This window comes from Anopheles stephensi, chromosome 3 (genome assembly GCF_013141755.1).
Source record: "Anopheles stephensi strain Indian chromosome 3, UCI_ANSTEP_V1.0, whole genome shotgun sequence".
Taxonomy (NCBI): Eukaryota; Metazoa; Arthropoda; class Insecta; order Diptera; family Culicidae; genus Anopheles; species Anopheles stephensi.
In genome coordinates, this window is record NC_050203.1 from 14,946,481 (window position 1) to 15,089,762 (window position 143,282).

The window sequence follows — 143,282 nt, forward strand, 5'->3', positions numbered from 1 at the left end:
TGTACGGTGAGCACAGGAAACAGAAACGTGATTGAAATGGTTAATTGGAGATGTTTTATTTAGCAAATGGATTAGAAGAATTAAAATTTTATCAATTCGTACAAACTATACACAAGAGATTGGTCAATTCATTAGTAATTGTAGTCAAGCCTACAACATGCCGGTGGATTGCATACTTTGAGGCGTATCAGTTTCACGCAGGTGTCTAGTAGTTTAAAAAAAAATAGATATAAATTATGAAACTACATTTTTTTCTGAAAGTTTAAAAAGCTTTTTGAAATGCGTTTAATAATTATATGTTTCTGAGAAAAAGTTTACTAAATAAATTCATGTATGTCACGCAGCTCAAAATAGTTTTGCTTGCTTTAATCTATCACAGCGCCTGCAAAGTATGCAATGCGTCAGTTTTTCTTCTTAAATTCAACTAGAAGATGCGGCTCAACCAATATAAAATCGAATTCAAGTGGTTGCAAAAGCATCTCACCTGTGGTTCTTCCTTTTAACTGAGCCCAGTTAACACAAAAGCTAACTTCCAGACCCGGGTTTGGCCTACCATTTATCGGGCTAATGATTTCAAGCGTATCGCTTCCCTACAGTCCCTAAAAAGGACCCCTTATTTGACTCATTAAAGTATACACTTCCCGTTGAAACCCCCATTCCCATTACAGCTTTAAAGTAAAATTAAATATTAATCCCAAAAGTATACCGTACACATTAATGCGGAAAGGCATAATAATGCAGGGCACGGTGATGTGTCCCCAAAATATATCCCTCAAAAAATTCCTTCGACCTCCATTAGGTTATCCGCAGCAAAAATAAAGAAAAACACGGGACGGTAATGCCAACACGCTCCGTCAGAGTGTCATCACAATTTTCCAACCATTTCCAACGGTGAGAGAGAGCGATGGAAAAGCCCAACATGGCTACCATCCAAAGCGGTGTAGCGTCCCGGTGTCTGATCCGAGGCCGGGCCGAGATTTATACAGCGACCGGTAGGGGACCGAAATAGCCAACACACGGTCACGAGAGAAATGACTCCGTACGCGCAGCAACGAACCGTCGACCATAACCTATCCCGCAACGATAAACGACATCCTGACCGACCTCGGCCGGGCAACAATACCTGGCAGAGGCTCGGAACCGGCTTGGCCGCAGGATGCCCGGAAAGTAGGCCGCAATGGTGAAGCGATTTTGTTTTTTTTCCCCTTTCTGGCATCCTTCCTGTGCTTCTGCTCTTGGATACACGGTCAAATGTAGCGGAAAGCTGTTTGCATTCGATTCAAAGTTTGGTCCTGTTCGGGGGGGTGGATTTATCTTTGTGTTTGTTCTTTCTTTTTCTCTCCCCAAACTGACCCGAGAAGAAAACCCCCCATACATTGGCATCGATTTGAATGATTCTCGGAGTTTTCATTTTGCGGAAGGTTTTTGGGGATTTTCTTTTCCCGGCTTTCGTCCAGAGATGCCTCAGTGTGGTCGAGAGATGTTGGTCAACCCAGCAGCGAACCGATAAGATCAGTGGCAATCAGATTTAATGAATTTTTTGGCCATTTTCCCGGCTTACTATCACACTATCATTCGGCCAGCGAGCGAAAGCCTCGCTACAGACTCCGACCTGTTTGCATTTGGGGCGATGGAAGAAAGGGTCGGGAAGGACGGATGGTCTAAGGAGAGGGCATCAGGATTTGCATAAAGCGAAACCCTCGAAGCTCGTAATCGACCGATCGTGGCGTTTGTTTGCGTCAGCAGAGCAGAGAGAGAGAGAGAGCGCCAGAGAGCAGGAAAAAGGACAATCGAATACTGAACGAGGACGCTTTCCACCTGGTGTTTTGGAAAATTGGATGAACTGTAAATTGACCAATCTATGGCTGAAGGTAGATCGTCGTCTTTTCAACGAAAGCTGACTAAATGTGAATTAGCTTTTTCAGGCGGGGGCAATAATGACTTTCCGGGGAAAGGCGAAAATGGCAAACGCTGTACGAAGCCATATGGTAAATGGTGGCGATTTGATAATGAAACGCATTACATCATCATCAGCATTTTTTCACTATTTTTGGGTTTAGGATAAAGCTTTAGAGACCTTGATTTCATATTGATGATGCAAAAAGCAACATAAAAGCTGTTAAAAATATCCTCCCGATTAATGACTTCTTCAATTGTCGTTAAGCATAACAATAAGCCCTTACAATTACACCGATTCTCTCTCTCTCTCTCTCTCTCTCTCTCTCTCTCAGCTCCAAACGATCGGTTAATTGGACATGAATAATTCCCTACCTGAAGTAGTGCTTTTTTATCGCCCGGCCGTGAAAACCCTTCCCAAAAGGTGCCCTTCGTGGAGCGCCACTGGCTTAGATTGAATTCTGATTGAGCCGCTCTAGCGGAATCGGATTCCGATTGCCAAATGGAGTCTGTCCAATGTAATAAAACTATGGTGAAACACAGCCCAAAACTCGGTGCCCTTTAAGGGGTGTTCGAGTAGACATAGTGGCCAAGACGCTGTGGAGGTGATTTGCATTGGCGCCTTTTGGTTGTTTTGATGGGTCGTAAAAAATTACGGGAATTTTATTGGCAAAACTTTAAATCGCCTTGCGTGATGATGTACGGTGAATTCGTAAGTACAGTGAAGTGATCGATTGGGTGCGTGTGATCGATCGTGTGGGATAGATTATTAAAAATTGGGGAATTTTAGAGTGGACATACATGCACGTGAGTTTATTACTCAATGGAAGTCCAAGGGGGATGTGTTTGAAGTACGTAGCGCCTAAATGTTTGCAATCATTAGTTGTGAAGTTTCTCTGGACAATTTACATGCAGCCTAACTCAGGAGGACATGAACAACACCAACATTTACACAGCACGCGTACATTACCAGCGTTAACCTGTAATTTGGCATCCTGCATCTCAAAATGGCATAACACGAAGATTGAATCGGTCAAGCGGAATGCTTCGCTTGCATGAGGAGAAATAAGAGATAATAGAAAGAAAAATTAAACGGAAAATGAGAGAGAACCGCAAGAGAAATGAGAGAAAAATGAGAGAGAAATGGGAGACAAACAAAAGAATCGAGAGATACATGATAGAGAATTGAGAGAAAATCGAGAGAGAATTAAGAGAGAATCGATAGAAATGACAGAAAACCGAGCGCGAATCGAGAAAGAAATGAGAGAGATTAGAGATTCTCTTTCACTCTTCTCTCGATTCTCCGTCATTTTTCTCTCGATTCCCTCTCAATTTTCCCTCGATTTTCTCTCATTTCTCTCTCAATTCTAGCTCATTTCTCTTGCATTTCTTTATTGATTCTCTCACATTTAACTCTCATTTCTCCCTCGACACTCTGGCATTTCTCTCTCATTTCTCCAGCGATTCTCTTACGGTTCTCTGCCATTTTTCTCTTGATTCTTTATCGATTCTCTTTCAATTCTCTATCATTTTTCTCTTATTTCTCTGTCATATTTCTCTTTGCTCATTTTTCATTTTCTCTCATCTCTTGTATCTCTCCAATTTCTCTCCTGATTTTCTTTCCATTCTGTCATTTTTCTCTTGATTCTCTCTCATTTCTTTCTCGAGTCTCTCACATTTCCATCTGTCTCATTTTATCAGTCCCAAAGCCTCTTACAATATATACAAACAATATACATACAGTAGTTTCTAGGACAACAGAAACGATCTTGCTTAATTCAATCTGTTATTCAAAATGACAGAATCAATCGTTCCATTTTCAAATTTATTTAATCATCAAAATGTCGTAGGTGCACTTCTTCCCCTTGCAATGTTTGTGGCAGTTCTAAATAAAGAAAAAAATGTATAAAAGTAAACTCACACAACCACTACGCACTACACTCTACCACACTTTCGATTATGATGACTTCTAAAGGTACACAAAACTTCCTTATCAACAGTACAGTGAGATGTCTTAAGAGCTAGCAGAAAAAATGGAGTAAATAATGTGAGTAGTAGAAGATGTAAAACGCTACAAAACAAATGCGTACAACATGCACGTAAACAGAAAGAGAGGAAACACAAAAATTGCAGTGGCAGCAGCTTTAGAGGAAGGTGATCTTCGTTCGCGTCTGGTTGACCTGCCACACGTTCAGCTCCTCGTACGTTTCAATGCACTCGTCGACCTCGTCCGGTTTGTAGCCCTTGGTCGTGCAGCGCTCCATAATGTCGGCTACCTTCACGGTCTTACTCTCACCAGCCAGTTCACGCACGAGGGCGAAGATCTTGTCCGAGGTGTTTTGTACGCTAGAAAAATAGGGAAAACGTGTTAGTATGAGCAAGGTACGGAATAGTTTGCCATGTTTCCCATGAAACTTACTGTGTGTCGCGATGCTCCGTTTGGTTCAGTGAATCCTTTGACATGGCAAGTAGTCGCAGCGCTTCCTTCACGTCATCCTTCTCGACGGTATCAGCCAACCGGAGCCGAGCCAGTGCGGTTGACAGACGCAAAATGCCCAACAGATTACGGGCGGACGTGAACGTCATGTCACGGCTGTTGCGTGCCTCACGGCGCAACTCAACGTACGCATTCACGATGTAGTCCGTCAGTTCCGGTGTGATTACGGGAACCTTGCGTTTGCACAGTGCAATGTACCGCCGGATCAGAGCCATATCGAGCGTCTTGATGCGGGACGGTGGCTGCTTACCGTGACTGTGCACGTACGTGATGTGTTTCGCCAGTCGCAGATCGTTGTCCCGATCGGCCTTATCCTGGATGAGCCAAAGCAGATCGAAGCGGGAAAGTAGCGCAGCCGGGAGCTGAATGTTCTGCTCGATCGTACGGCGTGGATTGTACCGACCGTACGCGGGATTCGCTGCGGCCAGGATGGAAACGCGCGCATTCAAGCACGTCATAATACCGGCCTTCGCGATCGAGATCGTTTGCTGTTCCATTACCTCGTGTATCGATACACGATCCTCGTCGGCCATCTTATCGAACTCGTCGATACAGCACACTCCCTGGTCGGCCAGCACAAGTGCGCCACCCTCCAGAACCATCTCGCCGGTCAGTGGATCCTTCATGACGGCTGCCGTCAAACCGACGCCTGACGAACCGCGTCCCGTCGTGTACTGGCTGCGCACCGCCAACCGATCGATGTACCCGAGCAGCTGCGACTTTGCCACGCCAGGATCGCCCATCAAACAGATGTTAATGTTGCCGCGGATCTTCATACCATCCGGACTACGGTCGACACCTCCGACCAACAGCAACAGCAGCGCCTTCTTCACATCCAAATGGCCGTAAATCTCCGGCGCAAGACTGCTGGCGATGCGTGTGTAGAAATCATCCTTCGCCAACTCGTCCAGCTCCTCCTGCGTCAGCTCGTTGTTCAGCTCTCCTTCGTCCGACTTGTTCAAACAAACAATCCGATGTGCATCGAGGAACGTTTCGCTCAACAATCCGGACACAATCGCCCGGAAGCCCGTCTTCTGGATCGGTAGGAAAATGCCCGTAATGACCACATGATCACCCGGCTGGGCACAGCGCGTCGTTTCACCCCGGCACATCACCGTAAGCGATCGGGGGATGTGACCCACCGGTACCTGATCGCTGTGCTCCTGGATCTTAATCTCCTGGAACTTTACAAACTTCGAGCCACGAGTTTGCAGATACAGCCGACCACCCGCCTTGTTCACGCGGCAATCTTCCGACGGACAATCGATCGCCGGCTTGAAGCTCATCGACGTTACCGGCTGGTACGTTTCCGCACCGCACCGATCGCACGTATACGTGGCAACCGTCATCATCGGCTTCACCTCTGTGCAGCGCGTCACTATACCACGCACCGTCACCAGCTTGCCGATCTGGTCCGCCTTCACGTCACGGATCGATGCCGCCTTGGCGGTGCTCGGCGCCTTAAAGTACACATCGTACCGCTTGATCAGCTCCATCGGAATGTTGTTGCGAGCGTCCCGAGCATCGTTCGGGTTGTGCAGCCGGCCCTGCATCATCAGCCGATGCTCGATGAAGATGTCCAGCGTGTCCTTGTTCATCACCTCACGCTCCTTGTACGAGGGAAGCAGCTCAAATACGGCATCGGAGAACAGCTTCACATACCGGCGGGCGTTCATCTGCATGGCTTCGGCCACCTCATCCCGGTAGCTGACCAGATCGTCCATATCGATGATTAGCTGTATCTGCTCCCGGTGCGCAATCTTTGTCAGCTGGCGTGCGTAAACGAAGTTCTTCTTCCCATCGTCCTCCTCGCGGTAAAATTCCGCCAGAAAGGATTTGATTGTTTCTGGGCGTAAACAAATGAAAACAAGAGTCAACTTTAAACACCACACAACAAACTAATCCATTCGTGTACCGTACCTTTATCTTTGGCGTAATCGCGCTGCATTTTCTTCACTTTATTGGCAAATAACGCTATAAACTAGAGGACACAACAGAGAAATAATGTTTGCAGTATGCAAAGCGCGCCAAAACTGATGAAGCTTGCTTGGAACGTTCCGTTCCGTGGAGCTGTAGTACCTGAAATGCCCATCACCGGCGAGATTCGAGCATCAACTGCTCGAAACAAACTACTCGCATCTCGTTCGGGGGAATAATGTTGGACCATATCGGAAAATATCATTTCAAAATGTTCTTTTAAATAAAAAAAAATTTCTGTATTTAAAATAATACCGCATTTATTAAAAGTATCTTTAAATAAGAAAACAGCCCATTCGCCCGTCGCCCAGCCAAGCCGAAGGTTGATTGACAGCAGCCCAGTGAAAATAATACTTCCACCTGACAGCATCGTATGAAAACGGCCCTGCGAGTGTGTGTGTGTGTGTGTCGATGTTTGGATTTTTCTTTGAAAAACGACACAAGCAAAAAGGAAAAAAGATAAAATTTTATTCGTCTGCCCTGCTACTGTACCAACTCTTTGCCGTGTAGACAAAGTGGTATCACTAGGTAAATAAACCGCGTAATCGCATGTGCTACTACACTTAAAACGCTAAAAGATTACGGGTTTGGAATCTGGCCGTGTAACTTCCGACGTAGCGGGAGAGGCGAATTATTTAACACAACATCCGCCAACTGGGGGTGGTTTGTGATTTGCATCATCATACGCAGGAAAGGTCGTCGTTGTCGACGTCTCCGCGAAGTGACGAAACTATTCAGGCGCTGCGCGTATTGCTACTACGGAGCGGTGCAGTGAAGCGTAACAACAAGGAGAAAGGACTAGATAAATACACGGAAGCGAAGGATACAGCAAAACTGACGGGAGAACGGATAGTTTGAGCTGCTGTACACGGTAAGGAAACAGGCACAAACTACTTCGCCATCGGAGATAAACATCTAGTTGGCGTGTTGGAAATAGGGAAAAATCGATATCGCTCTATCGTAGCAAGCGGGTAGTCGTTGTGTTGTGACTCATCACAACAACAAACGCGCTGCGAGGTTGTGTTGTGTTCTCTGTGAGCCAGGCTCAAATTTAATGCCCAACAGTTTTCGGCAGTGTCAAAAACAAAGACCTTCCCCATCACATGACGCAGTACCGCAGCAGCAGCTCTAATCTTTCCAATTTATCTTCCCTCAACTCATTGCACTTCCAATCTGCTTCTTCTTCCAGCAATCCACACCTCATAAAATGCCACCGACAAACAATCGGCCGGATGAACTGCCGCCACCGAAGGCAGACTTCAGTGCACCGCCACCGTACGAAGCAAACGATCCGCAGCAGCACCAGCTGAACGAGTATGGATCGCAGCAGTCCGTACCGGTGCCGGAGCTCACCACCAAGCTGCCCACCTACGAGGAGGTGCAGATGGAAAAGATGATCAATCACGAGCTGCCAATGCCACCGATGGGCCCGCAGATGCCACCACCGCCCCCGAGCATCACTTCGATGGGTGGCCGTGGAGTGGCGGGCGTACCCGGCGGGCCACAGGTGACGTTCATAGCGATCGATGCCGACGGGGAAAACATTACCGCGGACAATGGGCTGCTCGGTACGGACATAATGTTTGTGACCGCGTTTTTGATTGCGTTCCTGTTTAACTGGATCGGATTTTTGGTGCTGACGTGCTTCTGTCACACAATCGCTGCCCGGTACGGTGCCCTGTCCGGGTTCGGGCTGTCGCTTGCCAAGTGGACCGTCATCATGAAGCACACGACCGACTTTGCGTCGCACGAAAACTCGTGGCTGTGGTGGTTGATCATGGCGTTCGGCTTTCTGATCTGCGTGCGAGCCCTGGTGCAGTACATTAGCATCAAGCGAACCTGGCGCCTGCTGTCCACGTCCGCCCAGGAACGGCTACTGTTCTTCTACTAATGCCCTCTGGTTTTCCGATTGTGGTTGCTGTGTTTTGTATTTGTTTTCAGTCGCTCCCCGTGGATGGGTGTATGGGGAGCGATGCTTTTCCATAAGTGTAGGTTTAAGAGTCTTTTTTTTTGTCGAGTGTTTTATTCCTCCCCTTTCTGTAGTAGCGCGTCAGCAAACTTCTTATTGATGGGAAGTGATTTTAAACCGTTTCCTAGCGAAACGCGCAACATATTTACACACATAGTGAAACAGTATGGTCCAAGTGATCATAGATCGTTCGAGGGTATAACGATGGTAACCAACCAACCGATGGAGCTATCTCTACGCATAACACAACACTTCAGGGAATGAAACCATGATCAAAAAACACACGGTGAAAGTAGGCTTTGGAATTGCAGCAGGCTCTGGCCGTGGTCGTGAAAGGGAATCATTAACAGTAGTAGTAATTTTGTGATAGCAATCAGCGGAAAAAGGACCTCTAAATGCTTGTTTGTTTCTAGTGGGGTGTCTCGATATGGGTAGTTTGCGTATGTTTTGTGCTATTTCATTTCCTTCTCATTGTTCCAACTTTGTCCTGCCATTACTACCGGAATGTAGTTGTATTTTTTACTAGCTTTGTCATATGCAGATGGCATCACACCACCGTGTTTTAGTGTAGTGTTGGCAAACATTTCACAAAATAGTTTATTTTATTTGGCTTAATATTGTGTTTATCCTTTTTGTTTCTTACAAACTGATTGTAGAGAGGGATAGGAATTTAATTTTATACCTTTTTGTTTTTCTTTTGCAAAGTAAAAGTTACACAGCTGCGTGAGTGTAAGCAGTACGGTGCGCTATTTTCTGAGTAAAAAACGAAGAAGAAAAAACACAAATTCACGAAAAATATTAATGTTTTTGATCACCGCCGGTCTTGGCAAACAACCACACAATAACCAGATAAGAAAACCAAACCAAGTTGAGTTTTTGATGTACAAATCGCACACACACACACAAAAAAACTAAATCAAACGCTTTGATGATGGTGTTTGTAACAAGAAGGACAAAACATAGAACAAAATCATATTTTTGTACACTGTAAATAGGTTTGTGGATTGGTGTTGTGATTGTAATAGCCAGCAAGAGATATGAATCAAAACAGACAAACTGAAGGGAGGGTAGGGTACAAGGAAACACAGTAAAAATACAATAAACATTTACTATTGCAACTAAACTTCTCTCATTACCACCAACTACTACTCTTCTACAACTATTTGAACTGTCTGCTGCAAGCTAAGCTGCGCGCTATAGCTCTGGTGGAAATTGGGAATGAGAAGGAAATGGAAAATTGGAACTATGTGGAACCAAGCAGGATGTGCTTTACTGCATTAAAGGAAAGGGGAAGGAAAGGCAAAAGTGTTAGAGCAGAAGTAGCAAAAGAGAAAGGGAAATACGTCTATTGTACTGTATAAAACACATGCTAAAAAAAAGGAGAATCGAAACAAAAGCTATGTCTCAAATATTGTAAAAGTAAACAACAAAAAAACAACAAAAGTGAATAAACACATATTGTAACTTAATGTAGTATTATGAGTTTATGTTTAAAAAAGGCAAATTCGATCCTAAAAAATATTGAGAAAAATTGTTTTAAATTTAACCTTTACTTTAACTCCGTTTTTTGAGAATTTTTACCGGATTTTCTTCTTTAACAGAGTTTATTCAAAATCCACTTCAAATTTGTACTCGTTATGAATCGAAGTAGGCGAGAAGGGGAACAACATGATACAAGGGCTTGGTTGTCTGGTGCCACTCTCATGACGTTGTCAATCAATATACTGTTGATGAGCCGCACGCACAGCTGATTGAGGAGCGCACACGTAAAAACCGTATTACCTATTCTTTCAGTTACTTTTCCCGATGAAAATTAAAAGTTCCGATAAATTGTTGTTGGAAGCTGATATTTATTTAGTTATCAACCTCCAGTTTCGCTTTCCTCTCTTTTTTCTCTCTCTTCCACCATCATTTGTTTATCAATACACGCAAGGATATCGATAGGACCACCTCAGGCTCGCAAACACCCCAAAACGCGCAGTGCCCAGAACAGGGACCAGAACATAAACAGAGCACTCACTACTCCGCTTACTTCTTCTCCTTCTCCTTGAACTTCTCGTCGCCCTTGCCACCACGGATACGACCGGTACGACGGGCAGCGATGAGACCGACCTTGCGACCCGGTGGCGTTCCACGCTTGACCGTCGACGCCTTACCGATGTGCTGATGGTTACCACCACCGTGCGGATGCTCGACGGGGTTCATCGCCACACCACGCACCTTCGGCCAGCAGTTACGCTTCACCTTGTACTTGTGGTACGCACGACCGGCCTTCAGGATGGGCTTGTCGATACGACCGCCACCGGCCACGATACCGACCATCGCACGGTTAGCCGACGGCAGCACCTTCTTCGCACCGGACGGCAGCTTCACGCGGGTGCGCTTCGTGTCCGGGTTGTGCGCAATGACCGAGGCGTAGTTGCCGGACGTACGCGCCAGCTTGCCACGGTCACCGGTCTTCTCCTCCAGGTTGCACACAATCGTACCTTCCGGCATCAGACCGATCGGGATCACGTTACCGATCTGCAGCTGGGCCCGACGACCGCAGTACACGAACTGGCCGGTGTACATACCTTCGGCGGCAATGAACAGCTGCTTGCTCAGGCGGAAGCGGTAGGGGTCGCGGAAGTTTACGACCGCCAGCGGGGCACCACGGCCTGGGTCGTGGATGATTTGCTGCAAATTGTAAACAACGGTTAGAGCGTTAGTCTGGGCGACGTTCCGGCGACAACCGGGATGCAACCATACCTTGACGACACCCTTCAGGTAACCGTGACGTTCGGCATAGTCGAGATGGCGCAGCTTGGGCTGTCCCTTTCGCTTCTTGGTGTGTGCCCGGAACACTGATCCGGCACCTTTACGCTGCGCGCGAATAACGCGTCCCATTATACTGTGCAAACAAGGATACGAGCAAACAAACCATTAATAATCAGAAGAAGGATCAGAGGATCACTTTTGGGAAATAGCTGTAGAATCCAGCAGAACGGCCGAACACGCAACATCCATCACACACCACCAACGGAGGCGTAACGTCAACCACCACACCAAACACATCACACCGGTGACGGAGGAAAAACATTGGCCACGATACGCTTTTCCCGTGCATTAGCGGTCCAAAGTTCCGTTTTCCACATGTTTCTCGCGTGCTAGCGATGGGATGCTACGTGTTTATAAATGCCACTTTATACAGCAAAACACTTACAGGGCTTAAAAGTTAATTTTTATGATACACAAAATGTGTGTTCACTGGACTCTGCGACGAGCCGGAAAGAAAGAGAGAACGAGCGAACTGTCTAATGCAGGAAATGGTGGAACGCAGGTACGTTGACAGCTGTCAAACATGCTCGCCCGGAGCTGTCAAAGTGTGCGTTTTCGCAGTTGGCGTTTTAGAGACCGGGAACGCAGCGTTTGAATTGGTTCGAAAAAGTCGTTGAAACGTAATTTTGTACGAAAGAAATGGAATTGGAGTGGAAACACGGTGTTAAACCGTCATTATCATTAATAAAAAGCGAATTTCATGTGATAGAATTAAATTTTAAAATCTAGTATATTATTTCTCAAAAATAAGTAGCGTTGTCAATCGCCATCACTTTTTTATTCCTTTACAGTTTAATAATTTATTATCGAAATACTTTTGTCTTTGCATTTTTTTTTGTATGTATGCTGCGCTGTTTTTTTTTCTTCTATTTGTGTGTTGCTTTACATTGTCCTTTATTCGTACCGAATATCGGATTGCGTTTTGCGTTTGCCAGTTTTTCCTTTTGCGGGTATGTATCCCGGGGGGGTTCAGCGTATAATATTTGCGTATCAATTTGCCTGTTTATAGTTAAGTTAAATGGGAGGGCCGGTTTTCCGTTTCTCAAATACGAATTCTCTGCTTACAATTACAAACTGGCGAGCAGAATGGATCTAGGCTTCAGCAGCGAGCGTGGGGGGGCGGTATGGTTTTTTTGCCTTTCCTTCATCAAAACCGAATCAGCAGCAATTAATAAAATACTATTGAATAATCTAACACGCACCCCTTACGGTTGAGAGCGTACGGTTGTTCAACGTATCGGGTAAAGTTCTACTTAATCAACACTACGACGACGCGTGGCCACCGGGCTAGCACCCTTGATTCGAACAAAACGTTCCCTCTCCCACTCTACCAACTAGTATCTAGCGTCTTGGCCGTTACAATTTCGAAAAAGGTTCGCATTTGCTAAACTAAATTGACGGTAAAGAAAACAGGAAGAGAAAAAAAGGTAACGCACCCCGGAAGCGATCGAATTTTGAGGATCAGAACGGTTAAATGAGTTTGCACTGTAATACTACACTAGTTTCCCTGTTTCAATTTCTCTTTTAATGCTTTTGCTATGCTCCATCCGTTTCCCGGGGGAGCGGTTTAAAATGGATAAAAATGGGCATGCATTTTGAGGCGGTTTCTGGCGGCTGTTTTCTTCATTTAAGCTGGCGACTGCGTACAGGAGCAATAAGAAGAAGGGGTTGATTTTAAGGTTTACCGTACAAACAAAACTAGCCTTTACAGTTTTTTCCTTCTTCTGTTGTATCTTGCCTGTTTTTGTGCAAATTGTATTCCATTTCCCATTCACTACTGTCCCACGTGTCTCTGGGCTTGGTTAGGCTGTATAAAGCATCCAAATAAATACAATGCTTGTGTGTGTGGGTGTGTGCTATTTGCTCCATTAGATTTGCATTGTTCTGTTTTAAGTCCCAGCTTAACGTTGTACAAATACATTTGAATATTACATTACACGAATCTCGATCACATTTGTTCATACTATAATTATTTGCTATAATATTTTGCATTCATTCATATCGCGCCCGCTGATTTTGCTTGCTTTTTGTGAGTTTATTTGCGTGTGTGTGTTGTTTAAATCCTTTTTCCTTTTATTAAATTTATATTCATATCAACAGTTGTTGTTTTTTTTTGCGAGGGAAAAGGATTGATCAATAAAGAAGGAAGAGACAGAAGGAATTTTGAAAATTAGTACTAAAAGGCGCATTTTCGTGCGCACTATGGGAAAAGCTTTTCAGGTTTTGGCAAAATGGGACAATATATTCACCCGTTTTTTTTCTTATCTTTAACCGAAACGTAATGACCAAGGAAGGCTTACCGGAAGAAAGAAAAAAAAAATCAAAAAAAATCCCCTCAACTAGAAAAGGATGGATGATGAGCCTCTGGGTTAAAACCTCTTTACCATTCATTGCACGCTTAATCAAAATCGGACCAGGAAAATAGCTAGATAATAAAATATTACTTCACTTTAGCAGCAAAGGTGGTTACCTTTCAACTTTTTCTAATACCTCTCTCCGTACGGAATCGCTTCGTTCGCTCCTTACTCCCCCATTTTTATCACACATCCGGTTGATAGTCTTCCGGCTCCTCAATGTCCTACGATACCATTGACCGTGCTGTTGGTAGCACTGCCCAAATTGCTTCCATCGTTACATCCACCCGAAGAGCCGGCCATCAGCTTTAAACCGCTCACCAACGCTCCATTCACGACCGTATCCTTGTCCGATTCGGATTCGGATTCGGTGTCCGTCGACAGCCGATGCCCATTCGTTGGTTCATCCGAAGCACCGGTAGCGGCCGGTGTTAGTAGCTTCCCGCTCATTGCGACCAACGGTGTAACTGGGGCCGACTTGCTCTTGAGCTGTTGCTGATCCACCGGCACCAGGCTGTTACTACTGCCAAACGATGACGGTGGCCTAATGATGCCTGTCGTAGTCCGTTTAGTCGTCCCATTCAGCCCGTTTAGCTTCGAAATTGGGTGACTACCGGTCCCGTTGACCGCGGACGTTGCTGTTCGATGCGGGATGGTTTTCGTTTGCTTCGGTGCCGATATACGTTCACCGTTCGCTAGCTGCTGACGGGCTGTTGGTGAGGTGGTCAGCGTACCGATGTGTGTCGTCCGGACGGGTTTGTTGCTGCCCGCACCATTACTACTAGGAGATCGATCGCTGTTGGTGTGCAATCCGAACGAGCTTAGGTTGTGGCTGGAACCGAGCGATGTACGCCTCAGTGCGACCGGAACCGCTCCATTGTGGGAAGCTGTGGTCGGTGTTGTTGGGGCGCTGGTGCCGGCAATGCTGTGCCTTACCGAGGACAGCTGTGTGTAGACGGAGGAGATTTGGGTTTTACTTTTCGGGGTGGTTGGCCCATTGCTGGTATTATGGTGTGGTGATGGGGTTGTACTGCTGCTGCTGCTGTTGATCGGAAGCCCAACTGCCGTTGGTGTCCGAAGACCATTTTTAGGCTTCTCACTGCGACTGCAAGGAAGTTGGCGAGAGAGAAAAAAATAAGATAATTAGTACATTGAAAACGACGCCCGAAAAGCGAAGAGATAATGAAGATTTCTAAGTAAATGACGCAGAGCACAATATTTTTTTAGTACAAATCGCCTACTATTAGTACAACAGAATGCCTTAGTATACTAGCGTTCTTCAGAAGGATGAGAAACGGATGAAACGGGTGTGAGCTGTTCGGTTTTCTACCGATGTCTTTATCCTTTACCTTATTTAACTGCACGGGGTAAGGCATGAAAATATAGGTAATATAAATATGTTTGCTCTTTTAGGGAATATTATTAAACGATGCTCTTTGCTCTGTTTTCTACATCAAACACAACCACCGAAATGGACACTACCGAAGAGGGGAATGGATTGCCTTGGGGTCGCAAAAGAGGATGTGCAAAGAGCAGTGGACACTTGTGCCTAAGGTGCGTACGGTAGCCTCGGTACCATCAGCCGGTCCGGTAAGGACGGTACGATGGCCGCGGGACAAGTGTCCAGCCGACTGTGCACGAGGTGTAGGATGCAGATGAGATTGATCGCACACAGCATGCCTATTGCTAGAACTATATCACAAAGCAGTACCTGTCCCAGTTGCAGCCTATCGGAGGTGACCGGTATCGGTCCGGTTGAGAAGCCGAGGTTGGGGAGCCAAGCAGGGAAAGGATTCCACAGCGGGGACGGTAGGGAGCGGGGTTAAGGCGAGGTAGGAGTAGTTTTGGCGGAGATTGTACACACAATGAAGATGATGAGTTTTACAGATGAGATGGACGTGTAGGTTAGTAGTAGGTGTTGATCGTGGTGTTAGTACAACGCGTGTTATATGAGTTATACGGTCGAGTCGATCCGGTGAAGATGTTTCCCGAATTTAGTTGATCAGGTGGTGGTTTTGTTTCGGTTTTTTTTTTCAAATCAACAACATTGTGTATTCGAGAGAGCGCATGTATTAGAAAGAAAGAACAGACAGAAGAGAATTTCTTGTGAGCGTTCTGTGATATCGGGAGGTTAAGTAAACGAAGATCGAAATAAACAATTTTAGAACAAAATGAAGGATGGCCACTAAGAACTCTCGCGTCTGGAGGTGGAAAACAGTGCGAAAAAGCAGTGAAGAAGCGAGCAAAGTTTTCGTATCAAATTGCGCACAAAAACAAATGGATAACTGCATCGCCACAAGGACAGTAGAAGCGCATCACCTGCCCGAGAGACGGCAGGGCTTAAACGGTTCAGCAAGCGGTTAGCCAAATCACGGATAATGGACAGTAAACGGATGGCAAGCAATGAGACACTAGAAACACCAGCCCAACAGTAACGAGAGCACCGTGAAGCGAGTGCCACCTCGAATCCGATCGAACTATGGCACAGTGGAAAATAGTCCGCCACGTACAGTGGCCTTGTGGGCAGGTGTCGCAAGCAAACCCTGGCGCATTATGTATACATTTTTTAGCATTTTTGTTTTAGTTCCATTCGCATATCGTATTTCCACCTCCGGATACGCCCACGGAGAGACCCAGATAATGCCACGAGAATCGGAAAAGAAAGGGGAAAAAAACAAACGAAACACACAAAAGAAGAAGAAACAGTTTAAAAGAAACCACCAAACATACTAGAAACTACTGCTTTTGACAAATAAAACCGAGCGACTAGGTAAAACTAAATGGTTTCGGCTAATGTGGGGTAAGAAGGTAAAATCAATATACTGTTGGGAGCGAGAGGCTTCCAGACGGAGCAGCTTTCGCACACAAAATGCGGTAATTACCTGCCTAATCCTTCCTGTCCACCGAACGAAACGGGCCTCAACTGTTGTTTGGGAGAAGGGAGAAGCAATAAGAAGAGGAGAAGTCGTAAATTAGATTTGTTGAAGAACTGGAACACACCGGGACAGCGTCCTTTGCGTAGGGAAAAGCGGGCGAGAGCTTACACGTTCGGTCTGTGTTGCGGTGCTGATGGTGTCCGCCGACGGATGGTTACTGGCGGAAGTGTCACCTGCGGCTGTGTCTCCATTACTGTCCAACGATGAGCTACCGTTCGAGAGGCTGTGCTGTTGCTTCTCTCGCTCCGCTTCATACTTTTCGATCAGATTCTGCTGCTGCCGAATCGTGCGATCTTTGGCCGTTAGTTCACCCTGATGAGCGATAGGATTTTTGGTAAACCATAAGAAAGGTAGCAAATAAATGAAAATGATTAGAAAATCAGATCGATATTAAAGGAAGGATTGGTAAACGGAAAATATAAGTAACTTCTACCTATATAAAAACAACGAACGTTCAGTCGGGAGAAAGCTTTATACAAAATCTATGTGTCTACTTTTATGTTCTAGAAGTATCTGAGTTGATTATAGGCTGGATAAATCAAAAGCAATATCTGTACAAGCGGTTGAGGTATTGAAAAGAATTCCTGCAGTAGCATATGCAGTGCCTGATACAACGAACAGCTTCACAACAACGAAAGCCAATTGAGTGGAACAAGTGTGATGAATTTGAGATAGTTTCGGAAAGGAGGTTCACATGGCAAGATAGATAGGCAGCGATAGAGAGCTTAAAGGGATAGTCAAATTAATGGCTGACAAGTCTGATCAGATTAAGCCGAGTCGAGTTCTCCCGATACCTTCACGTTCCTTTCCAGACTTCCCGGTGGGGCATGCCTCTTAATTTGGAGAACTAAAAGGAAGACTGCAGCTAAACATTTAGTACACCGCTGCGAACCCCCCCATCGGAATGAGCCGTTGCTGCACTGATATGCACTGATTATTGCGCAGACAACAACAGCACCGGAAGCCCCTTGTAAGAGAGCGGGGGCACGAGCGCATTTTACACTACTATAAAGCGGAAGGAATATGGCCGTTGGAGAAAGAAAGATAGAGAGAGAGAAATAAAAGGGAAATGAACGTGCAAATACCTGAAGGTAAACCACCTGTCTTCTGAGATCCGCCAGCTCCTGCCGCTGGTCCTCGAGTAGGGCAAGGGCCGCCACGCTGGACTCACGGATGAGTACGTTTTCCTGTAGCTGCTGCTGTTCCTGCTGGCCTGCCGTTGCCGTCGTCGTCGTGGTGGTTGTCGCCCCGGACCCGATGCTACCGTTGGCGGTTGCGATTGCGGCTGCCGTCGTGAAGAATTGCCCATTGTTATTTTCAAATGGGTTGAGAGTGTCGGTCTAGAATTGAGGCGGAAGCGAAGGTAAACAATATGCAAAATTGTTACACAAGCAAGTACTGTTGTAATGGGGTTGGTTAGGAGGAAAGATTAGTTACATTAGGGGCGGTACGTGTACACAGTTGACACATGCACGGATGGGCCTACAACACTTTCTTCCTACGACACTAGCTAGCTACGACCGCGGTTCCGCCGACCAAAATTAGAAACGTGTTACTTAACTTAAGGATTAAAATTATAATACTAAAAATAACATACCATCATCAAATTTTCTTCATCCTGCCGGTGGAAGGGTTGGAGCACGGGTGCAGGTGAAGGGACAAACGGCCGGGGGTTGTCGAAATATGGAAGGGGGGTGGTGGTAGTAGAAGCAACCCCGCACAACACAACAGTACACAACATCGAACGATGTTTGGATGAAGAAAATATGGCACAGGATACATCAACCACACCAACAACAACGACAACAGGTAGTGGGTAGTGACAACAGAAACGCGTATGAAAAAGAAGAAGAGAAAAATAAACAAAGAAAAAAAGGAAAAATATAGAAAGAAAACAAAAGAAAGCAAATAAGTAAAACAAAGAGAAAGAAAAACACTCACACATAAGATAACGAAAGAAAAGTGAATCGCGCGAAAATCGAATGCAAAAAGCACAGCCACTAATGAACACGATGAGAGAGGTTATGGGTTGCGAAAGAAACAGGTTGGAAAAAAGGATGCAAAAAATTGGAATTGGTAATAGCAATAGTTTCGGCATGATGCAACCACGAAAGGTGACGAAACGAATGGCGAGGATGGTTATGATGAGCACGATCGTTCATGATTGCAGCCAGATGATCGAGAATAATTTTTCCGAGTTACGACTCACGATGCTACGTGAGGGTGGGGCGTGAGATTTATCTGTGCAAGAGCGATCATGCTGGTTGTGATATGGCAGAGCAGAGCCTAGGCAGCACAGGGGCGAGCTGAACCGAATCCGCTTACCTCTTGCAGTATCCGACGAAGTCGTACCAGCTGCTTCTTGAAGTGCACCACGTCCTGTAGCATGGAGTTGCGCAGCGACTTGTCGAGCAGGGTGAGATCTTCCGCGGAGTTGGTAGCCGTCGAGGCCGAATCCGTAAAGTTGTTGTTGTTGGCGAGATTGTGGAACTGGCTAAGGGTGGCCGTTTTGTACGAGCCGGAAAACGTTCGCCGGGGTAGACTGTCGATCGAGCGGGGACTTTCCGACCCATTCGTAGGTGTTGCATTGTTCTGGAGCCTTCGGGTGAGTAGGCGTGCCCTTGCTGGTAGCTGGGATCTGCAGGGTACAGGAGAGCACAGGGAAAGAGACGTGGCTTAGTGTACGAGTGACTTACAACCATTTCGTTCTTGAGGTAGATCTAGGCGATTCTAGACCGTGGCTCCATTGCGGATACCATAAATATAGATCCCCCTTTTATGGAAGTCAAAAAAGGAATAGGACAACAGACAAGTGGCTGCAGTAAAACCGCCACCATTTACTTCCCAAACTCTCATAAACACCAAACAAGCACTTGTTTTTCCCACCGACCGAGACACGACGCTATATGTATTTGCTGGCAGAAAATCGATAGTAACCTATTTGCAATTCCCGCCCCATTCGAATCGCCTGCTCCGTACCGTACGCTGGCACTCCGCTCGATGGTGGCCGACGGTGGTGGTAGAAGCCGTTGATGTGGGCCAGCTCTGGTGGACGGTGTTCCGGTACTGCTGCTCCGTTGCCGATTTGGGCTGTGCAGCACCGACGTTGCGACCGTATGCGGCACGCTAAGGTACGACGATGTAGTGTTGGCGGTGGTTATGGTTGCTCCGTGGGACGGATGTGACACTAGACCCTTCGGTTCACTGGCAGCTTTCCGGTGGGCTGCGGCCGTCGCCGCGATATGTCTCCCCACCAGACCGGCATGCATCGGTGAGTTCGATCGTGACCGACCGACGGAATGGATGTACAGCTTTTCCGACGTGTGCAGATCGGTCTTGACACGTCGGGCACCGATCGGTGGTGGAGAACCGGACGCGTTCGATTGCATTTTTCGCTAGCACCTACTTATCAGCAAACACCAAGGCACGAATAATCGAATTATGAGCCGGCTTCCACTTCACTATAAGCGAAGTCCCATACGCTAGCAATGGAGCGCAACAGATATTGCGGCTAGCGGTTGGCAGTTTCTTGTACAACCCGCCTTATCATACTAATCCTATGCTGAACGATAACAAATAAATGGAGTTCGAAGATTACATGGTCTCGTCAGACATGGTTACTCTTCGCGTTAAAGAGCAACCACACGCTCCGTGGCGCATATCGATTTTCGGTTTCGGTATATTGTTTGCCCTTTTTCAGATGATAAGACGTGCGGCAAAGACCAAGGGCTAAGATGTTGTTTGGTGTCGTGGATGCACGGAATCGATTTTCTACACGAACGTGAACTAAACACTACTATAATATCACAATTATCACAGACAAGAACACCGACGTTGCTTTGTGGGACACTGCTGGTAGGGACTTCTTAAACTCCGACTCCGCCACTTCATCTCCAAAAACTCCGTTTGAATGACGCCGAAGTCACAATGTGTTTGCTGGGTCGATATCAACAGGACGTGTCAGGACACACTGGTCTGCTCACCGAACTGCCACCGCGTTCACTTCACGGGCGGGGAGGAGAAGAATCGCGGTTTTTCACTACACCCAATATCGCACGGATTTGGCACCTCATATTGTGGTTTCCGTTCCGTAGTCTACTACGATTTGCTCTGCTCCGTGGTATAGCCCACTCTCAAACATTACTATTCACTCAGGGGAAAATTCACTCTCCTTCTCACACACCATTTCTCCGCTAATAAAACTTCACTCTCTCGCTCTCTCAAGGATATAACTATCCCGTGTTTTTCCCCAGAGTCCTTTTTCGCACCCTTTTCTCTCAATGCAGCTCTCAACGCACACAAGCACGAAGCAACAGGGTAGTGGAAAACTAATGCTCACGATTCGGAGTATCTGGAAGACTGTGGAGAGAAGTTCCTGCTCTCAACTGGATAGTGTCACCGTGAAGTAAAAACGTAAACAAACGGAACGCGCCGCGAATAAAAAAAAAAACACCCACAGCGATCTCAGCACACAGTCCAAAACACACGCGCGTAGTCGGTGCGCGTCTTCGTCTAGTGTCGGCTGCTGATTGCGTACTGAAGAGGCAGCACAGCACGCGCAAATGTTGCGCCACCCAAAACCCAGCAACGGGTGGTGGTGAGTTTTTCTTTTGCTTTCCGTCTACACGGCCGTAGTGTCCGTGTTGGTTTTCGTTTTCCCTTTTCGTTTCCACCAAATATCTATCACACCGCGCTACCGCGTTGGGGCGCGATTCGTATACGCATACGTGGAGCGAGGTAGAGACACCTGTACAATGCGGACCCCATCGGGCGGCGTTGAAGAGGGTTTTCCGCGTGCAATTTTTTTTTAAAGTCCGTATGCGTGTGTGAGTGAGTGGCACGGCTCGCTGGCAATGGTGTGCCGGAGCGAGAGAGAGAAAGAGAGCGATGAATAGGACGCATATACGCGCGATCACCACCCCAACGAATCGGTGTCGTTTGATAAGACTCGCGTCGCCTCACCACCCATCCCGTCACTTCCAACCTGTCCCCTCTTTTCTAGTCGGGGGTTCGTTTTTAATCCTTCCGCATGTGGTTGGTCGTGGTGCGATGCTTTTTCGTACTCGCCGCTACTGCTAGTGCCACAGGTGAGTAATGATGGTGATGGTCAGACCGAGATGACATTCACCATCAGGCTGGTTGACCACACAGATGACAGATTTTCTCTCACTTGGAGGGTTGATGTTGTGACTGGCCTTTCCTTTCCTTTCGTTCCATTTATCCATTAGACATTTTCTCGATCTTCTCGGCAACATTCGGCGGGGCGTGAAAATTTGCTCGAGAAGGAGAAAACCCGCCGAATCGATTCGAAAAGGATGATGTCATCAACGTTGATGATACTACACCGACGCGGTCTGTTTTGAGGTACATTTCCAATTTAGTATCTTCCGTACTTCTGATTCACGAGTGCAAAACGGTGTGACAGGAATGTGAAAAACTCTTATTAAAATATTTGCAGACATTCTTAAGAGAAACATTTAAGCTCGGAAGATCGTCTACCGGCGAATGCCATTTGTACCGGATGTAGGATCTCGTTAAATGGTCACAAAACTAAAACATGCAATAAACTACAACACGGTGACGAGTTTTCTTCGCGAATAGAAAGAAAAAAACATATCTAATTCTTCTGTTGTCAGTAATTACGATTTTTTTAAACAACCCTTTTCATTAAAAAAAAAAACAAGAAAATCGCTACCCGCGATTGTTGCTGTTGTCCACTGTGATAGGAAATCTTCCCTGGTTTTTTATTTGTTTGATTTGCCCAGTTATTTATAAAAATACACCACGCGGTCGATTGACCGACCGGCGCGAAAAAGGTGGGTGGGAGCGAAAACACATCGCGGACCGCAGTGAAATCTGTGAAATTCGCGAGGAAAGTGAAGCTACAACTAACACACCAACAACGCTCCCGATGTTTTGACCGGCAACATAAATCACGAGCATCAGCCGAAGCAGCCGCTCCAATTACGGTGCATTCGAGCGTGTGCCGTGTCTGTTTGTGTGATGATTATTGGCGATATTGGTATCAGATCCACCTGGAGGAGCTTTCGCGTCTTTTAGGCGCCTAAAGGTTTCAAATCGTTCGCAAGCACGATCGCGTGATCACGTGGCGGGATCACGTGCTGATAAAAGGCGACGAAGGAGGCGTTTCCATTCCACGGCAGGTGTGTTGTGTTTCGTTTCGTGCCATTCTCTCTAGGGCCGCACGGAATTGGGTCAAGAAATAATGCACCGTAGGTGTGAAGTGAAGCGTTTCGGCATGTGTGTGCTGAAAAGTGATATTTTCTTCCATCTGCATACAAGCTGGAGAGATATCGGTGATGCACATTGTAAGCGATTGATTGGAGGGCATTTAAATGGTGGAACGTTGGGAAAGCTCCGGTCGGAAGCTAGAGTTGCCGATGGCTCTCAGGAGCATGGAGAAGATCTACGAGGTTCCTTCCTCCCTCCAAGATCCTTCGAGAACGAAGCCAACGAGACCAGGATCAGGATCGGGATTAAAAGTTTGGTGTAAGTGCAGAGGCACAATGTTATGAGTCATCCTCAAATTTTAGTATCGGACAGAGAATCGCAATGAAGATCAAGAGAGCTAGTAATCCACTGCGCGTTGTTCCAATTCCTAAACAAACCAATGTTGACAAAATGTGCCAAAAATATCCTCAAACAGAACAGCATCCCAGGAACAGTGTAAGGCGGCACACCGAACCGTTCAAAGAGTGATGATTTCATGTTCTCAACCGCCTGAACGGAAGGTGAGTTTTGTCACATTCGATAGCACTCGGACGTACCGCTCGGTAGTACAAAAGCAATAAAGCAGCATCATGGTTTATGTTTATTCTTTTAGCACGCGTCTATCGCACGGTACAAAGGCTGCATAAATATTGAACCTGGCGGGACCCTGCCTGAAACATTGACATTTTAAATTGTTTAAATATTTAAACCTTGCGTAGTGTTAAAAGAAAAAAATTCTATTTGAAACCATGGTGGCACATTATACGGAACTGTGTATAATATGCTTGACGGTCGTTTCCAACTCATTGATCCATAAGCAAACGCCGGGCGCGTGTGAGGTAATCATATTGAAGCTTAATTAAATAGATGACACACCTGCATGAGCTCCCGCAGTCAGCGTGAGCCCATTTTGTAAGAGGTGAAAGGAAGTTGGCCCAGCTTCGTATCATAATCGGCAAGATGAGCCGTCAGTAGGGGAGTCGTTTTATTGATACAGGTTTAATAACTGTTTGCAGGTAGCATAAGGCGTTGAGACTGGCCAGAATGAACGCCCTATGATTGTTTATACTGGGGTTTTATGATGCAGACGTGTGATGGATCTCGACCACCCGAGCAACCTATAAACTAACAATCCGTATCGAAAGCCTTCTTTCAACCTTCGGCAAGACGTCGTAGTCAACCAGGCGTCACCAATAAATTCTACACCTCTGGGTGAACGGAAAACGGCTTCCCCGCCAGACCATGCTCAACAAGCGACGATCACCAAACATGATCGTGACTCATCGACTACATCGTAACGGGTAATGGAGGGAGCTTTTAGTCACAATCGTAACACAGCGATTAACCAATTTTCCACCAAAACCGTTTCTTAATGGGTTCGTGAAATCGTGAAATTATATCACGCACGGCGCATCATTTTGTTGTGGTGGGGAGAACATGATCCCTCTCGATCGGGGTGTGTTAAACGAGCTGCAACCGATCCACATTACAATACTGGGCAACCGTCCACCAAACTCAGCGGAAGGAAGCTGAGCACAACCCCCCTTTTGAGCGGCAACAAGTCTTGTAATAAATCCGGATGCGTTTAATCAATAATCATTATCGGTGCCTGCTGTTATCGCATCGTGTGTTGCGTTGGGGAGAAGGTGTGCGGATGTGTGAACACCTTCTTATCAACTACAACACACCAACGAAGCATGATTTTCGGCTGCAATCAATTTTACTTTCTATATCAGTGCACCACCGGCGGCGGCGTACACGGAACCTTGGTTGGCGCAGGTCAGTATTGATAGGCAATGGAATTTTCCTCCGATCCGGCGGGAGGAATTGGATGCAACAAAATGGTGCGAAAGCATTTTCAATTTCAATTTTTCTTTCGCGGGGAAACATGCATGCGCCGGATTTTTGAGGTACCGGAAGTTGGTGTTTTTTTTTGGGGAGGTTGTTATTGTGCCATGGCTTATGCGCGCTGCTAGAGGATCAACACGTGAGGAACACACACACACGGACAATTAATTGATTAAGCTTCGATAACTGCCTCCGGCGGGGAACGAGTGTGGGGTGAAGAGAGCAGCGGTAGCAATTTTCGGTTTTATCCGGAAGCTTTTCTGATTACCAAACTGGCGTCCACCGTCAAGTGTTTTGTGTGGGTTGGGGCTTTTTTGGTAAGTAGATAGGGGAGACATTACTGTTGTTAAGTACTTGATAATGGTAATTATTATTTTTGCGTTAAAAGATAACAATTTGTCTGTGAAGTTCGGGGGCGAAGAAAAAACAAAGCCTAAATGTATGCAATCCGCCTGACAGATCTCCGCATCGTGGCGTTGCTTTGAATTAAAAAAAAATCACCTATTTTTAATTTATATTTTTGCCGACTGATATTCAAAAAACTACCAACCGCTAAATAAATGGCAGTAAGGTAGGCAGTATAGTTTATTTTAGTAGAATAAAATCACAAACTCTGTATAACTTCCGTTTAGATGTATCACGCACCCATCACACCGACTGTGGCTTGTGGTAGAAAATGCTTTAATGCTACTGCATGGCTGCAAATCGAAATCACATAGCACCAGGCAACAACACCACCACCACCGTATCGCAGGTCAAGAGCATTTAAGTTTCACGGCCTTCGCAAAATGGCACCCGGTTGACGTCGGCGGGGGCTAGTGGTGGAAAACCCGCCATAATTACTGCCTAACAGTTTTGACCCAAGCGATGGCGCGCTGTTGTTAAGCGGTTGTACATTAAAAGTGAACTGTTTTTTGCATAGCGCAATTAGTCTTGAGCAAGAGATTAAAAAATATTTTAAATTAGCTTAAGCTGAGGAAAAAAATAAGTCTAAGAAGTGTTTCCACACAATAGTCACTCATCGGAATCGATTCGATTCGCTGTAAAGCACTATTTTAAGACGTTTGCCAATTTGCTACTTAAAATAGCTACAATAGCTCAAAAGTAAGCCACCTTCCTAGCCGCGCTCTCATGTGACGCTCACTCGCGCAGGTGCTGCATGCCGCGGTTTTGCAATACGCCAAGACACGCGAAAAACACGCGAGACAGTCGACGACGCCACAACAAACCATTCTATCGCGCTGTGTTTACTCACAATGTACGAGGTCACACACACACACACACTCGCAGCTCGGAATTCCAAACACATTAGACGTAAGTCAGTCGCTGCATCACAATCATCGTGCTGTGCATTGATAAGGCACCGAGGGTCCTAATGCTTAATATGAGTTGCGCGCCTATGTTTAGACCCCATTCTATGGTAATTAGTGCCGCAGGTTTTGCTTTTAATTAGCGAAAAACGAGTTTATTCACCCCAGCAAGAGGCTTAAACTTATTGGTGAATTATTTTATTTGCGTTGCGAGATTTCACCGGCCATTAATCGGTTGGAGAGAAATTGCGCATCGTTGCAAAAATGCATAATTGATTGAACGTGGTTCAAGTGGAAAATGTGGCCGGGGTTAAGCGTGCTTAAGGTTGGTACACATTTCGTTTTAGCTAATCGTATTTTGGGGAAATTATTTACATAAAACTAGCGCTAAGTGATAAATTTGCATCCCAATAAGCATTCCGTTTGGGCCCTCACCATTACCTGAATGGGAGCCTTCATACGCAAATCTTCCACCGGGAGGCTTCCGACTGTCTATCAACTTATATTTATGGCTTCTTCACTTCATCAGCCGACTGCGAAATTGTTTCACATGTCGCTCTTGAAATGGAAATTAGAACCGGTGCAAATTTCCACGCTGCAACTTCCACACCGTGTGGGGTGTGTGTGGAAATTTGAATAGAATAGCATAATCAACACGAAACGATGGTCTAGTTTCTTCGCTCGGGTAAGAAAATCACAAGCCCTCCTACCCTTTGGGCCTCCCTTTGGGACCTCTCGCCCCCCCAAAGAGCCACCACAGTAATGCTACATGATGGAAAACGATCATTTACCCATTGTTGGCGGGCGGTTTCTCTGCCAGAACGGTGCCCGACGTTGGGCTGGATGCCGGCGCTGGTATCTCAACCGATGTTTCACAATCCTTCATCGTGCTCTCCGGTGCTGGTTTCGGTTGAACTGGATGTTGAGGATGATCTCGGGCTTTCGTAAGATCGAACACTTCACTGCACTTCACTCTCCGCGCTAAGATTTGCTTGACTGGCAAGCTACTACATTCACAAAACGCCGACACAAACACCGAAAGCTTCTGGAGTTAAATTTTCACTTCTCATGCACGAACAACCGCCAACCGGTGGTGAGTGGGTTGCTGCTGGAACACATCAACACCGAAGACAAACGTCAGGCCCACCGGGATGTGGAAAAAGAACCTAAGCAAGAGCAAACATTCTTAATGGCTAGGCGGAGGTCTTTTTTCCCTCTGTGTGTCTTTCCCTACTACCGGGTTATTTACTTCGAGGTTGATGAACGTGCACGGCTTCAACGCTGTAAATTGTTTTGCTTTTTTTTGGGGGCAAGAATTGTGGTTGATTGTTTCAACTATTTCTTTTGGGCTAGGCAATACTTTGGAGAGTTGAAGTCAATCATGGATGGAATCTTTCACAGCTTCAAAGGGTACACGGGTTTGGAGGTTTCAAAAAGAACTGAACCGACTAGAGTACTGCAGTAATGACCAAATAATAACAGACCGCGCGAACTACCGAACCGAACTGTTTGCTTCTTCATCACCTGACTGCTCTGTTTTGGGAAGTGCATCAACACATCAAACACCGAGGCAGAGAGAGAAAGAGCCGTAGAAAAACCGACGGATGCCAATAAAAATATCTTTTTCGACCTTACTAATCAACACGGCTGTAGTAGTGATGGGTTTAGCCACCCATCACCGTCGTGATCACACTGGCCACAACAACCACAAGAAACTAATCTTCCACCTATACGGGTGACCCTGAAAAAACACCACAGCACAGAAGCAGGTTTCGTCCGCAGGAAATGCACCATAAACACAAGCACGCAATCATCAATCACCGTACACGAAAGCTCATCCTTATCCCTTCTAATTGTTCGTACCACCACACAGTAAGATGTCAGAATTAGAAGCCCCACCACAATCAAACCAACGTCACTGCCACATGCATTTGTTCGGAATGCATCTTGCAATCGAAGCGAAACAGGTGAGAGTCAACCGTACATAAGACGTCCGAGTAGCGTCTAAGAAAGAGAGAGCGAGTTTCTTTGTCTCCTCACCAAACCACACACGCGGCGTTCACTAATCAAAACCGTGAAAATGCTCCAAATAGTTCGAACGCGAGATCGAACACACAGCTGACCATGAGGTCGATCTTTGCCCTCTATCAAATCGTTCCACCACCACCTTGGACGCTTGATTGCTCGAACCAGATAACCTTGTCGCACCGGTTATGTTGCTGTCGCTGGTGATGATCGTGGCAGCATCGATCACGAAAGAGGACAGACACGTTAAGGACCACAACTGCCACAACCGGACGATGTGTGCTGTGTGCCCGTAATACGTCAGACTAGACCAAGAACTGACTGCTGCCGACGAAGCCCAAATAGCTGTGGGCTATGAGGATGAATGCGCGAGAAGTACACAACAGTGCGGTGCGTGTGACTCACCCCCAGCCGACGGATAGGGGAGAGCGAGGGCTTGCGTTGGAAAAAGCGTTGTTACGTTGGTGGTGTTGGTACAGCCAATGCCTACCGGTGTGAGTGTGCTGCACAGCAACATAACCGTGGCGTGTGGCTCACAACTTAGGGGGAGGTGGGTTAGCTTAGCGAAGGAAAGCCCTCTAACAATTTACTGAGCTAAGCTAGAACTTGCCAGCTTTTGGAGGATTATACGAAGAGTTTGATAAATGTTTTGTTAAATGTGAAACATATATTTTTGTGGACACGGTTTCAAACGTCCCAGCATCAGGAAGATCAGCTACCTTGATCAGGGTAGGATCAGGTGAGAGCGAGAGACTGAGAGCGTGCGATCCGCCCTGTCTCTTGGTATTCGAAAAAACCGGCTTTCCCATCACCACTACCAGTGTGTGTTGGAAGCCGCGGTTGGCGGTTCTCATCAGCTGGCAAGTTGAAACAATATACAGCAGGGGCAGCAATGTTGTTGTGGTCGGCGCTGAAGGTAGCGAGCCTCGAACACACACCTCCCGAAGTTCACGCGAGAAAGGGCAGTCATGCGAGATGAATTGCGGTTACACTGCATTTCGTAACGGTGCTGGAATTTTGTGTTCCAGAGCAAGTTCGTCGAGGAAGGTTCTTAGTGCCAGTATTCCGCGCTTTAAGGCCACAAAACGAGGAGATCTAAAATAGAGCTATCTGAGTCCTGAGTTAAGCAGTGTATCTGTAATGCAGTTTACAAAGTTTTTTTTTCCCCAAAGACCCTTGATGCATTCCGGGAAACAGTCGCGTGTTGTTCGTTACAAAGGTGATTTGCATATTGCATTTTTAAATTATTTTGTTCCACGTGAAGGTTAAAAGCAGCTCGCTTTTTTGCCAATCATTTTAAACGCAAAACTGTTCAACCACACTGTCACTAACGAGCCCATCGCTCTATATAACAGTAAACAGATTAACCGTACAGTATGCTCTTTACGAACCATTCGACTAGAAGTAAAACGGCGCAATGTTGCAACATCATGCTTCTTTCTCCCTTGCCAAACGTCAGCCCACAGTACGCTACCCATTTTTCCATCCATCCAGTGTGGCAATGGGAGCAGTAGTAACATGATCGCGATAATCTGCACCTGTGTATCATAATCGCCATTAGTTACGCTTTGAAGGATGGAAAGGAATGAACCGATTTTCGTGTAAAAAGGAAACCGAAGCACAACCCATTTTGCGTATGTGAGTTCCACTCCCTGACAAAGCATGAATGAGCTCCGCTAGACAGAACGATTCATATTAAAGCACCGAATTTTGAGCCCCGCTCCAATTACCAGTACTTCACCATTTCTTCCAGTAAGCGCACCGGTTAGTGCAATTTGCTTACCTTCCTAATGTTTCAAATTCCACCTCACCGAATCACATAGACAAATAGCCAGAGAAGGGTAAAGCTTAGCTGAGCATGTTTTGTTTCTTCCCCTTTATGCTCTTTCCGTTTCGATCCGTCGTCAACCGTCAGATGGATAATGAATGGGGCCAAGTTCGGGACCGGGAGGCCGGAAATGGCAAACGATAGTACTCTGATCGTCGAAAACGAATCCGCTATTTGCGTAAATGCCTCTGTCTCTGGCGGCACCTTGAGGCCACGAGGAAAGACAATCGTGGACTATATACACACACACGTACTCATTAGATCCCCCGTAGGGGGATCACGACCTTAATGAGGGTGACGGTAATCCGTTCTCATTAGGGTCGAGTGAGCTGAGGGTTAGCATCTACGTGTCGGACACGCCGGGAATTAGTGCAGCCATGCGAAAGGGTAAGCCAATTTGGATGGATTACTGCTTAGACATTTGCTTGTCAAAATCGAGCTAACATCAGCAGATATCGAAAGGCACATAACACAGCTATAGCTTGTGATTGCACGTGGGCTGTGTGTGTTTTTAGTTTTGTAAAAGTTAAATAATGTATTTTATAGCACAAAGATGGTATAATTAATGTTCAACAAAAGCTTCGAAGGCATCTTCTTTCTGTGTTTTTTTACTGATAAATTGGGTTTTCCCAAATTAAAAAATGCTTTTTAAGGGCACATATCGTTTACAAAAGTCTGTGAAACTAAAACCGATAATAAAATTATAGCATTTTCAAACCGCGAAGTGCTGCCGCATCAGCTAGCAGCATGCTATAAACGAGCCATAACGTATGCGTACGATTGCATACTTTTAGGGGCGAATAGGAATTGTGACAGCGGTACTTTCTTGCAGTTCATTTGAAATGCAATTTTTACATATGTTTTTAAACGGATAGTGAGCAACTTATGACTCTTATCCGTTTTTTGGTAGCTCAATTAAACAGTTAAAAAGTATAATTAAACCCACTTACCGGTTAGCACTGTTGCTGATGTTCTGTGGGCTGCTGCGCAGCAGTGTGCTCCACTCGCGTATGATGTGGCCTCCTTTGTTCTCCAGCTCGGACCACAGCTGTAGTTCATCCATCGAGTTCAGCCCCGTAGCACTACCACCCATACTGGAACGAGCAACCCTAAGGCAGGCAACAGAAACATTGTAGGTAAAAAAACTCAATCGCTCATCCAGCCGTCCTTACCGATCGATCGAATCCATGCTACTGTTGCAGTCAAAGTCCAGCATAAAATCATCCGATGCGATCGAATCGCACGGCGATAGTGTATCCAGCGATTCAGCTCTTGCCATGCGATTACCACTCCGAGTAGACTTTCGCGATAGGGCTGGTGATTCGTACGTATCTGCCATAACTTTGCGTGGTTTAACGACAGATGGTGGAGTCGCTTTGATTGCTGTCGGTTGAGCAGCTCCAGGTGCAGTAGTAACCCCAACGGCACCAGCTCGACTTTGGTTGTCCTTCAGCGTGGTCGTGTTCTCCGTCTTTTGCGATGTCAGATTAAGGTTGAGCGAACCGAGATCGAGTGTACTGCCTTCATCGAACACCAGTCCCGGCTGATCGGCAATTTCATCGTCAATAAGAAAATCCCTACCACCGTCCGACAGCGACAGGGAGTTGGAAGCATGCGTCGGGGTGCCGGGCGATACGGGACTGGTAAGTTCGTCCAGCTCGGGCGAAATTTCATCAATGTCCTTTTCCTTGTCCTTGCTATTTTCAACCGCTTTCTTTGCACCGTGCCGTGGTTTCTTCGCATCATCCGAATTTTCCGTACAGCTGCTGACGAGACTATCGGTCGGAGATGTTTCGTCGTCCAGCAGCAGCACATCGCTAATGGCAGCGGCCATTTCGGCAAACTTAGTCTGCTCGTTGCGGTACATCCGGTTCGGTACGTCGGTTTCGCTGCTAGCGAGCGGATCGGTTCCTGGATCGGTGAAGCTGATCTGTACCTCCGAGACGCTATCGAGATTGGTCGAAACGTCCATCGGAACTGGTGCCGATATGGAAGCTAAAATAAACCCAGAAAAAACAGTATTATAAAGGAGTGTAGAAGCGTTAAGGTACATGAAACATACAGAACGCAGAAGGATTGCCCGCGGTAATAGTAACGGAGCTAATGTCTTCTTCGTCAGGTTCCTCCTGTGCCGCCGCTTGCTTCGGAATCGAATCCGCCTGCTTCGATGTGCTGCTGCTCTCCACGCTCGTACTCAAGCTGCGAATACCAAAGTCTTTGGCCGCAAGTGCCTCGCCAGCCGTGAACCAAGACGCCCGCGAACAGCTGGGCGTCGAGCTCTTGCTTTCCTCGTAGCTCTCGACCAGGTCCTTCATCAGCGCACCCTTCAGACTCTTTTCCGACGAATTGTTATCGCGCAACAGTTTTTCCTCCTCCAAACTTTCCTTCTGGCCTTCGCCGCCATCGTGGCTGGTGGGCGTCGTTTCGGCCTCATCCTCCTCTGCACCCGGTTCCGCAATCTCGTACCGATTGTCATTGATGTCGATATCGTCGTGCAGCGAGGATGCGTTAGCGCTCGCATTCAGCTCCGTCGATCGAATCAGTCCACTTAGCGGTGCCGTTCGCTGGTTGGTTGTGCTGCAGAATGCGCTCGGCAGTTCGGGCAGTGGAAGCGGTACGATCGGTTCCGTCGTGAGCGCTTCCAGATCGCGCACTTCGAACTTGTGCCGGCCGCTCATTACCATCTCCAAGTTGCGATAGCGTTGCCGCGGCATACGGATGCTGCTGGTGGTGGTTGTGGTCGTGTCTTCGAGGGCCGGTGCTCCGGTCACGTTCGTGTTGGCGAACTCTTTGCGACTGACGTTGACCGCGTGCTTGGCACCCTTCGTGTCCATCGTGTAGCGTGAGCTGGCCGCCGACGGTCCGGAGGTTGTGCCGGACGTTAGCGAGATCGACACCGGATACTGGGGTTTCGGGAGGCTGGATGAATGGAGCGTAAACTTGTTGGCCGTAGTTGCCGCCTCCTGACCTAGTTTGGTCGTCGTAGTAGTCGTCGTCGTAGCGGCAGCGCTGCCATTGCCGGCCAGTGGTGGTTTTGCACTGCAAAGGAAAACAGCAGCCAAATACGAGCTATTAATAAATGCGTCTCGCTAGAGGAAACATTCCGACGTAAGCAGCAAGGCAGATGAACCACATACGCTTGAAGCAGATGACAAACTGTTTACTGCACGCAACATTCGCAATTACTAGAAGCAGAATTACTTACCATAGTCCACCACCAACGGACGACGCGCCGTTCTGTCCGGCTTCGCTGCCGTGCGTATACTGATGCTGCTGCTGGGCCGATTGCCGCTGCTGGGCCGTACCGGAATGCTGAGTATTTTTATGCTCCCCCAGGTTGCATTTCGTCATCTGCTGTTGATAAGTCCCGAAACCACCACCGTTGTCCGGCGGTGCGTTGTTGTGGGTTATTTTTGTATTCGACGCCGCCTGGTATTTCGGCATAGGGCGATGCAGCGCACCTGCGCCACCACCACCGTACGCGTGCTGATGCAGCGCCATCGCTGCATTCCCACCAGCAGTTCCGGTTGCAGCCGTCGTCGCCGCAGTGCCGGATAGTGGCGTAAAGGTTGTGCGTGCGGATGCCGCCGATGAAGCACTCTTCGAGCGGCGTTTGTCGCTAACGACGTACACGTTGTTATTGTTGTTGTTACTGGTGTGGATATTGTTGTTGTTGGTGTTGGAGGAATGTTTGTCCAAGTCGTTGGCCACCCGGGGCTGCAGACCGACCGATGCCGGCCGGACGATGTTGTTAGTGCGGAAACCGAATCGATTGCTACGGTACGGCGCTCCATGGCTGTCTTTCTTGGCGGGCTGCAGTCGGGGTGTGGTACGGCCAGTGGATGTGTTACGGCCGCCGCCACCGCCATCGTCTACTGATTCGATTGACCCTAAAAAAAAACAACGATGCCAAACGAGAGAGAATTAAGTCATCCGTTCCGAGAGAAGCGTGCGATGTGCTGCCGTGTAGACACGTGTTTATGCCACCGATATTTACTTAATGTAGCAAGTTGCACTACACTGCCACTACCGAAAGCAATACTTTGGCTGAACGAGCATCCGAATAACGCGATGAGATAAGCGTTGGACATTCGGAATAGGTACTTTAGCTACGGAACAGGGCGTAGAAAACGAGCGCGCGATCGAACAGCTATCGCAGGACTGCCGATCAACTCATCAGCCTGTCACACGGTGTCATTGACCCCGATCAGCTGAGCAAATGACAGCTGATGCGTTCAACCAACACATGTTGATGTTATTGATTGGATCTTCGATGCAGGACAAGTTGATTAGTTTGCTAACTAAATAGTTTAGCACAGTACCAAGCGCATCATTAAAACTCCACTTACCGGTATTTCCGTTCTTGTCGCTAAATCCCGCATCGACGCCCGGGTTCGTGATGACGGTCGCGTGCACCAGCTCCCTTTCCGCTTTCTCCCTTTCCAATGTCGCATTGCCGCTGCTGTTGTGGTTGTTGTTGTTGTTGTTGTTAAGGTTGTTATTGTTGAACTTCTTGATCTGATTAGCGACCGCTCCCGGGACCGGTTCCGTACCGCCACCATCCGTACCGGTGGTATGTGGTGCCACACCCGTGAGCAATTTGTTGGCTGTTCCGTTGGCCGCGCCGAGCGTACCGTGGTTGCTGCTGGTCTGCTGCTGGTGCACCTTGTGCTTCTTGAAGCCAAATGACATGGCCGTACCCTTGGTGTGCAGACCGGTGTCGGTGGCGGCCGCTTTCTTCGACGCTTTCTTGCTCTCCGATTGGCCCTGCGGAAGAATGATTTATGTTGTTTATTTGTCGGTGGTTTAGCTGATTAAAATTGGAGTCCGCCAGTATGTGCACCCGGGCCGTGAGCTGTCAAGTGATGGCTGTTGATCTGTTTACTAACATGATGGCAGAATGGAGCAAGTAATTGATCGACTACTTCGGTTTACACCACAAGCTAAGGGAATCGATTTCAATGTATCCTTTATGTCATTTGTTTCAAACGAGAAAACTTTATACATTGACTCAATTGGAATCTAAAAAAAGCCCCCTACAGCCCCTAAAGAAACAGGAAGAGGTTTTAAAATGATGTTTGATTTTTTTTAGTAATTCAATTATAATGAATTTTCCATAAATGTGTCAATATAAAAATTGGTCGATCGCAAGGTTTCCGGATTTCCATTCGAGACTCTGCAATGTAAAACAGGTGCTAGCTTAATGTGGGATCAAAACTGCACGTGAAACTTCCTTAAAAATTCCACCAGAAAAAAAAAAACTTTTCCTTACAAGCAGCACGTGGTGTAGGTAAAGGTGGTAACAGTTCGGGAGAAAAAATTGAGCCGTTGTTTGCATGTTGACTCAAAGCTCACTGCCAAGGCCACCAAGCCACAGCTCCCAATGTAAACATTTGCGTACGGCTACGGATCGTGTTGCTTCCATGCTTCCATGCAGAAGAGCTTTGTGTGTTTTCCATTAAAGGTAGACAAACATGAAAACGGCCTTCAACTTTGAAAATTTTTCCATTCGCCCCATCCACCGGGCAAGTGCAATCAAGGGTGGATTTACTGCGAGGAACACATGCAACTGCACCATTTAACCTTTTCGAACAACGGTGCTTTAGCTTTGCTTTTATTTGAGTTATGCTGAATGGAAGAAAAACTATAGCGGTTTAAAAACATCAAGCGAAATGAATCATTTGAAAAGCAATCAATAGAAAGACGTTTCGACGTGGTATTGTGTGGTATGCTTAACTCGCTTAACTAACAAGCTAAAACCCAAACCGGACACACTAAATGGTTTGAACGTTTGAACTCTCTGCCTAATGGGCATGTTTTCGGCTCTAACATGTGGCCATCCCCTTTCGCGGGGAGCCATTCAACCAGCATGTTGCCCAGCTAACCACACGAAAGCCCCATGACCTCGGTCGGTCGATCCGATTTACTTCAAGCAGTTCGTTTTTCTGCTGCCATTTGCAGGTGGAATTTTACGTGCCTTCGGAGGCGTTTTTTTCTGTTTTGAGAGCCTTCCACATGTGCGCCGCCGACCTGAGGGTGCTGTCTTCCCAGGGCGTCGTTTTTTTTTTGTTGCTGATAATCTCTCCCCCATGCTCGCAACATTATCGGAAAGAAAGTAGCTGCAGGGGTTGGGGAGTTACTAATAGTGCCGGAAAGGGTGTTTAACTATATTAAGTATGGTTTTTTCTTTTACTGCAGCGGGTAAATTGTCTATAAGGTGAAAGGAGTGGCATGTATTTTTGCAAATGTGGGACAAACAGATCAGATCCCACGTGTTGGGTTTTGGGCCGGGGTGAGAAAGAAGGGTCGACAAGAGCAAAAACAAGTGAAGCAAAAAAAAAGGAATCTGAAAAAGCGAGCCCAGGCACGCATTATGCGTTGTTTGGTGTTTTGTTTAACTTTTCTTTATTTTTTCGCCGCGAAACCGAAGAAAGATTTTTGGCACAGTTTTCTTTACTAAACACGTGTCGAGCGGAAGCTTCATTTCGGGGGCAGCAAAAGGTCCAGCGCTCGAGTCTTGTTATTGGAACAAGCATTATTAAGCGTAACATGACAGGAAATGGTTCTTTAGTATAAATGATCGCTAAGTTGCGCTTGTTAGGTACTGAAAGAAGATTACGGTTTGATGATGGCTAATGGTTGGCTGTTCGGTGACTTCAATTAAATCCCACAGCTGAGCAGTCTCCATCGTGAGGTTTTGGTGGTTTCCGAGTGAGTCTCCACTATAGCTGTTTATACCACCAACTTCAAGAGGCTGTTATTATACATTTTATGACCTCTTTGACCGAATGCTGCGCACCAATTGGATTAGGTTATGGATCTGACTGCAGCAAATAAAAACAACATGCTTGGGATCCATTTCTCCGCTTTGACTTTCAAGAATCGATTGCTGCTTCTGTTGGCACTGGACCAACTCAATTGAACACACTGCACCCGGACGATATTGCCAAAATATGTCACATGGCGCATTAAACTAAGCTTCGCCCATTAAACCGTAATGTACTGAGGCGTGCAATTCTACGTGAAGCGAATTTTAAGACCCTTCATGGTGATGTATCATAACAGTTCCCATTACACAACCTTCCATAGCATCACAACGTTCGAAGCTCAACATCCACCCAAAGGCAGAGGACGAGGGCCTCTTAAATATGCTTACATAATTTTCCACTACAAAAGCTCGGTTTTTATCGCACTTTTATCAGAGCTTTTGTTCGGTGCAGTTTATGGTTGTAGTTGAGAGTAAAGTGTATCCGTTTATCTTCATTACGGGTTTATCCAATTATGTGCCAACCGGTGCAATAATGCACGCGGAGCCTATGTTTTCCCGGCGTGTTTGTGTGCACCGTCAATGCAATACCCTACGAGCGGCTTTGGTTGGAAAATTGAATGGAATGGATGAAATTAACCTGTTATTAACCTTTCATTGCTCTTGGGGCCACTCCGGTCGGTTGGTTTGGTGGTGGAAATATGGTGGAAATACAGTGAGAAAATAAGGGCCTCCATGTCTTGGGCTCACCCGTCTAGTCCCCTATTTGGTTCGCGATCTGTATCGTTTAGCGTTTGCGGGTAAACTGTGTGCCATTTCTGCTCTGCTGCAGTGCTTTTGCGCATCTCTAATCGCTTGTCTGGTTTTAGTGGTGTGTGTCGTGCCTTCAATTATCCGAACGCTCCAACCTCATCGTTCATGGCAGTCCCGGAGGGGTCTGAGGACTGATCTGTAGACTGCCTTTCCCGGGGCCATCGGGCCATCATCATCTGGGGTGTTGATGGTGTGGTGTGATGGTAAATCGATTGTTGTTTATGTACGAAACATCCCCATCGGCAAACAAGCGTCAACGCCACTTTTCCGCCCGACATCGGCTGTTGCCATTTTATATTTATTTATCTTTGGCCCGCAATCTCACGAACCAGGCCGTTCGGCGGGAATGACGAAGCAACACGCGACTCGCGCTCTTGTGCCGTTCCTTCCGAACCGATGAGCTTTCCGGAGTTGAAGTCATTACAAAGTACAAAAAAGAAGAGAAGATCTGCACCCCAATCGTAATGGAGCAGTGGGATACGGTGCTAGCACGAACAGGAAAAGAAGACAGCAAAACCACCCTTAACTCCACTATCGGAGGAAAAATGGAAAGGAATCACCATCCATTGCATGTGGCATTATACGGGGCCGTTGCTCAAGACTCGGCCAGTGGATTGCATGTGGATTTTTATATGCTTTCGGAAATTTGAAAGTATTCGTTTTTTTTTCGTTTGTTGCCCTCAACTCGTTGCATCAATCGAACTAATATTTCATTTAATTTTTTTTGCCATTCACAATCGAACGAAAATTAAAAGCATTGTAACCGAATGGAGACCGCTCCGTCGGCTTCGTGTCTCGCCGATCACGTCCACCGTGCGTGGCGTGGAGAGATCGCTGGAATTATCGGTTAAATTATATGCTCTGCAGTGGATTTTTAGCAATTTTGAACCAATTTTCGATGGCCCTACATACACACACACACACAAACACACACCGGCCAGCTGGCAGGCCCTCCGAGTCGGACCGGTGTAGTATGTTTATGCTGCTAAATCGTGACTTTCACCGTCCCGGTTCCAGATTTTGGGCGATTTCGTTCGTTCGTTCGTTCCCATTCGTTTGCAAGCGAAAGAACGTGTCCGAAAATGGAGAAGCGTTTGTGCGGAAATTGAAAGTGGACCCGACCGTGCAGGGTGCAATTGAGAGACAAAACCGCGAGACAAACAACGCCACAATCAAATCGGCAAATGAAAATAAATTGCTGGCCCCTCAGGGGCCCCCCGGGAAAGCGCAACGAACCGTGGAAAGTGCACGAGCCGTTGAGAGGAAAATTTGTCAAATCCCGTAACGCATTTTGGTGAAATGCGCCGAATGTCACTGCGCTTCGGGCTTAACGATATCGGGCGGGATTAGTTATGGGCAGGCGAGCGTTATTTTGTGACCGTAATCTGTGTCGGTGAAAATGTCCGGAACGGCACGACACGACACGGTGAAATGGGAGACACAGAAGGTTATGTTTCGGTGGTGCCGTCTTATTCCGGAGAAATCCAATTATTATGTAATGTTTGTGCCACATTTGGCACGGTTAACATCGGGCGGCCGGCAGGTTTTACGCGTTTAGGTGGTTTAATTTGCCGCCCGCAGACAGTGGGCTCGACGGGCTCGACGGTGTAGGTTTCAGCTTGACCCGAGTGGATTGGAATAATTCTTGCTGATTTTAAGTCGGTGTTTGCTGTTGCGTGGAAAATAAACAACCAAGTATCTTGCAACATGCAAATCGACTGCAGAAATGTCAAAGCTTAGTGTTAGTAACCGAAACGTCAACAGTTAGTACACTGACAGTGGTTTGTCTATGTTTTGCGTACGTAAATCCAATAAATCAATCTGCATGGCATACATTTTCTAATGTTAATATTTTGTGGTAGAGACAAAGAAGGGGTTCGCCTCAGACCCATAATTAATGGAGCAGCGACGACATAAGGTGCACTGGCGTCTGTCTGGCGCACTGCACAAGAACATGCGACCCGCCACCAGACGTAGACGACCACGCGTATCGCTTTGCGGGGCTTTTCACGCCAATTTTCCCAATACCTCGCCGATGCCAACAACCAGGTGTAGTAGTGTGGCGGTGCAGAGCAGGTTTAACGATGGCATGAAGTTCATGAACTTCAACTGCACTACTGCTAGACGAGTGATGGTGGTGCATGGAGCAGAAGAAAAAAAAACCCCTCGTGAAAGGTGATGTTGGTCGCACGACCTAATGGCAGGGTAACATTCAGCGTGGAATGCATTCGAAAGGAGTGTATTAATTCATCTTATGTTTTATTATGAAATGTCAGTTATTTAGCTTTAATTATCATGTTTGATGTCACTTGCTCCTGCTCAACAGAGCGCGATTAGATAAAAGTGAAAGTAGCTACCACATTTTTCCTGCTCCTCAGAAGAAAGATGTCTTCCGCTGTTGTAGAGATCCAACCGAGGCTTATGTTGGCCACACTAACCTTCATATTAACATCTCATTATGAGTATTACCTGAAGCAATTACTCTTAACGTTTATCGTCCATCGTTCATAACTGATTCATGGAGCTAAAGATGCCTGACTTTTAACCAGCCGAAAGGTGGTACACATACTACATCCACACAACTGCAGACGTAAACAAACGGTGACGCATGCGTACCAGAAGCCGCACAGCTATTGCTCTCCTGCCTGGGTTTTTGGTCATGTAGAGGGCCTTCGGTGCACCAACGGCCATGGGCATAAGAAGGTCTTTGGAATAATTACCAGTTAATCAAGGTTTTGCCGTATAATGATGTCCTTTGGGGGATTCTGAAGTAGTTGATTTGGTTTTCAAGAGTAAGAATCACAGGACGAGTTGCTGGGAATTCCATAAGCTCTCCTGATGCTGTACAACGACGGCTGCTTTAGGAAAGACTCTCAGGAGAAAATGATAAGTAGGCGACAGTGGCGTATTTTTTTTTCTCGCTCCCCAAAGCATAAGAGTACATAAATGACGTGTCTGCTTTCCGAATCGATTTCCTGCCCGAGATAGGATAGGATGCCATTCTCACTATCTAGCCTCACATCTGAGCTCTTTCGTGGAGATATTCTTCGCCCCAAGTGCAAGTGGTGCAAGGAACGATGGCTCCGAAAAGGGATATAAAATCGATTCCCCCGACTTACCATATCTCTAAACCTTCCTGCTCCACCGCCCTCTTCACCACCCGTTGCCTGCACTGTTCCTGGGTCCTCTTCCGCTTCCGACAGTTCGTCCTCCGGTGTGTTTCTGCACAATTTTTCTAGCTCTTCAAAGTCGAGCTCATGCTGGCATTCATCCATAGCTGAACAGCGAATGCACTAGGGCCGCCCGGAGTTTGCAGCTACCGGCTGGCTCGGTCTACTCATATATTGCACCACCGGGACAATGGTGTCCCCCCGGGGTTGGTAAAGCAAGTGGTGGAGCGCAAAGATGTTCCGGCAGTTTGGCGCAGCGCGTCGTTCGCTTAAGCGTTGCACAAATTCAATCTACTTTCACCGGGCACACACAGTCACACCAACGGATTATTTGGATGAATTGAATAACTGTTTCAAAGGGCCGGTTTTAATACACTGAAGAATACATTTCCAAGCTTTGCAATTTATTTTCCTCCTCCAAGCGACACACAGTTTCCACTGGAATCACGTGAATATTTATCGATTGCAGGCTGCTCACACTAGGCATCTCCATTCACTGCTTCAAAAATGGTGCTGGCTGCTGGCAAAACACTTTTCCCTATGCTGTTCCTCACCATACACCAGTGAAAACATGCACTATTCTTCCTGCACGCTTCTAACCACCAAACGAGGATAAGTGTTAGGTTAGTAGTGAAAACTGTCTGTGCGAGTTTCACACCAAACTTGTTCAAACGCACACCCGTCGAGAACGAAGCCACTGCAGAACTATGAAATTTTCCTCCAATTTTCCCACTGGAAGTATGTGCGCCGCTGTGTGCCCGCTGCTCGCTGGAAGGAAGAAAAGCGATCCGCGTGTACGCGAGTGTGAGCGTAAGCGCGAGCACCTTCAGGCGTGGAAAATGTTCTGGAAAAATGGAGCCTGCGTGTGGCTGTGGATGTATGCGTGTGTATAAATATGGAGAGGAAATTTCACCGAATGTTTGCCCCCCCTTACCACATATTGGAAAATGTTGTTGTTTAGCCGACGGAAGTAGAAAGTTTTGCGTCGCTGTTTCGTGTCCTGTACGGGGTGCGCATGCGTTGGAAGCAGTACAGGAAAAGTCCGCTGGAAAGCAGGGAAAACAGGCAGGAATTGTACGTCCTTTCGCACTGCCATCTAGTTGTGGATAGTGTAACCAAAGGAAAAACTTCAAGCTTTATATTTATTGAATTTTCAACGAAGGAAAAATGGTTGGTTAGAACAGGGATGTGCGAAGAATCATAATGGCTGACCGAAAAAAGCTTGCCACGTGTACTATTATATCAAGCTAAAGACTTGTAGACGTCGGGTGTAATGGGTTGTTTGCAAGCTTTGTTTGTGAAATATTTTTCAAGACAACATGATAAATAAATTGTATACTAAGAATTTAACGAAATAGTTCATTAATACTGAAATAAATCTGAAATATTGCACAATTTGAATAGTCTTTTTCAAACATTATCAATTTAACTCCAATTAACAATAAAATGATTTTAAAGTTCGTTTTCCCGTTTTAGTAGCATCTGAATTTACTTTTTATCAAACGCACATGTTAACCGACGTTTGAAATGCGATGACACCACTACACACAAAGCAGCTCAATGTAGTCAACGGTTTAACCATGAACTGTCAAAACACGTGCCTGCGTCGTAAACAGCAACAGCAGCAGCGCAACATCTTCTCTGTGGGGAAATAACTCTTCTTGAGGTTGAATATTGTGGTTGGAGGTGAAATACAGCTGATCAAGGTATGTGCCCATGAAATGGACTCCTGCTTTTATGATTCCATCCTAATGTAGTGTAGATTGTTGTAGCTTATGTACACCCGTTTTGTAGCCATTGTTGACAGATCTCTTCAAAGCTCTCGACGCACACCGAAGAAGTATTCTACGCAAACTACGCAGCTCGCTGATCCTGTTTCCCCTCCAAAATGGCTTCCTCTTCCGCTGAACCCAAACTATACAACTTCATCGCGCGTTTGATCAGCGAAACAAACCTGTTGCTGATCTCCGAGCACAAAGTGATCGTTGGCAGTGCAGCACGTCAAGCGGGTGTAGACTTTCAGGTGCCCGCCAACGAACAGATTGCCCCCAAACACTTTATCATCCATTACTGGAATAACGAGTTTTGGTTAGTTTGTCTGAGCAGAAATAGTTTGTACATGGATGGAAGGCTACTGGCGAAAAATGTCCTTCAACACAAGCTACCAAAGTCTTGCTTTTTTCGATTTCCAGGCACCGATGTTAAGCTGCGCTTTGAAAATCTCATTGGTAAAGTTCCAAACATTGGTTTGCAGACGGCACGCCATCGGCTGCCCTCTTTCGTGTCGGAGATGCTGTTGGGACGCGGCGAGACGCGAAGCTCTAATTTGTACTAATTTGTAGTGGCGAGACAGGCGCATGGCTGGATCGAATCATCACCACCAATATTGTCCGATCTCGTGCATAAGGAGGACGATCAGCATTCTAACTTGCAAAATCTTGTTGGACAAGGAACGTATTTCAACACGAAGCTACCCACAACAAGTTTGGAAATGCTCTTGAAGGAGTCTTATCCATAATTATGAACAAGTTCCTGTAGGACAGGATGCGGTATAGCACAGCTAAAACTATTCGCTATAAGTTCACGGTTAATATATCCATCGACATCAGTTCCTGTAGTTATTAAGCTTTGGTTTCGGGTTTAGTGTGTATTCTTTCCAGTTGAAATAGATAAAAGTAATTCAATAAAACATTTGCTACGGATGATATTTCTTATGAGTTTGAGTGATTACCTAGAACTTGGTTGGATTCCCATTAGTATTTTAAACCACAACATTACTATTCCAGCGTTAAAGAAAAAAAAAACATTGAAATCCAATCCAACATCCAATTGAAATCAATCGCATACCGAACTGGGCGCGAAGCAACCTCAAATCTGCTAGTTAATCTGCTGCCATACCACCCTGAAGGATTAACCCGCTCAGAAGCTGCTTACCAGCAATTTAAAAGTACCGGCACACTTAGACACCTTCCACCCCAGAAGCGCATAGCTGCCACGGCTTATCAGCCGGACCATCGATTGTATAATACCTTTTCATGTTGCATCATTGTGTGTACCAAGAAAACTGATTGAAAGATGAAAGCAAATTAAATTAATCATCACGAACAACGAGACCTGCACTCGGCAGCGAGTCGAGCCAATGGCAGCCACCACCGATTGACCGTAAAATGGGGTGCGGGAAACGGTCACGGAGCTTTTGCGCACACCACCAGCTACTTCCACCCTCGCTTCCGTCGCGCGGGTGGTTAATCCGTTAACAGCGTATAATTTTCAATTACGTGCAATCGAAACCGCCAATTTTCAATGAATTTTAATTCTGTGTCTTTCTGTGTGGCGTTGCTGGCCCAGACAAAGCTACGGATGACGCGATCGACCGCCGTGGGCGTGAAAAAAAAAAAGAAATGTAGGCGTCTGGGGAAAATGTCGCGGGTGGAAAACCACAACTAATGCCACATCGTCCACCAACACGACCACCACAATCACGCCGATTCGAAACGGTGAGAAAACTTCACATCCTGCGGTAGGTGTGAGAAAACCTGCACTTCACAAGGCTTCAAATTAAGACTTCACACAGTACACGCGGGGTGGTGGTTTGAAATGAAGCCATCAAGGTCATCTCGGAATGGGTTTTGTGGTCGATGTACGCGCTCGCGGTACTCGGGCTACCGCAATGAGTTTTATGCAACGACTTCTTACCATGTCCGACCCGTCCGGAGAAATTAAAGATGAGAACGAAAGTGACCAACAACCGTGCGGCGTGTTGAAAGCATTTCTTCGTCTTTGTTGTTGATTTTGCCAGTTGTACGGTTGAAGGCTACCCCCGGACGGTTGTGGTTTTGAATTATGCATCTCAATTGCTCTTTTCTTCGATGAGTCGACACACGGGTACGGAGCTCATTTGCGTTTGCCTTTTGGGTGGCCTTTTGATTAATTACAATTCGGCATGCTTGTGTAGATGGATGGATGCTTTACTTGGAGCGAGAATAAGGAAACACTAATTCAAAATCTGACCCGCCCGTATCAAGAATCAAGAGAACGATTGCAAACGGTTTCCGGACTGCGATGTCGATGCTAGCAAGCTCCAGGGATCATTATATCACATGAATAAGTGATGAGAGCTCCCCGTCGATCGATCGGATGAATGTCGGAGAAAATAGTCCCTCAGGATATGGAAGCGTTTAATTTTTTTTTTTGGTGTGCAAGCGATCTTGTAAACGCACCACCCAGGGGCAGCATGACATTGTTACAAATTGTAACGCCATAATGCGTTGCGAAGTGCGTTGTGGATGATGATGCTAATGAGCGTCCGTCGTGTGCACCAGTGCTCAGCAAAAGCAATTACCAAAGCGAGTTGGATTGCGCTTGTAAGTGGGGGGCGTCTAATCCTGTACAGGGGGGGTTTTCGTAAAGCGGATCGCCGGGCACAACTTACCACATTGATGTAGAGGATGTCATCTTCGCTGCAGATGGCAAGGTACGGCGAGCTTCCAAATTCGTTCAGTCCGGGAGCTGGCTGCTTCGAGGCACACTTGCCCATAGGAGGAGGGATGGTCCCGGCCGGGCCCGCTGCTGACGGTGACGGTGGGGGGGCGGTCGGTGAAACATCCGGCTACGTCCGGACTTCCTGCGGAGCGAAGGGAACAGATAATTAAAAGTGGATCCGTTGGCAGTAAGAGTTGGGGTTATTGTTTAGTGGAGCTTTTCATTTAATTAACTGTTGTAAGTAAAAAGAACAGAACAAATGGGGAACTTTGTAGGGAAAGGCGTATGAGCGATGAAGATTGACGTTCGGTGTAAGCGATGGGGATGTGGTACCGGATGTTAAATGTGCAGGAATCACATGTGACTTTTACAAGGAGCGAATAGGGTCAAGATTTTTTAAGTTTAAGTTAGGAGAAGAATTGCTAGTTTCATAAGTTTTTATTAGCTAATTCACTGGAGGGATGTTTTTTGTAATGAATTAAACGGTCTTCTGATTATCCCTTAAACATAGAAAACAGATGCATCGGACATTTCTTCCCTTCCGTTCGAAGGATTCCAAGTCAACTGGATTGATGAGGTGATCTACATGAACAACTTCACCATTATACAAGCATATTTTTTATTCAAAAGACTTTTTATTGAGCATCTTTGGAATCGCGAACGTTTTTCAGAGTCTGCTAGGCGTATTAGAAGCTTGGTTAGATGGCTAATGTCATGTATCAGGTGAAGATGGATGAGTGATTGGAAAATGCCGAGGACAAGGAAGACTCGATACTAATATCTAGGAGAGTATTTGATATGGAGGATCGAGCCTAAGGAATAATTTTACTAGAATACTAAGAAATTGGAAGCCATAGGAGGCCTCATACGCCATAGTGCGTAGTCTTAATTCAGGACAGTCAATCTCCCATGTTGATCAAAGAAGTCGGTCCAAACTTCGAGACTTGCTTTAATTCTTAATTTGAAGAGCATTACACTCGCTAGATTGTCGAAATAAAATGTTTCAGATAGCAATTTTGATGATTCTGAAATGAATTTGAATATACTGAAATGGCTTAAAAGCTAGAATGCATCCACCTCAGACGGATGAGATAAATTACAGGAGACGTTCAACTTAAAGTCATTGTAGACCTTAAAAAGTCTCAAAGTAGTCCATCTAAGTTAGTAAGTAATTATTTTCCATTATAACTAAGCATTACAGTACTCATTTGCTTTATCCCCCATCAATGCAACCCGTTTATCAAGCGTGTTCCAACAGCATTATAACCTTTGTGACTAACCATTCAAACAATTAAGCTTTTTTTAAAGACATTCTTCAAAAAAAAAATATCAAACACAATCAAACCGACAACAATGAAGCGTGTCCGGCTGAAAAAATACGAATGATTTAATTCTAAAACCAAGCACTGCCCCATACTTGGGAAAGGTGTCGACAATAGGAAAGGGAAAGAGAGTTAAGGTGCCCAGTTACGGGTAGCGAGGTAAAGCAAGCAATCGTAAAACAGTTCGTGACGAGCATAAGATAGAGATGGATCGTGTCAGCAAGGCATAACCCTTGCATAAATCCTACAGAACGACCGGCCGGCCGGCCAGCCAGGGTAAATCAATGCAAAAAAATGCATCCACCGTGTGGTTAACGAGCCGGCTGGCGTGACTTGAAGGGTTCGCCGGGAAGATGTCGGTGGTTGAGAGTGTGTATTATTAATGTTTTTCCTTTCGGTTTCGTTCTTTTGCGCCTGGCACTTTTCACCGTGCCTGGAGACGTCCTGGCGGTCCGGGAGGAGAGAGCGTGTCGTAACTCTTACTCGGGTTTATTAGCGGTCGGACAAGCAGTGGCGCTGCAGCAGCGACGGGGCTGCCCGTAGGCCGGGAAAAACGGGGAACCACACGGCAAAGCGGAAACAATAACACTTTGGTAGCAATAAAAATATTATGAATGGATGAAATGCTAAAAATGAGTGTGCATTTGTTTGCTTAGCGTTTGTTCTTTGCCGTGTCGAGTTTTCGTATTTTATTTCCACCCCAAGTACGACGCGACTCTGCCGCCAGCCTGAGGTTGGTTCTGGTTGCTGTTGTCGCAAACCGGGTGAAGAAGTCCCTGTGTTCACCGTGATTGGCTTTCTGTCGTCGGTTCGCGTTCGTATCGTTCGGTAAGCTTGCCCGAATGCCCCCCAGACAGACTCATGACGGACGTCATGATGGTCTGGGATTGCCAGCAAATCGACGCTGTAATATTTTGCAGCAGAGAGAACGATCCGGTCCGGCAAAACCGCCACACTTTCAGGCAGCGGCAATGATATTGCAGCATAAAGGAAAGCAATCTTGAAGCAATTGCTCGTCGAGAAAGAATAAAACAAAAAGCAAAGCAAGGTAGCCCCCAGTTCGATCACAATAAAATGCACAATCATAAACCGGTGGCCGCAAACAACAGCCAAACCATTCGAACCTGCAATAATGAAGGTGAAAAACAAAAAACAAAAAACAGTACTAAACCCAAATCACAAAATAACACCTCTTAATAATGCGATATTATGCATTTCGATTTTGTTCCCCCCCTACAGCCTCCCAGCTCCCCAACTCCATTTTCCTTCCCGGGTGCATACACACGAGCAACTGTTGGGGTGAGTTTTGTTTTTCTGCAACCCTATGCAAAACAGCAGCCGTACCGTACAAGCACGTGCACGCCAAAAGCAGCCACCACACACAATGCAATGCGCCAGTGGGGTTTTAGCTTTCGGTTCGGATCGGAAGCACGAATGGCACGGGTGGCAATGATGCATAAATAATGCTGCTCCCGAAACCGACGGGGTGGCAAGCCAACCGAAATTTACATACCGGCGACCAAAGCCCGGGGGTCCCCAAGTCAACGGTGGGATGGAGGTTAGAAAGGCTACAAGTGAGAGCGAGAGAGCGGAAAGTCCTCGTGGGAAACCTCTAGGAAAATTCCCCCATCACCGTATTCTTGACCTCTTCCCGCCTCCATCTTTCAAACGTGTCACAATATGAACGAGAAACTGTATTGCACCAACAGCTGTTTGTTGTTGTTTTCTTTACCAACTATTCCCAGGTTCTCGGTGGTGGTTTGCTCGTGGTGCATGCCATTAGGAACGTGTCGCACGATTTATAAGTACGGGCGAAATATTAATAACGATAATAACGGAATTATTCAAATGTTTTTATTGTGCCTCGGATTTCGCACCATTTTCCAGCTTTGGCTTCGGTTGGCTTGGTGTTCCACGCTGGAGCCGAAGGATTGAAGTCCTTCACCGTACGATTTGAAGCACGTGCTCGGAAAGCCTCGGCGAACTGGCGAACTGTTCATTGGTGTAATGTGACATTTTTTTTTCGTTTTTGCCTTCAGATTGCGCCAATGTAAAAATTTCTTCCTTTGGGGAGAGTGTTTTTGGGGCTCAGGCATTACATTGCAAATTAATTTCGGAACAATCGAACACAGACGTGATTTTGTGTGGTCTGGGGGGCAAGTTCTGATCTCGTCCTCGTTCCAGGTGCATCGCATGGCGACTGATAAAACCACGCGTCCGACCAACGCGTCCATAAGCTCCACTATTTAACATGATGACTCTCCTCTGCCATGCCATGGAGACTCCTCGTGGACAGTCTCCAATTTCTTCGTCGCACGGTTGTTTTATTTCTGTACACCGTTCTGTACGCCACTCATGTTCATGTACTCTTTATGGTACCCTCTTAGGACCCATTTGTATCCCAGACAACGGACCGGCCCCCGATCTTATTTACACCCGCAAGTAACCGAACACTGACCGCTGCCACCGCCACCGGCTCGGTGCTTGTATCGTTTTTATGATAATTTTACAGCTGTTTTCCGTTCGCTCATATTTTGCTAACAGCCCTAGTCGAGTTTTCAGTGCCGTAGCTGAATAGTGCGTCTTTTTTCGTGCAGTGGAACACGACAGGACGGTGACGACGCCGGCACTGCCCATCCTAGAGAATGTCCAGTGTTTTGTTTAGGATGCAACAAAATCGAGTGGAGGTGAGGTGGACGGTCCGTGGCAAGGCGAGGATACCTAAACAAGCCCCTGGGAACCATGCCAAACGTTTGTCGATGAACGAAACGAGTGCTTTGGGTGGTGTTTGGTCGTGCATGAGAGCATACTTTTTCGCCCGATGTAGCCGACCCCAACTGATGATCTGGTCTGGTGGGAAAATTTACACCAACGCGGTGTGAAGGTGTATGCTGGCAGTAGCAGCAGCATGCCAATATGAGTGTGGCTGGTGGCATATTGCCGTGAGCTGCACAATCAACGGGTAAGTATAATTTAGTGGTGCACAGTTTTGGTGGTTTGCTTGTAACAGTGAGAATGCGTTCTTATGAGGTGTCCTACCAAAGTGGTCCGTTGTTGGGTATGCTTATTAGGGCACTTTCTTTTTTTCCGTTCTAGTTTCGTGTTTTATTTGGGTGACATGGTAAATTTAAGTGGCATTTGTTTATTGTTGATTTTTTGCTATTTTTGGAAAGCAATAATCATGTGATATTTATTTTACTGTAACAATCTGCCTTCTTTGGAATCTATAAAATATTTACAAAGAATTGGTGTTTGCTTTGCCTTTTGTTGGCAAAGGCATCCCTACAACCTGGGATTTGAATGGCCATCGAATGGCATAGTGCTCCAAAGTGCAGTCTCTCACACCTGAGTATCGTGGATCGAATTTCAACTCTGGCGGACATGTTGAGTCCATAGAATTCCTGGTCCATAGAATGATTTTTCGAATCTTACACCAAATTTAGGTGTTTATGTAAGTAATTCTCCAAAAAACAATTTTAGAGGTTTTTTAAGACCTTCAGAAATATTTTAAAAATATTATCCCTATCTTGTGTATTATAAGCACGAATTTCTAGAATTTAAATTAAAAAATAAATACTAAGAAGAATTAATCCTTGTCTTCTTCCTGCTAAAAGCCTACAACACATGCAAACCATTAATTAAAAGGACGGTTCTTTTGACGGCGGATTCATATTTCCCCGTAAGGCACTAAATAGATTTCCGAGCAAACGATTCCATTGATTCAATACAGCATCCATAGCTGTAGTTATTCATTTGTTTCCGAAATCGGTGTCGGTCGTTCGGGGGCCGTAATACCTCTTTAGCAATGATTGGCTTAGATGTAAGCTGTATGCAATCCTCGATTTGTGAATCCTTGCGCCGGCGGTTGCTTATGGATGTGGCTTTACCAGCCAGCTCTTTACCTTGCTATGCCTTTTCCGAATGCACACAGAACCTGGCAGAGGAACGGATCATACCGATATCTACGATTTAGGAGTGGAGAGATGCTTGTTTTTTACCCGATTAATCCAACCTTTCTGGCAAGCTTGTCGAACAGCAATGCTCCCGTTCCAGTGCCAGCAAAGCAGGGAATTACAATGAGCGAACAACAACCATTTGCCTCTAGAAAGGCCATGAAAGCCATCTGCCTTACGGTACCGAAGTGCAGCAAAATCGGCCAGAAGGTTTTTGTAAACGAAGGTTGTGTGTGTGTGTGTCTGTTTTTCCCCTTCTTCCAACCGATTATCGACCTGATTCCGTAGGCTGTTGTCCGATGTATGTCGGTGTTTACACCGGCGTTGGTTAATGAAGGGCCGAGGGCTTTCGGTTTTTCTTCCCAGATGGAAGGCGCCTATTCAATTCAGCTTCGGATCGATGGTGGTTTGGGCGTATCGGGCTAGGTTCACATCCGTCGATCGGTAGTGAGGCTGCGATATGATGTTGATATTTTTGAGCTCCGTCCACACTGGGCTGGACGTAATAAGAGTTAATTTCCTCCGTCACGGTCTGACACTTTGTATGGGCCCGGTAGCACAGGCGTAGTGGTGCCTGGAAGAGTGTGTGTGTGTGCCTGAACGGTTTTCTCGTTAGTCATAGCGTGATGCTGCCTTGGCCAGTGGATCGTGAGACGGAAGTCAGCTTCCTTATCAAGTTTTGTGGCTTTGCCGTTGTGGTTGTGGATCGGATAACCGTACTGGACAGATTGGTGTTTGGGTGCGGGACGGTACGCAATTTTCTTGACGCTTTTGCGAGATGAATGCGAGTAGAGCTAAATTCTTGCATTACAGGTAAAAGTTTGATAATGAAGAAGATACTTTGACACTGGCCAGCGGTATCGCATATCTTGTTTAATAGAGCGTTTGAGGTAGATAAGTTACAGGTTTTCTTCCTTTTTATGGGCACAACTAGCGTAAAGTATCTTTAATACCTATTCTCCACAAGGCAAACCCAGCCAGCCCTGGCTAGATTTAGTTACTATTTTCTACACTCACCGGAACACCACGAAACGTGCAATCAATGTCCACGAATTAGAGCACCGGCCTGTGGTTGTGAAAAGCCTGTTTTCTACGCTTGCAGCATCGGAAAACGTTCAATGCGTGCAAAGATGGCGTTCCCTTGCCCGTTCCCTCCACGAGAAACGTCAATCAAAAGCGCTGGGAGTGAAAGAGTTTCGATCCCAGAAGCGTGATAGTAGGAAGCAAAGTAAAGGACCGGGGCCAAAGGGGCGCACCGTGCACAATGCGTGTTCCGTGTCGAGTTTTCCCGCGTCGTTCAGGCAAAAGGGCTGAATCCGGTTCTGTCTGTCCACCCGCTAGGAGGGCCGCGGAAGGAAAGGCACCTGTAGGCCGCCGTACAATGCTGTCTATCATACGATCTGATTACGAGTGTAGGGCTGGGGCCGGAAGGTAAACCCATTCCTTCCTAGAGCCGCTGGAAGGTATCTACGTGAAAGAACGAGCTCTCAAGATGATGATGATGATGATGGCGGTGGAAGCTTCAGCCGTATTCACCATTCCAATTCCGTATTCCATCCGCCTTCGTCCAGCGTAAAGGGCAACGCAGCAGAAGCAGACAGAGAATGCGTCCGACTGTACACGGAAGAAACGCACGCTCGTAAAAGCTGGATGGAAATTCATAAAGCGAACTTGACAATCATTCTTCATGTCGATCAAGATGAATTCAATTATTTTTTCGTGCCCACCTTTCCTTTATCCTTTCGACGGCGGTGGGGGCCGTTGCAGGTGGTGTGCGGTCACCGGGATAGGATTTTCTGGGCTGGTGGTGGTTTCCCACCGTGCGGTATCTATATTGATTTGCGCGCTGGAATGCATTCGGTTTACGCTCGGCGCTGAACTGTAATGATGGGGTGTAATGATGGGGTGTTGCATTTTACTGGATTTGTTTAACGCATGCAGAAGCGATGCGAATGCTTGTGCAAGTGGAAGTGCAGAACTTTTTCATTAGAATTGCAACCGATGGGATTGCAGAAATGACTTTTCCACTCTGTGCAAGCAATACTCCTTCGAGATGGGGAAATTCATCTTTCATCTTTCTTACAATCTCATAACATCTATCCCTCAAGCGAGATAGATGCTCTGTGAATCGTCTCTTTACGCTAGATGCTTTAATAACATGAAAGGTTATCAAGTCGAACTAATTCATTTGTTACCTCCTCGATGAAGTGTCTTTGAAAAAAGCTTCAAGATGATATAGGAACGATGATGGAAGCATCAAATAAATCCTATCCTATTATCCTATAAATCAAATAGCCGGTGCCGGTCTTCACACGGCAGGACCGGGTATCGAATCTCGTCCAGAACAACTCGCAGGACTGACTAATCCAGCTAAAGGCTATAATCAAGTCTAGGAAGTCAGTAATGGAAGGCCAAGACGTCCAAAGTTTGTAGGACCAAGCAGGCAGGACCAAGGATCAAATCTCAACCAGATAGATCGCCTTCGCATACGCTGGACTGTCTATTTAGCTATGAGTAAATTCAAGTCACAGAAAGCCAGAAATGGCAGGCTCAGACCTTTCTTGTAGCTTGTAGTGCCAAAGGAGAAGAAGAATGCAACATGCATTAGCGTTCATAGTGAGGGGGAGTATATGCTTTCTAGACAAGATGTAACTTATCCTAGTAAGAGACTTAATGAGAGAGAACTAAGGTCCATGCTTAGTTTTTTGATTATAAACGATAGCGCATCGAGCTCCGGCTCTAGCAGAGACGCTAAGGAGCTGCCAACTACAAGCCCGGAATGGAATCAAATCTCATCAGAAGGGCTCATGTGCATAAGGAGGTCAACCCGGTTAAAAGCAGATTGATGTCTCAACTAAGCGATTTTAGAAGAATTAATTAAAACCGCCATAAAACTCACTCCCGGTATCGGTATTGCGTGGAACTTGTATCGCCTTTTGTCCTACTTCCAAGAACACCGCCAGAGTTCCACAAACTGTCCACTAAGTCCACCGTGGTCCGCATAGTTATTAAAAAGGAAAGAACTTAAGTAGCATTTTTCTAGCGCTACTACTGGTAGTAGCGCAGTAACCTGTTTCAAACCCCTATTCCCTATTCGCGCCCGGTGCTGCTACAAGTTATCAAGAGTGGTGCATCTTGGAAGCAATTTGCATTGGGCAAGAGAAGTAAAAACTGTTGCTTCTCGTGCTGCTGTAATACTTCCTTCTAGGAACAGCACCCAGCCGCTACCGAGTTGTCCTTTCGGTTAGTTTTTTTTTCTTGCGCACGAGGACATGATCGTTGGGCGGTTCCTTTTCTGCGTCCTCTGTTCACACTCGGTTCAACTCAATTTTGGGATCATTTCCTTATTTACATTTTATTACAAGAAGAGTTCGCTCGGTTCAATTTTGTTTGGGGTGTATGTGTGTGTTTTTTCTCCTTTGGTATTCTTTTGTTGTTTTTCCATTTCCTTTTGTTTTTGCACACTTTTACTTTGGCGTTACTTCAAACTTAATTCTGCTGTGGGTGGGTTGTTTTGTTTCCTTGGCTCTTAGCTTGCTGCTCCTTCCCGCGCTGTATTTATTTTCACGCTCGCGTCCCACTGTTGATAGCGCAAGCTTGTGCAAATTACGTTGTTCGTAGCGTTGCGTTGCACGAGCGCTGGCGAAGCTTGTTGTATCAAAATGGTTCCATCAGTTTCCTTTCCCAAGGTTGATTGTTATTACACATTGTAGCGATTTTGTTTTGTTTGTTTCGCCATTGGTTGGAAAGTTTTTTCGTTTTCCCTGTTTCAACCGAATCGCAAGGATATATAAGGACACCCAGTATTGGTCGGCGTGTATTGGAGAAAAGTGGGGGAAAAGATTTTAAAATTATGTCCCCGCTTTGCTGTGGAGCAGCTTATCGTGCTGCTTATTTGATCTCGATTCCATCCCAGTTTACGCCTCTGCTTTGCAGAAAGCATGCAAGAAAGAAGCTTTCCCCACCAGCAAGTGGATGCATGGGAAGTGCTATGGAAGGTGATATCCAAGGTCCATTTGCTTGTCCGGGAACCGCCAAGGAAGCACAGCAGTAAGTTTGCTCAAACTATCCATAAAGATCGCCAGTAGCAGATATCGGCAGATAGCAACTGGAAGGTGCGGTACGGTGGGTGAAAATAAAATGTTGTCCTAGCGTCCCACCATGCGTGGCCCAACAACCAAGCGACACACGCTCCGTCATCGGGTGTGTACTATCGGAGAGGGATCTTTACCGGAGCCGGCAAAGCAATAAGCGGGATGGACCAGAATGGTGGCCGGTAATCCACTGCCCGAGCAATGTGTGCAATTTCGCCATTTTCGTTCAGCTTGATGCCATCTGATAGAGATGGTGGCGAGTGTTACTTACTGCTAGTGTCTGGTAAGCGGTGTCTGGTAGCACCATTTCGCTGCTTTTCCGATTGGATTTACAAGACAAAAAGAAATCGGGCCACCAAACAAACGCGTTGGACTTGTTTTCTTCTGGCGATAGCACTAGCGGCGGTATCCGTGGTGGTCGTTGTCCTTACGGAAGGCCCATTTACAAGCAGCAGCAGAAGATTAATAAACGACACAAGATGGCAATTTTCCAGAGTTACTGTTTGATTAAGATAGGGGAGAGCGAACGGGGGGGGAAAAGCAATTCGAGCTGCTGTTTAAATTGAACGCTCGCAACAACCTTTTCGTGCAGCTTTGCGTAAGCCTTTTTATGTCCCTGCGCCGGTTCCAGCTCGGTAACATCAATCGTGCACTGCAGCCATATTCCAATGTTACTCTGCCTCTGCTCTTTGTGTTAATGACTTTAATCGCTATTGAGTAAATGGTTCGAAGATGTATTACTCCTGTGTCCATCCGACATCCGGACCAGCACAACACAGTGTTCCATTTTTCCGTAGCAACTTTGCATCTGCGCATCGCATAACCGTATCAAGTTTCCTATGAGAGGATATATGTTCGTTGCCAGGTAGGCTTTCAGGAAGTGGAGACAGTGTCCACCCATCCACCTCCCGCTCTGTTGATGCTTTTATCTGCTTCGATTTGTAGTTCTTTTTTGCCGTTTTCGAAAGTCTTTTAAATCCATCTCTTATCTGCTGGAAAGTTTCGTTTCCCCGCCAGGCGACAGTTCCCCGTTTTCCCGGCGCGCTGTAGGGGGTTTATGTACCCCATACAGATAAAACCAATAAAAGGAAGATCTAATCATAGGCGGGCGAATAAATAGATGTCAACAAACGAGCTAACCGGTGGACCAGCACCATCATTGTCCACGGCCCAACCGAACGCAGCAGGGAGTGACGGGGAAAATGGAGAACATTTTCAATCAAGATCCGATCCGATTCTTCGCATTTTGCTATTGGAAGGCTTTGGTCATTTCAAGGTTTTTCAGTAAATCCGACATCCTGGGACACGGAGAGCAGAGACGCGTATCGTTCAGAGAAGGAACCGTACCCGTACATCTTCGAGAATGGCGAGAAAATTGGTATTGCTTCGTTGCCCCGGCCCGGTCCATTTTCACTTCAATTCTTGGGATGTATTTTCCCGCAGCATAACAATTGGTGTGTGTGTTGACAAGAGTTGTTGCGCCTTTCCGGGAAGGTGTTTGGTATCCTGGTGCACTCCCGGCCATAACACACACAGACACACACTACGCAAACACCGAACGCGCGCTGCGTCTAAGAATCCTCCGGTTCCTTGAAACACATATCGACCACTTGATCGGGAAACCCCAGCGCCCAGAACGTCGGCTGATGGTGGGAAGCTCACGCAATGAAAAGTAAATAAATAATCTGTTTCTGAGCTATGGCGCGCCGGTTGAAAGTGCTTCGGCAATAGAGATATCTAAACAGGGCACAAGTAAGAGCACAACGGTTCGCACCGTCGCCCCTCGCCAAGAACGGATCGGTTATGGATAGCCAAACACTTCCTTGCGCTACTGGGCTGGACTGGGGAGTAACTTTGTTGTGTTATCAAATGTACAAGATGCAAAGAAGAGCCAGCGAAAGGGAAGAAGCAAAACACCAGCTTACAAAGTCCTTCCGGTCGATGCACGGCGGAAATGATTGTGGTGGAAACCTTTCAAACTTGAACATCCTTTCTCGCCTTGCTCTCGAAGAATTGGAAGCTGATGGTGGTGGTGGTGTGTGTGTTCGGCTCATTGATTGGCACTCTGGTTGGATGGGCCAGGGCCCGTTGTTATTGTTGTCCATTGTATGTTGTTAGCATTGGCAAATGTGTCTTGTGAGAGTGCTGGCTCCTCCTGGCAACGCCGAGGATTTGACTCAAGAACAAAACTTGCGTAAACAAACTTTGCCCTTGCCGGGGCGTATCGCAGCCTCCGACGAGGATCGTCAAAGATCTTCCTCGTCCTACGGGGCGCTACGTTCGCTAAATTATGCTGATCTTGTGTAAGCTCTTTTCCGGTGCGTTTCACTGGGGGAGGATTTATGGTGAAAATTGAATGCTAGCAGCAACACCAGGCTGCATCGTCCTTCCGCTCACAGGGTGTTCCCTCGCAAACGATTCTCACGCAGCAGCACTCGTTGGTTGGGCTATACCATCCAATCGGATCCGTAGTGTAATTGGAATCGAATTCGCACTCCAGTGTAAGGCATGGGAGGGAAAATTGTTTGCGTTTGAATTTGTTTTGCTTAACGATCGGGTAGAATATATCGGGACGGTGGGTCGCGTTTTACGCTTGGTTCGCTTACGTGGATGGCATGACGGGTGAACGAAAGTGAACCCCGGGTTTTAATCTGTTAAGTAGCAGCGCTTTCCCCATCGCCGTTCGGTGGAATTCAATTAAATTGAATGGAAAAATATTTTTCGCAAGTAATTCATTACAAATATATGGCTTTTTCATGAAAATGGGGGAAGCGAAGCGAAAGCAGTGATTGTATGTTACAGGAAATATTTTGCGCCTGTTTTTGGAGCTAAGGATACATTTTTATTTGAAGAAAAATAAAAAAAATGAATCTTATACTAAAGCAAACAACATTCAGTGTTAGAGATCTCCATCTAGCATATGTTCCGGTGAACCTGGAACCGACATAGACCCCTGCATGTTCATCGGCGAATCTGGGCGCGAATGATAATCATAGTTCGGCGAGACCGGTGCCGACCTGTACGTTCCACCGCTAGCTCCCGCATAAGCCATTGTCGCGGACCGTCTTTTCGGTTTCTGGTATCGGTTCGCCATTACTTTGCTGTAAATCTTGTGATCAATGCGCCAGTAATTGCCTTTGCCTGCTGCGTGCGTCGTACGTGGGATCTTGATGAAAAATCGGTTCAAGCTCAGATTGTGACGGATTGAGTTTTGCCAACCCCCGCCCGAACGGGCCCGAAAGTAAGGGTAAGTTTCCATAAGGTAGCTGTAAATTTCGGACAGTGTTAACTGCTGGGCGGGTGATGCACGAATGGCTTGAATGATAAGCTGAGAGTAGCTGAACGATGGTTTGGCACGGAAACGCGACGGTGGGGTGCCAGTTAGTTGCTGACCGTTGTTGACGGGCAGTGTGCTTGTGGTGTTTTCTTGCGATGCACTTGCCGCTTCAAAGCTGACGCCAATTTGTTCCGCGGAAGGGATACTAGCCGGTGCAGGTCCCAGTAGCTTGTTGAACGTTTCCTGTAGCTGCGAACTGATTGCATGGATTGAATGCGCACTTTCGGTGTATTCGTAGTTATTACCTGCAGTCGCATCACTCTGTGACCCTTCAGGCGCACGATACAACAATGTCGTTACGGAGGACGGTATCGTGTCCCGATTCACTACCAAACCCACGTTCGCCGTCGATCCAATAAGATTGTCGAAAAATACCGTAATATTGGTGGACGGGAACCGAAAGTAGCACGACGCTTCCAGCTTGTACGCAGTGTTACTCTTCCGCAGAAATCGTTCACCCATGTAGACGCCATTCTTGCTGAGACACACCACCGAAAACTCGTCGTTGCAGTACTGGATGAGGAAATGTTGGCGAGAAATCAACTTGCTTTCGGAAACCGGGAAGTCTACGCTGTTTCCCGGCACCGCCCGTCCGACGACTGCTTTTGGCTCGGAAATTAGCAACAGGTGGTCTTTGCCGACCAGGCGTCCGATAAAGTTTAAAGCGCTGGGAAGAATCACAAGATCGTTCCCATCTGCGTTGCCGATGGTCGTGCACTGGATGATGTCGGGAGAGTATTGCTGAATAGCGCGGCTAGCCGTTTCTTGCATTGAAACATCCGGATCCGGAGCGGACTCCGTTGTTTGCGTCGTTTGGGGCATTCGCTCCATTAGGATTCCTTTTCGGCCGGAAAAGGTTCAGCAGCAAAACAGGATGAAGAATTCTGTTCGAACGTGTCGGTGTTGACGCACACGCGAAATCTACAACGAATACACACACAGGGAAAACTTTAAACTCGCGCAAGAATTATGCTACAAACTTGTCACAAACAAGAGCACTAACCTTTATTGGACAGGATTTCACTTCAATCAACAATAATTTCCACGAAAAACGTAAATTTCAGCGCGAAACGCCACAGGAAAATCGTTTTGCATGCACAACCTCGGCTTTCGCTTTCAACGTGTGCAATCACTTCAAGTGACAGTTCGCGGTAAAACTGTTGTCAGCGCTGAAACTGTTGTGCGAGACTGTGTGTGTGTGTAGTGGTGTTATTGTATCTTAAAATCTAGTTGGAATATTCTTACAAGAATCAGTACGTGTGACTGTCAGCAACTGCCGAATCCAATTTAAATTTAATGCTTTTAAAGGGCCAAAAGCTCCTTCCAATGGTACGTATTTTGCAATCGATACAAACACGCTGTCCAATACCGAGCATCATGTAAATAAAACCTTTATTATGCAGGCCAAATGTTAATTGAAACATTCGCTACCCTTGTTCAAATCGTTTCAAACGAAACCCTCCATCATGGAAAGCATCATGAAACTATTTTCCCAACATTTATGACTACGCGGCCCCCACGGTTCCGAGATTCGTCAGAGATAGTGTCAATCGAGGGAGGGGAAAAGTCGTCAGAATATTGCGACCACCTCGGGTCGGAAACTATTTCCGCATCGACTTTATCGACCGGATATACTACTCGATGGCTCAGTGCATGCGTTCTTCCGTTTCATGACAGTTCGAGAGATAATGCGAAGAACCCATTTGCTGGGCGCATTAGCGTCCACCGGGCTCTCGCTTGGCACGCTTATCAAGATATGGCCACCGTGCCCGTCCGGCGTAAGTGTCAGACTTTAGTCTTTCGAAATGGGCTTTTTATTGTCACATAAAATCAGTGTCCAGATCGTGCTGTGGGAAGTGAATGATGACGACTGTGGGGTGGGACAAATTTATGCTGAACCAAAGTTATCCACCCGCTAGTTCTGGGAGTCATTTTTATCAATGTATCTGCCAATTCCGATTGGTGATAGGACGCGTTAGGTACGTCACTATCGGGAAAAACCAAAAAGAGCTTTCAGCTCTACTGGCGCAGGAAGTGATGGTCACCAGAGTCTACCGGCTCGTTTTTTTTGTTGTACCGGGACGGCTGAAATTGTTCACGTACAACTGTCGATAGCGTACGCGTCCTGGTGCTGCGTTCTTCCAGATAATGAAGGCTTCCCACCTTTTGCTTCGTTAGTTCGATAAAAAAATCATTCCGGGAATAGAATACCAGGCTCCATGCATCAATTGAATCCCCGTAAACATATTTCCCAGCCCAGAGTTGTCCTTTTTTCTATATGTGCGAAGCAATTTATTGAATATATTCAATCATAAAATGATAAATAGGCAAACGGAACAGTGGAATAGGGAAAACGTTGGCGAATAGGATTTTCGTTCCAGTTAGGTTTGCCGCGCAGTAGGCGTTGATAGCGTATGCAAAGGACGCAACAACAAAAAACACGAGAAGTATCGTCAAGGCTTGCTAAGGACGCATCAATCGTCAACCTGCGTGTTTTTTTTGCCGACGGTTTGTTTGACTGTCGACTTCGGTGGTGTGTTTTTGTCGTGGCACACTATTGCTCCTGTCACCACCACTGGAAAAGCTCAGCGTGAAGTACACGCTAGGACCCCTTTGACGTACATCAACACGCAATCTTGATGGTGGCCAAGGGTGGTGACGCGACGCGTAGCTCGTACGGAAGGTAAATCGGTTCTGGTTCCGCCTTTGAAAGGTTTATGTTGATTCTCGGCGGCGAAGGTCTTGCCCCAGTTCCCGGACCGCCTGTACTTATTTCCGGCATGAACCGCAGGAAGCTCGTTGCAGGAAGCCGTTTGACGTGTCGCGCCAGCGGAAAAAACGGAAACGAAGTCAATACTTTTTGCCCCGCACACTACTACTATTACCCGGTGGCAAGGCACAGTAATGAAACTGATAAATCCGCCTCGTTGCTTCGCCGCTGGATGACAAGTGATGTGAGATCGTAAAGTTTTGCGCCATATTTTTGCGATTGTGAGTAAGTTTTTTTTTTTCTTTGGTTCGTTTCAGTTGCGCTGCCGACTATATGCGCACGGTTCCATAACATTCCCAGGAAATCGATCTGCAATGATATTATCTTTTAACATAACGGAATGGAAACGATTTTAAAGTGTATTAACGAGCAGATACGGTGGATGAAATCTTCCGACGAAGAAGCGTCGCAGATCCCGTCCCGGAAAGAGGCACACCAACAACAGCAAAAAGTGGGTAATAAGATCCAAGAAACTCGCATCCTTTGCGAATTCGAATGGCATTTATCAGTTTATTAGCAAAAGGCAAGATGTCCTCGTCGTTATGACGTTCGTGGCAATATCGCAGGCCATTGGTATCCTAGTTCTGCCATAATAAACCCTTAACAGATCCTTAGCCTTTCACGCTTCACCAGACAGCAGAAGCTGGTGATCACTGGCCAAGCTGAGGGAGAAAAAAAGGAACCAACCTACTACAACACAACGCGATACAACACGGGACACTGGTACGCCGGAGAAGGTAGGAAGGTCTCCACGAAGGCGTCCCGTATGTTGGAAGCCGGGAAAGTCAACCAACGCAACGGTCCGGGTCCTACGGCTACGGATTCGTTTTTGCAAACGGTGTGCCGTCGAATTGGAGAAATTGGTTCGAGAGAATTAGAAAAGTTTTACCATTTTGAAAAGGGTACCAATTTGGTGCGCTTGATTTGGTTTTTCATCCCGTGCCTGTGGATGGTCTGGTATTGGTATTTTTGGCTGCACGTGGCGCAAGAGGAAAGGCGAAAAGGATGTGTTTATGAGCGTTTCGGAAGGCTCCGATGGTGTTGTTGTTGTTGAAGTTGCGTAGGGACGGTGTGTTGGAGGGCGTTGGGACGGAAGGGGACGCACACGGACACGGTGGGAAATATGTTTGCATTTGCCTTCACAACCAAGTCTGGGGCGGTGACATTCGGCCTCAACGGATCGGCCCTTGAGCTGGCTGTACAATTCCCCGTACAGTCATCCCGGTGATAGAGCAGCTTCTATTATTCCCAATGGACCGATCACGGGATGGATGAGAGGAGTCGGAGACGGTGGGAGTAAATCGGGAACTTTTTCACGGACGCTTTTGCAACGGAGGTTTTTTTTTTCTCCCGGGATGGTAAGGGGTGTGCGTTGGAATAAGTTTTGTTCCGTTGGCCAAGCTGCCGTTTTGCTGTTATTGTTGTTTGAGAGTGAAATTAGTGAACTGTGTGAAAATTTGCTGATAAATGTCATCAACAGGCTGATAAAACTCCAATTTGGTTCAACCGTTAGGGCGACGGGTAGAGGGAAACCGAAGGAAAGGGATGGGAGAGCATTATCAGGGACGTTTGCCTTTGGCACGTGTTGGAGTGGATTGTTAAAATTGAAAAATAAGGCAAACGGTTTCGTGGTTTATTTCTTCATTCGCTTTCGATACACTGAAGGCTTTAATATTTACTCGAATATTTAAGAATTTATTGGTATTTGTGGAGAATAGTCATAAGGAATATTTGTTTTAGAAAGAAAACATTTTAAAAACTAATCTTGCTTGACTCCACGCTTCAATTAAAACGTTCTCGAATAGAACGCCTAAATGTATGCAATTTACGCAATAGAAGGTGCTTCAGGATACAAATGTGTGTAAACACTGCTTAATAAGCGGTTACTTACAGGAAACCTTAATAACCACTAGACTGTAATGAATAAAAGTAAGTTATGTGTAACTAGTTACACTTAAAGCCGCTCACAGGAAAGTAATGATGCCTTCATCAGTCTATTTAGCAATTTTCCCATCAACGATTAGGCCCGTTCGCTCTAACTTCTAAACCATCACCATCGCCATTGTCCCTTTGGAATGAATAGAAAAAAAAACATGAAACATAAATCTCCCAACTATTTTGCGGGATAAAAAAGCAAAACAAACCATTGCGTTCCATTCCAATATCGATAAAAGCTTCGCCAGTGGAACCGATTGGGGAGAGATGTACCGGTTGATTAAAGTGTATACTACACATTGTCGACCGGATCGGCATCCGATCCGGGTTTTCCATTATGAGTTTCTTTTTCTCACCCCCCCCCCCCCCCCGCTGTAAACCCCATCCACTACACTGTGAGTGAGCTTAGGCCAGCAATTGATTAACATTCCATTACGCAATGTTGTCCTTCCGCTCGGTTGCACACCGTTGCAATTGAGATGCAAAAAAGTTGCAGCATCAGGCAGTTATACTTACTACTACCGTGGTACGGCAAAACGTCCCGGGAGGCGTACAAGAAAACATAAATGGAATGACTTTTTAAATGCGTCTTCCCCTTGTTGTACCTGAGGTGGTTCTCTGTGCTCCTTGTGTACAGCATATGTTGTGGGAAAGTGAGACACGTTGAAACAACACATACACACACACACACACCCACAAATGGGAACCAAAACAAATGAAAGTGGAAGACCCGATCAGTATGTAAATGGTGCACAAACATTCCCTGGTCCCATCTATCGGAGTCTGGAGAGCCGGCGTCCGGAAGTTCTATGTAACTCCCGGCGGTGTAAAGATGATGTAAAGTCGAACGAACCATCCATTGATAACCACCGCATTGGCAATTGGCATAAATTCATTATCACATGTTTTGATACAATGAAATGGGTATTGTAACACAGGTAAGGTGTGAGGGAAGGTGTGTGAGGGCTTTGATACATTGAAGCAGTCACTTTTCACGTGCTCTCAACGTGCTTCCCGTTCGAACGACATTTGGGTACAAGCAGTTGAAGCCATGCATACATCTTCCATTACTGTGCCTGTTTCGATACCTTCAGCTGTCAGCTAGCACAGCACAATTAAATGTGAATGTGGTTCTTGTTCTGCCCCGGTGAGCTCACCCGAAGCCTCGGACACAGGCATCATGCACGCTCCTATCATAGCGCCTGCTAATTATGCGTTTGTATTGATTTGTAAATAAAAGCTTATTAATTTGTGACTCGGAATTGCATTGCCCGCCCGTCTGACGTACCGAGGTACAGCATGGTAGCATCGTCTGCATCCTTTCTACAACGGTAGAGAACGTACGCAGGCTGCTCACGTCGCCCAGGGCAGTAAATGGTAGGCGAGGCATCAATGCAAAAACAACGACGAATCTACTCTGCACATGCCTGCCTGCCTCCGGGTCCAATCCTGCCGGGAGACGATGGTACGGCATCGAAGCAATTTCATCGGCAGGCATCCCAACCCAACAAGCTGTGCGCTCTCTAATCAACCGACATTTCTTCATGTTAGTTTTAATCAATTCACAGTGTGATAATTACTCTGATTGTTTTGCATTCGCTGTGCAGCTCTCGGACAGCTTTTGCTAGAGTGCAGTGCCACGGGATGCGTTCTGTGTTGGTGAGCGTTTACGGGAGGAGCTGCCGCCACCGTTCATTAGATAGTGGGAACCATCGCCACGTTCCGATAATATCGTTACAGTGCCCGACTTATTACGGTGCGATCGGTTGGTTCGGAAAATACTCACACAGACGCGCCGTTACAGAAGCGGGAACATAAGCGATGAATTAGTGCTACCACTCTTTTTATGGACGCCAGCGAACGTACCGTGGAAGCACACCACCGAAGCTTATGGTTGGGACGAGACGAAAATTTTAGCACCCGACTGGTATGTCCGGTAGGTTAAAAAGTTACTACACAGCTTCACTTCTTGCAGCGCTCTCTCTGTCTTTCATGCCCGCTCTTCCACAGCTTGAACTGACCCTGCTGGGTTTGGGTGGATTGTTCCCTCACGTACGGTGCCGTACATCGATCGCTAAAGTGAAGTGGCACTGTGACTGCTTCTGCCATCTAATGTTACTGCTGTGCAATTCCCGTGGATATGGTAGGTGGTGATGGTGGCCACCCAGCAGCATGCTTTTGCAATCTAAAATGAAAGACACTGTGGATTCCACCAGAGAGCGTGTGTGTGTGTGCTTCCCCGCTGGACACTGCAGTTATTGCATTTTCTATTGCGACTATTGATTTTCATGTGCGGCTATGTTTGGAAGTCCCTGAAGCTGATTGCGGGGTCTCCACATGCCCGCGTTTCCGACGATACATTTCCCTACAGGCTCGCGTGACCTTTGCCGGTCGAGCGGGTTTGTTGGTAGCTTTCGTGGTGGGGAGAGGAGGGGCATTAACGCATCCTGTGTGCCGGTGAGGTTAGGTGCTGTGTGGAATTCTGATTGCAACTGGGACCCGACCACCGGGACGTGTGCTGCGTTGGGAATGAAAAATCAAATCATAGAACAAATAAACGAATCGCTGTATTTCTTACCCCACAGTGGAGGGAACCCCTGGACCCAACGGTGATAATGTGTGAGTGAGCGAGAAAGGCGTGAATGATAATGAAGATAATCAGTGCTGTATTCTTTACTGCGAAAAGGCACCACACTTCGAATGGAGTGGGTGCCCGGAATATCCGTCATCCATGTGACCACATGTGTTTGATAACAACAGCAGCAGACGAACGCGTGCGAGCTGTCAATCGTGTGCCCCCCCACTCCCACTTCCCTACAGCTGACAGCTGACAGCTGACACATAGTGCACGAGACTACTAGATCGAACAGTCACGCCGCCCGCTGAATTCGTTTCAATTAAGCTGAATAAAGTTTTGATTCGGGCAAACGATACCATCGGGCGTTTAATTGTCAAGAGCATTATTCCCGCGTCAGATGGACCGGCATTTCATCAGCACGGCGAGGGTTGGTGTGACAGAACGGGATACTAATGCACCTGCCCGCCCCAAGGGTTCATTAATTGAGGCTGATGCATTTTGAATACGGTTCATCGGAACATTCAATTGTACAACTCGCCTCGCCCTGCGTTCGTTCGGCGCCACCGCTACTCCTTTTGTAACGAGAACCGTGGGCCACAATCCTAAACTCTCTCTAGCACTCTAGAGGTGGATGGATGAGAATGTCCACTGCACCTAGGCTGAGCGTAAGTAGTAAACGAGTGGGCGGTGCACAGTTGCAGCCAATTAGAAGATATTTTGCATAACAATTGAATCGGTAATGAATATTAGCTTGCGGGTTTAAGTAGCACTCGTCCGGTGACGAGCTTCACCGGGGGCCCCCGGAGGCCCCGAATAGATGGCGGCTTAGTCGTGGATTCGTGTTGGCCAGTAGTTTTGTCCACTTTTAATCAGCTAGTAGGGTGGCGACCACATTAATCGCCTTTCCCTAATAGGCAATGCATTAATGCTGTTGTCGAGGGTTGGGAAGCTAATCGGCAGTGGTATGGTGTGGCATTCGAGAGGATTCTTGTTACGCTTCAAATTGGAATGCACAGGCACACGGACATGAAGCTTCACTGCAAATAAATCGTCACCCACAGCTCACTTTCAATGATCGACAAATAATCGACGATTCGTGGTGTGTTCCGGCAGCTCCTAATTTGCCATCGAATGATTGTTTTGAATTTGGAAGACATACGTAGACCGTAGGTGTCAAGTGGCGTTTAGCGAAAGTGTGAGCTTAATACCATTTTGATCTATTAGTATCGTATTACCTGTAAGTGCTGGGCTATTGTTGTGGTGGTGTCATTTCATACATAATGTGCGTTCGGAGTTGTTAAATTCGCCAAACAATTTGGAAGTCGGCCCAACGAGTCAATATCGCATGCTGGTGGTTGATGTACATACCAGGAACTGAACACAATACGGAAGGGTTTGGAATGCTCTTAGTACATCAGCAATTCCACTTATTCAAATCGTTGGAAAACCACTTGCGAACGGATCGTGCTTCCGTCTGATGTCAGGATTGACAGGATTGCACTTGGGAATGTGCAGTAAGCACAATCTGAGAATGTGGATGTGGTAGCCATTTTAATTGTGTATCCCCCAAACCATGCACCCACAATATCTCTCTCTCTCGCTTCTTATTCTTGCTGCCCCGGTTCTACTTTATTGTGAGAGATTCCTCGAAAGCTCTTGTGTCATTCCCGCAACGTAGCAGAATCCTTGGATGGTAAGGAATACACAAAAAGGGGGGCCCGGTACACACTGGTACACAAAATTAAATCAAAGGACGTCATGGTGAGATATTTGTTTACACAATATTGCCCTCTCGGGTGCCACTTTAAGGTTACGCACATCCGCCTTACGAGCAGGAAGACACCACCGTTCTGGTGCTGGAACTCAATTACTTTCAAAATTTGACGACGACGACCGGGGATCGTCGTCGTCGGCATCATCACTCATCGATCAAATTACGCGTCCGCTTGTATGCGTCATTTCCGCGTCCTTGGAGCGTTCGCCATCCGGGGGTGGGTTTCCTATTACGGGCGGTGAGGTTTCGTCCTGCAGTGTGCAGACAGAACCATGACAGCGCGCAATATGTTTATTTAGCACGGTTTGTTTCTTAGGGCGCTTGCTTGCGTTGGCAGGCGACAAGGAACTGCGCCCGAAGTATGCTACTACATGCTACTAGCACTGGGAAGAAGCATCATCGCAGCCGCTTCAGACGAGCCGGAGCTACACTCGTTTACGTTACCCGAAAAAAGGGGCAACGATCAACTGTCAGGGTGCCGTGTTGAAAAGGGCGTCAAAAGTGCGGCTGATGTTGATGGCATTAACACGAGAGAGTTGCGTAGGGGAGCAGCGCCCTGAGATGTACTACGCTCCGAAGGTCGGGTTTAAGTCGTACCGGGAAGATGGAGCTCCAGGGAATGAAATGAAAGATTTTCCGCCTTTTTTTTTCTTGCCACAAAACGGGTCTCCCGGACCCGGTTCCGGTGGTTTTGTGTATCGCGAAGCATCGCGCTCTTTGAATGCGCGAATTCTTCCTCGGGATGATAAATATACTGGCCATGATTAGCTCGTTCTAGTTTTTCCTTTCCCAATCGAGCTAGAGTTCGCTTGCCGGGTGTGTGCGCTTGTGTGTTTCTTTTAACCATTTACTCCTTCCCTGGAAGGGAATTTCGCTTCCTTTTTATACCGGGATCTAAAGGGCAGCTCAAGGTACACCTTCAACCTTCCGCCCAACCAGACTCGGCGGGATTGGGGACTTCGCTTCAGTGCACGCGGATGATGGATGAGTGGCCGGTATTCAATTCCGGTACCTTGGACTGGTGTCAGTGTGGAAAATGGAGCATGCTCTAAATAGGGCACAAACAGGATAACACCCGCCAGCTCATAAAGGCCGGCGATAATGTTCACGAAAGGGGGGATAACCGAGGTGGACGATTTACTCGCTCGTTTGGTACTCCTTTCGCAATCTCGTCCACACGACGGGATCAACGACGCGTCTTGATTTGCGTTTGAAGAGGACACCGGTCCTTCACCGGTGCAACAAACCATTTTTCTTCCTTACTCTAGCTACCGGAGTGCTCTGGAGGTTCTGATTTTTTACCCCGGTTACATATGAAGATTACCGGACGGAATGACACTTCCGTGTCTTGTGGACGATGTTAAGTGCGCGTCTACTTAAAACCAGCTTCCGTTTTCGTCCAAGCACTAAGTTTCATCTGCTGCTGGAGTAGTGATAAATGTTGTGTCCTGACGTGATCGTTGAGGACATCTTGGGTGTGTGGAAATTTAATTCTCACTTGAACGATGTGTTTGTGTACCGCGAAAAGCAAAACTGACACCCCGGAACACCGGGATCGTACAATTGGGTCGTACAAAGCTGGCGGTCCACGGGTGCTTAACGATGGGGTCCCCTTTTGTGCCTGAGGGACGGCACCGTAATAGAGCTTTATAATGATGACAGATTCTGTAACTCATTCAATTAAGACACCCACCACACCAACTGGTGCGAAACGAAGCTGATGCATTTTGCTTTCGGCGGACAGACAGAGAACGAAATGCCCACTGCTGGCAACACCGATTTGAATGGACCGTACGTAATTGATGATGACGGTCCGTTTGGCAGAGTGGTTGGTGAGTGTTTTCGTCGTCTGGTCAGGCGACGGGTTTGTTATTCCTGCTTCCTGTCTTTCGCCCTTTTTGTTTAATTTTTCCACCCGACATGACACGCGACCTAAACTTCCTGATTTTGCGCCACCAAAACCAAGTGAAAATGAAGATTTATATGATTCTTCGAAACAGCCAAACGGACCGGGGCCGATGATGCTCGGGCAGTTGTCCGGGTTACCGGTTTCGATTGAAGCGCCCTCCCCACCGTAGGCCCCCTCAAACCCCGTGCTGTGCCGGCTGAAGAAGGCAAAGATGGATGGGCGAGCGGCTGTTGTTGTTTACCCTCGTGGCAGATTATTTCCTTTGGACGAGGGCACGTGCGAGCCCGTGAAAAGTAATATAAAGCTGGTTATTTTCGGTCGTTGTTTTTGGTTTGCACTTCACAACCTGGCACCAACCTGGGAGCCTTTTTTTCGGGAAAAATGATTTATCGTTCCTGTTTTCAGATGAAAAACTATTTAAGTAATAGCTTTGTACCTGATTGCACAAAAGTGAGGACATATTTCCGCTATTCGAGGGAAGTTGTTAGTACGTCAGTTGCGAGCTGCATGATAAGATAGGAATTGTCCACAATGCTTTCAGGCAGCGACGCCCATCAGTCTGACCTGTCGATTTCAATGTTCTCATTACCGACCGACCGTTCGCGCCTACCGACCGGCTGCTGCTGATGAAGCAGATACGGCAGGTGGATGACGCCTCGTGGGATGACGCCAGTATTATCTTACCGATAGGTGCGTAGTGACTTGCCATCTGCTGCTCAGCTTCTCAGCTTTCCCAGCCAACCGGGAGTCATGTAAATCTCCCCGCTGGATCCGATTTAATCGAAAGGTGTTTCAATCAAGAAAAGCCTTCCGAGAACAGATAAAAAAGAATGTTTTCCATCGCCGTCCACTCAATGCAAACTAAAAAAAACGGGAAGAACTCCATTCGGTATGATTTGAGACGTTGCCTTTTCTCATTTCATTCTCTGTCAACATTCAGTATTGTACATTCCAGCAATTCTTTTGGGGACAATCGATAGGATAACAAAAAATATCCATCGACAAGACGGAATAGATTAGGAAACCTTACTCCTAGGGTCTGAGGAAAGTTGAAATCCGGCCAACGCGTTACCGCTACCGGACCGGGTAATGGAGTGTCCTTGCCCTTAAGGCTCCCCGGCAGAAGGCCAGAAGAAAAAATGGCAAGAAGTGTCATTTGAGTAGAGTTCTTTGTGTCGGTGGGTTTGGGTACTCGTTTTTCGTTTTTTTTTATTGGGTAGAATCGCTAGAACAATCCTTTTTGTGGTTCAAACAAACCGCTCGGCGCCTGTTGTAAGTCGAGACAAAAATTGTGCAATATCAACAGAGAAAAGGCAAAACAAAACGGAACTATACAAGAGAAAAAGGTAAAGTGTGACAGGGAGAGGGACCTAATGAAAGCCAAAAAAGAAAGAAAGAACGACAAGAAAATAAAGGTCTCGCCAAGAAAGTGAAAGACACAAGGGGGAGCAAAAAAAAAAAACAACAAAGCCCCGATGTAAACAAAAGAGCCAAAAATGGAAAGGATAAAATATGGACGTAAAGGAATCCCAATCTCTGAACGGTGTTTCTGGTGGTGGAAAATTCATTTCCTCGGTAACGGTTGAGGTTATAAATGAATATCCTCTTCGCTTGGCTTTTCTTCAATTCGGGGTGCTTCATTGCTGGCAATCAAAGTTGGATGGGCCAAGAGTGCGAAGAACCGGCGGTGGTTCTAGAACGGAAGGGTCAAACCATTCGTTCTATCGGTCCCGATTGGTGTAGCCGTGCTTGACGAAATTATGATCAGAAGGTTCAGATTTCGGTGTTATGGGCGAAGGTGCTAGCGACTGACCGTTTCTCCAAAGGGGGATCCGAGACAAATCGGCTTTCCGCTCGTCCCATACCCTCAGATATCTAAAACAACGCCAAGGTATATATGCATACGAGTGACGACACCAAAAGGGACTCCCGGCTTAAGGTGTGCTCCGAACGAATGTGGGTCGCTTTCCGTTTTCTCGGTCCTTCACCACTTGATTAGCAGCAGACGGTTTTCATTTTGCGTTGGGGGTTTTTTCTTTGGTGCAGAGAAACCGAATTGCGAAAGAATTGTGATACGTTACGTCTGTAGACGTCCTCCACTCCGGTGTCTTCCCAGTTCCCACTTCAGTTACAAAGATATTCAATGGTTGAATGTTTAACATGCAATAAATATGTGAAACATCTGTCCCCGAGCTTGTACATCAGCATGAAGATGATGCGGTTTTTGGGTGTTTGGGGGCTTTCTCTGCTTCGTTTTTTTTGTTATGTGGAGAAAAATAGCTTTTATTGTATTGACGATGACATGTGGTCTAGTGTAAAGCGTTTGATTAAAGAATTGGGAGCAGAGTTATGGGGTTTCTTGATGGGGATAGGGAAGATATTTAAAAAAAATGTTGGAATAAATTTAGCTTCTTGGAGGACATCCCGTTTTGTATAGGGATATCATGGAGCAGTAGCACTAGTAGTGCAAACACACTCTTCAAAGCGATCAACCAATAACAGTTCGGTGCAATATCTAACCAGCGTAAGGGAGCGCAAACCTTCGTCAATATCCTTTATCCATATCCAGCGCACAAATGTCCTGTCAAAAAGTTCCGAAAGCGTCCAAGTCAGCCGTAAAGTGCGGGTTAATTTTCCACCGAAAAGTTTACCCCCTTCAGATACGGGTTTTTGACAACGGTTATCGATGGTGCAAAAGTTTTCGATTGGCGGGGTGCGCTAGCGCAACTCTGGCTAACAACTACTGCTAGCCAACTTGTGGTGAATGGTGGGTACCACCGTAAGTCAGTTTCTGTGCGCCCGTATTTGTACGAATATTAAGTGAGGTTTTTGAATTTACTTGTCAAATAAGGTAAGAATGGGGAGATATATTTGCCATGAAGATTGACTGACAGTGTGACATATTTGACAGTTCACTAGCCAGCAACGCCCTCTCGCGGCTAAAATCGAAACAAGTGGACACAGTTTCGAACAAACAAAAAATCGGGTTCTGTTTCGTCAGCAATTGAAATATCTCGCTTGTTAATCTTGTGCTATCTCTGCCATTTGCCGCTGAATTGTCCCAAAGCTCCAACCCTGGTCGCAGGTTCTTGGAGCACAGGCAGCAAAAGCAAAAATCAACATTGCGCCGTGCGCTTCTTGCGTTTTCTCTCCCCCGGACAGGATGAGAAACGAAGATGATCGTTACCATATTCTTTTGTTCAGCACCAAACTGACAAACTGTGGCACTGTGAATCTGGCAAGCATCAAGCATTCTCGGACCGTTGACTTGAAGCGTGCTCAATCCCGTAGCTGTCTCGGCTCGGCACTCGGCTGGACGCCGGGGCAAGCAGGGCAAGCCACCCCGCCGTGAGCACTGGGGAAATCAGTTTTCCGGTCTTATTACACTTTTAATGAAAGTCAGGATGAAAGAAATGAAATACCAACTGGTTCCGAGTGGTGCTGCGCAGATTGCTGGCTGGCGCTCTCGGTGTGTGTGTGCGTCACATCGTTATGGCACCGAACGCCAGAGGTTAGGCGGCCAGCGTATTTTGCTGGGGACGCTGCCGACAGGACAGTAAATCAGGTGTGGATGGTGTTGGTATATTAGAGCGACGAAATGAAACCAACCTAGAGGATGGTCCAAGGGAGATGCTTTTTTTATCGCAAAAGTCCCATTTGTCCTCCTGGTCTGCCGTCGAATGGTTAACGTAGTTGGGGGGACAAATGATTAAAGATATGTGAAGAAACGTGGGACTGGTTAGAATGCGTGGCGTGCGCTCACTTCTAAGGCGAGGATTGTTGGACGGAGAATGACAGAAACGGCACTGCAATAAGAACATTTCCGTTACAATAAAGCAAGATATCAGATCATTACGATCCGGACGTCGATAAAGGATGCGTGAAGCAGCTCGGTGAGGGGCTGCAGATTTTTGTGGGACTACAGCGGGAATGCTGTCTCGGAAGTCTTTCCAAAGGTTTGAAGGATGTTATTTTCTACGTCACTTTTAATCACCGACCAAGAGGTACCAAGCGGGATCATGTGTGCGCCAGCAATCCCTCGTGACGTTCTTTATAGGAAGAGATAAATTGTTGATGTACCTTCACCCACCAGTTAGGGGATCTCTAGACGAGTGATTTGAGGTGTGCTTTTTGCTCTTTACAAATTCACGATGTATCAATGATGGGGAAGCTTCGAAGCTCTTAATTACTTGTACGGTCGCTGTTGTTGTCTGAAAGAAACAAAGAACAAGAGAGAAGGAAGGTGTCAGTGGAGGGTCTTCAATACATTTCTAAAATTAGAATATAATGCTTCATAATGTTAAGTGTGCGAAAAAGAAGGGGTTGTGTATTTGTCAAAATTACATTAAAGAGGGATAAGAGAGGACAACAAATGGTGAAATTGTTAATAGAAAGGGCGAAGAAAGGCTTCACTAAACAAAATACTAGTCTTAAACAAAACAGCTAGAGTCTTAAAGCTTTTTATTGCACATTAAGCTTTTAATTGAACTTCAATGCTTGTTAGTAAGTTGTGCAGGACCATTATGGAACTTTGAAGCTCTTTAAAAGGGTATAATTCAAGCAATAAGGCCAGTCCGTTCCTTATGAATAAAAAAAGGGTGAAATTCGGGTCAAATTTTTAAGTTTGAGTAAATAATTGTATAAAATGATTCACAGCAATAATATACATCTAAAGTATTTATTGTGCTGTGAATTTTCACACTGAAGCTGTTTAAAAGCTGTTTAAAAGTAAAAGGGCTTTATATGCTGTTTATGAACAGTATTGGGCTATGCTAAAACGAAGCTCTCTGGCGAACTCCTCTATTTTAACGATTTTTTAAAATCATAACATAAATAATATTATTTCTTGAGGTTTACCGATACACAAGGCCACACTTGTTAACTTGTTTGCTCACTCAGATGAGCTCGGAAGCAACACGTATGCTAATCTTTTGACAGAAGCAAGAAAAAAGAACCTCTCCTTTATTTAATAAGATCGCTTACACGTTTCACTTTCTACCGGCTGGAATGTTGTTTTTCTCCCAAAACCTTCTTACCCAAACAATCACCACCGGTATGAGCCATCTTGCCTCTTTTTTTTTTGTCTGTACGTAATCCTTTGTAACTTTCACTGATTTTTCTTTCCAACCGACGAAAACAAAAAATGCGGAAAGGACAGAAAACACCACAGCATCAACAAACGCACACCGCATGATGTAAGCTTCTTACATTGCTGGGAATAAGTTTTATCTTACCGCTTACCGGCTCACCCTATTTAAGCACGTGATAAGCAAAAACCCCCGGATACGGAAAGAAATAAAGATAATATTGTATCCGAAGCGCGGGAAAAGGTGCTTGCGAACCGGGTGCAAGCCCCCCGGAAACCAAACACTGCCTGGTACGATAAAGATTTTAGCAGCAATTTTCTTTCGTTAACACATAATCGGAAACAAGCAGATTTGCGACCAGCAGCGGGATTTCTGCAGCTTTCTGCGAGCTCCAGCTAGCGGCCACAAGTGGAAGGGGGCACGTGCAGAAAAAACCACGCCAGCATACGAGAGTGTGAACAAAAAACCACACCTCTTTGGCGAACGAGGGTTTGCAACATTGGAGCCACATTGCATATAGGAGCTGAGAAGCTGCCACGCTTAACGATCCTTTTGGCGGATGCAAACGTGGATGCATAGGGCCGCCAAACAATAACAGCATAACAATGTGTTGGATTAGTGTTTTCTCGAATCGAAGAAGCATCGGCGGTCTGATGTTGCGGGTGTATCGCGCACATGGGAAGAGACGAACTGAAACCATTATGTACTTTATGCACACGACACGAGGGTGCAGTGCAATGCATTCATACAACACTTCACATCACTTAAAGCGACTGCGTTGCCGGGAAGCATTCTTCCAGTTTTCTGTAGCTGTTGAAGCATTTTATTGGCGAAAGGGAAACACTTACACGCGAGAGACGGTGCGTACCTATTATTTGCGAGTGCGTTTTACTTGTGTGTTTTTGTTCGCTTTTTACAACCCTTTTTTTTCACCTTGCACTGAGCACGTTGGTTCGCTTCCTTCCGCGTTACTTTCGGTGCTTCATCTGCGCGCGAAAAAATCATTCATGAATGAAAATGAACCACAGCTAATAATAGTCATCGCCAAGTGTTAACAAGAAGTAGCTGTGCGGGTTGGGTTCCTCTCGAGCAATGAAAACAATACGGAGCGGAGAAAAAAAATCCCCCAAACGCATGATGAACGCCACAGCAACAGCAACAACAACGGGCATCGTAAACTCATTCAAACCGTTAGGTCCAGTTTCAGTTAATGGATTACACTGAAGCACCCGATTTCGGGCAGGCTACACATTCGTGTGTGTGCAGGTGTATGAAGCTGGTGATGATCATCGTGTCGATTGGTGAAGGTGTAACATTACAGCACAACCACTTGTCTGGAAAGAGGGTGTGTTTTTTTGTTTGTTTGTTTGGTGTATTCCACTTCATATGCGGAGTGATGAAAGAGCGTAATAAACAGAGAGGCATTGTTATGCAGATCAGAGTGAGGTGGTATTTAAGCGTGAAGGAATGGAAAAATAACGCAAGGATTATATTGAATTTTGTACTACTGAGGGAACTAAAAGAGGATGATTTGAAAATTTTGCAACAGATGGCGCTGATTAAAAAGTCGAAACAAAGTGACAGGTTCAACCGAATTTTTGAATGTTGCCGGCCAATATTTAGTAGCTGTGAATGCTAAATTGGTCCACCAGGGACTTGCCTGTTTTATCTTTAATTAAACAATAGAGTGGGACATTAAGTTCTCGGTGGTGGAAATTTTGGGGCTCATCTTCTATAAGTCCATCTAAATCTTGGTAATCTGTGACGTAGCAGAGGCATAGTAGGCCTAGGCAGAGATGGAAAGACTGAGACGTATAGCGCCTAATAAGTAATGAAGTTGCTCAGAAACTTGGTTGTTTTGCAACTTTTACTATTTTTGGTCTACAATCACCTAGATGTATAAGCGCTGAAAAAATAAAAAAAATAAAACAAAATTGAAAAAAGTTGCTGTTCGGAATGTCAAAATCCATACAAAATCCATAGCAATAAAAATATGTAGCTCAAAATATTTCCTAAAGATGGCGCTGATAGCAGTAAGTAGTAATCCAAATATAATAACTGACAGGAACCGCCATTCAAACAGTAGCCCGTATTTAGACGTTCAGCATAGCGCAAACCAGCTTATAGTAGTGTTTAAAATTAATTTTACAATTTTTAAAAAATAATTTTCTGTTAATTCCCTTGAAGCATATGACAGTCAGTAAAACAACGTTCTGTAAAAAAGTGAGTAATAACATCGCATTTTCTTTTACTTTCTTTCTTAAATCTTTTAAATAAACCCGCGAATTCAAAATAAAAACAAATACGCGAATGGTCTTAGCAAACTAAATTGAGATCCAGTGGATTTATATTCCATTCAGCACATTTCCCTAGCAATCAAAAGCATACCAGCAAATAAATGCTATAAATGCTTGGCACTTTTCCAATAATGTTTACGATTTTTCCCCAAAAAGAAGAACAAAGCAATGATCATCGTTTCAAGAAACTGGTATTGTGCTGGAACGATGCCCACAACACTTTGTGCTTCTATAATTACGCAGCATTTGATTAGGGCAGCAAATTTTAGAAAACATTGCTCCTATGATTTGCAGGGAACTGTTGCCAAACCGTTGCATCGAGGGGAAACCGGGGAATGGGGGAAAGATGAAAGATGAGTACGTATGAGATGGAAGCTGGAAATGGAAATTCTGGGGACGAAAAATGGTTTGTCCCCGAGTGTTTTGCTCGGGATATAAATCAAGAAGTTGGCTTGCCGTGGACACTTCGCTAGGCTTGCCCGGTGACAAATTAGTGTTTGGGGCCGCGTTCGCGCAAACGGAAGCGCGCTGCAGAACGCTTCCGTGGGTATGTCAAAAAGAAGTGTGGTGCACGAAAATAAAAATAAAAAGTGCGGAAAGAATTTTATATCTTCCGAGCGTCACAAAAAAAGAAGATGAAAAGAGAAAAGGATTAGCGAGGGATTAAAATTAAAAAATTTTAGCGCAGGGAAAATAATTCCCATTCTCGCATCTACTTATCGTGCTAACCTAACGCATCACGCAACTTGTGTGCAACTAACACATCGTCGTAATTCAGCTGACGCTGCTATCCAGATTCAGATGCAGTTGGCATAATAAGGATTTAATACTTTATAGATAGAATCAGGTCGGCTAGATTGTTCGCACTCCCGAGCCTTTTTGTTCAAGTTTGAGCTCCTCACCGAAGAAACCCAGCACGAGGGGTGGCACGGTGGGAAAATTTTTATTTAATTGCTCTCACAATTTTGTAGAAGTTTGAGCGCACGTTTGGACGTTCTGCTTCACGGCGGACTGTTGGGTGGGGTGCTGCATCGTTTCGACGATTCCGGCGGAAGACACGTAATTTTGTGTGGCGTGCGTTTGCCGGTTCGGCAAGTTTTTGAACAGCAAGCAAGAAAAATGGCTAATTGAAAACCAGTATCCGTTTTCCGCTTTTGCGTTGCAAGGGAGCTGGACTAGGCGTGGTGGCGCTTTTTGCACCATTATTCGTGCAGGTTCTGATGGTGACGGCGAGCAGGAACACAAGTTCTGTCATGCAAAGGGTGGAATATTTCAGGGCTATCGTGAGCTTTTCTTTTGCTGTGTACGAGAAGGAGCGAGCGAAAGTCTACCTGAGGCTCCCTAGAGCTTGAGATGAAGGGATCTCACGCTAAGTGAGGTTTGATAACGATGATGATAAAGAAATTAAAATTAATTAGACTGAAAGAATTGGAAATGGTAGGAATATTTGATTGGAGCTGTAACATGAAGAAATATTTTCAAGTAGCATGCATAGCGGCTCTTGAGCGGCTAGTAGACTGATAATGGCTCATAACTCTGGAATCGGGCCTCTTAGGTTGACTTAAAAAGGACGGCAGCTCAGAAAACAATCAGTTCTAGGAACGTGAAAATTGAACGTAAACCAATCATATTATTCCAAGTATTAAACAGAGTTTTCAGCGCACTTTAAACGTGTGTCTTCAAGACAATATCTCTCTGAGGACTCTGTTCATCAGATAATATGTGTTTATTTTGACTCTTGAAACGTATTCGCTATATAGGTAGAGTCTTTTGTTTCAATTGATGGCCTCTAAGACACAAGCATCTCTTAGCTCTTCCTGCAGATGTACAGTTTAAGATGTGATCTAGATATATTGCTTGAGATAAAATTTGTAGATTCTTCAGATATTTAAACTAATCATGGTAGACTATCTCAATGTCTCAACAATTATTTTAGTGTCCAACATTTGCTTGTCAGGCGCTACAATCGCCTCGTGGCCTTGGCCTGCCATACCAATCATTGATACTGCTCACGGTCTAGCGAGGTCGTCTGTCAATCCATGTGGAAGGCCTACAAGGACTTTACGGTCTGGGTTGTCCGGTATCATTCTCATGGCATGAGAGTCTGTCGAGTCCAATGCGCTGCACGATGGAGTGATCACCGTATAGCTCATAGAACGGCTCATTGTACCGACTCCTCCATTGTCCTTCCACACATACGGAGACTCCATAGCATCTTTCTTTCGAACGCTGTAAAGAGGAATTCGGCAGTTTCAGTCCAACACTAAGGCTTGAAAGAGTTAATAACACTGCTGCCATCTGGTGCCTTGCTACTAATGTCGATTATTTCAGCTACAAAAGATACTTATTCGTTTAAAAGCTGATCTATGCTTAATTGAAAATCTATAAAACCATGTACGCATTCAATCATCTTGTTACAGCTGACTTAGCAAACAACAGACAAAACGATTAACAACCACCTCTCAACTATTACACGTTCAAATCCATTTAATTCTTCATTTAACACCAGTTGTGATTGGGTTGTTTAAGGTTGGGTTGCGCTTTTAATCAAACCCCCTAGGTACGTCCAACATGAGCATGCCGTGCTGTCTGTTCTTGCTTTTCCTCCAGCATGTAACCTCCTTCTAGCCAGTTCAGGTCAGTTTAATCAAGACATTAAATTCTCTTCGTCTGTCGGCTAGCTCGAAATAAAAAAGAAGGCAAACCCGGGCCTACCTTTACCAACAATAATTGGCCAATTAATCTGTTCCCTTTTACAAACGTAGCTTTGTGTGGTGAAATTTCCCCGAGTTCTGGTGGGAACGAGATCACGAAGAATCTCGTCGAAACGTCGACGGGTGGTCAATCAGTCGTGAAGAATTTGCACAAGGAAAAAATTTGTTTCGCTTGTTTAGTTTTTTTTTTATTCGTTAACTGTAAGCTTTATCATCCCAACTAGAACGTTACGAAGTACTCCCCTTTCTCACAGATAGTACATATTGCAGATTACTAAATGGATCGCTATGTTTTGTCAGGGTTGTGTGCTGCACCTATCACGTCTCGATGAGTGTCGATGCACTGTTGATGAAAGCTAATATTTCATCAAACGCCTCAAAATGAAAACATTGGCCTAGGCAGACGCCGGCGTTTGCTCACCGTCGCTCCGTCGCTTACAACTTAATTAAGTTCATAGTTTAATCGAGCAACGGGCGTAAGGTTTCTCCGTACACCGGCAACGTAAAGGGAAGATGCTTCTGCACGGCACCGTGCAGATCAATGCTGCCGAAGCTCCGGTTCGGTTTGGTGGAAAAGAGCGACTCACCTTCTTTTTTTTACCCCCATTCTTTCCGGAGGACGATCAACCCGCGTATACAAACGTTTGCATATGATACCATCGTTCGGCTGGCGGTTGAAACCTGGCGTACCACCTTCTCGGTATGGCCATGCTCCAACAACCAGCCACGAACCGTACGCGTTTTTTTGGGAACGCTAAGCGTCGGGTTTCACCGTTTCGACAGCAGTGTGATGGTGCTGTAATAACAGGATGGTGTCTACTGCCTCTACTGGCTAGGTAGGTGATGTCGGTAGGCGAGTGGTTGGTGGTTACATGACAATGTTAGCAAAACTTACCCTAAAACTCTGAAACCCCAACCGAGGCGTCCCCAGAGTGTGTGTGTGTGTTTGTTGGGTGAATCCTTCGACACTGCCTCTGCACGTCAATCCTTGAACAGAAGGAATATTTTTACTTCCTTTTTCCTTACGCTCTCTCTCTGCGTGTGTGAGTGTGTACCCCTGGGGGTAGGGTGACATTTGTTTGTCCTTTTGCACGCGACCATTTTAATGCAGTTCGCGTACACGCTGCCACCGAACCACGTGTGTTTGTGCTTGGTCGGTTTGTGCGCTGTGCATATAGGCGAGCTGGTCGTTTGTTTATCCATCGATCGCACGAAACGGTTAAAATGGTTCGAAAAGTCATAAAACCGTAGTGAGCGCCGGGCTTTCTTCTGCATGCGGAAGTGTTTTACAACGTCACTTGCCATCCAGCAACTATCGCCACCTCTGGTGAACACAAAAAAGAAAAGGGCCTAACTGAGGAAAGCGTTTGAAATTGAATTCTTTGCCCCGTGTGGTCTGTGTGGTGGAACAAAGGTGAACCGAAGTCCAGCACGCGATCGTACAATTTTGATGGGTACATGTTCCATCCGGAGGGCCACCATTCCATTCGGCGGGGCGGGAGTTTCGGAGATGATATTTTATTCAAGTGGGACGGTGTACATGTATTTAATAAAATAAAACACATCGTATCTGAGGTTTTGTGCGCTGTGTGTGCCCTTCCAGGGTGTCCTCGGCTAAGTTCTCGGAGGGGTGGGGTGCGATTTATGCCAACAGTTGTTTGGGTAAAAGGTTGAAGTATTTATCATATTTGAATATTTGAATTTAGCGTGCTACATACTAAAGGAACCGCGGCGTTGGCGGTTTGTTAGATACTTAAGGGCAATGGATGAGCCCTGTAAACAGAGCCACCCTGTCTGCGGGGTGTTGTTGATGAGCTTTATACCGTTGTTGATAGTTGGAATAATTGTCTGAGAATGAGGTTATGTTTTGTGCCGGTGACACTAATGATGTGTCAGACGAAGGGTCGTCCTGTTGGCGTTTATGTCTTGTCGTTTTAATATGCAGAGTCTAAAGTTGAGCTGTTCTAATGTTCTAATACTAATGTTGAATTTGAATTTCATGTAAGGATACAAGGTCGAGGGTTTGAAGCTCCTGAATGTATGCAATCATTAAGTATTGGGGCTATCTCTTCTCCAAAGTCTTCTCCAATTTGTGAGGTTTGACAGATATCCTTGAAAGGATTTTAAAATCCTAGCCTCAATAAACGATATAATTGTTTACTTATAATGCTACCCAACCTCATCATGTGTCGAAGACTATCAAACAGCCGATTACAGGACATGGACGAATGAAGTCATTTTTAATTGAATATTGTTCCTCCTCCAAACAAAAACAAAAAACGGGTTGTGTGTCCTCATCTCTGGACGCAAAACCCGGATCAAAACGAAAAGTTTCTTCCTCGAGATGGGAGCATATGCACCCCAATTAAAAACAAAATGGTGCCACTCAATATGCATTGCTGCAGTTGATAGGACGGCACACACACACACACACACGTTTCAATTTAAATCAAAAGCCGCTTTGATGTAAACAGTCCCGTCTGCCACATTGCTGTTGCTGTTCGTTTCGTTCCGTTTTCCTGGCCGACTGCCAAAGCTTAAAGTTCTTTTCGGACACAAAGTTCCCAACAACTAGACTGTTAGCACTGTTGGGAAGTCAACGGAAGTGAAGAGAGTTGTCATCTGTAAAGTTGATACAGTTGACCTGGTTGGCTGAGTCCATAGGATTGAGGTGAGGTATCGACATGCATGAATAGGAGTGCAGTGGATGCATTAGGGGTTTAAAGTTTATGAATTCTGAGAATTTAAAATGCTGCTGTTTGCTAGGTTTAGAGAAGTTGTTGCGGATATTGATTTATCTTGGTGACAAACACACACATATATTGAAAGCTAGACGCATTGGTTTGGTTCTCGATAGTCGATCTTGTGTGTTGATCAGGCACAAGCATAGGAAAGAAAAAACGATTGTCAATGAGTAGACAAATGACTAAAGGGGACTCTGCTGGCAAATTGTCCCACGAACGCTTTTTCCTATCGTACTGGTACACCCCAGAAGCAGCTGCACCACAGTGCTCGACCGGATCAATGAACGAACGTTGTGCAAACGAAGCTGTTGAGCTTTTTTGTTTAAATATTTGGACAATACCTGAATTTCCTTCGGGCATCGATGTGTGCGAGTGCACATGTTTTCGAACCCTGCACGATTCACGTACGACAACGGCGGTACAAATCCATTCCTGGGGGCTTCAAACCGGCTGGTAAACACATACCCGGTTCGCAGTTCGACAACGGTCACGAACATCGGAACCGCTCGAACCCGAACCAGGGGCTCTGTTTACATGGCGTGCCGTACGTGCGAGGATTAAGGGTGGGCCGTACGTTTTTCGGTGAAGATTACAAATCTGCCAAACTAACCCGCCTTCACGGTGCCGGTTTGACCCGAATTCACCGGGACACCCGAAACCTTCGCCCCGTCGGAAGGATGCGGTTATTGCTTCGGGTCTAATGGGTCCCAGCCCGGTGGTGCTGTGGTGTGGTCCGGTGGCAGCGCCCAAAGTGACAACATCAGGAGCGTTGGTGCCAACCCGAAAATGTTCGATACTTGTCAAACGGGCAAGTGCCAACCGGGGAGACATTTTTGTGGTTCGACTTTTAATTAGCTGCATCGAAGGTGAACTGATTCCGGATTCCGGAACCGCTACTATTTGTCGATCTGGCTGTCGCTGAGACGTGAGAGCGGTAGGCCAGGGTGCCCGGTGGTAGGTAATGTTATCACAACTGGTTCAATTGAATTTTGCTCCGCCACAAACAGGCCGCATGGGTATGTGAGATGAGTTCATTAGAGAGCGGATGCTGGCGGGCGAAAGTTTTAGGTCTTTTCTTTGTGTTGGCGGGGTCAAAAACTAACTCGCCGGGTGGGTGTTTTGAATTCAGAGCTGTGTGGATTCAAATTAAAGCGTTTCCTGTGTCAACCAAGGATTATAAAGAAAAGCTACCGAAGCTGCAACATTTGTTACAAAATCTGTGTTTCATGGTAAATTCAATAATGTAATTGTATTATGGTTTTGATATTAAGTTTATGTCTTGTTTTGCTTGTAAACACCTGAATATTTATCCAATGTAGGCCAAGGTAGGGTTAATCCTTTCCAGGATATCTGAGGTAAGCTCCAGTAATGTTCCAGCAGCCTATGGAGGTTTCATCAATGTTCGCGCAAAGTGGTGTCGAGAATGTGTGACAGAGGAACAAGAGTTCCAATTTATCTTGAACACCATCCAGAAATGACTAAAGCCTTATTGGTTCATCTCGCATCCCTAGAGACGGTTCTAACGTCTAGTAGGCTCAATAGATCGGTTCAAAAACGTACTCATGAAGTCTTAGGTCCTTTCAACCTCTCCAGGCTTCTTTTCGGCGTGGTCCTTTGTACGAGACTCCTTATACGAGGCTACTGACGGGGCTCTAGACTGACTCTATGTCGCCCAGCTTTAAGTACGACACTGTGCACAACCTTTATTAATAAGCAATGGGCGCTCTGATGATTTTGGTCAGTAGCCATATGAATTGTGATAGAAGTAGAATTAGCAGCAATTGTTTTTTTTAAAGGAAAAGCTTAAATTTAGATTAGATGACCTACTGAACAGGTTTCTGAAATACATACAGATTGAATTGTTTTATGTCGTGTTAAACAAAGTTTTACTTCTTGCGAACATCTAATCTTGTTGCAAATCTCATTATTTCTCTTCCCACTACGATAAGCATCTCTAGAGCAGTGTTTACGCAGTGTTTAAGATCACACTGTGGAGTGGCACACACACATCCAGCATTTATTTCTCTTCTCACCGCACACAGCATCTTATCTGCCAGCGTTGTGGTAAGAGAACAATTACGCTATATCTTAAACACTCATACAAATCATTAAAACATGCTGTAGAGCTCGTATACCGGCCACGCGCTTATCACCCTTAACAACACGTTCGTCCCTTACTGCCAACGTTCCGGGGGTAGGGCAGCTACTTTAAAAGCGCTAAATTACTGGCCTGACGCCACCGCAACGGACGACGACGGAGTGACGATGTTTACCGTCGTATTGCAAGACACAACCCGGCACCGTACACCTCTCCACGTTCGTTAGCCGCTTTTTGTTCGCACTCCAGGCGGAGTCCATTTTTCCGTTTTTTTCACCCCTTTGGATTCGAACCCGAGATTGAGCACAGTACACCCGTAGCCCCATGCGAACTAATCGTACCCGGCAGTGGCAAAAGTGCCGGGATGGTAACAGTAGCGCCGATGGCTAAGGATATCATCATGTAGCATAAATGAGCAAATAGAAACGGAGGTACCACCCATTAGTACCTACTCGAGGCGCCTCCACAGCAGCAGCCTCAACGAGGCGACCGGCTAAAAGCCAACACGTAGCACGTGTGTGAGTGGGGCGGCTGTGTGGAGTATGTTGCTTCCGTTACCTCGTTTCTTGAGCTCTCCGTCCCATCCACACCCTGCTGTGGGATGCTTTTTTAAGCCTGCAGGAGCTATTTTCCATTCTTGCCCATCCTCCCGATGTTTACTCCCAGCACGTGTGTAGGGCAGCACACAGACCCACACACACACAGACACACAGACAGGACTAAAAGCAATTGCAACATGCAATTTGTATGCGATAATGTATCGTTGAATCGCATGTTTCCTCGATTTACGTTCCTCTCGGGTTCTTACAACGTTCCTTACGGTTCCGTTTGCAAAATGGCCCGTGGGCGAACCTCAGCCAGCGACCAGAGGGATATGGATGTCGAACTCTGGTAAGATCGTGACCTACAGCGTGCAAGCGTGCTTCAAGCGTAGTGCAGCGAACGAGCGACGGCAAAATGGCAAGTTGGAAAATGGTTGGCCCTTTTTTGTTGTTGTTGTTGGCGTGAAGGGTTAGACTACCATTTTGCTACCTATATTGCGATGTCGGTATCATATTCATGGCCAATGGCACTTTTTTCAGTTGGAGAACATCCCTCACCTATAGGAAGCGAGCGAAGGGGGAGCAGTCAGATGCCTATCCGAATTGTAAGCAGTACACGGTAGAGCTTTTACGGGAAGCACTATTTGTTTGGTGGGGAAGGATTCGCTTTTGATGAAATGCGGTGAGACGTTGCTCTATTTAAAAATTGCTTTACCGGGTTGTAATCTGATCAATTGAACTCTTTAATGTCAAACGGCTCGTCGGGAAAGTGGGAAATATATTTTTAAATATTTGGAGATGATATTGCGCGAGAATTCTCTCTGTTATGATTTTTATTTTTGTTGTAATTACTTTTTATTTCAGTTTATGTTTAACGGTTTTTTGTGAAAGCTTATTTTTGTATGATTGTGAAATTATTTTTGATGTCTCATTTAATTATTTGTTATTTGTTATTGTTATTTATTATTATTTACAATATACATAAATTGTTTATGTTTTCCTTTTTAGTAATTCTTTTTATTACTTTTTTACCAACTTTTTTATATTCTTTGATTTACCTAATCAATTTATTATCTTTTTTAATATTTTTTGTTATTTTGATATTAATTTTTGATTTCTTATTTATTTATATGTTTTTTTAATGTTTTCATGATTTTTTTCATTTATTTATACGTTCATCTAATTATTTGTTTCGGTTTTTACTGTATTTATTTATTTTTTATTTGTTTACATTTTTTTTACGTATCCTTTTATTTTTATTATTTTATTTTGATTTTGTAGATGTTTAAAGAAAGTTGGCTTATTATTTATTATTATTCGTTTATTATTATCTTGTTCACAGAGCTTTTGTTTGACCTAGTTTATATGATACTTAAGAGAAAAATATAAGCATTATATGTATTAGGTACTTGCAACTCTCTAAATGACGTGCATTTACTTTTTATTCTGTCTAGAATGGTCCGGCCTTTGCGGCATTTCTGTTGGCACTTTTAATGAATTCGCATGATCAAAAGAATAGCTCACGCAATCACGCAGAGATGGCAGTAAAACCGGTGGTGTCTAACGATATTGCTAACTAGAGGGCTTTGAATTTAGGTTCATTACGGTGGCAAATGAATTCATCCGTCAGAGTGAACCACCCGTGGAAGCATAATTGAACAAATTGTGTGCACGTGCATGAAAGTGGCATGCAACCTAATGACCAGTCGGTGGAAGATAACATATTTTTCCAATCACCATGTTTTGGTTTTTCTTTTCCTGCTTGGGCGGAAAAATAAATATAATTTAAATTGATTGTTTTACTATGAGATAAGTAGCATGAAGTTTTAAATACGGCGTTAATTGAACCTATGTGGTGAAATAGGTTGATAAATGTCGGATTTCTGGATATGTAATAAAATTATGATGAAATTTTTAGAACCATTTTACTCTCATCGGTTGCAATAAAGAACATCTGGGCCAACTCAACTGTTGCTTCGTGGTTCCGTCTTTGGCAGAACGCTTCCAAGAGATAATTCTTCCCATTTTCCCAACATTTTACATCTTCCTTTTGCTAAAGCTCAGCTATTGCTAGTGAACTACTGCTGCTGCTGCTGCTCTACTGGTGCTTGCCGGGAGAGCTTTCCGGGGCGCACATCTAGCGGTTGTTGCTTCTTCCGGTTGGCGTAATTATTATTTTGCGGGAAAAACCCACCGATACCGGGGTGTGATTTCCTTTCCCGATTAGGCCGGTTCAGCAGGCACGGGCAGCATGTTGAGAGCCAACCAAACACAACACAACACACACACACACAAACCGGTAAATCAATTCGCCAAAAACCAAATAAACACCAAACGATGATGAAGTAATTGGATCCGGTCGGGGGCCGTTTTGTGTGAGGCGCAGCAACCAAACATGTTTTGCTGCTCTAGCTCTAGCAGCAGCAGCGCGATCGTGTGAAGTGGTGTTGTTGTTTGGCGCGTTCGAGCTTTTCTTTCGAGTGTTTTCTTCGGTGAACTTTTTCTTCATCCAGCGGGCCGTCGCTCAAACGATTGGGTGGAATTAAATGGGCTCGTGCCCGCGCGACCGGATACCCTGAGCCGGAATGCCCGTGGGCACCACTGTCCACCGGTAATAAGTCTTTTCTCTCGGCAGCTGGGAAAATGAATGCTTAATGAGCTGGCAAACGGTGGCGACCGGGGAGACGTTTCGGTGGGCCAGATTTTTCCAGTGCGTACCCGGGTGTGGGTGTCACAAACAATCTAAAATGCAAATTAACTCACCTCGCACTTTTTGCTGGAGCGCTGTGGGAATAGCGAAGACTAGAGTTACTTCTGGTGTTTTTTTTCGGTCCGGAGCCTTTAGTTTTTTGGGCGCCCCGTTAGTGTGTGTCGCTACAAGTCGCTATAAAGGTGAGAGATTTTATCTTTTCTAAGGGCGACTGCGAAAGAAACGCAACGCAAGAAGCGCATTCGTTTATCAACAGCAGCATAAAGCTGGTAAGTAGCTTGAGGTTAATCATCCTTTCACCGGTTACTCGGTAAGATTGTGCGACGGTTCATCCTGCCAGTTTTTGGCGCTGTCATTAGGTTTTATGGCCCGTTTTCCTGACCGAACCCCGTCCCCGTTGCCGGGGGGTGCAGTTTTTGACAGTTGCGTTCAATATTTTTCGTTCTGCTTTCACCGAACAATGACAGAAATTATGTTTGGGGAAGTGCGTTGTGACTCGCACAGTGCGAACTCGGTAGCGATTTATTGACTATCGTTTTCCGGCGTGAGCGGGCAGGATTGACTGGTGGAAGTTAACAGTTGAAAGTAAAAGTTACCCTTTCTTATCTTTTTGTTGGAACAGGTTTTTGGACAAGAAGTCCCATGTACATGCGACTAGGCGTAAAGCTTAAGTTTGAACGGGTCTACAAAGAAAACACTTATATTATAGTAACGATCCTTATTGTGGCCCCTACTCCCAAGAATTGAAAAACGTTTTATAATTTAGTATTTGATGTTAAAAGCCATTTCTTTGACGTAATTCTGTTCTGGAGGATTACTCAAAACACCTAGAACTCACGTTAGGATCTTTGTACTTGAAAACAATTATTTATAGAAAGGAACTGCGTTGTAATAATGTGAAATGTTTACTCTCCTTATCTTTCACACGCCCTGTGCTCTCCCCTGTCTTACTGACTGACTACTTTTCTATAAAGCAAAGCCTAGATTTTCATTCTGATATGCACTGACGCAGGTGTTATCTCCAGTGACATCACCACCACAGTCACACAAAGCTACTTCGCAATTTACCGTAACTTTAACCACTCATTGTCTGTGTGTCCGGGGGTGACACTATGTGCTTTCCGCGTTGTAATTTGTTTATCTGCTTCCCTTTTAGCCCGAGAGACCGTGCAGAGAGTCGACACAAAAAAGCGAAACACTGATCTATGTCCACTTATCTTATCAGCCTCCCAAGTCCGAGTGTACGGCGCCTCGTGGAACCTCAACCTTATTGTCCACCGAAATGCGGAACTGCTCAGCCGCAACGGTGTTCTCACGCAACCGCAATCACCCAAAACTGTTCGCTGTACGGTCGTGTGTAGCGGTGCGTGGTGTGGCTCTTAATTAAAAGACACTTTACGGTTGAGCTACTTTTTCAGCAGGTGCCAATGGCAGTGTTCCGGCCCCCTCTGATGGTGGTGATGGTGGAAAACTAGCGGGTTTCATTTGCGTGGTCATGGTGTAAAACTTTCTTCGGGTGGGTTTTTTTGTGTTCCCGGAGAGACGTTCGAATCAACGGCCCAATAGAGATATTGGAAAATGGGGTTCCATCTCTTCTAATTTCTTCCACCTGAGTGGTGGACCCGTTCTGATCGAACGTGATCGTGAAGTGATCGGGACTTTTTTTGGCCCTGTTTGCCACACACTTTCTTTGGGCAGTTTGGACTAGCTTTTCTTCCATTCACTCAGCTTTGTGTGTACTTTCTATCGAACATTTGGCATTTTTTGAGTGGATCGCGTGGAAGCATGTTGGACTTTTATGCCACCATTGTTACCGTTTACCAGTCGATTGAAGGTGCTGAGTGGTGGTGGGGGCTCAAGAACCGTGGACCGTGAGTTGCTGCCGCTGAGGTACGCTTGAATGGCTTAATTTTCCTTCAACTTGTTCGGCCGTGCTGTATTCGCTGCATTACTTTAATTACACCAGCGCTACTTTAAAGTTTAACCGGGCGGGTTACCGAGCTTAGTTTAGCGCCAATGATTTATACCTCCTGCCTGGGGGGAGTAAAATTTCATTAACCTAGTTATGGGGAGGGAATTTTCGGGAGGGAAGCCGAATGCCATTATGCTTCCAAACCATTTTCGCACATACAAAAGAAGTTGCTGCGTTGCTGTTGTGTTGTCTGTGTCCTAAGGTGATCCACCAAAGCGTTGGTCAGCCGATGGATGTGGGAGTGGTTGGATTAGCCCGCGTCTAGTGCTATTACCTTTTTCACCCCTTTCCTTTCAGCAACAGGTCGTTAGGTGGTTTTATTTGGCTTGCCTCTATCCACCGTTGGATGAAAATATGGTGAGAATGATGGAAAACGCGTTGCATCAATCATCCGCCCGAGTGTGAACCGTGGAGGCGTACACCGATATGAATAGATCTGGTAAGCGACAATGCTTTAACGGCCCATTAATCTGGTTGTGATTAAATGTAAATTGGTGTTTGTTTGCTAATCGTAGCACGAGATGCATGTTGGCTGATAAGCAAATGGAAAGAAAAAATGGCAAAAATGTTGCTGCAACCGGCAGACAGTGGAAAATAAAAATTGCGCTGTGACTTTAATTAGCAGCGAGACAAATCGTTGTATTGTGATCGGATCACATGACGGAAGGTGTCACAAAGCGTATTAGCTGGTGTTAGGTACAATATTATGATTGCAGATAGTAAAACCCTGTTTCGAGTTAGAAAAAAAGAACCACAATGGAACAAAAAGTACTCCCCACTGATGGGAATTAAATTGAAACCAACAGCCACACGGTTGTGTGTCGGAGATTTTTGTGAAGTCGTGTTTCGGATGTGTTTCTAAAGGCCTGCCCCTAAAAGCCAGCTTTGGGTCAAGGGTGTTGCATCATTGGTTCGTATTTGGGAAGCGGCTTGACCAACGCGACGATCGGCTCACGACGTGCCTTGAATAAATGGTCAGAAATTGATTTTTTAAAGTATGTTCTCGCTAGGTCTTCGGACTTGGGTCATGGCACCAAAAGCTCGTGCCTCGAAATCATATTGTTCTCGATTGCAAATGGTTGACTGATAGGATCGTTGCCTTACGGTCATGTTACTAATACATTAAAGTACTAACACTAACGTTACTGAACAACGCCCTCTATCTGTCAAAATAACAAACACGATGATCAAAACATTCACAGAGCGTAAAATCAGAGGAGCAATTTACAATGCATAAGAGAGCACCTTTAAGTTTTCCCACCGATCACAATCAGCTTTGCCCATTTACATATCACAAACGCCAATATGCATTGTTTTCTCATTCATTTCACCGAGTTATGACAAGCCCCGGAATGACGGCTGGTCATAACTTCTTCCCTGTTGCTCAATTGCCCGGCTAATGTAGGTACGTAACTCCCAACCTGCTTCAGTCCATCCATGAACGACACTTTTTACCAATTTTCCCTATCGTTTTACTGTTTTCCCGACGTTTTTGGCATTGGTTTGGCATGCTGCCACTACAGCTGTGGTTTTTTCGCACTCGTCCCTTTTTCACTGCACTCCACGCCTCGAGTTCGTAGTTGCATGCCGATGTGCATGCTGCTAGGCAAGCACACCCATGAATCCATGCATAGCAATTCGGTGGAAATGGTTTGAAATGGTAATTCCACCCGGTTTTTAATCTCATTCTGATTTCTGCATGGATTGCATCGGAAATGAAAAGCAAAAAAAAAAAACGCCCCGCTCACAGAAGGTCACTGTAGCAGCAGCAGCATTTGGAATGTTCAAATCGCATGGCCAGTGGATCAGTGGATAGAATCACGAATCTATGCCACGTTTAGCTGCGAGGCTGCAACGGAGGTTGTTACACTATGTAACGATGTTAATTTTTACCGCACATTTTGAGCACGTATCTCACACACCGTCACGTGCCAGTTTTGCGGACAGCTAGCAATTGACAACTGGCAGTGCAGTGTGCAGTACAATGTTTCCTTGCGGAACATTGTTGTTGCCACCTATTATCGATGGGGCTGTGGCACTGGAGAGCAGCGAGGAGCATAAATAACTGCGGTTTTGTTGCGAGCGCAAAACCCATTTGGCTTACCGCGTTTTTGTATGATGTGAAGTTCGTGAATGAAGCCCATATTTCGACAGCGAGCTCTTAATTGTCAGCAATTTTCGGCTTGGTGTGGGCTGCCGCACAGGGGATTGGAGATACGATCAGAAGACATCAGGAGTCTTTTTTTTATGAAATGAATGATCAATTACAGAGATTGCATTAAACCTTTGCTACTTAGCCCTATCTGTTAGCGTTTTAATGAATCGATTTGAAAAAAATGACAGCTCATTCAAGACGTCTCTAAACAACTATTTAAATGAGCGCCATCTACCAGCAATTAACAGAAGTAAACGCAGATACGATTTGACTTTTGACGCTCTGTTGTTTGTTTACCAAATCTCACCCTCACACTAGGTAAAATATATATTAATTTTTAATCCCAAAAACCATAATCCTGTCGTAAGTGCAGGGCAGAATCTGTAACCTCAAACAATTCTCCTGAGTGCTTACTTTCATTCTCTAAGCCACGAACAATGTAGACAGTGTGATTGTGCTGACAGAAAAAACGAAAAGTGAAAGTATGTCAGTATGTGATAGATTTACCAAACGAGTAAACATGCGAGGGGCAGTACAACGTGCACAGTATAATGCGAAGACGAGCAAGAGCTTATTCCCAGGAAGTGCTCGCCAGCGCTGTTGTTGTGTGTGTGAGTATTTTTCCGGTTTCCGGCTAAATCGAATATGAATGTCCTGCATTCTCCCAAGTCCCAAAACAACTTAGCGCAGGAAGGGAAACCGTTACGAGATGCAAATGTTGCCTTGAGGGTAACCACAAACAAACGAATTGTCGGAACGTTTTCGGACTCCCGAACTTGGAGGGTGAATGGAGAATGGCAGCATCTACTAGTTTTTCGGTTGTTGCGTTTCTGTGAAGCAAGAAAGTAAGTTACTCGGCATCCGGACCATGATGCAGTTGATGGTGCATAATAACCAACGGACACTAACTGGATTTTCCTGCTAATAGTTTTAGGTCAAAAAACACCGTGGCTAGCAGCGTTTGCACGCGTCCCGATTCGGTAAAGGATGAAATTGGTGAACACTGAACCACAGGCGAGGAGAGTTTTTGAGTGGTTGACGTTTGAAGAGTGATATTCTTTCATCACCCCTTTTATCATCTACCAATAGCATCATGCTCCACTCAGCCAGTTTGTAACAACGGTTGGCGGCTGGTCTGCCTTGCCTTGCCGAAAGGACCCTTTCTTTCATCCCTCATAATCTCTTTTTGTCGTGTGTAAGAGGAGTGGCAGTCTCATCTTGAAAAGATTTTTACCATACGGAATCGGGGTTGGGCCAGGCTCCAAAAATCCGTCCGAAGGAAGTTGGGTTAATTTGAATTTGGCATTCCGTTGACAAGCCGAAAGCAAGTCGGCAGTGCCGTGGCTTTGCTTTTATCTTCTTCGTGAGTCTTTTTTTATTTGAAGAATGTCGTCATGGAGAGGGGCCATTTTTTCTACTCCACCATACCGGAAAAGACTTCCACGCATGGGAAGGTTGGGGTTCATTGGGACATCTTTTTTTTCGGTTCTTTTGGTTGAAAAGTAGAAGATAGGAGCCACCAAGAAAAAAAATCACACAAACGGAAGCAGCTAACAGCATTGCAACGGATTTGGGACCGAAATGGGACCCTGTCGATGGATGTCCGCTGGAAGGAAGGATAGCGAAATGCTTGAATTATGGTTCTACCCTCTTGCCCTCAGAGGTACACCATTGCAACTGGAGACTGCGGAGATCGTTTCGAAAGTCGACAGGATTATGGTTTCTAAATCGGCTGATTTTAAACCACCAGGCGATAAGCGACATGAAAGAATTGCTAGGTCTTGTTGATTCGCGGTAAGCGAGGATGCCTTTTTTTATGGCGGTGAGTATGTCCACTTGATTTATGGTGGTCGTTTGGTCTCCTGGTAATGGTCAGTGTAAGACGACAATTCGGAGTCATCGAACTGGGGCCAATGAGCGCGAGAGAGAGAGAAAAAAAAATAGTTGAAGCCCTTTTCAACTCCGGACGAACGTGATTGGATTGTATGTTAAGCTTGGAAAACGAAAGTAATTGTAGTACTGATTCATTGGATGCCTTCGAAAGGTTATTAAAATGTGTTGGGCACACAAGCGAATCAATTTAAAATAATGCCAACAAATATCTCCCAGACACCAGAAAACAAAAACTGAGAGTTTATGCGTTACTCAAGCATTAGACTGACAAGTACATTTAAGTTATGCTGTCAGTTTGTCTTGTGGATTTCTGACAGATGGCGCTTAGAACGACAACAGTAAATCGTTAGCAGACTAATAATTCAACACTGTCGCAACGTAACTCAAACCAATATCGTTTCTCATCTCAGTGCTTATTCATATCGGAATAGTTTCATAAATTCCTCCAAGCTGAGCATTCGCCCGGGAACCGTTCCTTAACAGGTCAACCTATTCCACTTCTTCCTTGTATGCAAGACTTTCCCCATTTTTGCAGGCGAGAAGAAATCAATCCCAACCATTGGCTGACCCACTACTGTCCAATGCATTGCATTCCGAACCGTCTTATCCGCAATGTCCTTTTTTGGTAGCTTGTTCCTTCTGCCAGCCAGCAAAATAAAATAAAATCTCATCCAGTGCGAAAACCGAAACCGGTCCCAAGAAGTTACTGTGATTCGGGTGGATGCAACAAGCCGCACCACCCGTATGGGGTCAATGGATACTTGGATATAAGGGCGAACGAAAGAAAGAAAAGAAAAACTCGAGCAAACTCTTCAGAAAGTGAGAAATATGGTGCCCTGCAGAAGGCAGACGATCAGCGCTGATGGCAGACACAAATCAGGATGACTCATCATGGGCGAAGCAACGTGAAGCAAGAGTAGCATTGGGAATCGGCTGGACCCTTCTGCAGACACTCGTTAATCCGTATCCATAAACTTTCATCGATGGGCATGTCTTGCTGGGAAGTTTTACGCAAGCCGCATTCGGTATCTCCCGGTGTACGTGCCGGTGAAGAGTGTGAAAGAATGCGTTCGCTTCACAGTGCGATGGGACGGAATGCAAATCGAAGCTGTTTGTAATGCACCGTGCCGTGCCGAGTGGGATCGATGTGACACGAGTAGTTAAGAAGGTGCTATTTGGGAGGTGGACGGTTTGTGGTACGTACCTTGCAGTGCTGCCGAGGTTGGTTCGTCCGACGATTGTGGTTTAGCTGCAGCTGCTTTCGGTAAAAGATCTAAAACACATTTCTTATGCTTAGGGAACTTGAAGGTGGCCTCGATAACACACTTTGATCAGCACTTGTCTGCCACTTGGGCTCCGATTTGAGAACTCTCTTTGTACAATACACACTCACATTTAAACTTTTTTAAGGATAAATTCACTCACTAAAACTTGATTTCCTGTTTAGAATTGAAGATTGGAAATTAGTTCACTGGCTCACGTTAATTAAATCGAACATCGAACATTTTTAAGCACTGGCACGATTCTCTTCCTCCGACGCCACAAAATGATCACCACCGGGGGGTGTACGGAGGCACAGATTCGGGTTGTGTTATTACACCGCTCTTTCATTACTTCAGCTGGTGAATATCCGATGTTACCCTGCATCTTCTTCTGCATTCTCTTCACGCACAACTATCACCTGGTTCTATCGTAATTCTGGCTTGTGGTACCGAGCTACGAAGAAACACCCTGCTTCTCTCTCTCTCTCGCACTCACGTATGCTTCTCATGCACACGTACATCTTGATGTAATTATTTCGATTCCGGAAGCTCATAATTGCCGTGCTCAGTGGTTGTACCGTGGTAAGGTATCCCAAGGATTTCGGGGGTGAGGTTCAGGGAGTTCTTTGTCTCTCTCTCTCGCTCTCTCTCTGCACGACCAAATTCGATAAGCTCACTGGGAAGTTGGAATATTGGGATACGGGGAGGGGGTAGTGGGCAATCAAAACTTCCTCCAAAGAAAGAAGGAACGCGGGATGGATTGGTTCTTGTGTCGAAACGGCACGAAGAAAGGGTGGTGGCCTACCAAGTGCTCCGCGCGCGTGTGTTTCGTTGGCAAGGGTGTTTTCATGCTTAATGAAGTTTGAAGAGTCTTTCGTTCTGCAGCTGCACGAACCCCGGCAGCGAGGATTGATTGGATGAGCGGAAAAAAAGGCAGGTATAATGAACTTAAAACTAGTTGGCAGAAGACGAATCTCGCCGAGCAACGTGCGGTGAAGGATTCGATTTGTTTGTTATTATTTTTCAAAATTTTGAACGTAGAAAGTCGCTCTCTGTTGGGAAGCTACACGTGCTTGCGTTTACTTTTTTTTCTGGGGTATAATAAAGAAATACCCCTCAGAGTGTGTGTCTTTAGTGGTGAAGTATGGATTATACCAACATTAAAACACCTGTGTCCTTGATGCGTGAGCGTGTCCGGCGTGTATGTCTCGAGTGTCGAACGCGGGTGAGTCAATGTGTAGAGACAAACAGATCTTATCGGACCTTCATAATAACCCGTTTCTAGAAACAACTCTTCAAAATGACACGTTAGCAAACAACCGTCACCAGCCGAGCTTTCCAAGTGGGTTTGGCACAATATACCACCAGGTGTTGGCGCATCTTCCAACCTTCATATGCTGTTGCGCTAGCCGACATTCTAGTTCCAAGAGACCGTTTAGACAGAATTCTTGGAGAGCACAACTATGTACGCTTATACTTCTTTTTATAATAAACTAAAAAGCTCAAGTAGAACGCCGTCTGCTTTCTCAAAATTCTGCTGAGCTCTATACGCCACTCCGACCAGCTGCCGACCCTAGCGATTGTTTATCGAACAGCTGGTTTGTTAATTAGAGTGTGAAACAACCCCCAGAGTCCCCAATATGTCCACTAGCATTTTATTCCGCCATTCATTTGTTTCCCCTTTTTTGTGTTACAGAATATGCAACACAGGGCGAAGGGGTGACATATTTTGCATCTCCCAACCCAATGTTGGTGGATGCAGCTTCCCTATTCTGCTGGTGTTACAGAATTAATGAGTTTAATTTATACGGTGCGTCGTTCCTGACACGGAGGCATGAGCTGCTGTTTTTCTTTATTATTAGCTCCGCGTGTGGTGCTTCAACCCGAAACCCAATTGCTCGTTTGCACTTGCTGGTATGGTATTCTATTTGTTACACTGAGCCGTCGTGCGGTATTTTTTCTCTCCTATGTTTTGCAACCCAAACGGATGCGGATGGGTTTTATTCTAATTTGCACGCGCGTGCTTACACGATTCGTCATCAGCGTCAAAGCGAGGGCAGAACAACAAATCGAATCGCAACATTCGCACATTAACGCACTCACACACACACCGGGGTGGTTTTATAATAGAGATAGCACATTCAACCGTGATTGTGGTATAGAAGAGCAGCGGATAAAAAATATATTAAAACCGCACGACCGCATCACGCGCACCCACCGCTGCCTCACTCGGTAGGCTTAAGTTTTGTCACATTTGCCTATCGGCACAAACACACTGTACGTGAACGCGCGGCGTACGTGGCTTGCGTAGTGCGCGACCGGTTGTAAACTGACGGCGCAGATGGAGCGCACACACCGCGGGCTGGCTGGCGCATGCAATTGATCAGCCCCCCCTTGGATGATGATGCTAAGCTATGCTGCGTGAAGTGGGAAGGAGCGAGAGAGCAATAAGACCGAGCGAGCGAGAGAGAGAGAGAGAGAGAGAGAGAGAGAGAGAGAGAGAGAGAGAGAGAGAAAGAGTGGCTCACAGGTTGATCGGTGTAAAAGAGCGAAGGGTGGCTTTGGGTGGCAGGAACGCACACCTAGCGGTATCTTGCACCGACCGGTTTGTTGTGCTTTGCTTCCACCCTGTGCTCTGTGGTTATGCTGCGGTGGTAGAGCCCACCAGCCCACAGACAGACAGACAGACAGACAGGTGAGAGTGGACGAGAGAGTGAGTAAGCGAACGTAGAGCAGAATGGGTTTGTTTGGGCGGTGAGCAATGGTGACGTCATCGTTGGTGATGGTGTGCCGGGTGGCTCTTCTTCACTGGGTGGGTTGGTTGGAAAGTTGTTGGCGCAGTCGCTTTTGTTTGGTTGTTTAAAGTTTAATATTTGGAATAAGGTAGCAAACAATATTGGCACTCAAATTAACATGTAAATTTTTACTAGAGGGCGTTAAGCCGTAAAATTAAAAATATAAATAAATAAATAACCATCCGCATGTTATTGATTTTTATATCAAAATGTTGTTGAAAGAGTTTGGGGAAGTCTATGCTTCCCCTTCCTTGGCAATCTAACCTCGAAAGGTTTCAGCCTGTAGCAAGGTAGTCAGCCCAGCTTACGAGGAGGCACTCTTGATGGGATATTAACTCCGGTCCTGCCATGTGGAAGCTGGATAAAACGCAATACGTGTTGCCACCTTTCATAAAAATAAGTGTTTAAAAATAAATATTTGTTACGTAGAATTGCTCCCACGAACTTGTTTGGTTCTTGTTGGGTGGAGTGTTTGCGTCCGCCCGAACTTATGCAATGGGCTGTTTAAAGTCATTCATCCAGCGAAAGCTGCTGTGGGCGTAGCGAGTGGAATGTGCTAGATTTATTCGCAGAAAATCATAAGCAGATGAAGATACTGGCGAGTGCATACATTAAGGCGTAGTGGGCGCTCAAAGCGCATTCCAATGAACTCACTCCCGTTCTATGTTGAAACCAAATATTGTTACACAAGTTTATTATTTAAAATAAACAATTAAAAAGCTAGCGTTGCTTCTGAAAGGGGAATTCGTTATAAGAAGCAATAAAATATCGCACTAGCTAAGGAATAATAACAAACAATTATTAACTGCGTTTTAAATTGAATAAGTTTGCGTCTGCAACTTAAGCAAGATATATCCCCCCGTAAAACAAAGCATCGCAAGCAATGGCAGTGGGCCAAAGAATCATGAGCTGAGCTTTATTGTTACCATTTATTCACCGCTGAACAGAACCGAAAAGGGGGCCCTAGCTGCATTCTCCAAACAATGCAAGAAAGATCAAAAGCATAAGCGGCATTCAGCAAGAGAAATTGGTTCTCTCGGACGCATATGGCTGGGACAGTGTGTGCGTGAGTGTGTGTGCACTAGTGGCTCAAAGACAAAAAAAGGGATAGGAAGTTTAGCTTGCGTAATTTGTAAGGATGTGAAGTACGTTTCGTTATGCAAGCGAGAAAAAAGGGGCACTGAATTGCTTCAATTATGATCTTTTGTTGGAAGTTTCGTTTGCTCAAATGTCAAAGGCTCATTCGCTGACGTTGACCGCACCGGGAGCGAGAGAAAGGGGAAGTTAAGTTAAGAGAGTGTGTGTGTGTGTATGGGCTGCAAAGAGTGTAAACAAAATTTTGTTCCGGAAAAGTTGCAAAAGTCTGCAGGTCATTGCAGACGTTGGACACAATCAGTGGCGTATGCAGTGCAACAGAAAAGTTTCGTCCTTCGTACCGTTCCGCCGGGGTCGTTAGCTTGATCGGAAATGGGTTTGGTTGCGACCGTCTGCCCGTAGGCGCACGGACCACAGTGCAAGAAGGTTTGGATTTGTTTTCCATACGTCTTCCGCAACGGCAAAACTTGCTCGCCATTGGAGTTTTGTTGCTTTTCCTCCGGGTCCAGGCTCTGTTGAATCGTCAGTGCGCACTCATTTCCTTCATTCATTTAAATTTACTAACGAAACACGGGAAGCTTTTCTTCGCTCGTGTGCCTGTCATGCTTCGTCACGTTGGACGTTTTTTTGTTTCATTTTCCTCTTCCAGTCCGTAAAATACATCATTTGGTCAAGGGAAGACTATGGGCGGGAAGAAAAATAAAATAAAATTATCCACTGCAGTTCGTCAATATAACAATAACAATCCAAAGAAAGAAGTGAATAAAAAAAATACGAAAACTTTAAGGGAAAAGTTTTTCCTTCGCTTTTCACCACAGCTCCCAAAGTAAATGTTTTGACGCATTACCAGGCACGAAAGTTGACTCTGCCCCCCACCTTCCGCCTCCATTTGGCATCGAGATTTCATCATTCGCTTAAGATTGTTCGCGGACAAATGTTTGGCCTTTCGGTGGTATGTAATGACATGCTTTTGTCGGTCTTGGTTGGGGTTTGGAGGATGAAAAAAGATGCAAACAGGAAAATAAATGGAAATAATTTTCAGAATTGAAAAATGGACCCCAATAAAAAAAAAAAAACGCAAAAAATGAAACCCCTTTCACACTTTCATCGGAAATGGAAAAGTATTATAGTACACTGTTGAGGATGAAACCCCCGTTCGGGCGAGACGAACCTATGTACCCCTGGTGATACTTTTACGCGAATGATTAATTATTCACGAACGGACGTTTTAAAAAGTTTAGCCTTGTTTTTCGACGAAGTTGTTTGACACTGTTGTGGGCTGGGGACGTTATAAATATCATGTGAAACCTTAAAAAAAAGTTTCCGAAACGCTTAACAGCCAATTGTGCTGTTGCAGAACATGGTTCGCTTGGGAACTTAGTGGTGATGGTACGAATCGGAAGGACATTTGGGCGTTTTGTGTGGGAAGAAGTCCTGTAAAGTTGTTGAAGTATTATTTTAATGTAGTCGGCTGGTTTATGAATTTCTCTAGAATAATTATTCAAAATAAACCAAAAAATCGATCATTTACACCACATCGCATCTTGTTGTTTCATAGAATTGCATACATGTAGGCGCTTTCTACGGTTAGCAGCATTGTACGGGTTTCCCCAATAAACCACAAAATTGATCATTTATACCATCAGGTAATTTGTTTCGTATAGCATACATTTAGGCGTTACCACACATCCGGCAATTTATATCAAACTCCCATCGGTCATGCTTATTGCTTCCTAAACGCCAAAGTTAAACGTCTCCAGGTGAGCGCAACAATTGCACCGTAATTCCATAATAGCATTTTTCCAGTAAATCCGTTTAAAAAATTCTCGGAGCAATGTTCCCGTTTAAATTATACAATTCGATCTAGCTAATTGCATGCCCGATCCGCTCTTTCAGAACATGTACCGGAAAACCCCTCAACTTTCGAACGAAAGTTCCCCACGGCCACAGAGCCAGCCCTACAAACCTGCATGGCTGTGGTTGTGGACAAACATTTCGAGTGGATTGTCTCTGGCCAAATTCTTTATAATTAAAAATTAACAATCTCAGCAACGGCAAACTTTCGCCATGCTTCAGTTTCAGGAGAAACTATCAGGACAATCGGATTGTAAGCGCAGGGATTGACGTTGCCTCGCCCGGATTCACCGGGCCGTTTTGTTGCGAAACCCATTCCACCAGACCAGCGTGTCACAGGCGATGAGATTGTGAAAAGCTGGCAGGTGGTTACAGCGTGTCCATCGCCGGTGACCATTGAAATAATTGGAAAATTATTTAGAAAATGTCCACCTCGGCAAAGGGTTTAGTGATGTACTGTGGCGGAGGAGGAGACTGCTGGCGGCTTTCTTCCGGCCCGGGGGCATTGGTGGTGGAAAATTGCAATTCCGAATTTTCCCTACGGTACCACTGCTTCATTCTCCGTCGACCGGAAATCTCGTCCGAATGGCACTTTGGTACGGGGTAGAGTGCAGTGGTACACGTGTATGCTTCCGTTGGGCTGGCGGCCGGACACAATTGTCCAAACGTTCACCGTCCAAGCGATCCCCTAATGGAGACGGCAACAATGCGGGAGAGCGCTGGAAGGCGAGGTAGAATTAGTTTTGTACCTATTCGGTCCATCCGAAAGTGCCTTACTACCGGTAGGTACTGCAACCCCATCGTGAATTGAAACTCATGGGAGAGGATTTTTTTTCATTCATCAGTGGTGATTCGAATGAATCTCAATGTCAGCTAACAGTGTGTGGGTATGTGTGTGCGTCTGTGGCTCTGACCATGTGCATGTTTTGTATCATGGAGTCACTGGCATGAAATATCATCCAAAGCGAACGACGTGTGGGCGAGCTCGGGAAAAAGGAGTACAAAACCCGCCCCAACTGTTGAATGATGATGACACAATCTCCGACGGAACAGTATGCTGTTTGGGACCGTATCATGACCGTATCTGGTCGGGGGGTAACAGTGGGTTTATAGTTTGTTTTTCTCTCTTCTCTTGTCGCTAGGTTGGTCCCACGACGGCAGGGAAGAAATATGAATGGAAAGCTTACAATTGATTAATTCGTTACATGCTGTTATATTCCGTCCGGCGACGAACGTCGCTTCGAAGCGGCAAATGTAGTTATGAAAAGATGATTTTGTAAAAAGGATTGCATACTTTTAGGAGTCTTTGGGGGTTGCTTCTTGGAAGTAAAACAATGCAATTCGTTCTAAGCAACAGACAGATTTGTACCTCAGCAAATATCTTCACCAAGGAAAGAATCGCAAGTAATCCCTTGAGCTATAAGACGGATAAATTGCATAGCTTTAGGCGCGAGGCGTTGCAGAGTAGAAGGCGCTCTTACACGTGAGGAAAACACCCGGATTTATCTTTCAGATTAGTAAGTAAATATTTATCGATTTTCCATTTTTAAGTATACTTATACACAAGTTCATTAAATCTAACGCTTCCCTCTTTATCTTCTCTCCAAGCAATTCCTAATGCTTAAAAATGCCCACCTAATCATCCCCCCGTTTGTGTCTAAATCGCATTCAAATCTACCTTTATCAAAGCTTAATTGCTTGCTGCATTCTACAACATCCGTCGAGTGCAGTGAAGCCACTCAGGGACCAAACTGGAGCACGAAAGTGAACTCTCCGGACACCCGTCGTCGACGCGGCCACAATTCTCCAAACGACAACCGCAGCGCACCCGACGTACGCGTCGGTGAAAACGTATCAATTATGTATCATTTCAACTTCAGCCCAGGCGCGGCGGGCAAGTTTTTGCGCCCAGCCGAAATGTGGAGCACACATGAATTCGGTGGCCTCGCATGTTCCAGCGACGAGGATTCTCGATGAAACCCCCTGGCCAGCCATGGCTGAGCGCCATGGATTGTTGATTACATGTGCGCTGGGCTTTAAAGGTAGCGGCAAACACCCGTGAACATGTATCCCGGGAATTGTTGTGTGCCTGGAAAATGGGTTCTGTTCGGGTAAGTGGTGACAACAATTAAACAAGATGTCTGCTCCACCTTTATGTGCAGCGACTGGTCGGCCCGGGGTTTAGTTGAATTGTTCGGGCGTCCCTTAGCGGGGCATCCCGGCGGCATTCGACGGTAGCGACAGACTCGTCTGCGAATGTGAACTTCATCCAATTATGTACTTTAGACTACATACCTACCACCTTGCCACCGGCAAGACAAGTGGTCGCCTCTCTTGATATCGTTTCTGATAGGCAAACGATGCTGATGGAGGTGCCGCCGACAAGAAATCTTGCCCCCACCACGCCCCTTTACCCACTTTGGCTATGGACATGAGCCACCGGCGACGGACGGATTTGCGAATGATTGCACGGGAGCCTGCTGCCGACTGTGTGTGCGCAACTGGGAGAAAACCCGAAACCGCCATCACAAAACTGTCACAAACATGTGTTTTAGTTAATATTCCACCATCTTCATCCTAGCCTGTCGCATGGGACGGGACTCAGTGGGAGACAGTGGGTTTTAATTTTTTTCTTCTCTCTAAATGCTCGTTTTTAAGTTGTTACCGCCGTACCATACCATTCTATCGGCGTTAGAGTTAAATGTCAGCTTTATCCGTTTTTTTTTCTCTCCCCCCAAAGTCGGTACATTGTTTGGCAAAGTTGGATATGATTTTTGGTTGCTGCTTTGGTTGGTGTGCTTCGTGACTCTCTCGCTGTTTGTACTCCTGTTCCGCTCGGCAATAGTGTTTGGCTTTGTTGGGCCAATTGTTTTTGAAGGAAGCTTGAAGGCTTGTTTTGACGTGTAGAATTGTGGCACAACTGTTGATTTAGAGGCTCCGGCTTTGGTTTGGCGAAAGTGCTGCGGGGCACAATTTAGCTGGTTAAAACCGAACAAACTAGCTCGCTTTTGCGGATGATGCTGATTTCTTCGTCTTCCCCGAATGCCCTCCAGGCGGTGGAGCGAATGTGTGCTGTTTGGGATTAGAGCGATACGGTTTCAAGTGAAGTTTATAACTTTTGTAGACAACTATTCAAACATGGCTGTGCCGAAAAGCCGAATATTTTAATTTATCAACCAGCTTGATCAAGCGCACACGGCGACGTACCAGACGTCTTTTTTTTTGTGGCTGCGTCTGTCAGCTTATTATTACAGACCCGTAGGTTCGCTTCTTCAAACAGCAGCTGCTAATGGATGATTTGTGTGCGTTGCGGTTGGCAGACATCGTGAAAATTAACGGCTTCGCAGAAGAGTTGCCGTGGCACGGAGAGGTTCCTTTTGATGAAGGAAGTTTTTCTTCTGGGATGGTGGTTCTGGTGGACTTTTCTCGGAAGACCTGTTGCTTCTTCGTCTATGGGTTGGTGGATTTTTTTTTCTGGTTTGGTGCAAAGATGGAAATTCTAGGTAAGGTTCTTGTTTTTCCCCTTCTCGTGACTTTGCAGGGCACTTGAACCTGTGTCAGAATGTGAAATTTGTAGAATTTGTCAGCAGGTGGAATTTTCTAGTAAACAATTTGTTTCGATTACTGATGAGTTTTTGTTTATGATTAGGAAAAATAAGGAGCTTTCTGGATTCTGGAAGAGGATAACTCAAGATTGTGAAAATGCATTTGACCGGCTATTCACATACAAAATAGCTATACGTCCAGGCAGCCCCAAGTGAATAAAACAAATTTGGGAATTATCATTTATTGATTTTTAATTTTGACTCCTTATCGACGAATTATAAATTTACAAAATAATCACGAAAAAATCACACAAAAATTCTATTTCCTGGCTGTTATTTTGCCTTACCCGGGTATGCTCGTTTAAATTAGGAATTATTATATGCTGTTTGCTCTGCCTGACCAACATGGTATTGCTAATTTTTAAATATTTTTAAACTTTCAGTAAATATTTTTTAATCAAATTTAAAAATTATTTTTTTTTTTATCGTACACCATTCCAGGTTGCTATCCTGGCACTCACGGGAAAGTGAAATTGAATGTGAGTGACCCGTTTGACGTTAGTGAAGGCATGAAGCACTCAAAACTGCTCGAACTGCTCGAATGAATGGCTGTGCGTGTTGCCGCCAGTCTCGAGTGTATTTTCTTTCAAAACATGTTTCATATAGTAAAATAGAAATGAGAAGAATTTACTTAAAATTTACTCAGAAATAGTTATATGACCTGGCCGTCCTTCAGAGGAATAGTAAATAGGCAAAATAGTAAAAATTCTCTTTGAAAATCGAAACGAAATAGGAAATGTCATTATGTTTTATTTACATTTCATTTGACGAGTTGTTTTACAATTGTTTTCAACGTGTCTCCTTCGCTTCACTAATACCATTCCACACGGCTCCGGTTTTGGTGCATGTGTCACGACGATAACGTTCCATTTCGCTTCAAATGAACACCAAAAAAAAAAAGGCGAGCAATAATCGTAATGTTTAGTAAATGGTCGTCAAAGCCGAAACTGTTTTTGTGGCTACGAATGAGTACGTAAGGATGTGCCAATCATTTTGAAAGTCCCTTCTCAAAAAAAAAAAAAAAAAACTCAAAGCCCCCCCAATGGCAGTGAAATTCGCATACGAATAAAGGGGACCCCTTTCAGGCATGCTTCGTCGGGTTATTATTGTTTTGCTTTAGGAGCGCACCATAATGAAGCTCGTAAATTGAAGTGGTAATGGATGTTAATGTGATGTCCCCGGAACCAGCGGCAGGAAGTGCACAGGCAGGGATGTCGTGATTCAAAACTCTCAAGCCCGGGCTGGTCGGCTCTACCTGTTTATGGCCTAAAATAGTTTGGTGAAAGCGATGCGTCTCCGGATGGAATTGAGTCCTGTTGGAAGAATTTCGTCCCAGGTCACGGCGAATGCATAAAGCGTCCTTGTGACAAAAGCAAGAGTCACTTCACCCTCCCGCTGGTGGTTGATGTTGATGGGATGGGGATTTTTTTATGGTTATTGTTGTTGTGGCTGCTCCTGCCATTCCGGTGGTAATTAAATTGCTCTCAAGGACACGCTAATATGCATGATTTTGCGTTTCGATTGTGTGCGTGTGTATGTGTTTCGTGAGTGTAAGTGTTTAAAAATTAATCTTTCACCACGCAATGCCCAGCTGCATTTCCTACCCGGCAGGCTAGAAGCTGAGGAAAATTGATCTGCCACGCTTGCTAACTCTGTTCCAGCCGATCTTTGATACATTTGGGGGTTCCCGCTTTTCGGAAGGGACGATGATGATAGCCAAACCGTGAATGATGGATTGCGCTAGAAGTTATTATTGGTTGCGTTTAGCGGACGGGCTCGGATTTTTATCGGACCGCTGCTGTCGGCGTGGAGTAATTAAGAAAATTATGTCCTACTTCGAAATTAATCGTTTGTAGAGATTCGAGAGCGAAGGTCCTTGGAATTGTTCTCAACCTTCTTCTTCCGATTTGTTGATCGACCTGGTTTCACACGTTCATGGTGTGTGTGTCTTTAATCTTAGGCGCGGAGGTCCCCGACGGGTTGAAAAACCCTCTCAACCTTGACATTTCTTTGTTCGGTTTCCGGGTTGTTGGGTTCTTTGTATTCGTGCACGTGCGCGAATAACGTATCGATCCCGATGTTCGGTGTCCGGAACCACCAACACGCACCCATCAAGCTCGGGTGGAATGCCTTGCGTTGAGTTGCGTTTTTTGGAAGCGGCAGATATTAAATTCCCTACACCAATACCCCGACCGACGATTTCCCAGGCTCATGTCCGACATTGATGAAGATAAACATTAGCTTCGTGATGGTTTCATCACGTTTCACCAGAAGCAAGGTCTGGCGCTGGCGATACGATTTTCCTCGCTTGATCGAACTCACAACTTCGATCGAGCCACTCAGCAGTAGCGGTTAAGAGACCGGTATCGGAAGACCGGCTGGATCTGCTTGGAAGAGGAATTAAATTATTAAGCATTAAAAGTATGGATGCGCAATCATCATTACAATTACTGGCCTGATGTACATTGTTGGCGGAGGCAACATTGGTACAAAATGTACTCAGTGTACTTTAAAGGACAGCGCTGCGGTCCTATCGGGTTCGTTCCATCAGCCTGGAACTGCTGCAGCTGCTTTCGGTAAAGCGTACCCTTGCTGGTGCTTCAGTCGATTGCTTTTCTACTTAAATGTATCCACAAATGTGCTGGTGAAAGGTGAAGAGGAGGACTTTCCTCCCCCCCCCCCCGCAATCTTCGTATTGTTCCCTCACCAGGAGCGCATCAGGAAAATGCGGTTTGCCTTCGTCGCGGTAGGACGATAGCCGGAATGGAAAACGTCGGAATAAAAGACAACGGAAACGCGGCTCTGGAGAACAATGTCGATGCAATAATTATATTCATAATTTTAACGACAGCAAAATAATCGTAAAACCTTCGTCATCGTTCGGTAGGAAATATTGTATGCCGTGTGCCTTTCTCGCTGTTCGGTCGGCGAGTACTTCGGGTGGGATGTTTCTTTAAACCAATGAACTACTGCCACTAAAACCATGCCCTGACAAACACATGGCCACGGAGTAGTGATGGGAGACGGTTTCTGGTTTCCAGGTTTTCTCGGGTTAGTTTATGCCGCAATTCGCATCAAAACAGCTTTGAAACCCATTTCTTATCATACGTCAACCATACAGCCGGGCGCCACCGGGTTCCAGAAGTGTGCGCGCGATAATTATGAGTATCGGTGTCTAGCGCCGGTTGAACGGTTGAGTAAGTTTCAGGGCGAAAGGCGAACACTTCACGACGAGTTCGGAAACGACATTGAACAGTTCCATTACGTTGGATAACGCAACCGAAACGCGCCGGTAAGGATATACTGTAACCCGCTCGCACATCCAATGGTGTGCTGGATGTCGGTGCCTGGTTTGGTCCGTAGCCACTCGAGCGCCAACACGAAGATGATGCGCTAGTTCGGTGTTGCGGAGCTGGAGAGGCGTACTTTTGGTCCGGGTGGATGATGGGTTTTGGGAAATAAATTTTCATTTCTTCTAATGTTTATGAGCGACAATAAACTAATTTCCAATCTAGATTACCGCGGTGAGCTGGACGGATGGGGAGGGATTTTCGGTGCTGGGGCTGTATGGGTTGGAGCAGCGTGTTTCTGGTGCACGGCGCCGACTAGAGTTAGCGAACCGTGGTGAAGTTTTTTTTTATATTTCCTGTCTGCCGAAAGTGGTTGTGCCTGTAGTCCCTGTTTTGTTATTGTTTCGGTATGGTACAGGGCTATTTAAAAGGCTTTTATTTAGGGTACTCGGTAGAAATTGTTATGATTATGATTTTGCGATGTACAAACAACAGATAAGTATTGCAAACAAAATTTGTAAAGTCGAATTAGGAGCAGAATCTTTGTTTGTCGTCTAAATGCTCTTAAAAATAGCGCCCTTTTAGCGCGAACTCACCTTCATCGGTATCATTAGCTAGAAACCCTTTCTTCATGCCGGCTTGTTTCAAATAATCAGTTATTAAGATGTGATTTTACATTATTAAAGTAAAAAAAGTAGAAGAAAGCAGTATCTCAATACTGAGCCGAGATCAGAAGTTCTCGAACAACTTTATTCCTTGTGTGATGTAGAGCACATGTTCGATTGAAACTTTCGAATCGACCAATTTTGTCTTAAAGCTTGTAGGGTAAATTCATGACAGCCAGACTTGGTGCAAAATCAAACTATTGTTGATCTGCAAAAATTCAGAAACAATATAAGAACATAATAAAATAAAAGCCTAATGTGTCATCTCCATGCATCCTTAAAACTGATGAGTTTGATCAGAGGTTTGCCACAAAATATCAAAGAATTATCATCTAATGTAAACCAATAAGATTATAAAAATGTACATAGTATCGTTGTTAATTTTTAAATAAATGTATTGAGTCATTTTAAACTTATTGCATACTTTCAGGCGCTTTACTCAGTTCAAAACCCCTGTAACGAGTATGAAGGTAAAAAAACGACTATTTTGGATGTGCAGGAGAAAAAAAGGGGAAATTTCTTATACTAGTCTATTGACTTTATAGTATTCCCTATTTTATTTTGTCTTCGTGAACTTCTTTAATATTTTTGAAATTGCATGAATTTAGGAGCTCTGTTTAAAAGATCTGTAATACAATTTATTCCAATTTCCTTATCATATTTCAAATGCTAGGATTTATACAAAACACAACTTACAGTATTCCAACCCATACACAAGAAAAAGGATTTCCTTTACTGCCCCAAAGACGAAATATGTATTCCATCTTTATGTCACTCCGGTACGGTAACATGTACAGCACGAAAAGCATTACGGAACTGTACCGGGCAGCAGAAAATATGAATTCGAACATTGGTCTCGAAATGCTCTCTCGATGAATGCGACTGATGTGCTGCAGCACGTTGGCACGAAAGCATCCATCCAGCTGGCCGATAACCCAGTTACACTACACTATCCACCAGGCCAGATCTGTCCCGGTCAGAACGATGAAACAAAAAGGTGGTAAAAGGAGCAACAAAACTAAAAAAAAACACGTTCTATGATGATGGTGATGATGATGATGATAGGATTCACCCAAATTGGCACTCGTACGTTCACTTCGTTCGCTCATCTGGTCGGTTGAAAGCGATTGGCCCACACACAAACACGGACAGAGTGAGCTGTTCCGAAACGGCTCGATCGTCTTCGTGCCTGGTCTTCGAGCCTTTTGGCCGGAGCTCCCTGGAGGCGCTTTTCACCCTGATGATCACAAATAACGAGAAGTAATTTCATAATAATAAATAAATATATAGATAAATAAATAAACATACCAATAAATGAATAAATTGAATGAAGCGCCAGTAAACCCCCGTACACAACCACCGGGCGTAGCGGACTCGGATCCGAAAGCATCCGTTCGCCATTTTGCTCGGTGGTTCAATTTCGTACCTTCGGTCGGGTTCACCATGCTAGATGTGCTGTGTGTGGTTGGCGTACCAACTGTGCGGACTGTTAGTTTGAAGGGCAAAAATATCTTTTCGTTCGCAAACACCGGGTTAACAACGAGGCAGATGCAGCATTGGAAGCGGGGATGAAGTGAGTTCGGGAGTCGGGGAAAGGGTGTTAAGTGGTTACAGAAATTGATGAAATATTCGACGGAATGTATCTGGCCACACCCAGCCAAAATCGAGCAAGCAATCAAACAATCAGCTGCAGCCTCCACGACGAAGTAAGACTTTTACGCTGCAGATACCTGATAAACGCAAGTTCTTGAAGTTGTCCATTGCTCCCCACAGAGAGCGAGAAAAAGAAACCGCGATGCAGTGTAGTAAATACTTGGCAGCAATCACTACCCAATAAAAATCAGAACTATGACGCGAAACAAGCGAAACACTGGCCGGGACATCAAGTGCTAGAAAAAGAGCAAAACGGAAGCAAAAACCTCGGAGCTTTGCAGAAAAAGTTTATTTATCACACCCATCATTCCATCAGGGCTGTGGTCACAATATTTCTACGCTACTCTCGGTACAAAGTGAAAACAAGAGGAGCTGTTGTGTGTGTGGGGGGAAAAGTTCGCTGTAACTCACTCTCCTTACTGGTCTGTAATTGGATGTATTGCTTTCGTTCCTCTAGCTCAGTTCAATGTGTTTTTATTTTACCTTCTTCGAGTTCCAGTTCCAGTTCCTTAGAGGTTTGGCCGTGAGGTGCAGTTGGGGTGGGGAAAAGTTTTCAGCCTGCGGTAAATAATTTAGCTCAATTTTTCCACCAAACTCTAAACCACAACTTCCCACACGGCTGACGCAAAAGTTCATAAGCGAACGTGGAAGGAAAATTGGTTAAAAATAAAACAAAGATGGCGGTACGAAACGCTTGACGAAGCCACCGTGTGTACATCATTGACGAAAGGTAATTTAGTAAATTGGTTCTTAAGGTTCTCTGGCGAAGTGGGAACGGAAAGGTTCAGCAGTTGAGGTTAAGAGTGGTCCATTTGAGAGTTGTTAGAAGTTTTGTTTGACCAACACTATCACCACCAGCACTAGATTTGAAGGGAGGCAATAGTGGTCCTTAAATATCTCATTAGTAAAGCATGTGCATCAGTATTCCAAGGACTAACCCAGTTCTCAGGCTGGTAGTATGAAGAACCTGTTGGGTGTGTTTTTTTCGTTGTTGTTGCTTGCGGCTCCCAAACGTCCCACTAACACGATTTCATTGATGAGTAATCAGAAAATAAAAATAGAACCGTCTCGCTAGAAAGCGAAAAGCACGGAAACACGGACATTCCGTCCCCGGGAGGAATTTAATCATTGTTCACCGAAGCACAAAACATAATAAAGAGTGCGAGAGCTGAGCTCGATAATGCTGACTCCGCTCTCGCCGAGATGGACGACATAGAACGAGCAGAATCGTTCATTTTCCTCGCTTTATTTTATGCTCCTACTCCGGCTCGTTATCATTGTTATGTTCGGAGGATGGGCTTGAAAGTTTTAAGGACAAGTTTTTCCCATTTCTATGTATATACATACTTAGTGATAATGCGCCCGGAAACACACGGGGGCACAACGATGCTGCTGCTACTGGATGCAACCAGCAGGAGAGCGCATAAGGTAGCTGAGGATGAAAAGAAGAACGGCGAAGCAACAGAGGGCTAGAGAAGAAAGAAAAAAATCATCGTCGAAATCAAATCATCATAAAGCATGATCTCGTCGTCCTTTTGCATCCATCGGCTGCTCGTCCGCTGCATTGCTCATAAATTGTGCCAACCCAACCGAGATGTGCAGGATGCGATAGCCGGCCCCGGTGAACCCTCCCTCCGGAGGAACCGTGGACAAAGTGGACCGAGTGGCATAAAAATTTAATTTGATTAAAACAACAGGCTACGAAAACGAGCGTGGAAGTTTCTTTTTCCCATTCATCTCGCACAACGCCCCGGCCATTCGTACGGGGGGAGAGGGGACCCGATGAGCCGTTCGGTCAGCTAACAAAATATATTCCTTGAAACTCCTGGAACCTCGGGAAGATGGTGATTCCTCACCATGGCGGTGGAAGTTTTTTGTTGGGTCGGAAGTTTTCTGCAACCAACTTCCCCGCGCCGGTCGTCTAAAAGATTCCAAAACGTCCCCCGATTATCCTTACTGTGTTGGGAGGAGAGGTTGGGGTGTCGCTCTTTGGTGGGGGTTGATTTTATTTTTCGCCTCCCGTTCGTCACGCTCGAACAATGTTTGTGTTTGTGGAAAAATGGTCATAAAATGATGTGCTACAAATGTGACGCTCCGCTATTCCGATGGCGGCTTTTTGGGGGCTTTTTTTTGTTTTGAAAGAACATGGCGAGCTCGTGCATGAATAGCTGGATGTCCCAACGGGTGAACAACGCAGAACAAAAAAAGAGGGATGATACCCCGTCGGATGCTAACCACGTTACCAATTTTGGGTAGGATGTAAACCATGTTTGTCCTGTAAGCACATCTAGAGGGGCCTGCTTGGAGGTTTTACGATCTACAGTGATGCACAATTGTATGTTATAGGAAGTTTGTCATTACTGTTCTTTTAACAAAATTTGTGCTAAAAAATTAAATACATTATTTTCAAGCCTTCAGCTATGCTCTGTTAGCAAAACGTACACCAAACTGCATACATTCAGGGACTTCCTATAATTGAAGCTGAGAGTAGAGCTTCTGATGGAAACAAGCGTCTGAAAGTCATTTCAACTATCAATGCTTTTTTGTTTAATACTGTTCAACTCAATTACAGTTTTTTAACCAATTTTACGACTGAAAAGCCATTTTTGATCGTTCGTTTACCCTAATGGTGAAATGAAAAACAAATTGCATACATTAAGGCGTTTTCTTAATACTCAAATAGGAGCAGATTTGCTGTAAATTGGTTGGATATTCAAAAGGTCAGAAATAAGTGTATGACACAAATAATTGAAAATAACTTTAAAATATAAAATCTTTTACTGGAATAATTTCTGCATGTCCCATGTTTTGCTCATCACTGTATCATTCAAATTTTACGATCATCCCATCCGTTTCCCGTTTGGGAAGCTGCCTGCTTCCTGTTTGTAAAAATGGATCCCGTAAAAAAGATGAAAACTAGTCTCGAACAGGGGTAAAAAAGGGGGCGTCAAATAGCCCACCACAAAAGTGAAGCGACAAATGGTACGGTTGAATGTATTATCATTCTCCGTGTGAATGTGCCGTTTTTCTAATTTTGGATGTAATGTTCGATCAAAGGTTCCCGTCGGTTTTCACTATCGGTTCGCTCCTGTTCCATCAATTGTTGCGCTAGGACCAGCACCAGGACGGAGGTCGATCAAATTTTCCTTTCGGCTCCGAACCACTCTATCCACCGCCGGGGATTGTTGGCGAGGTTTGAAGATAACGCTCCGAGGGGTAAACTGCGGTCATCTCATTGTTTACGGAAAATTTGATTACTTTGCGCCTTTACGTCGTTGAGGCGTCGATGGATGGATGGTTGGCCCGGATGACACGATGACACGGCACCACAAACTGGTGGCCCGGTTGTGTCTCGTGGGAACCGTCAGCAATTCAATTCGATCAAGATCCTTAAAATGGAGGTTGGTGTTCGGTTCTCGCAGCATGGAACGGGCGTTAAACGCGATGTGATCAATACGAGAAAACCGATGGATAAAGAAAGGCAAACGAAGGAGAGATAAAAAGTGCGCTCACTCACACACGTCGTGTTTCAGACAGCTGGAACCGCTGGTGGAAAGCGGTCCCTCACCATCACCATGGGACAGTGTCATAAAATTCTATTTATTCAAATGACTGCGTTTTCGGTGGAAAAACGGAAGTATGATCGTATGCGACACCATGTGGCATGAACGGGTGGCTGTGCTGGGTGGGAAAATTTCACAGGACACCACGCAGCTCGGCTACTCGCGCGGGACCAGCGTTTTATGTTTTTAAACGTGAGACGAGCGGCGGTAAAAAAAGAGGAAAAAATGCGTGTGTCCAACATTGCCTATTCCGGTGAGGTGTGTACATGGCGTCGTTTGTTGATAAATAGGTCAAGTGCGATGGTTCACGTGTCACCTCACACATATGCTGCAGTGGCGGGTGTGTGTGTGTGTTTTTTTTCGTTGAATTTTCATTTATGTGAAACCTCCGGGCGTCTAAATGGTGCTTGGAACCGACCGGTCGGTAAGCGTAATTTAGCGTACGAGTCCGTTAAAGGATCGCTCTAGGCCTAATGGACTCGTGGGAAATCAATTCAATTTAGAGTGGATAGAATTGAAATGGATTTTCAGTAAAATTGTCCACTGCCAGTTACGGACTCAAATTATGCAACCTATTGGGCTATTTGGGGGGAAGAATGGTTTGGGTATATAATGGGCACGTTTGACACAAGGAGTTCGCCGTTTGAACGGTACTTCAATTTGTGTGAATCATTTACGTAATATGTAAAATAATAAATGAAAAATTGTTGGCTTGTAACAGCGATCGAAAGGCTTCCCATTACGATATTAACATGCAAACAAGAAACCGACGCCTAAAGGTAGGCAATACATGAAATGTACAGCATTGAATCTGTTATGAAATGTGTTTAGTGTTGATATTATAAATATACAAAATTTGATAGAAATGGTTCAAAATGTACTTTTTTAAATTTTGAATCAATCAATGATTCTACGTATACATTTTTAAGATTTCCTATAATAAAATTTCATCTAGACCGCCTCCTCTTAGGTAGGACTGACTATCCCGCTACGGGCAAAATTAGTATCTTAAATCCAGAAATGTCAGACCAAGGTTTTAGTAGTATCAACGAAAAAACAAAAATTTTAAAATACAAATCCTTTTCAAATGCAATCTAAAGTACGCACTAAAACGATTTGACGCCTAAATGTAGGCAATGTTTGGTATAATTTTTGTTTTAAGCAGATTTTGTGACTTTGTGCTATTTTTTAACAAAAGCTGGGTTAACCAAGGGTTTAAGAACTGATTAGCGCACAAAATGAGCCTACGATGGAAATTGTCTCGATGTGTCTTTAAAGAGAGGGTAAGATTAATTAAAAAATAAGTAAACAAGGAGAAAAGGTGATTAAAACACAAACTCTTTTCTTTCCTTTCCTCATCAAAAGGAGTCAATTAAAACAAAACTGCAGCCGATTCTTTTATTAGACTAACAAAGGCGAAATAAAAAGCTGTACGCGTCGGTTCCATCAAGGGCTGGAGTAATGTGGAAACTGAATCGTCGTTATAATAAGAGCTACTAATTAGAGACGTTAGAGAACAGCTATCAGCGAAAGTGGTTTACAGTTTGTGTACGGCAAGAAGAAGGTGTAATTAATTATAGAAGAGCTAGTGAGTAGACACAAGCAGACACATGTTACACATTCATCAGAGTATAATTAGTTCGTATGCAATCTTCACCAGGGTAGGCTGCATTGTATGAGTTGGACTGCATGGGAAGGCACTGTAATCCAAGGTCATGTATGTGTGTGCGTGTGTTGTTCTGAAACATAGTAGGCAACTAGAAGAGAGCTTCAAATTGTTATGTCAAAATGCGTATAATAGAATTCCGCGTGCAATGTTTCCCTTGATCTTTTCTTTCAATAATTCCAAGAATTACTCTCCAAGTATCTCCTACTGCCACCGTAGTAGAAAATCAAAAATAAGCCCACCCATACAGCGATGGCCACTCATCCGTCACTCGTTCGAGCGTACCTGGTGTTTTTCGGGAGGGTGAACCAGGGTTTTGAAAAAACTTTTTCAACTTTAACTTAACTTTATCTCTCTCTCTTTTAAGCAACTGATCTGGTCGGTCCGTATCGAAACATCCCTACGGGCGGGAAAAAATGCAAAAGAAAAACAGCGATCATTTTTGCACCAAAGATGGTAACAAGTGAAACACTAGACAGCACCCGATTGCACCCTCCTCCGCGTTGTTCATTTTTCCGATTGTCCCTCGAGGGAAAGGGAGTGAAAGTTTTTGCTCCATCTCGAGCTTACGGTGCGCAGGAGGTTTTTCGGGTGGCCACTACCGGAGTGACCGAAGGCGTCCCGCGACCGAACATGGCTTTGATGCCGTATGGTTGGTGAGGCCTCGTAAAAAGGCACGCTCGGGCACACTTGGTACGACGCGTATCAACGTCATCAATCAATGTCGCAACATTTTTCGACTGAAAAATTGTTGGATGGCTCGGTGGATTGGTGGCTGGTTGGAGGGAAGTGAGTGAGAGCGCGGCATGCAATACCGACACTCTCAAAAATTGGCTTCCAAAATGAATTTGAGGTTCGCAGTGGGAAGGAGTCTTGGAGTGGGCTCTTTTTTCCTGGCTGTTGTCTCGCCCACCGTTTTTCAACGTGATACCGTGCGTCCAGTTATGGATGGTTCCCAAACGTACTGATCCCAAAATGGAAACGTGTCGCTGGTGTGTGTGTGTGCAGCGATACTGTCAAACTGACTGAGTGGATATGAACCGTAGAGGCGACCGTTTGGTGGCTTACGGTGGCCCGGTAATGGAAACATTCCATCAACAACACCAATGACTGCGGGTTTTGCTGTTTGCGGTCGTCTTTGATGACGTTCGGAAGGATGATGTACGTCTTGGGGTCTCCCTCCTTTGCCACAGATTCCCCATCGGGACGCTCTGTCGTCGTGTGAAGTGAATGATTTGTTGTGTATATATAGACCTTCCGTTTCTTATTTTTTGTCGGGTTTCCACTTTCAGCAGAATTACAACCAACACTCCCGAAAAGGTTTGTTTTTCCAGCAACTCTAATAAACAGGTTGTTGTTCGTTCGATTGATTAACAAATTGGTAGTTGATTTGCAAAGGGCACCACGACACTTGTTCGCACAACACCTTCCCGTAATATTAGCTTACAGGGTATGTTTGGCGGAGAAGCTAATTTACGGTGGTTACGTTTGATGTTACCGATACTCGGCAACCGATAAATATTCGCCACGTTTGGCGGGCGACCAGGCAGACGGAACGGTGGCAGGAAATCAAACGCCGTGTAATGTTACGCAAAGGTAAAAACGGGTCCTTTTTCTATGTCCTATACGTACGGCTTGTCAATTAATTAGTTGGTGGTAGGGTGGAGTTTTTTTTTTGTTCGAATGGTGGTGGTTTGCGTTGATGAGTTGTTTTTCCTCGACTCTGGGGTAATGTGAAACCTTTTCCACACGAAGACACGAAGCTTTTCGGTGAAAAGAAGGTGGCAAATGAGCTGCCAATTGGTGGTGGTGATTGAAGTCAATGTTGATCTAGGGCGATTGATATGATTGGCAAGGAGCAAGAGCGGGAGGGAGTGAAAGGAAGAGAGAGGGAGGCAGACAGCGAGGAATAGTATGAAAGATGGGGTGGAAAGTTTGTTTTTACAGGATGTTAAATGGTTACAATCAATACTAATTTGATGTCGTTTAAAAGAAGCACGCCTTAAACGTATGCAATGTTTGTAGCAAAAAAAGTTTTAGTTTCAAGAGGCTCCATTCAGGGCTGTTTGAGATGTGTGTTTGGCAAATACGCCTAAATGTATACTATTGACATAATAACAAATATTTTCTTGAAGAGGAAATTGGGAAAACAGTAAGGTTTTTAATTAATGGCAAAAGGCACGACAAGCTTTCGGAACATGTACTGCCACTTTGCATACATTTCGGCGTATCTCGTATGGTTATAAAAAGATTTCGTAAGGGCCAGTACAGCCTGCTAGAGTGTTCTTCAAATATTTGCATTCAAAAATGTATAGGAAATTTTGTGTTTGGATAAACTTTTCTAAAAAATTTACAATAAGAAAAATAAAAAGATAGGTCCTTCAAAAATGTATCCTCTCCAATGTCAGGCCCGAAACGCTCACTTTGCAGCCTTAATGTAAACATTTCTCCACAGCTCCACGTTCACCAAAAAAACCACCATAAATGGTTTGTTATTAAGCCTAATTTAGGCAATTAAGCTTTTGCCAGTCGCGTTGCAGGTGAGCAACGCAGGATGAAAATTAAAAGAAGCCACAAAACCTACCATTTCCAGCGATCTGTCTGTTGCGCTGTTGTGAAGTTGAAGCCACCCTCCCTCGAAAAGAAAAAACAGGAAAACTCAAAATGCTTCAAATTTGGTGTTGTGGTTAGGTTTCGCGGTTGGTACGACGACTTGATTCATGGAGAACGTGGGTGGGTGCGAGGTGTGCCATTTTTGCCAGCGGTAATTTTTATCTACACACACACACACGCCCACCACCTGACTAACACCCAACAGTGCACCTTCGCGGAATATGGTTGAAAGGTGACATGACATCGGCTGGCTAAGGGTGGGAACCATTCGCAAAAATAATAAAGATAAGCGTCGCCTTGTGATATTGAATTTTTGCTCGCGACAAGACAAAGTTCCTGCCGGCGCCCGGACTCTCGCCCGGATGCTTGCTGGTACTAGCACAGGTACAGTACCGGTGATGGAGCTGTAAAACAGAACCGAAAACATCAGCCGAGATAGCTGTTCCCCTGGGGGAGGGGAATGAGTGTGTTGTACGCGGTAAAAGAGTGAGAAAATTTTCGTCCGGAAAAGTTTGGACGCCCTCGGAAGGCGTTGAAAGGGCTGCTTTTCTAGGAAGAAGGAGAGAGCGCGAGAGAGATAAGTCGATGGCAAAGGTAGTGCAGACACCTCTGACATGGTTCGTGTTGGACCTACTGCTCCTAACCTTGCATGGGCGTACCACGGGGTGGTGTTGCTGGTGGTCGTTTTGATCCATCCCGAGGTCTTGAGGGCATTCGTCTTAACGCTTTCTACATCTTTATGTCCCTACCGGTTTCCGGTGAGGATAATTCTTTCTTCACCATTTTTACCCACCCGAAGCGTTCATGGGTTCATGTTTTGCGTTTGGCGCCGGGGTGTGAAAAGCGTGGTTTTTCAACCCCCGTCGCCCATCCACACCGAGCGGTGCGGAGATAAAAGGGATAAGACACGAGTTTAGCGTTGGAGCAGGGATCCCTCGGGATCGGCCACGGAAGGTTTGACGCACAGCAACTTGTTGGCGCATCTTTGTGGCGGCGCTGCAGAGGAAGGTTGGCGCCTTGGGTAGGTTTTCTTCGGTGGTTTCGAAAGAGTTTTTCTTCTCCCACCCCGAGCTTCCTCGGTGGTGGGATTTGTACCGGCTGGTAGCTTTTCCCACCGGTGCTAAGCGCAGGTGCTAATTGACGGGTGGAAATTGTTTCTTAGCCTGCCGCCGAACCGAGGCAGGGTCGGTCTTTCTGTCTGTGTGTGTGTGTGTGTATCTGTGGGATGGGATCTGGATCAACACCTTTTTAATATCATCGGAAAATGTTGTGTTGAATTACAAATTTAACTTTTCCGCTACGGTACGACGAGCTGTTACAGTTTCAATTATATGAGCGTGGTGCAAAAGTTTGTTTTTTTGGGCGTATTAAACTTGAGATAGCTCGAAGTTTTAAGCGTTAATTATTTTACAGATAGGGTTTTAAATGCTGTTTGACTGTTGCATAATTTGGCGCATTTGTTTTTAGCAAATGGTAGTTGGGAACTTTTTAGAAGCAGCTTGGGAACTTCTTTTGAAATTTTCATCATTAACGAATGGTATTAAAAGCAGATGAGGGACTGGTAAACGGAAAAGGCCAATTTTGATTGAGGATAACATAAAACAAGCAACAAGTAACAATGGTCATGTTTCTTACATGATACATTCGTCTTCTTCTTCCTTGACACTACATCCTCGAGAGGTCTCGGACTGCCACTATGCCTGGCCTTCTGTGACTTAATTTTCTCCATAGCAAAGTAGTCAGCCCTGCGTGCGGGCAGGCGGTCTGGGTGGGATGATTTGAGCACTGGTCCTGCCGTGAAATACATTATCCACAGTAAAACTTAAGCTAGAAAATCCAAAAAATTCGAATAAGTACAGGATAAAAAAATACAGAAGGTAAAATATTCCGAGTAGCGGTTAGGTGGCCGAAGCGATAGCGGCGCCGGGGTTCAACACGGCAGGACCGGGGTTCAAATTCCATCCAGACCGCCTCCCCGTGCGCAGGGCTGACTACATTGGTACGTTAAATTCAAGTCACAGAAAGCCAGAAATGGCAGGCCGAGACCTTTCGAGGTTGTAGTGCCAAGGAAGAAGAAGAAGAAGAAGAAAATATTCCGAGGAGGAGGTTCATAAAAGAGAATGAATACAAAATTATAGAGAATAGAATAAAAAATAAAAGAATAAAACAAAAAATCAAGATTAAAGAAGAAAAGAGGCTACAAGAGATGTACAAATGAAAACTGAAAAATTAAAAAGAAAAGAATAAGAATATATAGAAAAAATAAACATGGAACTATAGTTAGAACTTGTTTAAGTGTTTTATGTAAAATGTAGAAAATATCATGAAAAAACTTGTGCCACAATAAATACTCTGCGGCATTTTATTATTCGTCATAAATAATGGCGCCAAAATATACACATATATTTCCCTAGAACTTAAATCTTCTCGTTACTTCCCACGCCGGGCGCTCGGTTCCATATGTGCCAATTAACCATTTTTCCCATTTCTGCATTATACTTCCACACTCGCGGCACAGCGGAATCCCATTGGCCAGCACCGAAGGAGGAACACTTTTATGTGATTTAGCTGCTGTCAGCCGCTCAATAACACTTATCGATGATCAGTGGTGCTTCGCCACTGCGCTTCCATCGCGGCCCATTATTATCATCATTACTCGAGCCAATCAGCTGCAGGCTTACTGGGGGGTGCCCGGCGTCGGGTGAAAGCATCCGCCACATAAATGAAATCAAACCGCGAGCTCCGAAATGACCACCATTACAGAACAAAGGGCACACAGCACATTTCGCGCTGGTAGCTGTGCGAGCGTGTGTGTGTGGTCACAACAATTGGTTCGTTCGCACAAGTGGTTAAAGTGACCCCGTTTACGCTGTGCTGCGCCTTCTGCACCCTACCAGTTTGAAGGGTCTGGAAACAAAACTTTACCAATTACTGAGCCATTGGCGCTAAAATTGCTATAATTTTCGGACACACTCTTCAGATTCTGAGGCGCACGGAATCGCACAACCCACCTTCCCTTTCCGGCCCCGGCCATCACACTTTGGAGCACTCCCCGTCGACCTTCCCTTCCTGCCGGAATGGCCACTCAAGATGTCCTGATAACTCATTTTCCCTTTACCCCGGCTGCCACTAATCATCGTGGTCATGAGTGGTCATATTTCCCGAAATTATTTGTGGAACCACTTCCTCCAGGGTGGCCAAGAGTGGGACTGTGTGAGTGAGCGTATTAGTTTTGCCACAGTGGTTCATGCACTGCCGCCCTGCTTCATCCTTCCCCGTCACATGCGCCAGACCCCGCGGGGAGGTTATTTTTGTGAGGACATAATTCATACCGCACGCTGCTGCACAACATTAAGTGATTTAGTTTTCTAACCGGAAACCACTACGAACCACTTCCTCTATGAGCGGTAGCGTTAAATGAGTTCCGGCTCAGGAGGATGTTCGGGAGGCGAGAGAGTCCCGGAATGGGAAAGAAAATTTGTAGGATAAGTTTGGTTGGAATATGTTTCGCATATGGGTGAGTGTGTGTGTGTGCGAGTGGGGATAAGTCTGGAAGCATATTCACACCAACAAAGCCTTTTGTTTGACTGGACGACAATGCGTCCCATTCAGTAAAAATAAATATTGAAAGATCTGAAGATTCTTGAGTTAGTGGAAACTATAGAGACTGTATTTTAAAATAAATTAAAAAATAGCAAAACGATCAAGGCGCCCTTCATGAATTAAAATGAATAAAGCTGGCAACTGATGTTTAAGTTATTTAAATATATTAGTTCCAAGACATTGATATAAAATATTTAAAAATTTAAAATATTTTTGCTCTGTATTGACAGTAGAATAAAAAAATCTAAATTTTAGGTAAAATATGCAATTCCATATAAAAAACTAAGATTGTGCTTTTTGAAGATTCCGCCAGATGGCGTCATTTGAACAGACGCTCTCTAAAATGACAGCTTTTGTCAAAAACGCCAAAACAATTCAAATTAGCAGTTACATGTTGCACCATTTTCCAGAAGAAAAAAATGCAGATTTGTTTCGATTAAATTTACGTGCCTTAAGACGGGCGGCACTCAAAGGATGGATGGACATCCACATCCAATACAAATGGCACCATAAGACAAGGGCCTGCATAAATCGCGTTTTAATGAATAATTGAAAGATGTAATTAATGTCTCGCTCAAGAGCATAATACCCTACCTCGCCAGTGTTTAAGAAACAGATTATACACATTGTGTACAAAGTGACCAACGAGCTGCATTGTTCGCAGAGACTTAGCTCGATGTTCTTACCACCGTACCTGTGAGTAAAATTTCATTATTAATCTCTTGTTTTTACTTTCCAGCGTACATTGTGATCTACTTACGGGCATTACAGTGCACCAAGGGCCGCTTCCATCCCTTGGCAGCGTAAAGTTTACCCACGCTCCAGTACTTATCACAGGAAAAAGGTGTATCCTCCATTCTTTGCACAGAGCTATAATCTTCATTGTCGTCTAGACGAAACCGCAGGCGATGTGATGTTTCGCCCACTATATCTACCGGGTTTCGGTTTAATAGTCTTACACATCCCGTACCTATCGCCGCTAAGCTGCGTCTCTGTCGGATTACACGGATTCATGTAGCGCGGTGTACCTCAACCATCAATCATTAACGGCAGGCTGCTTTCTTTTTTGTTTTACCAGAGATATCTTACGTGTCTTTAAAATGGCTACACTGCAAAAGGGTGGATGGGAACATTCCGCGTCAACATCCGGTACGAATGCCACCACCGCAAGGCACACTGGACTGGACCTCGGGGGCTGTGAGTAAACATTTCTCACCGTACTAGTTTATTGGTGTGTGTCTGTCCGTGTGTTGGTATGATTTATGTTATAGTTTTTTAAAACCCGTTCCAACTTTGTGAGAAAATTATTTGCTTGCAGGACGATGACAAGGAGAGGCAAGGAAGCTACCGGATGCGAAACCAGGAAGGGGCTGGAAAATGGTTCCACACTGCTTTCGCATCGGTTGTCGTTCTGTCGAGGTGTGCTAGGTCGTTCTGCTGGAGCGATGTCTGACAGCGCTCATCGCGAAGGCATTCGCCGACTTCCGACTGTCAGGTTATATTACACTAGCGATCGGTGTGCTCTTTACCGCGCGGGCTATGCAAACAACGGTGCTGGTGGTGAGGCGCTAGTGGGAAGGGGGGGTTATGTTTGATGGTGGGTGTGAGTCTTTGGGAAAACTCATAAAACCGTAGCCCGCCCGAATGGAAGACAATGGGAAAGTTTCTGTCGCAGGAATGGAGCGACGTTTTAGGGGGGATAAGCGAGAATGGGTTTGAAAGGGTTGTATTCGTGTAGACATTAATTTTTACCTTTCCATATTGCGCGTTTATAGCTGTGCCGTAGGAATCATTAAGAAGAAGCGCAGAATTTAGCTACGCGGCAGATGGAGAAAGTGATGAACAGATCGAAGTTGATGAACTCTATGGTTGTGTGCACATAACAGATGGAATGGATTCAGGAAGGCATCAGACTGGGTGCATGGTTTTTCGATCGATATCAATCAATGGGTCTGGCAAGGTTTCGTTGGACTGTTTGTTTTACTGTGGAGAATGTAAAAAAAGCACTATTTAATGGATTTAAACGGCCTTTGATAAAAGGTTAATATAGTCTGGAAGACGCCTTAAAGTCTTGAATTAACCTTAGATATGTAGAGCGCCTGATGGTATGCAATCAGCTTTTTGTATTACTTATTATCTAGCTGAGTTTTTTGTTGGAGTTTACAAACTGATGATAGTTATCAACCGAATTAATCGTGACTACGATAATTGCATACTTTCAGGCTGTTTGAAATCAACTAGCAAACCGATATGATTTTTTAGACTACTTTTATACTATGTTACCCCTAAATTTATGCAAGGCTTCTTATCTGATTTCTATGATAAAACTTTTAATTTATACTTTAAAAAATCACACAAATGGCTTAAGTAGTTAAAAGTTTCAGCAATCGAACTCTCATATTTGAAGCTCAATTATGAATTTGTAATTAATTTATATACTTAATATTTATATACTTTTGTCAGTCTTTCACAACTCTTTCAAATAGTAAGCTAGTTAGCAAAAGAAAAATATTTACATTCCAATATGAAATTCAATATTTGTTCAATTTACTTCCACAACAATACCTTCATCTTCTTCTTCACCTGCTTCGTTTATGTACTATCGCACAAGATTTTACCCTTTACCCGGTAGAACGTGTCATGGCCGTGCTTAAAACGTTCGTTCCGTGCACATTTATCAATCTAACAGCCGGAATTTAGTGTGACTTGCGGAAGTGTTTAAGCCATCCAGGAGCATGCTTTCAAAACTAAACCTTCCTACGCCCCCCAAAGTCATGTTCTTACCTGCGTTTCCCTCCATTTTCTAGCTACCTACTAAAAAACAAATCGAAGTAAAAGCTATCCACCACTGCCATCTACCTCCCGCAACCCTCCTGGCGGATGCGCCACCGGCATTAGTGGACGTCGGTATTAATAATAAAGTTTTCGGTTTTAGCAAAAGGTTTGAAATATTAAATACCTTTAATTGTCGTGTAGTTCGGTTCGTTCCGATTTTATTGTTTTTCGCTCCCAGCCCGTCGTCGTTCGTGGCATTTCTTGTGCAGTACGTGGCTGGGCACTCGCCAGGAGGAGCGAGCACGCCACTATGCGATAGATGCGGCATTAAAAGTTAGGTCCGTGATCGTACCTTTTGTTCGACTGCTGGGTGGGCGTTCGGTGGAAGTGTTTAGTTTCCACCGGTTCAGTTGATATCGTTTCACCCTGCTTACAGCCTTTTACGGTGTGTGTGTGTGGAAAGTTTTACTTCCCAAGCCGGTCTTCGGCATCGGTTTCATACACCTTGGCGTCGGATTTCAGTGGAGGAGTTTTGTCTTGCTTTGCTTGTGCCCCCCCCCAAAAGGTGGTGGAAAATGTGAAAGCTACGTACGGGAAAGCGAGTGAGTCGGCGGAAAACAACATTCCACCGGAGGTATCCGCTTCCGATTGCATTAAGGAACAGGCAGGTACCATCTGAAGGCTTTTGATTAGTTCCTTTGCCGTCGACGGAGCCGTGTTTGGCTGAGGGGACGCTAGCCAACAGCACAGGAAATGTTGGAAAAGAAAACTTTTCCGTATGCTTTTTGCTTTATGGATGTGTTTCGTTTTTGTGTCTGTCCTTCACCGGCAATAACCGTCTTTGATCCGGGGTTTTACGTGGCGCTTTCTTTTCGTCCAACAGTTTCTTACCCTGGAGTGGTTTTGTTTGTACACATTCAAATCGCTTGTTTAGTTCCGTAGCTTATAGTTCGATGGTTCAATTCATGGGGGGTGGTAGGGTCGGTGTGGGCATCGAACCACCGTGCAAGCAAACAATATCAACGATGGCCAAATAAAAGCCAACCAACAGAAAACCCCATTAATGATGAGCATTCGCGTTTCTCACTTTTGTTCGAGTAGCGTTTTGTTGGGGCTCGGTTGGGGGGGATAATTTCCATGCCCCGTGGAAACCCATCGAGCCCACCGATGTTTGCGTGACTACACCCGAAATCCTGGGAGACTGAACCTGTCACGAATTGCACGATGTTCACGCGATGTTTTCATAGGATCTCACCAGCGGTATGGGGTCAAGTGTCGGGTTGGGTACGCATCACAAATGCATGCACGCACTGTTGATACATTTTGTCATAATGTTGACTGTTCCGATGTGTTCACAAAAGCGGTGCGTCAGCGTTTTTTCGGAGGGTTTTTCAATCAATGGAAATACACCCCCCCCATCGCCACTCCGGGGCCTCTTTTGACGACCAGTGAGCCGCGTTTTTGTAGCTGCTAGAATGGAAATTGAATAAACGAATTTGAACTGTTTGAGTGAATAATACAATGGGTGCGTGTGTGAGAGCATGATGAGGTTTGTACAATGCAACCCCCTTAATGCATTTTGCACCTGGTCCAGGGTTAGTGCCACTGCCACTATCAATTACATCATTCAATAAATGCTACTCATAATTGAACGGGAAAGGGCCGCCACCCAGACAGGGTTTAACGTGTGATCCTTGTTCCAATAATTACTTGATATGAATGAAATTACCAGAGCAGCATGGCAGCTGATGGCAGCAGTAGTAGCAGTATGGCATAATAAGCGTCGTGCTGTCATCATTGCCCTAGCTTTGAAATGATTCTTTCACAGGTGCACTCCGGTGCAGCGTGGAGTAGCGTGACTCTTGCCACTCAAACCGGAGCCGCCAATCACTGTCAGCTTTAATTAACCTGCCGCCGAGGGAAATCATTCGCTGGATCGGGTGATCGATGATGTGCATGTGGTCTGGGAAGGAAGGATTGGGCGGAGGGGGAGCTGTGATGGGGCTTGGGGTTGGATGGCAAACATGCATCAAGCAGATTAGATTTCAATAAGCCACGTGATAAGGCAACTTGTGGATCACATAGGGAAAAGGATCAGCTAGAGCTAAATAATAGTTTGAGTTAGCCTCCCGAAAAAAAATTACCTTGTTTTAGGTTTATTTGATAAACACAATAGTGCATACATTCAGGCGTTGTATTCATCATGTCTGGCGGAAGTATGTTTTAGATTTTAAAATCAATAATATGAACTCTAAAAAATCAATCATGAGAAACAGCTAGGCTTACTAATGAAAAAGGACTTTTAACGACAAAACTGATTTTCTTACGCGTCTTAAAAATGAAATTTTACAAACACGCCTGAAGGTATGCAAAACAAAAATAATTAGTTTTCTGTACAACCGTTAGTTCTTTTGGGGGGAACAAACCCTTTGATGTGCACCAATGAGCCGTTTGATGCAAGATAGATGTGCCGTGTACTTGGCCATTCCATTGTTCGCCTTGCATTCAAAAGTTTAATAATTAACACAAAACCAATAAACATGTCTCGTAAAACTGTTCCCGTATATTCTCCCCGCTCCAGTTCCCAATCGCAGGCACAAGTCGAAACATTGAACAAATCATTGGCCAAACACAACAAAGGCCACTCAGATCCCAGCATTGTGTAGGCTTTTCAATAATTCCGTGTACATGTGTAGATGTCTCGTGTGTGTAGAAACGTAAACTGTTGCCCCGCATGGGGAGGTTTGTTTCAATTACGCCATTGTTTATTTGCTAATCTTTTTGTGTACAGCCTCGGGGCATTAAGGGTGTGGAGATAGATAAGACGGAAATCCGGCCAATAATTTGTACCAGTTGGAGAATGCGTTCAGGCCGAACAACGAAAGCAACTATGAAAACATGCATTTAGCATTGTGCAGCTGCAGTTTGAATGTGCAGTTGTTTTCTTGCCTTCTTCGCAATGCTACTGTTGAAACTGCCGAGAATGCTGTATCGTTCTGGAAAAAGGACATCAGAGACGGTCGGTGTTTAAAGCAAGATGATGTTTATTCATAACACAACCGAATGACCCTCGGCTAACCAAGTCTGATACAACAAGCATCCTGTTCCGTTGTTGTTATTGTAGGTGCTTTCAGGATGAGATTTACTCTCCAACACCTGAAACCGGGACACACCTACACTGATAAGATTGTACACGAGTGGAAGAGGCTGCAATATAAGCCGGAAAAATCCTTTGATATCGTCTTAAGGGTATTGCAGCTGGGAAGTGTGTTGTTCAGGGTAGTGTAGAACTGTGGGAGGCTTGGCAATTGCTTTATCTTTGGGAGAGGTGTTACGACCGGCTTAAGATTAGTTTGTGTTATTTCCGAATGTTTAAAAAATAAAGCCATTCAAAGGAAATGTGGGTGCCTCATTGGATTCTGTTTTAAAATGCTTTGCTATTTTTTTTCATTTATAAGTTTGGTAGTTGTTTCTGTATATCTTTGGATTAGAGATATAGTAATGAATACAATTTTTGTTAAATAAATAATTTGAACATTTTGAAGTAAGTTTAAGTTGTACATTTTGTTGGTGCTAGCCATTTTACTGTCCGGCAAACTTGCTGCTATTCAGCAAAAGCAGCTTAAAACCAACGATGGGAAACGCAGATAGGAAAAGTGGCGAAGTAGCTGTAGGTAAGATGGCGATCTTTACTTTCCGTCCCGGATGTTGATTCGCCACAAGCAACATCGTCGAGCGCTCAGTTTCGCCGGCGCCCTTAAGTCGTTGACCATTTTTGCAAGCAAAATTCACTCCATCGCCACTCGGGCCACTACTTGACTTGACCGTAGGAAACAACTTGGAAGACAGAGGGAGCGAGAGAGAGAGAGAGACAGATAGGAGAGTGGTTTGCCTTTTTTTTTCGTCCTGTTGTTGCGCATCGTATCATTGAAGAGCACTTGGCAGTGGTTGGCAGTTTATAAAAATCACTTGAAATTGTAGCAAAGCGGTCCGCCCGCCACACGACGGCCAGACCAATTTTCATTCATGGTCCAATGCGTTGCTCTTCAAAAATTTAAGCGAAAAAGTGTCATACCCGTAAGAAGGTTAAGTGCGTTTCGAGGAGGAGTGGGAGGCTTGGGTGGCCGGACCGGGAGGGGTGGTTAGGACCACTCACCCATCCCGGCACGCTGGTTCAGCCATGATTGATCATTGCGGGTTGTGTAAAATTATGTGGAAAAACCGAAACCACACGAGGACCGCCGGTGCGCGAAGTGCAATCTTTCCAGCTCGAGAAGCATTTTCATGTAAGTATGTGGTTGGGCAGTTTTTTTTGTTGTTGGTCTTGCTGTTCTTTGTATCTCGATCTTGCGAAGCGAGGTGCTTGACCGGTAAAATTGCGTTGAAGAGATGGAAAATAAAATGGTATGCTGTTAATGTTTTGTGTCAGCTCGCAGGACGACGATGTATCTCTAGTGGCGAAATAAAGCTGCTTACGGGGACTGCCATTTGGATGCGATGATGTACGGGTGGTCGTGATGCAAGAATGTATTTATATGAGCATTAGGTTCAGGAAAATAACTTCTGAACACGAAAACAAAACCAAATAATCAATTGATTTTTACCTTAATGCTGATCGTGCTTGAGTTCGTTAAGAGTTGCCGAAAACAAAGCAAACAAATGAGAATGGAAGCATCAGCAAGCCGATTGAGTGTTCAGGCCACGTTTTCATTTGCACTTGAAGCATTTCTCAGAACCGGTGATGCTACCATTAACTGGAAAGGATTTTAAAAGATTAGAAGTTTCCTAGAATTGAAGAAGCAACACAAGAAAAAAGGACCTCTACTCCTCGGCTCCAAATTAAGCTCAACGAAAGCACGGAACAGAAAGGTATTTAATTAGACATCTTCTACGTACTCTGGAGCAGTCAAGAGGTTTCAGCTGTCTTCGGGGCATCTCTTGGGATCGTCAGCATCACAACAAGTTGAATTAAGTTTAAAAACATTGGTCCAGCTCCAGAAGTTATCGGGGCAGGCCGCCTGCTAAAGCTTTCTTTGTTTTAATTATACACCAGCTGTACTTGAACTGGAAAAAATCTGAAAAGAAGTCGAACATTTAAATATCTCTTTATTACAAGTTTCACTCCGAAGAATCGGTATCAATCGCTTGCACATCAGATTGTCATCCTTCTTGCAGACGATGCTTTGAAAGTGTAATCGGATGGAGAAGCAGTATGTGCGTGTGCTTGTTCATTTGTTAACCACGATGTACGACATATTGGCCGTGTTTGACATAATTCAGCCCTGATAGAGCCATGGTGGTGGTGGTGGTGTCGATGAGTGATGTGTATCCACCCTTATCGGTGTGTCATCATCGTTTACTACCGTGTCGGATCAACAGGTCTGACTAAGTTGTTGACTTACAGTCCTGCCTTCCGCCTCAAGAAAAGGGGCTGGATGCATCGTTCGTTATTGTAATGCACAAGTCATCGGGCATCAGTCTAAGGGGGCGAAGCATTGTCAAGCAGAAGCCCGTGACGTGTGATGAAGACGGCTTGTCGTCAGGAAGATCATGCTACTTAGAGACGGTGACGGTTTTTTGTTAAATATATCATCATTTTTAGTTTGTAGAACTTCTTGTACTGAAATATATAAAAATATGAAAATAAAAATCCAACTCATGGAAAGATATCTTCCAGGAAACTGTCCGGCTGTCTGCCTGTGTTTGCAAAATTCAGATCCTCCGCTGAAGAATGCTCGGTTCTCAAAATCCTCTAATAAATTTCCAATATGCCCGGAGGCGTAACCAATACGGAATTATTTTTCTCCACACAGCCACACACACACACACTCGCGCACTGTTACGAACGCACCGTAATGCGTATCGTTTTCCGGTGCAATGAGCCTGGGCACTGCGCCTGGGAAATATAATTTATTGCGTAATAAATACTTACCGACGTTAATGGTATTCGAATGGACAGTTTAATGGCTCCCCGGGAATGCTGGGCCCGGCTGCAGCCCTTTGAGGAGCGACGATCGAGAAATGAGGATCAATGTGCTGTGGGGCTGTTGGTGTGTTACCTTTTTCGCTGCCATCCACGCACGCACGCTGAACAGGCGTGGAACAGGTGTAGCTCAGTTTGTGTCCGGTTGCACGTCCGGTTTAAGGGTGGCGAATGTGGCTGACAATTTCTAGGAAAATGTTTGGCCCAGGGTTTGCTAATAAAAAGTAGCAGGAATTGTGGATAGATTGGATGAGGCTTGCAAGAATTTCCGTTTGCATATTTGTGTGGCATAAGCGGTATTGCATATTGGTTTTCAAGAGCATTTCAGCTGTAAATTATCGAAATGGAATGGAATGAAAATAATCACAATTTTTTCTTAATTTTTTTAATTTATTGGCTAATTTTGAGAACTATTTTCTTGAAGGTTGTGATGTTGGGGCTAGAGGACTTGAGCATGTCGATTGTTCAGACTATTTAATGCTGAAAGATTTATGAGTTCAACCGAAGAAATTCCTTGCCACTGAGTCTTATGTCATATGTTATGTGTCTATGTCGGGTAGACTATCATTTTATTCGTTGAATCAATCCAGCCCTCAACAGAAAGATCTCCAAGAAAGGAGATATGTCATAGTTCTGATTGCGCTGTACACGATATTCACATGGCAGTAGCATGATATTTACTCTCCTGATAGAGATAATTACTTCTCATTTAAAAATCTATTAAAATGATCTTAAAGCAAGCAAAGTGAAAAGTCATTATTTTTACAGATATCGATTAAAAGGTATATTCAGATGCAGATATCTAGCTACTTTCATGTATCTTAAAACTCTCTCTAACTGTATGAGGAAGACTTTACTCAAAATTTACCTCTCTTTCCTATCCACAATGCTGTGCTTTTGATTGCAGATGAATTACTGATGGCTGAAGTTGAAGTTGAGGTATCTCGATAGTAGCATCCAGATCAGTGCAAATAATCTTTTTCCAGCTAGTTACATTTCTTTAAGTGTCTGATTATCAACAAACCGTTCCACCTATTCTGCTGTATAGTGTGAGCACAGCCTTAGTTCGTACTCATCGTTACCTTAACAGCACCCATCACCGTGCCACGAATCATTTCACGCGAACAGAGACAACCGAGCCGCTCGTTTGCCACTGTGCATCACCCGGAAAGGTAATGGTAATACGAGCTTATTCTATTATCGTTGTTTTGTTTTACTTATTCCCACCCGACCCGACGGTATGGACGGCACGGATGCCCGGAAGCATGGCACAACTTCATCCTGTTCTGTTGCGGACCATCTACTGCCGGTGGTGTGATAGCTAATGGAAGGAACAATGGCTTCCGAAAACAATCGATCGACACGGAGACACCGGGAGATATTGTGTGTACTCAAGTGATTGGTTATGGAGCGTTTTCTCCCGTAAGGAAATGAACGACACTTCACCGAGTGACATTGAAGCTGTCGGGTGATCTAATGCGTTCTGTAAACTACGTTACAGCAACAGCAACGAACTTTTGGAAAAGTAGTTTCGGTTTCTTAAACGCTCGACATGGGGGCTGTACTCGAGTGAAGAAGGAGGATCGGTTAGTTTGGATACATTGTCAGTCGGTATCTATAATTAATTGGCTTCGCTATTGGAGCTGTGTGGAGCTCGGTGCAGGAGCGAGGAAAGCAGCGAGGGTTATGTTTTTGTACCGTATTACCGTAACTAACTCGCCATCGTTTGGCCAGGAAGGATAACGGGTGGTGGCGGGCGGTTGCTGCCGGGTGAAAGCAAAATGCCCGTTCGCATTACAAAACATAACAGTTATAATCTCCATAATTACCATTACCCAACACCGACGCACAGGCAGCCCCGTTTTCGGCCCAGCGGCAGCAACGAACGCCGGTGCTAGAGATAAGCGAGAGGACAAACGATGATGGTACCGAGCTGCCGACGGACATAATAAGTAAGTGTCAGAAACAATTCTTTTATCCCCCCCCCTCCTTCTCCTCCCGTCCCAGCACCGTCACGTCTTCGGAGAGTGGTAGTTAGTTAAGGGTGCATGATCGGAATAAAGGATAGAATATCCTTACGGTAACAACGGTTCGCTGGACAATCACCGCTCCAGTGGTGGCGTTTTGTGTTGGTTTTCACTTTTTTGTATGTGTGTGTGTATGCTGTTCGTTCCCTAGCATCCTCAAGCTCATCCGCCCCCCCCTCCCCCGGAATCCTTCATTTCTTCTCACGCAAGGATGAAATTGTGTATGCGATTCAGCTTATCCTACGCTCCTGCGGAACGCGAGATATTTATGGAGAATGCGTGATTTGCTTACATTGCGAATGTGATGCGTTACTATGGTGAGCTTGATAAGCTTGGCTGTTGTGCATACACACATACACGGTACAAAATTGCGTCTAGCTGATATGCTGATACACCACCCACTGTGGACGGGTGGGAGGACTTTCCATCTCCCGACACGCGGCCATCCCTGCGGCAGGACAGCCAGCCAGTTAACGAATATGTGTGTATTAGAACGCGCTTTGTAACCGGAAGACGAAGGACCGATGGTTGGCATTTATTTTTATTGGTTTTATGTGCGTGTGTGCACGAATGTGTGTGTGTGTTTGTGTGAAACTAATATGTCACGTTGATTGATTAAAAAAGGAGAGGCCCCAATCGCTTCGCTAAACAACTGACACAATCATCGAGATGGATAGGGCCGGCAGCGCTCGTGCCCGTGAACCTGGGCGGTGCGAAAGGGCACGTGTGTGTTGGTTTGTTGATAGGTTAGGATTTTGGAGTCAGGATTCAAAACGTCAGCAATGGTGAACGTGAGTATCATCGCAACGGGCGTCCCGGCCCGGGTAGGTGCACAATGAACCCTTGATTGGAAAGTTACGGGAGTGCATTAGCTGTGTATCGAGACGGACTGTAAACAAAGAGGTGAGGAAATGGGAGTCGAGGGAGAGGGAGAAGCAGCAGCGAGGACTCGTGATTGAATTGCATGTGGCGCATGTTAATTTATTGGAAAGCCCTTTTTTTGTGCTTCATTTTGTAACTCTCTCTCTCTCTCTCTGGTCCGGTCACACGACAAGAGCAATAGTTTATAGCGGATAGATAAACTGATTGTTTGTGTACGAGTGCTATCTGGTTTTATGGATATATCTGAAACGAATGCCGAAGGGTCAGCGCTATCAATTAAAAGTTATTAAATTAGAAAATTTGTATCGATGAATAGGGGAAGAAAATAAATTCAGTTTTTGATGTAGTATTTTATGTTCTATGTGTGAATGAATATCGGACTGTGCTCATGAAATTTATAATATTTCCTTTGTAAAATGTGTGCTTTTTGCAATTTTTTTCTGGTTTAACCATTGAAAAGATTAAATCCTATTATTAAAGGCATAATCTTGTATTGCAAAATGCATACATTTTAGCTTTATGTATCGAAAAGGCTTGATACATCGAAAAGGCTAGATTACTTGAATTATATCTAGCTATTCGATGATACTCTTACAATTCAAATTGGAAAAATAACGCCTGAAAGTATGCAATAATTTAACAATACGGAATTCCAATCTGAAGTCCTTTTCTTTAAAGGCTTTCCTCACTTTTCCGGAAGCATATTACACATGTAACACAGTTATTATAAAATTTCTGGAACTGCTGCTTCATGTATAATATTCATTTAATTAATACGTAAATTTACAGTAGCAATAATACCTGCAATTATCATTGTGTGATCATTAAAGTAAAAAAATATTGCATAAATTCAGGCGTAAATTGTGGCTTCAATTTTTCTAGGTAAAATCGTTCTGCACTACTGATCTAGTTCCTTTTACAGGTTTAACTGAAATTTGTTAAGTTAACAGGGACATTGAGTTGATTGTGCTACGATTCTACTTATCTGCACAAATTTCAGTGCAAATCAGCTCTTAGCGTTGAAGATTTATAATGATAAATTATTCATGATAACGATCACACTCACACTCGCTTTCAAGTGCTCTCGTTCGGTTTAGGTGAGCAAAGCGAAAGAAAAAAAAAACAAACAATCTCGACTCAGTGTCAATAAAACGCTTCGGAACGTGTTCGATAAGAATAATTCGGTCATCGAGCTGATGTAACAACTCTTTGGTGCGCTTGCATAATCTTGAAGAGCCTTGGGAAAGGCATAAGATACGGCGGCAAGGATTTTTTTTTTGTTGTTTTCACATTCTTCAAACACGCCAAAAGTTTGCTCGCCGCATAAAAAAGGCACACGAAGTCGTTATTGTAGGACGAGAAAAACTGTCAGTCCGTTTTCAATCACCACAATCACTACGGAAATGGCTGCGACGCGTACGATTGTTTGATAGTGTGCGTAATGTGGCTTGTGGCACTGAGAGGAAAATCTTTTTCTCCACCAACCTCGTCTCCTCTTCCCCATATCAAGTGTGCAAAATAAGACTGCACACACACACACACATAAAAAGGCTAGACAGCTTACCCCGAAATCGAATGCCGACAGAAAATGACGTGTACCGTGAAAGCATCAACGAGCAAAGCGAAGCGTTCGGGAACAAAAACCGGAACGCTTGGGAAGGCAGGTTTTTTCACACAGGATTGACGGACGGATGGAAGCAGCACTTGGTGCTGGGTGTTTTCCTTCGAATCTCTTCCTCACCGCCCCCCCGAACAGACAATCAGACATCAATCATCGGGCTACAATTCGATTTCAATTCAATTCAATTGCTTTCCCAGTGTCAATATTGACCAGGTTTGACGGGTGAACAAGATTTTCCTAATGCGCTTCCTTTCGCCATCGAACACTGGTGCCCGTGCCCTCGGTGGTTTGGTTACGGTAGTAAACGCGTTCCGTTAGTGTCAGTACCGTTTTGCCACACGCGCAGAACCCCGTCGGCGGAACCGAATGCAGCTCAAGCTCCGAACCAACGACGCAACTCTCCAAGGAACGGCCGCCCGCGTTATTGGGTGGATGGTAGAAGGGGATTTAAATTGTCAGCACGCGATTCCCTCGCGAGCTACCCGGTTGTACAAACAAATTGGGGCGAACAACTCGGCGGGAGCTTGGTGGTAGCTTCCCGGTTTGGTTAGCCACCAAGGTTTAATCGGTAAGCTTTGCGGTTGACCACAACCGAAGGGAAAAATCGGTCATCACCACTCGGGGGTCATTAGGGGATTCCTGCTTGCCTTTTTCCTCGCACGCTCCCGGGGTTTTTATCCGGGCTCCAGTGTGTGTTCCGGATATTGGTTTTGGGTTATCGCATAACGGTGTGCATAATTTGTATTTGCTCTCTACTTTGTGATCGGTTTTATTTGTTTGTATGTGTTTTTGTGCTGTGTCTTTGGTGACAGGTTCCCTTGAGGAGAGTTCAAAAAAGCGTCACCCAACAACGACGAGTCCGCCCAGAGATCCGTTCGACACGCTATTGATTTTGTGACTTTGGTTTTGGAGAGACACGCCAAAAACAAGCAGGCGTTGGAACTTGTTTGGCTTTTTCCCCCCCTGTCTTGTTCAAACTGTTCTCAAGTCCCCGGAGGCTATTGGGTGAAAAATAGCATTGACATAAATTATTTCCGCCCCTCGGCAGGTCTGAACCCCCAAGCTACGTCCCACCATGTCCCCATCGCCCAGTGTTCGGTAATGCTGCAACTAATTAACGCACGTACACGTCGGCCAAGACGAAAAATGTTTGTTTTTTTGTCGCAAAATTTGAAAAATAGAAATAGCGCGCGTCCCTCGGTGCGAATAAAAAGTTATTTGAGTTGACGAAAAGTTTTGCTTCGGTCGCCAAACATTTTCCTTGGTTGGGGTAAAGACGCGTGTACGCAGAGAAGAAAAAACAAAACACCACCCCGGTAGAAGAGAAATGTTTTCCCATAAATCTTGTTCCGGCTGTGGAGGGCTTTTCTCTCTCTCTCTCTCTCTCTCTCTCTCTCTTTGCTGTCTCTACTTCCCTTAAACCGATTCCCAGTGAGTGGTTCCTAAATGAGATGGGAGGAGCAGGAATTGAATTTCAATTTTCCCTCCAGTCCAATAACGGCGACTAAGCGACCGAGGGGTGCCATCTTTAGATGATTAGAGCCAGTTGGCCAGTATGTGTGTGTGTGAGAGTGAACATTCGGTGGATATATCTTTGTTTGGTTTTTGCTTCTTTTGTCGCTCGTTTTGCATAATGAATTTCGTCATCGTATCCCATCCCTTTATTGGTACAACCAAATGAAACAGTAGCATATTTCTGTTGCATATTTTTTGTATTGTATTAGAAAACCAGCCTACAGTTTTGAGCCTTTTTCCACCCGAAATGGTTTATTGATGTTGCACACTTTGTTACCGATGACGGTGGTGATGATGAGGATGGTGGCGTTGATTTATTTGGCGGAAGTGCCGATTGTACTAATTTGTTTCGAGGATATTTAGAGGCGGATGAATTATTGGTGGATTGTGTCATGTTTTGCCTGGTGGTGTTGCTGTCAACTGCACTGTTTTTTTGTGGATGGTTGAATTCGTTTGCGGAGAGGAAAGCTTGTTGGGAAAATCGATATTGGAATGAATTCATTTTAAAAGCAAGTCCTACTGCTTTCCAAGCTATATTTGTAATGTTTTGGAAGCTGTTGAAAGTCCACAAAGTATACATTTGTCTCTACGGTTGTAAGGATCCATGGAAGATTACATAAATGTACGCAATCCACATTTAAAAAAAATCAGAACTGCTATGGAATTTACTGGAATTTGAACTAGGGCCGTTGGAGTATGCTCCTTGAAATAAGTCCCTTCAACTAGGTCCCTTGGACCATGCCGGTTAAATTGAGCCCTTTGGATTAGGCTCCCTTAACTAGGCTTCTTGGACCAAGCCCTTTGCGCTAGGTCCCTTGCACTAGGCTTATTGAACTAGTCCCCTTGGACTGGGCTCATTGGACTAAGCCTCTTGGAGTAAGCCTCTTGGACTAAGCTCCTTGGACCAAGCCCCTTGGAGTAGACCGCTTGTACTAGACCCCTTGGAATAATCCTCTTGGACTAGAGCCCTTGGACTAGGTCCCTTGAAATAGGCCCCTTGGACTAAGGCTCTTGGACTAGGCTCCTTGTGCTAGGCTCATTGGACTAGGCTCATTGGACCAAGCCCCTTGAACTAGGCTCCTTGGACTAGAGTCCTTGCACTAGAATCATTGGACTAGGCCCCTTGAACTGGGCTCTGTCAATTTGACTAGGCTTTGGGCAGTGCCCCTTATACTAAGCCTCTAGAACTAAGCTCCTTGGACGAGGCTGTAATCAAATTATTACAAACCTGTTTACATGCACTTTTTTTCATTACATCAGTCAAAAGTGATCGAGATAATCTTTCCCTGTTATTTTTCCAGCAAATGGCAAACAAAAGGTGTATCCTGCTACAACCCTCGGCTAGGCACGATTAAAATGCAAGTTCCAGTCACCTTTGTACGCCTAGTGCGCCAAAGTCTCTTATCTTCATCACCAAACCAAACCGACCTTCGATCCGCCAACAGGGGGTTTCGAAGAAACTTTATACATTCTCTTTGATGATAAAGGCAACGCCGGCAATGATGAGAAAGACGATGATGGTGGTGATGATAATGATAGTGCCCCGATGCCCAGGATGTGATGCGGGTCGGTACCGAAAAACAAGCAAGCAAGCAAGCGAGCAAGAGTCAACTTGAGCAACGTCTCTTTCACCGTAGCACAAAGACAAACCCCCCCCCGAACGGTGGAAAGCTTTGCATCATAACAAACTACTGTAAAGGCAAAAAGGCTATGGCGGTGGCTTTAGTTGGCTGAAAAATGAGCCTTCCGGGAGTAGCCGTCCGCCACTACCAGCAGCATCACGCTGGCCCGACGATGTGTACATAATTAATATTAATTAATTTTCGTCAATACCGTCATGGTTCATGTTTCCTCTGTGTCGTTTTCCCCGTTGCAACGTCTTCCACACGTTTGCCGAGTATGCCTTTCATTGACATCTTCCTTCCAGCGCTGTCTTCGGTGGGTCTCCTGTCGGTTCCTTACGGGCGTGCAAGAGTCATCGCCGCCATACGGCTTTTGCACGATACGCTCGTGACACAGAACACACTCACCTCCCGGTCTAAGATGTGACCCCAAATGTGGGGTCTCTCGCTCGCTCTCTCTCTCACACACACTCTGCCGATTTTCGTGGAAAACATCTAAAATGCGGAAAATGTGTTGATGAGCCGTACCGGCATAATAAGGTAGATTTTATTCATGCAGCCAACCGCTGCTCAGGGGATATTCTGGTGGCGAATCCGTGTGAAGCAGGCACACAAGGCGAACGCTTTCGGTGCTTCTGGTTTGGTAGGTCTTTTGGCGCCGAAACGGAAGAAGCCAACTCGTGCCAAGGTGCATCGGTACGGTAATCTACCGTTTGTTTGGCCTCGGTCCGTCGATCCCGGCAGCGAGTGGCGTGAAGATAATAACGTTAATTAATTGAGTGACATTAAAATTTCGGTCCCGAGTATGGACGAAACATGACTTCACATTAAGTGTTCGGTGGTAGTTTAAAAATTCACATCTTTTGATGCTGATGCTTCTTTTGGCCCGAAAAAAGGCATCGCCCTGGAGAGGATGTGATTTTTTGTTGCCATTGCTTTCGATGGGTAATTTGAGACGGGACTAAAGCTCAAAGTGGAGTGCTGAGTAGTTCAGGGTTCCGGGTTTGGAGATGGATTCATTTAAGTGCTGTCGGAACGGTAGCAAAATGTTGTTAGTTTTAATTATTCCGGGGCTGGAAGATGGAAGATGGGTTCGGTTTGTTGACAATTTTGTAGCAATTGAAAGGGAGTGTACAATATCAAACAAAAATAGAAAAAAATGGAGCCTTAAAAACTCTCAAAAGCAAATAAGAAGTTAAAAAAAGGAAAACGCAAGAGTGTTGAAGAAAACAACAGGACTGATTACAAGCAAATTTCAAAAAATATTATTAATTTCTACTTAAAGCGATAAAAGAAAAAGGTAAATAAAAAAACTAGTTTAAAATGAAAGGTGGATAATAAGAAAAAATCAGAGAAGGGCTGAAAAAAAGAAAGAAGAATTGAATGAGTTAATAAAGAAGTATCAAAATTGAACCGAGTTTAATTAGCTTAAGACGAAATTCGATTATAAATTGACTGTGATAATACAATACAATTTTCAAATCAGTTTGAGAGATGCTTCTCATGAATAGTGGAGTACTACAAGCTCGTTGTAGAACATTGAAATCATATGATGGTGTATTGGATACATCAACGGCAAACCGAACATTGAACCTGTCAAACTAAATAATTTGTTTAGCCGGTCAGCTTAGCTAGCTAGAGATAAATGAGGGCAAGCTAGGATAAGAGAGTAAGAGAGAGTGATGATAAAGAATCAAAAAATATTACAAAAACCCGTTAAAAATTCGAGAAAGAATCGACAGTTAAATGAAAGATACTAAAGAAAAAAATGATAGAGAATCGATAGAAAAATTACAAAGGATCGAGATAAAATCGTGAGAGAATTGAAAAATAAATAAGAGAGAAGTGCGAGAGAATTGAGTGAGAAATAGCAATGAGCAATGAGAAAGAAAAAAGAGACAAAAGAGTTGAAATGAGAAAGAATCAAGAGAGAATTGAGAGAAATCTCATTTCTCTCCTTATTTTTCTCGATCGTCTATAATTTTTCTGTCGATTCTGTCTCGATTTTCTCTCATTCGCTCTCAATTTTCACACAATTTTCTATCAATTATTTGTTAATTCCCTCCAATTTTTCTAGAATATCTCAATTCTTTGTCAATTTTTTCTTGATTTGCTCTTGATTTTTTCTCGATTCGCTGTCATTTTCTTTACACTCCTTGTCATTTTTCTCTCCATTCTTTCCCAATTTTCTGTCATCTCTCTTTCGATTCTCTGTCATTTCTCTGTAGGTTATCGTTCGATTTTATTTAATTTTGCTCTCATTTCTCACTCATTTTTAACTTGATTCTCTCTCAATATGCTCTTTAACAACAATAATTCAATCCTACCAACTGTAAGAAACACCTGATCTTTTTTTTTATTGAAAGAAACATTTCAGCACTTTCAAAATGTGCAATCGAATAGTATATTAGCGGGTGGTGCAATGTGTTTACACATGTATTTGCCGTCATTATCATTAGCATATTTTCTGCATTCGTTCAAGGTTAACATCACCTCCACAAAGAAACAAAAGTAAAGCAAAACTCCTGGAACGTTGAAAGGCACATAAAATTAAATTTATTTCATGATATAAATTTTCCATCACCACCGCATTGCCTTCCACTGCTACCTCCTCAGTTTCTTCACCACAGATTGAATGCTCGGCAGGCCTATATTCCAGCGAATTATCAATTCATCAGTCCCAGTGTAATCGTAAATGGCCCATGACACGCATAGTTAATGCGTCTGTAATTGTAGCCCGTTGTCGGTGACGTTCGCTTAGTTTGGTTTGCTTTTTTTGTTGTCCTGTGCTCGGATTTTCTGGCTTACTTTCAACGGCACGGTACATAACCGTGAATTGAGCATTAAAAAATTATTTATAAAACCCTTGCTTAACCTTCACGTACAGGTACGATTTGGATTGCCAATTTTTTTGGTATCATTTCCTACACACCATCAAAGCGTTTTGTTTGCTTGTATTTGTATATTAATTTGTACGAAAAGTTAAAAGCAGCGACCCGGCAGGGGTCGGGCAGCGATACGATTTAAATGTGTATAAATGTCCACCAGGTCCGGAACGCGCGCGCGACACGGTGAGAAACTGCTTCGCCATTTTGACCGCCCGAAAGGTTCTTATGCTTCGGTGCGACCATTATGGATTCGGTACGGGCATCGGGAAGGAAGCGCACATCGAGCTTTCGGTTGGTCCGGTGAACCTTAACGAATTAAAATTAATACCCGTAAAACACACAAAAGGGTAATCGGTCTTAATTAAGATATTCCGTGCGATGGTTGGTTTTGGCGGGGGAGCGAGGAGTGAGTATCCCGATGGGGCGCATCGGTCCAGCCAAATTGTGGCTGGGCTCATATGTTTTCACATATTTCCGTGATATGGTGGGGATTTTAAGGGAAATGTTTCTATTCGGGTTGGTGTGTGTGTTTTTTCGTTCTTGCTCCGTTGAGTTAAAAAGGTTAAATTAATCCTAGCACCGTGTGTTGCCCGGCATTGTATTGGAAGTAAAAGTGGGCGCGAAGTTGGTGTGGTTCTTTCTTCCTTGGCGACACTGTTGATGTGTATGACTGACGATGATTTAACGCAGTTCGGCAAACATGGTAAAGCAAAACTGTCAACATTCACGCAAGGACATAACTCTGGCGAAGTTGAAGGAATGTTAGAAAGTTTAAGAAATGTGTTTAAATATTTTACTCTGCTGTTGGCATTTCGACGATAAAAAAATAGTTTTTGTTATTTGCTATTTGTTTATTCCAAACGTTATGCGCCTAATGGTATGCAATCGGATGTATTAATTCTGTTGGAAGACTTTGAAGTGTCTTCTTTTAGAGAGCAGGCTGGCGAACTGAACATAATATTTATAAAGCTCGCTCGTGCTTCAAATAAAGCAACAAAAAATAGAATATCTTCCATTAAAAGTACCTGACTGACTAATTTTTTCCTCCAATTTTGCAGCTACCTGTTAGCTGAAACCCGGCACCGTTTGTCAACTCGCTTTCTGCATACAATTTATCGATATCAAATGATGCGTCCATCAAGATGCAATTGGGCCTGTTACAGGCGCGTAAAGTCCGAGCACCCCACTCAGCACAGCTTCTGATGGATGAGTTTTGAGCAATCACTTGCGAGTAGTCGGTGGTATGTGTGCGTGTGTGTGCCTTCTGCCTGTGGCCACGAAACCGGAACAGATGGTTCCGGGATGGACTCGGGTAAAGCATGCCGAAGTGATACGTCCCGATGTTCCCGACCACCGGTAACCGGTTTGGTAAATGTTTCCGGTACTAGTTTTCAGCGTCATCGAACCATCAAAATGTCGACCGAAACGAGGTGCCCACATGCACAACACACACACACAGGCACACGCACACATGCGTTTGTGTTCTGGCCCATGCCATAAACATTCCCATTTCACAATCAATCCACCGATCGATCGGCTTCGAATCGGTCGGTCAGCCGTTGACCGATCTGCTCTGGTCGTGTTGCATTCAGCTGGGCGGAAATGTTAGCACCGGTCCCGCCATGGCCGGTGGCCTTTTATCATTCTCTCTGTCATCGTCCTTTACACTTAACCGGCGTATGGTGTGCGTGTGCGTGTGCGTGTATGATTCTTTACCCCCGCATTCACTATTTTCCTCCCCATCCCCGCTCAACCCTGCGTGACCGAGCGAGCAATACCGCAACCCGGGGACAGGAAACCCCGGGCCTCGGTTAGTTAGTTATTGATACACGTATTTTGTTTCAATAATGGGATGTGAGTTATGTTGTGTACACACCTAATGAATACGAAATTAGTCGTGCGGTTAGCTAGGCGGAAGGGTTGAAGAGGTTTTGGAGGTGTGTGTGTGTGCGTTGCATTCGAGCAAGGATGGTCACGCACACGGTTGTAGTGCGTGGTGTGTTGTGATGTGGTGTTAGTTGCACCAGCGTCGAGGATGGCACACCGAGCCGGTGTGTATTTTGTAGGTTTGTTCTGTTCCAATTGTTGCATTGCTTGCTGCACGGCGTTGACACTGTTTGGGGCCGGGCCAGGTGGAACGTTACTCTATGCTCTGTCATTGTTGCATCGATTTGCAGTATTGTTGCATTGTGTCATTGATTTTCAGATTGATTTGATAAGCCTAAGCGTGAACGAGCTTGAGCAAGGATATTGTGTCAGGGTACGCAATTATTTAGACAATAAGCATCAATCAGTGAAATTGGTTTTTTGTCATTTTATTGTTGTTTTTTTAACATGCATCCAGAATTTATAAAAAAAAATATTATGCCTATTTTTCTTAGTTAAATTTATTATTATATTTGATTTGTAATTATTTGATTTGTAATCATTTGATTTTAATTTTTAATTTTGATGGACTTATCACTTTACTCCATATGTTTTGCTGTTAAGTTTCTTTTGCTGAATTTTATAGCAAGTGCTGGTTGTTTGTCGAGGTGATTAATTCGAGGTTGAGATGTTTACATGTATGATTATAGTTCTTATTTTTGAATTTTAACTCCACATTATCTTTCGCTTTTTGTTTTTGCTTAATTTTATGCTACATTTAGTCTCTTGTCAAAAGGAAGAAAGCGGTTTATGCTGTATGGGTTTGATGTGTTGAATTTATTCCATTTGATATGCCGTGATATTAACAGTTTTTAATGCTGTTTGGAAGTAAAAAGCTATTAGCGAGCAAAAACATTTGCATTCCCAAGTCTTATTCATGCACTGCACCTGCATTGCCAAAGCAGTAACCGGCCCTTGAACTTTATTTTTATTATTTATTTTTAAACTGTGAAACATGTACACATGCTTCCTTCCGATGTGTATGCAGTCCAATGTTCCAACATTCTGCATATTAAAACAAATCAAATGCAACGAGAAGGTCGCAAACGACCGACCGATCGGCAAAGGTCAATGTGAAATCCTGATTGAATAAAGCAACAGCAAAAAAAGCTTGGCAAAAACCCAGATTGAGGACAGAAAGAAACAATAATAAAGCGAATCATGCCAATGGACGGGCCATGAACGGAGCATGAATCAATATTTAAATTACATCAACTGCAACGTGTGCAAATACAAAATACCAGCACCGAGGCGAGCTCGGTTGGGTCCGTTGAAAAAGGGGAGGGGTCCGAGTTGGGAAACTTTACATTTACCCTGCTGCTTTGGCGTTTCATGTTGTGGTGTGTTCGTTTTGTTTGTTTTTTTTTCTTCCATTGGTTCATTGTTGTTTCGCTGCAAAGCTCAACTCGATGGGGAAGGGGTTCGAGAGGACCGAAGTTCACCGGACTATCAGATGGTGTGGTGAAGAAGAAGCAAAAAGCAGCCGAAGCAGTCAGGTTTCCGGTGCAAAGTGTGGAGCGAATTTAACGCTGTAGAGCGTAAAGGCAGCGCACATCATAAATAATGTTGATAACTT

General features: G+C 45.0%; 6 protein-coding genes and 1 long non-coding RNA gene across 18 annotated transcripts; 3 read left to right on the forward strand and 4 right to left on the reverse strand.

Annotated features, from left to right (window-relative positions):
• Positions 1-3,700: 3,700 nt before the first annotated feature.
• Positions 3,701-6,474, reverse strand: LOC118514423 (DNA replication licensing factor Mcm7). Its single transcript, XM_036061326.1, has 3 exons — positions 6,314-6,474; positions 4,316-6,239; positions 3,701-4,242 (listed from the first exon to the last, which is right to left on the reverse strand). The coding sequence occupies exons 1-3, from the start codon at positions 6,339-6,341 to the stop codon at positions 4,041-4,043; spliced, it is 2,154 nt and encodes a 717-aa protein (XP_035917219.1). The 5' UTR covers positions 6,342-6,474; the 3' UTR covers positions 3,701-4,040.
• A 269-nt stretch (positions 6,475-6,743) lies between these two features.
• On the forward strand, positions 6,744-9,812 carry LOC118514427 (NEDD4 family-interacting protein 1). Of its 2 annotated transcripts, XM_036061329.1 has the most exons (3): positions 6,747-6,898; positions 7,061-7,241; positions 7,560-9,812. In XM_036061329.1, the coding sequence occupies exon 3, from the start codon at positions 7,578-7,580 to the stop codon at positions 8,259-8,261; it is 684 nt and encodes a 227-aa protein (XP_035917222.1). In that variant the 5' UTR covers positions 6,747-6,898; positions 7,061-7,241; positions 7,560-7,577; the 3' UTR covers positions 8,262-9,812. The 2 variants fall into 2 exon arrangements, with proteins under 2 accessions (XP_035917223.1, XP_035917222.1); XM_036061330.1 differs by lacking the exon at positions 7,061-7,241 and having other exon boundaries at positions 6,744-6,898.
• A 357-nt stretch (positions 9,813-10,169) lies between these two features.
• LOC118514426 (60S ribosomal protein L8) lies at positions 10,170-11,700 on the reverse strand. Its single transcript, XM_036061328.1, has 3 exons — positions 11,542-11,700; positions 11,088-11,229; positions 10,170-11,015 (listed from the first exon to the last, which is right to left on the reverse strand). Exons 2-3 carry the CDS (start codon positions 11,223-11,225, stop codon positions 10,368-10,370), a joined length of 786 nt encoding a protein of 261 aa, XP_035917221.1. The 5' UTR covers positions 11,226-11,229; positions 11,542-11,700; the 3' UTR covers positions 10,170-10,367.
• A 229-nt stretch (positions 11,701-11,929) lies between these two features.
• Positions 11,930-96,390, reverse strand: LOC118514421 (mucin-19). 10 transcript variants are annotated; one of them, XM_036061320.1, is made up of 15 exons: positions 96,284-96,390; positions 94,008-94,242; positions 72,782-72,802; positions 44,870-45,061; positions 34,038-34,455; positions 32,894-33,578; positions 31,751-32,727; positions 30,861-31,683; positions 30,639-30,797; positions 18,772-19,084; positions 18,044-18,064; positions 17,532-17,786; positions 16,555-16,758; positions 16,393-16,433; positions 11,930-14,615 (listed from the first exon to the last, which is right to left on the reverse strand). In XM_036061320.1, exons 4-15 carry the CDS (start codon positions 44,972-44,974, stop codon positions 13,727-13,729), a joined length of 4,890 nt encoding a protein of 1,629 aa, XP_035917213.1. In that variant the 5' UTR covers positions 44,975-45,061; positions 72,782-72,802; positions 94,008-94,242; positions 96,284-96,390; the 3' UTR covers positions 11,930-13,726. The 10 variants fall into 10 exon arrangements, 9 of the variants coding, with proteins under 9 accessions (XP_035917213.1, XP_035917215.1, XP_035917216.1 ...); XM_036061322.1 differs by lacking the exons at positions 44,870-45,061; positions 72,782-72,802; positions 94,008-94,242; positions 96,284-96,390 and adding exons at positions 14,860-14,868; positions 15,222-15,237; positions 40,387-41,133; XR_004906618.1 differs by lacking the exons at positions 44,870-45,061; positions 72,782-72,802; positions 94,008-94,242; positions 96,284-96,390 and adding exons at positions 15,222-16,053; positions 40,387-41,134.
• LOC118514429 lies at positions 20,747-22,016 on the forward strand. The gene is made up of 2 exons (XR_004906621.1): positions 20,747-21,533; positions 21,675-22,016. It is a non-coding gene; the product is annotated as an uncharacterized LOC118514429 (long non-coding RNA).
• LOC118514428 (forkhead box protein K1-like) lies at positions 41,929-43,144 on the forward strand. 2 transcript variants are annotated; one of them, XM_036061332.1, is made up of 3 exons: positions 41,929-42,143; positions 42,232-42,525; positions 42,630-43,144. In XM_036061332.1, the coding sequence occupies exons 2-3, from the start codon at positions 42,326-42,328 to the stop codon at positions 42,640-42,642; spliced, it is 213 nt and encodes a 70-aa protein (XP_035917225.1). In that variant the 5' UTR covers positions 41,929-42,143; positions 42,232-42,325; the 3' UTR covers positions 42,643-43,144. The 2 variants fall into 2 exon arrangements, with proteins under 2 accessions (XP_035917225.1, XP_035917224.1); XM_036061331.1 differs by having other exon boundaries at positions 42,232-43,144.
• LOC118514425 (forkhead box protein K1-like) lies at positions 54,632-58,770 on the reverse strand. Its single transcript, XM_036061327.1, has 2 exons — positions 58,629-58,770; positions 54,632-58,546 (listed from the first exon to the last, which is right to left on the reverse strand). The coding sequence occupies exon 2, from the start codon at positions 58,454-58,456 to the stop codon at positions 57,188-57,190; it is 1,269 nt and encodes a 422-aa protein (XP_035917220.1). The 5' UTR covers positions 58,457-58,546; positions 58,629-58,770; the 3' UTR covers positions 54,632-57,187.
• Positions 96,391-143,282: the final 46,892 nt, after the last annotated feature.

What these genes read in the sequence shown, in the direction of transcription:
- LOC118514423 (XM_036061326.1), bottom strand. Translation starts at nt 6,341, where the DNA reads ATGCAGCGCGATTACGCCAAAGATAAAG. An exon ending in CGATTACGCCAAAGATAAAG is followed by an intron (nt 6,240 to 6,313) that starts GTACGGTACACG and finishes GTTTACGCCCAG; the next exon opens with AAACAATCAAATCCTTTCTG. An exon ending in ACGGAGCATCGCGACACACA is followed by an intron (nt 4,243 to 4,315) that starts GTAAGTTTCATG and finishes CTATTTTTCTAG; the next exon opens with CGTACAAAACACCTCGGACA.
- LOC118514427 (XM_036061330.1), top strand. Translation starts at nt 7,578, where the DNA reads ATGCCACCGACAAACAATCGGCCGGATGAACTGCCGCCACCGAAGGCA.
- LOC118514426 (XM_036061328.1), bottom strand. Translation starts at nt 11,225, where the DNA reads ATGGGACGCGTTATTCGCGCGCAGCGTAAAGGTGCCGGATCAGTGTTC. An exon ending in ACCTGAAGGGTGTCGTCAAG is followed by an intron (nt 11,016 to 11,087) that starts GTATGGTTGCAT and finishes TACAATTTGCAG; the next exon opens with CAAATCATCCACGACCCAGG.
- LOC118514421 (XM_036061317.1), bottom strand. Translation starts at nt 40,542, where the DNA reads ATGGATGAATGCCAGCATGAGCTCGACTTTGAAGAGCTAGAAAAATTG. An exon ending in CGACAAGAACGGAAATACCG is followed by an intron (nt 33,579 to 34,037) that starts GTAAGTGGAGTT and finishes GTTTTTTTTTAG; the next exon opens with GGTCAATCGAATCAGTAGAC. An exon ending in CCGCAACACAGACCGAACGT is followed by an intron (nt 16,434 to 16,554) that starts GTAAGCTCTCGC and finishes CCCAAACAACAG; the next exon opens with TTGAGGCCCGTTTCGTTCGG.
- LOC118514428 (XM_036061331.1), top strand. Translation starts at nt 42,326, where the DNA reads ATGGCTTCCTCTTCCGCTGAACCCAAACTATACAACTTCATCGCGCGT.
- LOC118514425 (XM_036061327.1), bottom strand. Translation starts at nt 58,456, where the DNA reads ATGGAGCGAATGCCCCAAACGACGCAAACAACGGAGTCCGCTCCGGAT.